The following is a 144,179-nucleotide window of genomic DNA, read 5'->3' as shown; positions in this document are numbered from 1 at the left end:
GGAAGCCAGGCCTTGTAATCTGCTTCTGAAAGGTCACAGTCAAAAAAACCCTATGGAGGTTCTACTCTGCACACCTGGGGTCGCCATGAGTCAGAATTGACTCCACAGCACTATTATTCCTTCCATTTTATAGACAAGGAAGCTGAGGCTGGAGGGGCCACCCAGTGACATTGCTCAGGTTTCCGGGATGCTCTATGCAGCTCGCTGTCAGGCCAGCTGCAGACATTCGTAGCACAGTCTCAACAGTCTATAATTTTCTTCCCTACCATTCATTGAAGGAGCCTTGGTAGTGCAATGGTTAAGCACTCAGCTACTAACCAAAAGGTTGGTGGTTCAAAGCCACCCAGTGACGCCACAAGATAAAGACCTGGTGATCTGCTCCCGAAAAGATTACGGCCTAGAATACCCTATGGGGCAGTTCTATTCGGTCACATCGGGTCACCGACTTGACAGCGCCTGAAAACAACAACTACCATTCACTTACTTTGATACAAAGGAAGTTGCATCCCCAGAGCATCAGTAATTGAGATTTTCCTTTGTACTCAGACAGACAAGGGTTCACGGCTTTAAGTACTAAGTGTGGCAAGTGAGTTGGGCTGCTGATAATGAAGAACATAGGAATGAAGAAGCCAGAGAGGTCACCTCAGGCCAAAGTTCTTAGGAGGTGTTTTGAACTGAATTGTGTCTCCCTAAGTGAAAGGTTGAAATTCAAAGCCCTGGTAGCTGTGCTTATGACCTGGTTTGGCAACATGATCTTTGAAGTTGTTATCAGTTAGGTTAGCGTGAGATCACACTGGAGTAGTGTGGGTTCTGATTCGATCTGAGTGGTGGTCTCATAAATAAGGGACACAGAGACAGACACGGGGAGAGGGTCAAGTGAAGACAGGATGAGAGATGAAGTTGCATGGCAGCCGCAAGCCAAGAACGCCTGGGGCCACCAGCAGCTGGGAGACAGGACCGGATCTTCCTCTAAAGCCTTTGGGGAGTGCATGGCCTGCAGACTCCCTGACTACCCTGATGCTCCCAGTGTTGGTAAGCCTGAGACAGCGCATTCTGTCCTTTTAAACTACACAGTTTGTGGTACTTTGGTATGGCAGCTCCAGGAAGCCAACACAGGAGTCCTCGTGGAATGGCAGACGTGTGAGCTGGGTCTCCAGGACAGGAGATGGGGGGAAGACAAGGACTTTCACATAGGGGGAATGAGAAGGAGAAATGAGTTAGGAGGACTTCAGAATGAACAGGCTGAAGAAATTGGTGGCTACTTTGATGGGAGTGGGGAAAGGAGGGACCTATAGCGATGAAGGTGCTGGTATTAGTTGCCTAGGGAAGGACAATACTGTCTCTTTTTCCTTAGTGGAGACGGATTTAAGCTATAAATCTGTCCTTTAAGAAGTACGGCCCACCTCTTCTGCACTCTCTGGTTCTCCCTCTTCCCGTCATCTGCTTTATTTTCTTATTAGTGTCTATCACATGGAAGCCCCAGCGGCTTAGTGGTTAGGTACTATGGCTGCTAACCAAAAGATCAGCAGTTCGAATCCACCAGCCACTCCTTGGAAGCCCTATGGGGCAGTTCTACTCTGTCCTATAGGGGCACTATGAGTTGGAATCAACTCGATGGCAAATGGGTTTGGTTTTTGGTTTTGGTCTATCACATGACATCATACTATGTGATATACTAATTTAGTTTATTTATTGCCTTTTCCTCCCACTAGATTGTAAGGCCAAGGGTAGGAGTATTTGTCATTGTTAGTTAATTGCTTTAGCCTCAGAACCTAGAACAAAACTGGGCTAAATGTTCTCTCCTTCTCTTCCTGTTTTGTTCTAGGTTCTTAAACCAGCTAAAACAACAACAATAAAAAACAAAACAAAAAACCCCAACCAGACTCATTGCTGTCACGTCGATTTCAAGTCATAGCAGCCCTGTAGGACAGCAGAGCTGCTCCGTAAAGATTCCAAGGCTGTAATCTGTGTGGAAGCAGACTGCCATATCTTTCTACTGGGGAGGAGCTGGTGAGTTCAAATTCTGGACTTTCAGTTAGCAGCCTAGTGCTTAACCACTGGGCCACCAGGGCTCCTTACTAGGTTCTCAGGATACAGCAATGAACCAAAATTCACATAAAATACAAAATGGATATATAATACATATAGCCAGAGCATTTCATCCTTTTTCAAATTTTATATGTATTTTATGAAGAAAGGAGGAAATTTCACAAAGATATTTTATTGTGCTAATTGTCAAGTACCTTTGGAGAAGAGGAGAGAAAATAAAAAGATTTAGGACCAGGAAAATAGAAAGATCTGACAAAGTTTATGTAGGTCTTGCTTGTCTGGGGCTGCCTGGGAATAAGGGGGTCAGGTGATTTCATCAGTGTTTCTGACACAGATGCCTAAGGGGGGAATCCTAAGGAACTGGCAAGTCTGAAACTCAGGCTGGCACTGAGCACCCAGCTAAATGGGGTGGGCAGGGGTGCAGGCAAAATTAAGTGCATCACTGAACCTTGATAGAATGATAGAAGGTAAATACTCCTAGGTACATGATTCTGTCAGTCCTTAGAAGAGAATAAACTTTGACCTCTGATAAGGAGAAATTAAAAAGGTTGTATATCTCCTTAAATCCCCCTGTGTTGGGGTAGAGTAGTGCGCAGTGGTTAAGAGGTTGGCTGCTAACCAAAAGCTTGGCAGTTCGAATCCACCAGCCACTTCCTGAAAACTCTGTAGGGTAGTTCTACTCTGTCCTATAGGGTGGCTATGTGTTGTAATCAACTGGACTGCAACAGGTTTGGTTTTGGGTTTTGGATATCAGGAGCCAGGTCCTGCACTAGGCACTGGTATACAACAGGAAACACGAAGGAGGGCATTTTAGAGAGGAGAAAACAAACAACAAGTTGGTGAAGGAAATAATTTCTAATCATGAGAAGTGCTTTGAGGAAAATAAAGAGGGGCCAAGGCTCTCACTGCCTCCCTGACCTCATCGACCACAGTTGGCCTAGCTCCTTGTTTTCTTCAAACAAGCTTGGCACTCTCCTTCTTCAGGGCCTCTGCAGAATGCTCTTCCCCCAAGATGCTTAATAGCTCATACCCTCACCTCCTTTGGGTCTCTGCTCAAATTGTCCTTGTTGGGGAGGCTGTCCCTGACCGTCTTTTTTGTAATTGTAACCTATCTCTTCCCTAACCTCAACACTACCTGTCCCATCATTTGCTTTATTTTTCTCCTTGGCCTGTATCATCTTCCATCACACTATACAGGCACACCTCATTTAATTGCACTTCACAGATATTGCATTTTTTACAAACTGAAGGCCTGTGGCAACCCTGCATCAAGCCATTCTATCGGTGCCAATTTCCCACCAGCATGTGCTCACTTTGAGTCTCTGTGTCACATTTTGGTAATTCTTGCAATATTTCAAACTTTTTCATTATTATTATATTTGTTGTGGTGATCAGTGATCTTTGATGTTACTATTGTAATTGTTTTGGGGTGCCACCAACCATGCCCATATAAGACAGCGAACTTAATTGATAACTATTGTTTGTGTTCTGACTACTCCACTGACTGGCTGTCCCCTGTCTCTCTCCCTCTCCTCAGACCTCCCTATTCCCTGAGACATGACAATATTGAAATTAGGCCAATTAATAGCCCTACAATGGCCTCTAAGTGTTCAAGTGAAAGGAAGAGTCGCACATCTGCCACTTTAAATCAAAAGCCAGAAATGATTAAGCTTAGTGAGGAAGGCATGTTGAAAGTAGAGATAGGCTGAAAACTAGGCCTCTTGCATCAAACAGCCAAGTTGTGAATGCAGAGGAAAAGTTCTTGAGGGAAATTAAAAGTGGTGCTCTATTTTGTCCTATAGGGTCGCTATGAGTCGGAATCGACTCGACGGCACTGGGTTTTTGGGTGTTGAACACATGAATAATAAGTGAAACAGCCTTATTGCTGGTATGGAGAAAGTTTTAGTGATCTGGATAGAAGACCGAAGCAGCCACTACGTTCCCTTAAGCCAAAGCCGAATCCAGAGCCAGGCCCTAACTCTCTTCAATTCTGTGAAGGCTGAGAGAGGCGTGGAAGCTGCAGAAGAAAAGCTTGAAGCTAGCAGAGGTTGGTCCGTGAGGTATAAGGAAAGCAGCCGTCTCCATAACATCGAAGTGCAAGATAAAGCAGCTGATGTAGAAGCTGCAGAAAGTTATTGAGAAGATCTACTTAGATAATTGATGAAGGCGGCTACACTAAACCACAGATTTTCAATGTAGACAAAACAGCCCTACATTGGAGGAAGATGCCATCTAGGACTTTCACAGCTTGAGAGAAGTCAATGCCTGGCTTCAAATCTTCACAGAACAGACTGACTCTTTCGTTAGGATTAATGCAGCTGGTGACTTTAAGTTGAGGCTGAAGCTCATTTAACCATAACGTGCTGGTGTCAAGTCGATTCCAAGTCACAGCAACCCTATAGGACAGAGTAGAACTGTCCCATAGAGTTTCCAAGGAGCGCCTGGTGGATTTGAATGGCTGACCTTTTGGTTAGCAGCCATAGCACTTAATCACTATGCCACCAGGGTTTCCAAAAGCTCATTTAGCATTCTAAAAATTCTAGGGCTCTTAAGAATTGTGGTAAATCTACTCTGCCTGTGCTCTGTTAATTGAACAACAAACCTGATGACAGTGCATCTGTTTACAACATGGTTTACTGAATATTTTAAGCCCACTGTTGAGACCTACTGCTCAGGAAAAGATTCCTTTCAAAACATTATTGCTCATTGACAATATACCTGGTCACCCAAGAGCTCTGATGGAAATGTACAAAGAGATTTATGTTGTTTTCATGCCTGCTAACACAACATCCATTCTGCAGCCCATAGATCAAGGACTAATTTCAATGTTCAAGTGTTATTATTTAAGAAATACGTTTTCTAAGACTATAGCTGCTACGGATCCCTCTGATGGATCTGGGCAAAGTAAGATGAAAACCTTCTGGAAGGGATTCACCATTCTAGATGCCATTATAAATACGTGTGATTCATGGGAGAAGGTCAAAATATCAATATTAACAGCAGTTTGGGAGAAGTTGATTCCAACCCTCGTGGAAGACTTTGAGGGGTTTAAGATTTCAGCTAAGGAAGTAACTGTAGATGTGGTGGGAAGAGCAAGAGACCTAGAATTAGAAGTGGAGCCTGAAGATGTGACTGAAGTACGGCAATCTGATGATAAAACTTTTAACGGATGAGCAGTTGCTTCTTGTGGAAGAGCAAAGAAAGTGGTGTCTTGAGGTGGAATCTACTCCTGGTGAAGATGCTGTGAACATTGTTGAAAAGACAACAAAGGATTTAGAATATGACATAAACTTTGTTGATAAAGCAGCAGCAGAGTTTGAGAGAATTGAATACAATTTGACAGAAGTTCTACAGTGGGTAAGATGCTATCAAACAGCATCACATTCTACAGAGAAATCGTTTATGAAAGGAAGTCGATTGATGTGGCAAACTTCATTGCTCTTACTTTAAGAAATTGCCACAGCCACCCCAACCTTCAGCAACCACGACCTCGATCAGTCAGCAGCCATCAACATCGAGACAAGACCTTCCACCAGCAAAAAGATTACAACTCTCTGAAGGCTCAGATGATTGTTAGCATTTTTTAGCAATAAAGTATTTTTTAATTAAGGTATGTACATTTTTTTTAGACATAATGTTATTGTACACTTAATAGACCAAACCCACCGAGGTCCAGTCAATTCCAACCTCATAGGGTTTCCAAGGCTGTAAATCTCTAGGTAAGTAGACTGCCACATCTTTCTCCTGCAGAGCAGCTGGTAGTTTCCAACCACCCACCTTTTGGGCAGTAGTTGACTGCTTTAATCACTGCGCCACCAGGGCTTCTTAATAGACTACCAAACAAACAGCAACAACAAAAAAAACCATTGCCATTGAGTCTATTCTGACTCATAGCAACCCTATGGGGCAGAGTAGAACTGCTTCGTAGGGTTTCCAAGGAGAGGGTGGTGGAATTCAACTGCCCTTTTGGTTTGCAGCCGAGCTCTTAACCATTGTCCCACCAGGGCTCCTAATAGACTACGGTATAGTGTAAACATAACTTTTATGTTTACCGGGAAACCAGTAACTTGCTTTATGGTGATATATGCTTTGTTGTGGTGGTCTGAAACTGAATCCACAGTATCTCCGAGGTATGCCTGTGTAATACACTTACTTATTTTATTGACTTTCTTCTCCAACTAGATTGTAAACTCACTGAAGTCAGGGGCATTTGTCATTTGGTTTCATTGCTGTATCCTCAGAGCCTAGAATAAAAACCAAAAACCAAACGAAACCCAAAAAACCCCAAAACAAAAAGCCGTTGTCGTCAAGTCAATTCTGACTAGAATAAACCCCAAAAAACCAATTGCTGTTGAGTGGATTCCAGCTAAAAGTGACCATATAGGACAGAGTAGAGCTGCCCCGCAGCGTTTCCAAGGAGTGGCTGGTAGATTCCAACTGCCGCCATTTTGGTTAGCTCCTGAGCTCTTAATGACTGTGCCACCAGGGCTCCGCTGACTAAATTAGTGGTTGACAAATAAATCTTTGTTTTATAATTGTTTATTACTAAGTTAAGGAGCCCTGGTGGAGCAGTGGTTAAGCCTCAGCTACTAACTGAAAGTTTGGTGAACCCACCAGCCACATCCGGGGAGAAAGATGTGGTAGTTGACTTTGGTAATGATTAAAAAACAAAAAACCCGTTGCCATGGAGTTGATTCCAACTTGTGGCAAACCTACAGGACAGAATAGAATTGCCCCCATAGGATTTCCAAGGCTGTGCACTGGTGGCACTGTGGTTAATGGCTCAGGCTGCTAACCAAAATGTTGGCAGTTTGAATCCACCAATTAGTCATTGGAAACCCTGTGGGGCAGCTCTACTCTGTTCTGTAGGGTTGCTATGTGTCAGAAACGACTTGGAGATGACAGGGATTTTTTTTTTTTTTTTTTTGTATTATAAAGTTATATTCCATTCTTAGTTTTTCAATACAAAGAGGTCTTGAATTTTATAAAAATAATTTTCTGTATCTATTGAATCACCTTCATAGATTTTTCTGATGTTAAATCAGCCCTCATTCCTAGTAAACTTTACTTGATTGCGTTGTTTTTATTTTCACACGTTGTAGGAGTCAGTTAGCTCGTATTTTATTGTGTATGTTGACTTCTATGTTCTTCAGTAATGTGGATCTATAATTTTATCATTTTTTGTATTTTCCTTATCTGACTTTTGAAACAAGTTCATATGATACTAGTAAAATGAGTTGGTAGCTTTCTCTTTTATTCTGTTTTCTGGAGCAGTTCATAAAAAAACAGAGGCTTATCTATTCTTTAAAAATTTGGTAGCGCTCACCTGTGTTGTTAACTGAGCTTATGGCTTTTTGAAGAGTGGTGTAACGAAGAAGGCTTTGATTGCCATTTGAATTCCTTAATAGTTGTTGGTCTATTCAAGTTTCCTATTTCCTGAGATCAGTTTTGTCAGAGGTTTGTTTGTCTTATTAAACTTTTAAAGGACTCAGTTATTTATTTTTTCTATTTTATCGTTGCCGTTGTTGTGTGCCATTGAATTGATTTTGACTTATAGTGACCCTACAGGACAGAGTAGAACTGTCCCATAGGATTTCTTAGGCAGCAGATTGCCAGTTCTTTTCTCTTGTGGAGCAATTGGTGGGTTTAAACTGCTGACCTGTTAGCTTTCCTTTTCTATTTTTTTTCTGTTAGCTCCTTTCTACTTTATCAATCTTTTTGTGTTAGTAATTTCCTATTTTTCTTGATATTTCTTTTGTTTCTCTTTTTCCAGCTTCTTGAGTTAACACTTAGGTAATTTATTTTCAATCTTATTTTCTGAGAAATGTATTTGAAATTATAAATTTCACTTTGAGTACTACTTTTGTTCTATCACATACATTTTGACATGAAATATTTTTATTTATTTAGTTTTAAGTATTTCTAAATTTCTTATAATTTCTTCAAATAAAATGGATTTAGTAGTATGTATTTTTGTTTCAAGATGTACAGACTTTTTTTTGCTAACATTTTTTGTTAATGATTTCCACTTCTACTTCATTGTAAGAAGTGAATATAGACCATATAATGCTAATTTTTGGTTAATTTATTGAGAAATGCTGTGTGGTTTATACCTGGTCATATTGTACCTGGGGGTCTACACTTGGTCATAATATCATACATACCATTACATATGTACTTAAAAAATTGTATCTTCTTTTTTAGTGGATATAAGATTCTCATATATTTAAGGAACAATGCTAGGAGCCTTAATACATGGCATAAACAGTATAAAAAACATTATTAACAATGCACAAACACCAGCAGAGATAACTGGGAGCTCCTAAAAATCAAACACCTATGCTCATCCAAAGACTTCACCAAAAGGGTAAAAGGATTACCTACAGACTGGGAAAAAGTTTTTAGCTATGACATTTCTGATCAGCATCTGATCTCTAAAATCTACATGATATTGCAAAAACTCAACAACAAAAAGACAAAAAACCCAATTAAAAAATGGCCAAAGGATATGAACAGACACTTCACCAAAGTACACATTCAGGCAGTTAACAGATACATGAGGAAATGCTCGCGATCATTAGCCATTAGAAAATGCAAATCAAAACTACAAGGAGATACCATCTCACTCCAACAAGGCTGGCATTAATCCAAATAATACAAAATAATAAATGTTGGAGAGGTTGTGGAGAGACTTGAACACTTATACACTGCTGGTGGGAATGTCAAATGGTACAACCACTTTGGAAACCGATTTGGCGCTTCCTTAAAAAGCTAGAAATAGAACTACCATACAATCCAGCAATCTCACTCCTTGGAATACATCCTAGAGAAATAAGAGCCTTTACATGAACAGGTATATGCACACCCATGTTTATTGCAGCACTGTTTATAATAGCAAAAAGATGGAAGTAACTAATTTGCCTATCAATGGATGAATGGATAAATAAATTACGGTGTACTCACACAATGGAATACTATGCATCAATAAAGAACAATGATGAATCCACGAAACATTTCATAACATGGAAGAATCTAGAAGGCATTGTGCTGAGTGAAATTAGTTACTTGCAAAAGGACAAATATTGTATGAGATTACTATTATAAGAACTCAAGGAATAGTTTAAACACAGAAGAAAATATTCTTTGATTGTTATAAGGGTGTAGAGGGAGGGAGGAAGAGGGGTATTCACTAATTAGATAGTGGATAAGAACTATTTTAGGTGAAGGGGAGAGGTCAGCACAACTGGACTGAACCAAAAGCAAAGAAGTTTCCTGAATAAACTGAATGCTTTGAAGACCATAGTTTCAAGGGACATCTAGGTCAATTGGCATAATAAAATCTATTAAGAAAACATTCTGCATCCCACTTTGGCAAGTGACATCTGGGGTCTTAAACTCTAGCAAGCAGCCATCTAAGATGCATCAATTGGTCTCAACCCACCTGGAGCAAAGGAGAATGAAGAACACCAAAGACACAAGGTACATATGAGCCAAAGAGACAGAAGGAGCCACATAAGTCAGAGACTACATCAGCCTGAGACCAGAAGAAGTAGATGATGCTCAGCTATCACTGATGACTGCCCTGAGAGGGAACACAACAGAGAATCCTTTAGGGAGCAGTAGAGCAGTGGGATGCAGACCTCAAATTCTCATAAAAAGACCAGACTTAATGGTCTGTCTGAGACTAAGAAGACTCCCGAGGTCATGATCCCCAGACCTTCTGTTAGCTTAAGACTGGAACCATTCCCAAAGCCAACACTTTAGGCAGGGATTGGACTTGACTATAAGATAGAAAATGATACTGGTGAGGAGTGAGCTTCTTGGCTCAAGTAAACACATGAGATTATGTGGGCAGCTCCTGTCTAGAGGGAAGATGAGAAGACAGAGGGGTACAGAAGCTGGCTGAATGGACACGGGGAATACAGGGTGGAGAGAAGGAGTGTGCTGTCTCATTAAGGGGAGAGCAACTAGGAGTGCACAGCAAAGTGTATATGAATTTTTGTATGAGAGATTGACTTGGTTTGTAAACTTTCGCTTAAAGCACAATTAAAAAAAAGATTCTCACGTATTTAATATTTTAAGCCAGTAGTTGTGCTGCTTAAATCTTCCATTTCTGCTAATTTTTGACAGTTTGATCTACCACTTTCTGAGAGGGGTGTGTTAAATCTCTTTGAATATATGGGCTATATTGTTAGGTGAGGGAGCCCTGCTGGCGCAGTGGTTAAGAGCTTGGCTGTTAACCATAAAGGTGGGCAGTTCGAATCCACCAGCTGCTATAGGGTCGCTACAAGTCGGAAATGACTTGACAGCAATAGGTTTGTTTTTTTATTGTTGATGCAAAGATGTTCATAATTGTTAAAACATTTTGATCTGTTTTTTTTCCTTTTAAAACAGTGTATATCATTTTGAATATGTCTTTCTTTTTTCCTTCATGATGTTTTTCATCTTCAATTCTCTTTTGTCCAATATTAAAATTGGTACCACTGTTTATTACATATTTATCTGACTTTTTCATTTCTACATTGTCAATCTTTGTATGTTCTTAAGTTTTAATGACTGTCTTATGGAGAATGCAATTGCCTTTGTAATTTGTTCTGAACAACATGTTCTTTTCATTGGTGAGTTGAACCTATTTATGTATTAATTACAATAATAAACAATTGCATAGTGTTTGTTGCATGACAGGCATGGCTCCAAGAGCTTGCCATATAATAACACATTAAAACTTGACCTTAACCTTGTTGTTGTTAGGTGCCATGGCTTCAGTTCTGACTCATAGTGGCCCTATGCACAACAGAATGAAACACTGCCTGGTCCTTAGACATCTTCACAATCTTTGTTATGCTTGAGTCCATTGTTGCAGCCACTGTGTCAATCCACCTCGTTGAGGGTCTTCCTCTTTTCTACTGATCCTCTACTTTACCAAGTAGGATGTCCTTCTCCAGGGACTGATCCCTCCTGACAACATGTCCAAAGTATATAAGATGGAGTCTCGCCATCCTTGCTTCTAAGGAGAATTCTCGTTGTACTTCTACCAAGACAGATTTGTTCATTCTTTTGGTAGTCTAAGGTATCTTCAATATTCTTCACCAACACCACAATCCAAAGGCGTCAATTCTTCTTCGGTCTTCCTTACTTATTGTCCAGTTTTCACATGCATATGATGGGATTGAAAATACCATGGCTTGGGTCAGGTGCACCTTAGTCTTCAAGGTGACGTCTTTGTTTTTCAGTACTTTGAAGAGGTCCTTTGCAACAGATTTGCCCAATGGAATGCATCTTTTGATTTCTTGACTGCTGCTTCCATGGCTGTTGATTGTGGATCCAAGTAAAATGAAATTCTTGACAACTTCAATCTTTTCTCCGTTTATCATGATGTTGCTCATTGGCCCAATTGTGAGGATTTTTTCTTTATGTTGAGGTGTAATCTATACTGAAGGCTGTGGTCTTTGATCTTCATCAGTAAGTGCTTCAAGTCCTCTTCACTTTCAGCAAGCAAGGTTGTGTCATCTGTATAATGCAGGTTCTTAATGAGTCTTCCTCCAACCCTAATGCCCTGTTGTTCTTCATATAGCCCAGCTTCTAGTATTATTTGCTGAGCCTACAGATTGAATAGGTATGGTAAAAGGACGAAACCCTGACACACACCTTTCCTGACTTTTAACCACACAGTATCCCCTTGTTCTGTCTGAACAACTGCATCTTGGTCTACATACAGGTTCCTTATGAGCCCAGTTAAGTGTTCTGGAATTCTCATTCTTTGTAACGTTATCCATAATTTATGATCCACACAGTCGAAAGCCTTTGCATAGTCAATAAAACACAGATGAATATCCCTCTGGTATTCTCTGCTTTCAGCCAGGATCCATATGACATCAGCAATGATATCCCTGGTTCCATGTCCTCTTCTGAATCCGGCCTGAATTTCTGGCAGTTCCTCGTCAATATACTGCTGTAGCTGCTTTTGAATATCTTCAGCAAAATTTTGTTTGTGGGTGATATTAATGATATTGTTCAACAATTTCCACATTGGGTTAGATCACTGTTCTTGGGAATAGGCATAAATATGGATCTCTTCCAGTCAATTGGCTAGGTAGCTGTCTTCCAAATTTCTTGGCATAGACAAGTGAGCACTTCCAGTGCTGCATCAGCCTGTTGAAACATCTCAATTGATATTCCGTCAATTCCTGAAGACTTGTTTTTTGGCCAATGCTTTCAGTGCAGCTTGGACATCTTCCTTCAGTATTGTTGGTTCCTGATCATATGCTACCGCTTGAAATGTTTGAATGTTGACCAATTCTTTTTGGTATAATGACTCTATGTATTTAATCCATCTTCTTTTAATGCTTCCTGTGTCATTTAATATTTCCCCCATAGAATTCTTCACTTTTGCAACTTGAGGCTTGAATTTTTTTCTTCAGTTCTTTCAGCTTGAGAAATGTGGAGCCTGTTCTTCCCTTTTGGTTTTCTATCTCTGGCTCTTTGCACATGTCATTATAATACTTTACTTTGACTTCTCGAGCTGCCCTTTGAAATCTTCTGTTCAGCTCTTTTACGTCATCATTTCTTCCTTTTGCTTTAGCTGCCTAACATTCAAGAGCAAGTTTCAGAGACTCTTTTGACGTCCATTTTGGTCTTTTCTGTCTTTTTAATGACCTCTTGCTTTCTTCGTGTATGATTTCCTTGATGTCATTCCACAACTCATCTGGTCTTCAGTCATTTAGCGTTCAACGTGTCAAAACTATTCTTGAGATGGTCTGTGAATTCAGGTGGGATATACTCAAGGTCGTACTTTGGTTCTTGTGGATTCTTTCTAATTTCTTCAGTTTCAACTTGAACTTGCATATGAGCAATTGATGGTCTCTTTCACAGTCTGCCTCTGGCCTTGTACTGGCTGATGATATTGAACTCTTTCATTGTTTCTTTCCACAGATATAGTCGATTTGTTTCCTGGGCATTCCATCTGGCGTGGTCTATATGTATAGTTGCCGTGTATGTTGTTGAAAAAAGGTATTTGCAGTGAAGAAGCTGTTGGTCTTGCAAAATTCTATCATGCAATCCTCAACATCATTTCTATCACCAAGGCCGTATTTCCCAGCTACAGATCCTTGTTTTTTTCCTCCAACTTTTACATTCTAATCACCAGTGCATCCTGATTGCATGTTCAATTGATTTCAGACTGCAGAAGCTGTTAAAAATCTTCAATTTTTTGATCTTTGACCTTAGTGATTGGTGGATAAATTTGAATAATAGTCATATCAGCTGGTCTTTCTTGTAGTCATACAGATATTTTCCCATCACTGACAGAATTGTACTTCAGGATATATCTCGAAATATTCTATATGATGACGAATACAATGCCATTCCTCTTCAAGTTTTCATTCCCAGTATAGTAGACCATGTGATTGTCTCATTCAAAATGGCCAATACCAGTCCATTTCAGCTCATTAATTCCTATCATATCGATGTTTATGTGTTCCATTTCATTTTTGACGATTTCCAGTTTTCCTAGATTCATACTTCATACATTCTACATTCTGATTATTAATGGATGTTTGCAGCTGTTTCTTCCTATTTTCAGTTTTGCCACATCAGCAAATGAAGGTCCCAAAAGCTTGACTCCATCCACATTATTAAGGTCGACTCTACTTTGAGGAGGCAGCTCTTCCCCAGTCATCCTCTGAGTGCCTTCCAACCTGGGGGGCTCATCTCCCGGCACAATGTCAGACAATGTTCTGCAGCTATTCATAAGGTTTTCACTGGCTAATTCTTTTCAGAAATAGACCGCTGGATCCTTCTTCCTAGTCTGTCTTAGTCTGGAAACTCAGCTGAAACTGATCCAATATGCGTGACCCTGCTGGTATCTGAATACCAGTGACATAGCTTCCAGCATCATAGCAACACGTAAGCCCCACAAAACGAGAAACTGATGGACATGTGGGGGACCTTAACCTTATGAGGTAGATAATAGTATTATCCTTATTTTACAAATGAGCAACTGAGGGTCAGAGAGGCTATGGAAGTTGCTCAAGGTCACACAAAAAGTTAGATGGTAGATCCAAGAGGCAGGATGTAAGCTCGGACAGTCTGGTTCTGGAGTTCACATTCTTTCATTTTTGTGGAGTCTCTCAGGTATTACTAGTGATTAGGACTTGATTTTCTCTTATTCATGTTTTTTACTTACCATCTCTTTTTTCTCCTTTCATATTTTAGAGTTGCAGACAAAATTTTTAAAATAGTTTGATGGTTGTACATTATATCTGCCTCTTCTTTCATATCTTTCATGTTGGATACACTACTCTTCAATATGAACCCTCCACTCCGGCCTCATTGATTACTATATTTTCCACATATCTTTGTTTTTCCCTGCTTCTTGTGTCTTGTCACCTGGAATTTCCTCTTCTCTCTTTCTCAATTATTCAAATCCTACCTGTTTTCAAACAATCAGTCCAAATTCTATGTCTTCCATAAAGTATTCTTGACTTCACATGTCAGTGTTCTTAGAATCCCTCTAGGTAGTTTAAGGAGAAAATGATAGTTAAAGAGTATTAAATAGCTAACAGAATTCCCTGGAGGGTCAGAAATCCAGGTTTGGATACTATATAGCTAGGAACAATAGCAGTCAGGAGATGTAGCAAAGTAGTGGAAACCCTATTGCTACAGCCTCATGCCACTTAGCACCTTGGCAATGGACACTAGAACTTCAACCAGTGCTAGCTACCTCAGAAAGCTGACACTTATACCACCATGCTGGCAAGAATAACCCAACTGCGTACTGGCTGCTTCTTCATGGGGTGGACTTCTCATGTGGCTGCAGCTATTTGGCAGCACCTAAACCACATCTAGAATTAATAGCTATAAATGAGCCTGGGAATCCAGATTTTAGCTTTGCACTGGCATTCTAGAAGGTGCTTGGAAAGAGAGTTGGGCTAGTCAATCCACAGTATCTGCCATATGTGATTATTTCAATCCCCCGTGATCTCTGCCTACTATGAACTCTTAGAGACTTTGTGGTCTGCAACTGTTTTAGCGATTTTTTTTCATTTATCATGTTTCTTTAGTTTCTAGAAAATGTTACATGTTGGAATCTCTCAACTAGCATGTAAAATATTTGAAGATTTTTCAACCTCAGAGTGTTTGCAAAATTATCTTAAAATATCAAATAATAAGATATTTGTTGTCTAAAGTAATTTTAAGAGATTGGATTTATGCATATTTGCCCTGTATTAAGAAATTTTTGTAGGCAAAAAAACATGAATTTGTAAATCTGAACCCACCTATCAAATAGGTGATTATTTGCTTTACAAAAGAATTCTTCACTTTAATAAAAAAAAAAAAAAGTTTTACCACATTTATTTAAACAAATGTACCCTTGGAGGACTTTAAATGTGAAACATGTGGGCTTTGTTTATAGGAAATGATATTACAGGTGACATATAAGTAATACCTCTGTGGCATAAACTACCATGTGCCATTAGAATACTTTGTAATAATCAGACCTCAGAGAAGAGCACCTGCCACCAAATTCTACCTATATTTGATGAAACTGAAGAAGCCTTTTAAAATGACACAAAATCATAAAACCAATTTAAAGATGATTGCTTATATTATTCATCTCTGGCTCACATCAGATCTTTACAACAAATTTCAGCATGGCTTATCTAGGCTATTGCCATCCTTGAGCCTGAGGACGCACAGGAAGGGACCAGTCTTACTGAAACATGGTGAGAGTCATAGGGATGGGAGAGACCAGCAGATAGGAGCTGTGACCTTGGATGAACACAAAATCATAGCCAACCTCTCTTTTCTCCCAGATGCCACTGCTTCTCATTGGCTTAACCCAACACAAGTCAGAGGGCAAGGAAGTCCAGGTGATGCAGCACTGGGGTCAGCCATAGCACATAGAACGAGGCAGAGAGGCTGGAGACTAGATATGGAGGGGCGAATGAAGAATAACCAGCACAACAGGGAACAAAACTTATTAGGAACGAAGAAGGGGGGAATCGGTGGTGGGTGGCCACCTGTGTTCAATATACCCTGGAATCCATTTTCCATCCTTGGGGCAGAGGAGTCATCCTAAAATGCCGATGTAATCGTGTCATTTCTCTGCTTGAAATCTTCCAAAGAATTTTCTGTGATTTTAGGGTAAAATGCTTAGCTTAGCATTAAGGACCCTCATGATGTGGCTCCCATTTTCCAGCCTCATTTCTCATGCCTCTCCCACAGGCACATGAGCTCCAGACTTAATAAACTCCTTCAATGATCTACTTCAAGTCTAACATGCCTGTTAACCTCTGATCTCTGCACAAATTGTTCCTTCTGCCTTCCTCCACTTGGTAGCCTGGCTAGCCACTGTTCCCTTACAGAAAAAAACAAAAAACAAAAAAAAACCTGTTGCCTTCAAGTCTATTCCAACTCATAGCAACCCAATAGGACAGAGTAGAACTGCCTCACAGGGTTTCCAAGGAGTGGCTGGTGGATTTGAACTACCGGTCTTTTAGTTAGCAGCCAAACTCTGAGCTCTTAACCACTGCACCACCAAGGCACCTTAAAGTCAAACAAAAATAACCAAACCCGTAGCTGTTCAGTCATGTCCAACTCATAGTGACCCTATAGGACAGATAGGGTTTCCAAGGAGCACCTGGTGGATTCAAACTGCCGACCTTTTGGTTAGCAGCCATAGCACTTAACCACTGTGCCACCAGGGCTCCTTAGGACTGGTTAAATATCCCGTCCTCTGGAAGCCTTCCCCGCCCCCCCTTCCCCAGACTGGGAGGCCCTCCTTTCATTCCTCCAAAGCCCTGGGCTTACATCAGTCACAGCTGACCACACCACAGGGTAACTGTTGACTCCTCTGTTTTACAAGACTGAAATCCATTAAGGGGAGGGATTCTCTTTGTCTTCCCTATATGGGTGAGAATTTGTTAAATAAAGACTGACCTTATTGATTTCATTCTACTCTTGTCTGAGATCAAGTCTTGCTTGGTTCTACCCTTTAGTTGCTCTGTGGCCTTGAGCAAATCCCTGACCTTTCTGAGATTATTCCGTCATTTATAAAATGGAGATTAAAAACATACTTTTCAAAGTTGTTTTGAGACATAATGTAATAATTGTAAACCTTCTCATACCACAGCCTGGCTCTTAATTCTCTCCATCATTCAGCTTCTACATGATCCAGTACGTACATGCCAAGCCTTTTACTATAGACCGACTTCATTACGCAGACAGATGTCTTATCTATCCTTCCCTGTCTCCCAGCCAGCCTTGTATCTCCCATCCTCTGCTGCCTCTGGAGAGCCCTCCTTTGAACCTCAGCTTCCAGGCCAAATTATGTCTCCCTTGTGTGGTGCAAATGGTTAGCTTGCCTGGCTGTTAACCAAAAGGTTGGAGGTTTGAGTCTACCAAGAGATGCCTTAAAAGAAAGGCCTGGAAATATACTTTGGAAAAATCAACCACAGAAAACGCAATGGAGCACTGTTCCTCTCTGACACACAGGGGTCACCATGAGTTGGAATTGGCTTGATGGCAACTGGTTTGTTTTTTTTTTCTCTGAACTCCAACAGCACTTAGTCAGATTCACACTTTAGGGAATTAAGTCAGAAGGTCTGTTAATCATATACAAAACAGAAGAGGGATCTCTTTTTACCAGAGGTGAGGTGGTTATTTTACTTGTTGAACACATAACCAAGTTCTGATACTTCTGTAAAACAAAGAAAAATGAGTTCTCAGGTCTTAGAATTTAAAGAATCCAGGAATTGTCGTTATAAAGCTATTATTATTCTGCTTCTTAATTTCATGTTGGCGTGTTACCACAAATGCTTGAGAGCTGAAAGAGTAAATACATGTTATTTAACTTCATAAAGGCAAAGAGCTAGCTGGTGTGATTCCCACTTGCTATCCTTCGCCAGCCCTTCCTTATTCTCCCTCCAGCACATGTCTAGCATTCTCTGCCCCCTTCCTCCATTATTGTCAAATTATCCTCCTGCTTTCCTCCATCTAGGCTGTTGTGTAGAAGTAACTCTGTTTAGGCATTGTCAGTCGGTATAAAATTCATTGTCAAACTGAATGTTAGTACAGATTTAAAGTCCCATTCCGCCTCAGTATAAACTGTAGAGAATGAAGCCGAAAGAAAAGATCCAAACCAGAACCTATTTGAATTGAATAAAGCCCTCCCCAACCCCACCCTTTCCAGCCCAATGCGGGGAATTTTCCTATAGGAAATAGTCTGCGATCATTGTTAGGCGATTTTAATATCCATTGTCCGGTGGCAATGCTGAATCTAGGGAGAGCTGCAGAACTTATTTACATAATTGCACAAATTAGAGATACCTTGGAATGAAAGGTTTCCTGGTGATTTTTCTTTGCCCTTTCATTTGCTGGTTACAAAATTATCAGCGCTCCCGCAGTGCCCCAGTGTCTCCACGCCCTAGGCCCCATCCAGAGAACAATTGCCCCCATGCCCATCTGGAAATGGCTAACAGGAGGCAGCTGATCAGGCAGCCTTTCCTGGGGGGATTGGAGCCTCCAGAGCCCGTGTTTGCAGGGCTGGGGGGAGACAGCCTCCCAGACAGCCTGGTCCCAGTGGACTAACCCCGGCTCAGTCCACTTGGGCCTCTGCCCCCAAGCTGGCCCTCAAGGAGCCAAGAGAGATGTGGACTCCTTCCTTCCTCCCCTCCCCTCTCCCTTCTCAGACTGCCTCCCCTACACCTCTACCCTTTAGCCCGAAACTCTGCAAAGTGAGAAGCAGAGACTAGGCAGAATCTTGGGTGACGTGTTTTTTTTTAGGTGGCTTATCTTTCTCTACCTTTGATTATAAATTGTCCTTTAAAAACCTCTGAAAGATTAACTGCTCTTGAAATGATTTGCCAAAAGCACCTTCTGTAGATTGAAAACAGTTAATTTTTAAAGGTTTTTAGAGCAGGGATAAGTAATCGAAGTAGGAAATTCCATTTTAAGTCCAGGAAGAATTTACTTCTTTTTTCAAAGGTATCAATTTGTATAGAGAACGAGGAAAAGTCTGGAAGCCTGGCTCTTGCTGCTACGCTGCCGCTCATTGGCTGAGTTCCCCTTAGTGAGCTCTTTACCCTCAGACATGTTTTTCTCTTCGTTAAATTGCAAAATATAATGTCTGCCCCCCCCCCCCGTTTTATGTGACTGCTGTTAAAACGACATGCTATACAAGAATTTTGTATTAATATAAAAGTGTAAACAGGGCAGTAAAAACAGCATGCATTTTGGAGTCAGGAAGCATGGATTTAAGTGCTGGCTCTGCCAAATTGTATGTGATCAAATGCAAGTCAGTTCATCAGTCTGATCCACAATTAAAATAAACAAACAAAAAGGTTAAATGGAGGTGACATTGTCATACCTAGCTCATAACCCCATTTAACCACCACCACTGCAAATGTGTTAGGAGCTCTGGTAAAAGATTTTGGTCATAGAGGGCTTGGTTTCTAAGTTTGACACATGTATTTACTATTTATTTATTCATCGAGGCTTTAGAGTATTCACTTTCTTATTGTTTGATAACTGTCAACAGGGAAAATTGTCATTTCTCCTTCTGCTTCTCGTGGCACTTTTATATCTGATTGCTTTTGTGGGTAAACAATGGATGGTTTCTATGTCAAATAGACCTGATGACTCTGGATCAAGAATAATGAAGACCAGAGATAGCAAGGTTGGAGGTAAGAATGAAAATTATTTGGAGGAGAAGAGTGTCCTCATTCAGTAGCAGTGGCTTGTGGGCTGGGGAACAAAACAACCCACCAACCATTCTTTGAGCACTATCAGCTCTCTAAGGCATTAGAGATATCAAAAGATTTTGGTTGGAGCTCCTTTTCTAGTGGGAAAATGGTCTTGGATTGTGGGATATGTTGTAGGGAAAAAAACATCATCAAGTTTGTTGTTGTTGTAGATTTGGTTTCAACTCATAGGAACTCTATGCACAACAGAACAAAACACTGCCCAGTCCTGCGCCATCCTCACAATTATTGCTATGCTCGAGCCCATTGCTGCAGCTACTGTGGTAATCCGTATCGATGAGGGTCTTCCTCTTTTTTGCTGATGCTCTATTTTACCAAGCATGATGTCCTTCTCCAGGGACTGGTCCTTCCTGATAATATGTCCAAAGTATGTGAGATGTAGTCTCGCCATCCTTGCTTTTAAGGAGTATTCTGGTTGTACTTCTTCCAAGACAGATTTTTCATTCTTTTGGCAGTCCATAGTATATTCAATATTCTTTGCCAACATCACAATTCAAAGGCATCAATTCTTCTTCAGTCATCCTTATTCATTATCCAGCTTTCGCCTGCATGTGAGGCGATTGAAAACACCATGGCTTGGGTCAGGCACACCTTAGTCCTCAAGGTGACATCTTTGCTTTTCAACACTTTAAAGAAGTTCAGTAAAGCAAAAAGTTTTATTCGGCATATATTATAAAAAGGCAAAAGTGGGAAGCAGGCAAGCATACTGTCAGAGCTAATGTCTGCCCAAATCCAAGGAAATACTACAGAATAGACGAAACTGGGAAAATAGACAAGCATGCTGCTACAGCCAGGTCTGCCTGAGTCCAAGGAATATTACAGAATAAGCAAAAGTGGGAAGGGGAAAAGCATGCTGCTAGAGCCGTTTTTGCCTGAGTCTAAGGCAATATTACAGAATAGACAAGAATGGGAAAACGGACAAGCATGCTGCCAGAGGCAAGTCGGTCTGAGTCCAAAGAATAGGCAAGAATGGGAAAATGGACAAGACGCTGCTAGAGCCATGTCTGCCCGAGTCCAAAGAGATATTACAGAACAGACAAAAGTAGGAAAAGAGACAAGCATGCTGCCAGGGCCATGTCTGCCTGAGTCCGAGGAACATTACAGAATCATCAGTATGTATTAACATTACAAATAGGCAAAACCATTGAAAGTGTCACCGTTTCACAGATTGGCTAGAAACTATGATCCTACATTTTGAATTGCCTTTCTTAACAATCATTGGTACAGGTTTCAGTAACGACAGTCAGGAGGGTCTTCATTGGTCCAACAAATTTTCTATTCACTAAATGTTAATAGAAAAAAGATGAATGGGAAGTCTTCTGTGTTCTGTTTGATTAGCTTATATGAAAGGTTCCCTAGAAGATATTTTCCAAGATTATCTTAGCTTTTGTCTTTATACCTCAGGGCCCAGTTGATGTGTCCTTTTGAGTCCTTGGGTGTCCAGCTTCAGCTGGGTCGCATTCTCTATGCTCAAGTACAGGGAATAATGACTCCAATATTGCTTCCTAAATCAGGTGGTAGAAGATGAAGGGATACAAATTGCCCACTGGGGCAAAGTGGGAGAAAGGACTTTGGGAGGGGTACAGCAGAGGTCCCTCTCACTGAGAAGAGTTGTTCAGCCAAACAATTTCAGAGGCTGGAAAATGATGGTGACCAGTTTGGAAAAATGCTGTAGGACATCCTCCTACTCAAGATCAATAGCATACTGTGTTTATCATGTGAACATACAATTAACCTAATTTTGTTGTTGGTGTTAAGTGCCGTTGAGTTGGTTCCAACTCATAGTGGCCCTATGTACAACAGAACTAAACACTGCTGGGTTCTGCACCATGCTGACAGTCGTTGTTATGCTTGAGCCCATTGTTGCAGCCACTGTGTCAATCTATGTTTTTGAGGGTCTTCCTCTTTTTTGCTGACCTTCTACTTTACCAAGCATGATGTCGTTCTGTGGGGATCGGCCCCTCCTGATAACATGTCCAAAATATGTGAGACAGAGTCTCACCAACCTTGTTTCTAAGACAGATTTGTTTGTTCTTTTGGCAGTCCATGGTATGGTATGTTCTTCGCCAACATCACAGTTCAAAGGCATAGATTCTTCTTCAGTCTTCCTTAGTCATCATCCAGCTTTCGCACGCATATGAATGAGGTGACTGGAAACCTAACTAGGAGGTAGTTTATACCCTGACTCATGGACACATCCTTTCAGTAGGAAGTCTGGTCAGAATAGACATGGATGTTAAGATGGTTTACTTGCATAAACTGGGCTCTGGGTGGGGTTGGGGAAAGTGGGAAGGTGGTTAGAAGTCAGAGCCACAAGACATTGCTGTAAATATACTGTTGACAGCAGGGAACTCTGTTGCCTCAAGCCTTGGGTCAAGCCTGTTCGCCTTCTTCAGAGTGCCATTTTTCTGATTTAAATGTCTTTAGTTAATGATTAATATGAGCCCTTTTTGTTGTTTCTTATTCTCTAAGATAAGACTGATTTAGGTAGAAAAATGAGAAGATAACGAGTTCAACTCATTTAGGATCTACCTTTTCACACTCTGTAGCTGTCTCTTTGCTTTCTTATACTATTCAAGAACTTGGTAGTAGTTTCCTGCAGAGGAAATACACCATTGGCTTAAGGCCAGCAGGTAGCCTCCTTTAGTCTCATTTTATATTCGGTAGTTGATTCTTAACTTCGTGTCCAGGGAAAAATTGTTTCTTACCTCGTGAAGCCACTGCAGCTTTTGTTTACAGGTAAGTGAATGGAGCAGAGATGTCAGATTTGGCTAGATTATACAGAGATCTCCAAATAGTAGCTTGTCTCTCCTCAAGCTTCAATCCTGGCTGGGAAGTGTGGTGACCCTGTTTTCAGAAGCCATGATCAGATACCTCCTGTTATCCCATGATCAGATGTTCTCTGTCTTAGATTCCTAACGCTGCTGTAATACAAATACCACAAGTGGGTGGCTTCAAAGAACAGAAATGTATGTTATCACAGTTCCTGGAGTCTAAACGTCCAATTCGGGGTCTTGGTCACGTCGATTCCTTCCTTGTTGGCAGCCTCAGACTTTCCTTAATTCCTTGGCATTCCTTGGCTTGCAGACAATCCTCACGTGGCACTTGTCTTCCCCTGTGTGTGTGTGTATGTTTCTGGTCTTCCCCTAACTCAGAAATGATTGGGTAAGCCTTCATGAACAAGAAAAGCAAACCCTGTTTCTAAACAGCATCACATCTACACGTACAAGGGCCAGGAATTCAACACATATTTTGGGGGGACACAATTCAATCCATAGCACCCTCGGAGTTCTATTCGTCATGAGTCAGAGTCAACACCACGGCAACTGGCAGTTATCTATTGCCAACAGCATTTTCCTTCTCAGCACTGACTGTCTCTAGTCATGTCACTCATTCACAGGTTCATTAGTTTATTTCATTTTTGAGCATACACTGTGTTTTAGCCCTAGTGTTTTCAAAGCAATAAAACAAATGATAACTAACGTTTATTGAGTATTTTCAATTAGCAAATTCTATATAGAGTTGCTATGTGTTGGAATCGACTCGATGGCAGTGGGTTTGGTTTTTTGGTTTATAATGAAGGTGTGTTGAGGAGCCCTGGTAGCACAGTGGTTAAAGCACTCGGGTGTTAACCAAAAGGTAGATTGTTCAAACCCACCGCCACTCTGTGGGAGAAAGATGTGGCAGTCTGCTTCTGTCAAGATTGACAGCCTTGGAAACCCTATGCGGCAGTCCTACTCTGTGCTATAGGGTCACTTGGGGTCATAATGGACTGAATGGCATTGGGATTTTTGGTTTTACACTAAATATTTAGGCACCAGGGTGGTGCAAATGATTTGCCCTTGGCTACTAAAGGTTGGCAGCTCAAATGTACCCTGAGCACTGTGGAAAAAAAGGCCTGGTGATCTGCTTCTGTAAAGATTACGGCTAAGAAAACCCAATGAAGCAGTTCTACTCTGTGACATATGGTTCACCATGACTTGGAATGGACTTGAAAGCAACAGATTTTTTTTTTTTTTTTGTATAATAAGCTTTGAATGAAGCCTTGGTGGCACGGTAGATAAGAGCTCGGCTGCTAACCACAAGGTTGGCAGTTCAAATCCACCAGCCATTCCTTGGAAACCCTATGGGGCAGCTCTACTCTGTCCTCCTATACAGTCACTATTAGTCAGCACTGACTCGACGACAATGGGTTTGGTTTTTTGGGTTTTTAAGCGTTTAATGATACAAAGCATTTAATAGGCAAAGTATATCCATTAACTTCTCCCAACAGCTTGACTGAAATTGAGATGGAATTTGAGGCTTGAAAAATGTAACTAACTTGTCCAAGGCCAACAGTGTTAGGGTTTGCACCATGGACGTTTTATGGTAGGGTCTAGCTATACTATTCATAGTGACCCCATTTTAGCTACACTATAAGGAGCCCTGGTGGTGCGATGGTTAAAGTGATCGACTCCTCACTGAAAGATCAGTGGTTTCAAACCACAAGCTGCTCCATGGGAGAAAGATGTGGCAGTTTGTTTCCGTAGAGATTTACAGCCTTGGAAACCCTATAGAGTCGCTATGAGTTGGAATGGACTAGACGGCAGTGGGTTTGGTTTTGGGCTTGGAGCTTTACTGTATGCTATATATAGATATACATACATACATATGTATATGTATACCCTTTCTTGGCTTCAGTGGTTCTCATACTTTAGCTGCATCAAATTGCCTGGAATTCTTGTGAAAACACACATTGCTGGGCCTACTCCCAAAGTCTCTGACTCTTAAGTCTGAGAATTTGCATGTCTAATAAGTTCCCATGTGATGTTCTTGCTCCTGTCTGGGGCCACACTTTGAGAGCCAGCCTACCTTTCCACAGCATCCCTCTGTGGTTGGGTTGCTTTATGAAAGATAAGATGGATACCATGTGAAATTAATTTGCAGTTCAAATTCAGGTTCCTTGTAAATGGAAGGGCCAGAGTTCTAAGCCAGGACACCACCGTGCTGCTTCTCTCTGGCGTCTTAGCTCTATCTGTAAAGTCGCCCTGGGTTCTATTAGTCCTCAGTGCTTCCTAAGCAAATACTCCAGGGAGACAACTGTTTTGAGCTGGGCTGCTGGCTACACTCAGTCACAGGCTGTCTTTGTTTCCTAGTGCTGCCGTAACAGAAATTCTCACAGTTCTAGAGGCTAGAAGTCCAAACCAGGGTCTCGGCTGCATCGATCCTGTCCTTGTGGCAGCCCTGGGCATTTCTTGGTGCTCCTTGGCCTGCAGGCAATCATCCCAGTTTTCCCCACTGTGTGTGTCTGTGTGTCTATTCTGGTCTTTTCATAACTCAGAAGTGATTAAGATCCACCCTATACTGGTATGACCTCATTATGTAACAAAAGAAAAACCCTATTTCCAAATAGGATCACATCCACAGGTAGGAAAAAAAACCAAACCAAACCCATTGCTGTTGAGTCAATGCTGACCCATAGCAACCCTATAGGACAGAGTAGAACTGCCCCATAGGGTCTCCAAGGAGCACCTGGTGGATTTGAACTGCCGACCTTTTGGTTAGCAGACGTAACTCTTAACCACTATGCTACCAGGGTTTCCTCCACAGGCAGAGGGGCCAGGAATTCAACATATGTGCTAGGGGACACTATTCAATCCACACCACCGGCTGAGGAAGGTGTTTAGCGTGTCCCAATGGGTGGTGGTAATAGAAGTATTACAGACAATATGAGCATCTCCATAACCCCAAATTCACTTCTGCTCAGCATACTTGTGTCAGAGTCTAGTTATTCTAGAACACCATTCTGAATCTTCAAAACAGATAACAAAAACAGCAGCTGCCCAGAGACTGTTTATTTATTTAATCCCTCATGTAAACACTGCAGATGATGATGGATCACCGCCTGGCCCTGTGAACACGACTGTGCTCTGTCAGCAGCCCTTGTTCTCATCTGAGCCCGCTGGCCTTTTCCTGTGTCTGCAAACAGTGGCAAAGAGGAAACAGAAGGGAAATGTGAGTGAGGAAATGGTGTTGTGTTGCAAAGCATGGATAAAACAACTGGCACTGCAATTCTCAGGACAAGCAGGACCTCAGCAGGTTGTGAAGGCACAGACTCCATAAAGCCCATTTCCACAGGGCTGGTTCTGTTCTCTGGCACTGAGGACGTGCACATTTTTGCAGCATTGGATTTGTCTTGTCTCGAAGGAAGCTCTTTACGGTTTTGCACAGTGGGATAGTTTTATGAGCCAACCCTCTCATTTTTATGAGGGTCCCCAGGGTAAAGCAATTATACAATCTTACACCAGCACACTGACTTCTGGAAAGTACAAACAATATAAAGTAGGCCATCCAGGCCCATAAAGCAGGGAACACCAAGCGGTCATGATTCAAATGTAGTCCAGTGGTGACCTGGCTTATTACTATAAGATATAGGAATGAATAAACCCTAAGCAGGGAGAGAGAGAGAAAAAGCAAGTGAGTGGGAAATAAATAATTCATTGGGCTCCTTCCAGAAGCTGTATGTAGGTTGAAGGGCCAGAAATCTTGTTATCAGGAAAAGGACCAAATTCAATTGCTAGGATGTTCTTTCAAATTACTTTTTAGGTTTGTTGGTTGAAGAAAATGACACCACCTTCTGCCAGATATTTAGTCAGCGATCCATCATCAATGCTAGCAGCAATATGGCTTTCCACGAGGACCAACTTTTCCCTAGTGCACCTGTGGAGAAGGAGGTCCCTGATGTGCTTGTATTTACAAATGAGGTTGCTAAGCTTTGACTTCCTAAGAAGACAGGGTTAATTATGAACTAGACTATGGGTCTTAAATTTATCAGTGACTGCCCCAATCAGAGTCGGCTGCAAGGAAATGAAACGGGACTTATTTACATTTAGAGTGATGCTCAGCTTCCCAATCACCGCAGAGCACTCACAAATGAGCTGTTCTGCACCACCAGCAGCTCAAGAGGAGTGATGAACCCTGAGAGGACGTTTGCTACCCTTTCTCTTTTTTTTTTTTTTTCCTGAGCTGCCTCTGTGTTATTTCAGCCAGCGCTCTCTGCCTGTGTCTTTTTGCTAAACCCTGGAATGTTCTGGACTCAGTTTTGCTGTTTAACCTGTGGTTTATTTGGTAAGCTTCCTCGTAAAGCAGCTTTCCCAAACCTCTCCGGATTAGGTAGTAGTCACCAGGGTAGCCTAGCATGTATGCGCAGTAAGAGACAGGAATCATTCCAGTGGACTTTCTTAGATATGCAATGTTCCAGTTAAACTGGTTGGTTACCAAAGGGTTATTATGAGTTACACATGCTGGACAAGAGGGGCGAACCAAGCCATTTGGTCATCTTTAAATGAGCACTATTTAGTAATGATTACCTAATGTTCCCGCCACTCATTTCTCTGTCATACTGTGGTGGCTCGTATGTTGCTATGATGCTGGAGGCTATGCCACCAGTATTTCAGCTGTCAGCAGGGCCACCCACAGTGAACAGCTTTCAGCAGACCTTCCAGACTAAGACAGACTAGGAAGAGGGGCCTGGAGATTTACTTCCAAAAACTAGCCAATGAAACCCTGTGGATCATAATAAAACATTATTTGATATAGCACTAGAAGATGAGCCCCCTAGGTTGGAAGACACTCAAAATCCACAGCGGATGCAACAATGGATTGGAACACACCAACGATCACGAAGATGGTGCGGGGTTGAGCAACCTTTCGTTCTGTTGTTTGTGGTGCTGTGAGTCAGAGTTGATAGCAACTAACAACAACCGCAGTTAAACTTTGAATCAGAATTTGCTAGTCAGTCAGGATGGTAGGTGAATATATAAATGACCGTTTCAATGACATCTTAGTTTACCACCATTTACAAGTCAATTCCTAGCTGTTTCATATTTTTTGAAAATTGGCGAAGGATAAAAAGGATAAGATTTGCTAATGGGCTAGGAGTGAAAATAATACCTTCCCTCCTTACTCAAAGAGCTGTTGTGAAGATTTTGAAGACTTTTGAACACTGAAAAGGGCTATGCTAAGCGACGTGATGGCAGTGGGTTTGGGTTTTGTTTGGTTATGCACATGTGTGAAATTTCAATGTTCTGTTAACTGGTATTTCAATAACATGTAATATGCTTCCTCGATCTTCTTTTACCAATTATTAGTGTTTTAAAAATTAAAATTATATAAAATGCTATCTCTTTGATAGCATCAAAGTTTTCTTTTTATGCAATAAAGTACAATGTAAAAACTTAATTAAAAAAAAATCTACTGTTTTCTAGAGGACCAAAATCCCAAACCAAACCCATTGCCATCGAGTTGAATCCGACTCATAGAGACCCTATCTGCCTCATAAGGTTTCCAAGGAGCAGCTGGTAGATTTGAACTGTTGACCTTTTGGTTAGCAGCTGTAACTCTTAACCACTGGACCACCAGGGCTTAATGAAAAAAATAGAATTAATCGACGAATTATCAAAAGTGCTTTTTTGGTTGCATAGAGAAGAGTAAAATATTTGTATCTGAACGATTTACATGTTTTACATTTAGTGATCCATTATACCATGAATTTGGGTAGAAATGAGGCCCTTCCTTCTTGTTTAATATTAGTAACTAATGGGCTGAAGCATTAAGCTTCAGGGTTGCAACTGTAAACACAGAAGCAGACTTACCCTATTGCAGTGAAAGAGGGATGCCTGGGTTCTAAGAGTCCGTTATGAAAATGGAGCAGAAACCAGGGACTCTGGCTCTGTATCTTTATTAATAGAGGCAGAACGTCCTGTGCTTTATAGCTCTTATTGTACAGAGTCCACTGGAGGAAGATTGGTGGCTCTACCTCTTGGGCTTCCCATAACAACATGTTCATCTCTTGAGGGTATCCTGGTGAGCCAAGTCACACATAAACCCATTCTAATTAAATATGCTACTCTCTAGGGGCAGATGCCTTCATTATGGGGACTTATTTCAGGGGAATACAGATACATACATACCAGCATCTGTTTGCAAGTAAGCGAATATACCATCCCCCAGCTATTCCCCTCTTATCTTACATCTCACTGTCTACAGACTCACACAAAACAGATCCCTTGGGACTGAACACACTTTTAAATATGTGAAGTTAAACCCTTCTCAGACACATGCATCTTTCTGTTGTGAGCACAATGAGAAGCTTTCTATAACTCTCAATTTAATGGTGGGTGTCACCTCTAATGGAAGCGGCTGGCCCAGTAAGGAGTTAATAAATACTTTCTGATGATAAAGGTGATGAGCAGTGTCTTAGTCATCTAGTGCTGCCATAACAGAAATACCACATGTGGATGTCTTTAAAGAAGAGAAATTTATTCTCTCACAGTATAGTAGGTTACAAGTCCAAATTCAGGGCTTGGGCTCTAGGGGAAGGCTTCTTTCTCTGTGCGCTCTGGAGGAAGGTCCTTGTCCTCAACCTTCCCCTGGTCAAGGAGCTTCTCAGGTGCAGGGTCCCCCCGTGTCCAAAGGACAGGCTCTTCTCCTGGTACTGCTTTCTTGGTGATCTAAGGTCCCCAACTCTCTGCTTGCTTCCCTTTCCCTTTATCTCTTGAGAGATAAAAGATGGTGCAGGCCACACCCCAGGGAAACTCCCTTTACCTTGGATCAGGGAGATGGCCTGAGTAAGGGTGGTGTTACGATCGCACCCTAATCCTTTCAACATAAGACTACAATCACAAAATGGAGGACAATCACACAATACTGGGAACCATGGCCTAACCAAGTTGATACACACATTTTTGGGGGGGACATAATTCAATCCATGATGTTCCAGTATTGAGAGTGGGGCTTCTTGGCTCGAGTAGACACATGAGACTGTGTGTCCAGCTCCTGTCCAGAGGTGAGATGAGAAGGCAGAGGGGAACAGGAGCTGGTTGAATGGACACAGGAAATACAGGGCGAAGAGGAGGAATGTGCTGTCACATTGTAGGGAGAGCAACTAGGGTCACATAACAACGTGTGTATGGGTTTTTGTTTGAGAAACTGACTTGAATTGTAAACTTTCACTTAAAGCACAATAAAAAAAGAAAAAAAATACTGTCTTCCTCTTGCCTGTTCCTAAAAATGAAAAACTACTGTCTGAACTTAGATATTTTAGAATCTTACACAAAAAATTATATTCAAATCCCAGAGTGAGTCATTAATCAGGAACCTGCTAGAAGCAGGAGAGGTAGAAGGAGATCCTACAAGTATACTGCATGCTTGGAAACAGTTTGCCTCTTCCTCCACACCTCCCTCCAGCCCAAGTCCCCAATGCCAAGCTTAAGCATTGAAAGATCATGTGCAACAAGTACAAGGACACATTCAGATCATATCTGTTTCCTTTCACTTTCGTTACACCATGAGTAAGGCAGAGTGAAAGACTGTGTCACCAGACGTTTGGAAACTCTGCCTCCCTTCTGAAGGATTTGGTTGCTGCAGGACACCACATGCTTGACAAGACGGAGAGATGAACCAAGGGATACCTATTTTGAAAAAAACTCTACGTGTGATCCCACTCAGGTTTTCAACATAATTCACAGGACTTTTGAGTTACGCAAAAATAGACTTTGGCTTTGATAGGAAGAATTTACTTTTAAAATTTATGTCTTTGTTAATTTTTATGTTTTCTAAGTAAATATAAATTGTGTTGGGAATTTACATTCAGGTAAAGAAAAAAAATTGTGACTCTGGTGACACTTGAGAAAGATGTTTAACCACGTGTCCATTTAATGGTGTGTAGACGTGCTGTGCTCCTAGCTTCCCGTTTCTATGAAAGTTAATCACGGCTGGTTTATTTGCTTTTCGCTGCTGGTCTTGCTGCTCTTCTGTATTTTTGGAATTTTTCCCTAGAGACAGCACCCAGAAGCTTGTCTCCATACTGGACTTTACTCACTATTCTCATGTTGCGATTTGCTGGGCCTCATTAAAAGGGCCTTCCTTTTGATTGACAGGACTGATATTTCTGGGTCCTTGACAACGAGGACATATACAGAAGGTCCATTTCAAACTGGAATAATAACCTTTTAGTCCCACATGCATTTATACTTTTCTTTTTTTAATTTGACTTGGACTTTGGGGTTAATATCCCTTCCTCTCCAATTGAAAGAGTGTCTTGCAAGGATTTCCATTTCTGAGTGATTGAGAAGTAAGTCAAGGCCAAAATGATCTTTGTGAAATGACTTTGGTGAATTGAGGGGATGAAGCTTTTGATCAATACTCCATGGAAGTGTGAAATTTCTTTTAATTTATTGATGGTATTTTGAAAACATTATGCCATATCCTAACATTAAAATGGCATGTCTGATCTGAACGTCAGAGTCTGTCTTCAGAATCCATATTTTGAATTTTTAGAGGGTTAGAGGGTACTCTCTGTCTTGGCTGAAATCCTTGAGTTACATGTTTATGTTGGAAATTCCAGAATAAAGTTGGTAAAATCTGACCTGGTTGATGGCCAGGCATGGGTTAGCAGTATGCATGTTGTTTAAAATGATGCTAGCCCTGAACGTCAGTGGAAATGTAGGAACACACATCAGTAATGGAGCCTTGGTAACAGCACAGCACACATACCCATACTGACCCAATGGATGGGGAGCACAAGGCTCTGACAGTGGTACCAGGGCTGCTTCTACTCCTGCAGGCCAGTGTGGTTTGAGGGAAGCCCCAGGGAAGAGCATGGAGACGGGCCTGAGTCAGAATATTTTAGGGCTTTTCCAAGAGGATTGGGTAATTTCAGGGTCACCCTTGATCTCTAAGATGGAGCTAAAAAATAATAAGTCTGTTTCATAGGTTGTTGTAGGCATTAACAAATGGAATCCATGTAAAGCTCTAAGCACATGCCTGGCATTTGGTAAGCACTAGAGAATTTTTTTTTTTTTTTTTAGAGAATGTTAGGAGTTTCTGCCTGGTGCAAAGGGTTAACACAGTCCGTTGCTAACCAAAAGGTTGGAGGTTTTAGTCCACCCAAAAGCACCTCAGAAGAAAGGTCTGACAATCTACTTCTGACAAGCTAGCCATTGAAAACCCTATGGAGCACAGTTCTACTCTGACACACACAGGGTTGCCATGAATCGGAAATGGGCTTGACAGCAACTGGTTAGAGAAAGTTAGCTGTTGTTACTCAGGTAGACTGGATGGCCCAATGCACATACTTTCCCTTTCTCCAATGCTATTTGAGGAGTGCCAGTTCCGGGCATGAGGTCATCAGAGCTTCCAAGGAGAATCAAGCTCAAATGCCCAGCTGCTGGCACCAGCTCCAGGTGCAAAAGGAAGAGCCACATGGTTGGCTGTGCTAATGCATCGCTCTCAGGAAGCAACTACTTCTCTTTGCAGGGGCTCTTTTTAGACCATTCCCAGACTTAAAGGAGTGGCCAGTGAGTGAGAAGGGAAAGAGTGTTCTATCAGGGTGTGGAGCCCCTACAGTAAGGGAAGTGGGCAGGAATTGGTCTGTTGAGCTAACCAAGGGTGAGACACCAAAGACAAAGTGCGCGTTTCCTGGCAGACACCCTGGACCCACTTCGTCTCTTACCTCATGAATTATTCTTTATGTTCTACTGACACATTTGGCCATGAGAGTAGGAAACATCACGGAGCCCTGATATGAAGCAATTTGAGAACCCTGTATTAATGGGCAGGGAGGAGTAAACTCTGGGGCTTAGGCCAGAATTCCAACTAAGCTCCAGAAGGTTTCTCCTGAGACTCCTAATGTGACATTGATGACCGCCTCTGCCCTCACAGGGAAGTGCTTTTGACAGTGCTCCTGCTTGTGGCTTTGAGGGGCTAGGATGCCTGCCAGCTCATCCGCATCCTTGGCATGCTTCAAATCCCCATCTCCCTATGCTGATCTTAAAACTGTGCTCATTTAAGACCTTGTTCTTGTGAGATATTGCCTAATATAAGCTCTTCTTACTCCCCTCTCCCGTGTTGATTCTTAGACTTATTTCATAATTGTGATCAATAAAAAAAGCAAACAAACCAGTTGCCACCGAACCAACTCCAACTCATAGTGACTCCATGTGTGTCAGAGTAGAACTGTGCTCCACAGGGTTCTCAATGGCTGTGATCTTTCGGAAGCAGATTGCCAGGCCTTTCTAACAAGACACCTCTGGGTGGATTTGAACTGCCAATCTTTCAATTAGCAGCCAAGCACTTAAGCATTTGTGCCACTAGAGACTCCTTACTAACTTTAAAATAAGAGTGCCATTGAGAGTACTAACATCATGCAATTGCCAGTTTAAGAGAGAAATTCCAGAAGCCATTAGCCAACTTTTGGATGTAGGGACCCACACCTACAAAAAGCCTGCTATCACAGAAGAGGTGACAAATATTACCCTTGGGGTGTATGAAGGGCTCTCAGACTTGGTTAAAGGATAGGCTGATAAGTGGCAAACTGAAAGGGGACCAGAGATTGGGGCTTAGGATCATGGTAGCTAAGTGGAGCTCTCAGGAGCAGGACCATAATGCTGTTTTGGTGGATTGTCCAAAATAAAATGGTAACCTTATTTCAGAAAAAAAAAAAAAAAAAAATTCCTTAAAGCTCACACCACAATGGTCTCCCTGGGAGCAGCAGCTGTCTGTGGGAGGCGACTGAAGGCTGAAGACAAAGACATCTGGCCCACTTTCGCCGTGGTCTACCCTCAGTGGGAGCCGTGTATCTTCGCCCACTGTTTGTTTCTTCTCCCGCTTGCTCTGTTTAAATGATAAATCAGCTTGGCAGGAACATTATGTTTCTATTCAATTGCTAGAGCTCCAGGCACGCGGTGTGTACTTGATACACGTTAAATGATGATACCGTGACAATAAGGCAAGGACTGTGATCCGGGCTGGCGTTCAGAAACCGCTGGGAAGCGGGAGCCTGAAAATACATACAGGCTTGGGCAAATCTCTCACCTTTGCCATGTAAGTGGCTTCCAAAATATACTGTATCCTGGGATGGATTTGAGCGGGGGTATTATTCACGAGCGGTAAAATATCTGCAAACTGTAGCAGAATCAAGCTGAGAGGACGGGAAACTGCATTCAAAGGAGCCAGCCAGCGCCCGCAGCCAATGAGCAGCCGAACAGTGTGACAGGTCCCAGAGGCTTCTTGGAGGCTGCCAGCCTAATTATCCATGGACCTTGTCACCTTAGCCAGCTTGGCACCTGGGCCAGGACTGCCAGCGGAGGAGGACGGAGTGGGGGCTGGAGGCTGAAGACTGGCTTTTGGGGCAGCTCTTTTTCCTTTGTCCTCAGCCGGGCATGAGGGGGCGGGGTGCTCTCCTTAACCCAAGCCTAAGATAAGAAAGTAATGATTTTTAACAGAGATCATTTCCATTAGCTGAGAAAGGAGACTCGCTGCTATTAAACAAAACTCTATAATTAGAAAATGGGTGTTCCTATCTTCTAGCATCCGGGCTTGGTGTTGCCGGCCACTTGCCCTTGGGGAATTAAAAGGCAGCTTTAGAAAGCAGCAGGTCTCTCGCAAGTTGGGGTGGATTTCTTCAAAGGCCCTGGATGTGCTTTCTCCCAGAACTCCTCAGCAGGGCACTGCCCAGAAATGGCCCTCAGAGCCTTGGGAGAGTGGCTTTGCCCTAAAATGGAAAGAGCAGGTGGTGGGGAAAGCAGCAGCCTTGGGGGGAGCCGAGGGCACCAGGGACTCCTACAGACCATCCTGCCTTGCACAGAAACCTCCAGGCCTCAGGGTCCTGAGGAGTCTCTCTTTCTGTGGGTGCCCAGTCCTTGGAGGTGCACTTGGGAAGCAATGGACGGCAGCGTTAGCTCAGGGCCTGGAGCATTTCAGGCTTCCTGGTTTATGGAGAGGAGCACTGTGGCGCAGTGGTTAAGCGTTCAGCTGCCAACCAAAACCTCAATGGTTGGAACCCACCAGCTGCTCCAAGAGAGGAGGATGTGGCAGTCTGATTCCTTAATGATTTACAGTCTATGGGGCAGTTGTACTATGTCCTACAGGGTCACTATGACTCAGAGTTCTCCTCGACAGCAACGGGTTTGGTTTGGTTTATGGAGTGGGTGCATGGTCCCCATTGGAGGACATGCTGTAGGAGAACTGTGAGGCCCTGCTTGCACTGGGGGGTGCTGTGCATGTCCTGCCTCCTGCACCTGCACTGCCTGGTGCCTGGGCGCACAGTCCCTGTCTCTGACTGTTGAGGCCAGATGTCCCTGTCTGCCCAAAGCCTCTATGAACTGAGGGTCCACTGAAGCACAGATGGTTTCCTGAGGCCTTTTACAGCCTTGCTTGTCGTCACATTAACTCATCCTGAAGTTGTTGTTGCTGTTAGTTGCCGTTAAGCTGCCCCAACTCATAGCGACCCCACGAAAGGAAGGGATCGCTGGAACGATTGAACAATGAAACAATGTAAGGGAACGCTGCCTGGTTCCGAGCCTGATCAGTTGGGGATCAAACCATCATGATCCAAAGGATTTTCACCGGCTGATTTTCAGAAGGAGATCACCAGGCCTTTCTTCCTAGTTCGTCTTAGTTTGGGAGCCCCACCGAAACCTGTTCAGTGTCATGGCAACACAGAAGCTTCCAGTAACAGGTGGGCGTGGCTGTGCACAAGGTGCATTGGTCAGAAATCAAACTTGGGTCTCCTACGTAGAAGGGTCTCCTACATAGAATTCTACCTTCATTGTTCTATAGTACCAAATAAACTAAACCCATTGCCAGAACTCAAATTCTCATAAAAAGGCCAGACCTAATGGTCTGACTGAGATTAGAGGACCTTGGAGGTCATGATCCCCAGACCTTCTGTCAGCCCAAGACAGGAACAGTTCCCTAAGTCAACTCTTCAGACAGGGATTGGGCTGGGGGCATAGTGGTCAAGTGCTATGGCTGCTAACCAAAGGTCGGGAGTTCAAATCCTCCTTGGAAACTCTACGGGGCAGTTCTACTCTGTCCTATAGGGTCGCTATGAGTCGGAAGCGACTCGACGGCAGTGGGTTTTTGGGTTATAAGACAGTAAATGATATTGGTGAGGAGTGAGCTTCTCGGCTCAACTAGACACATGAGACTCTGTGGGCAGCTCCTGTCCGGAGGCAAAATGAGAAGGCAGAGGGGGACAGGAACTGGTTAAATGGTCACAGGGAATACAGGGTAGAGAGGAGGAATGTGCTGTCTACATAGCAAGGTGTGTGTAAGTTTTTGTGTGAGAGACTGACTTGATTTGTAAACTTTCACTTAAAGCCCAATAAAAAAAAAAGGGAGCTAGTATATATTTTTTTTTTTTTTAGTATATAGTATTACCTTCTAGGGTTTTATTAATATACACTTATTAATACAAGTAAAGTGCCTAAAATAATAGCAAATGCATTTTGGCGTTTGTTATGTTAGGAACTGTGTTGTGCATTTCCTATGCATTAATTATCGCAGCAACTCCAGGGGGTAGGAAGAATTATTACCCCCATCTTGGAGATGAAGAAACTGAGGCACAGAGAGATGAAGTGATTTCTTGGTGGTAGAAAGACTATTTTAATGCCAGAGACCATGCTCTTAACCATGATACTAGACTTCCTCTTAAAAGAGAGCTTGGCTTCTGGTAAGTACTCAAAATTTTTTTTTTTATGTGTAGTGTGATGTGATATCAGGGTCCTGCCACCCCACCTTTACAAGTTAGTTCACTGTGGCCTGAATACCACCATCAGAACTTCAGTTTGGATGAATGGGAGTTTTGTTCCCTGTTAAAATGCAAAGTCCCTCCTGGGGTGGTTTACTTTAAAACTCAGGATGCTTCTATACCTTGGTGTCAGTGAGTCTGGAAGCTTTTTCTGAGGCAGATTTGATGGGGGTGGGAGAGAGGTCCTGAAGATGCCATGTGGAGGGGTAGAGAGGGACACTGCTGTTGGTGGGCTGTGGCAGCAATGAGGTCGAAATTATGTAAGCAGGGCGCGTAAGAGCTCGTCTAATGATCTGTGTCACAGACACTGACTAGAGTTCATTTTCTGAGCACTGTTTTCGTGAATTGTTTTAGTGCCGTTATGTGTCGGGAATCACATATTACAGGGCTTAGATGTGGCTTGAGATCCTTTGACAGACCAAGCGTTCTAAGTGGAGGTAGGCTGAAGGACTTGTCTGAAGTCACACAACTAGACAGTAAAAGTCCATCGCTGTTGTTGTTGTTAGCTGCCGGGGAGTTGATTTTTATTCATGAAGAACCCAGAATCCTTCCTCCCTGTATGAATACAACCTGTTTTCCGATTCCCTAGTCAACTTTACAAGAATATGATGCATATGGTCCTTGTAACCAATGAAAAATTTCAACGTTGGTTTTTCTCCTTGGCCTCTCAGTGTAGGAGTAAGGGTCAGAAGTCCTTATTTGTTAGCTTTGCCATCTGCACTGAGCCTTTTCTGGTAGAGGGCTTGTCATTTAACTTCTAGGTTACAATATCCACTCCTGAAACCCGGGTTTAATGATACTTCCTTGCCTTCCAGGTACGTCGTGAGGGTTAATTAGATAATGTTTGCATAGGGCTTTGAAGATGAAAGCACCGTATAATTGTTATTACATATCACCTCTTCCAGAAACCAGGAATGCTTTTACTTCAGGGAGCACTTGAACATGTCTTCACCTGTATCCATTCCCTTTAGGATAAAACTTGTCAGGCATCAGCGAATTAATGATACCATGTAGAGCAAAGAAGATCAAACGGTCAAAACAAACAACAAACACTAAGAACTCCTTAGATCACGAGGAAGCAGCCGTCAGTGGGTTTGGAGATGAAATGAGCCCACCTATTCAGTTGATAGCTTCAGGGCAGCACTTCCTATATCTGCATCTTGAGCACACGCTCATTAAGAAAATGTTATAGCTCCATACACCAGAAGGTGCTGAGACATGGGGAGCAGCAGGAAATGACATTCTAGAAAAACCGGAGTGGGCATGTCATGGGAGGTGGGATACAGAGTGAAAAGACCCTTCTACCATATTTGAAAATTATTTCAAGGGTCTCCTACCTGCCTTTCCTGCCTCTGCTGTTAATTCCAATACATCAATCCATATCCCTTTCACTGTCGGGCCAATTGCATTTTTCATCATTCTCATCTGTGGCTTGTAAACCTTCAGTGCCTTCTTCTTGCCTTGAAAATGAAGCCTGTTGTTAGTTGCCATCAAGTCAGCTCTGGCTCATAGCAAATGGTGACCTTATGTATAATAGAACAAAATGTTGCCTGGGCCTGCACCATCTTCATGATCGTTGGTATGTTCGAGTCCACTGTTGAGGCTGTTGTGTCGATCCATCTCATTGAGGGGTTCCTTGGTTTTCACTGACCCTCTACTTTACCAAACATGCTCTCTTTTTCTAGCTATTGTTCTTTCCTGATGACATGTCCAAAGTAAGTGAGCTGAAGTCTCACTAATCTTACTTCTAAGGAGCATCCTGGTGGTATTTCTTCTAAGATGGATACCTTTGTTCTTCTGACAGTCTATGGTGTATTTAATATTCTTCGTCAACACGACGATTCAAACGCATCAATTCTTCTTCTGTCTTTCTTTTTCATTGTTCAACTTACACGTGCATATGAGTTGATTGAAAATGAAGTCTAGTTCTTTTAAACCCTTCTTATGCCCTCAAGACCCTCTGTCACCGGCTTCTTATTGATTTTCTTAGTCTTCTCCTCCACACACTTACTTGTGTGGAACCTTCTTCCAAACTAGCTCATAGCACTCCTTCCCACTCAATGGGAATGCTGCAATGCCTTCCTCCTCAGGCCCCACTAGTACCTTTACCCACATGGAAGCCTTTGCATTTAGCCCAGTTCCTATTTCCCTGACTGATCTTTCCTTGAGTGTGGGGGTCCCAAGAGCTCCATCGTTCTAGTGAATTCTATTTGTTGTTCATTTATTTAGCACTTATCATATATTTTCTTACATTGATATGTATCTATGTGGATATTTCTCATATCATTATTTAGACTGTAAAGTAAGGGAGATGAAGGGTTGTTTCTTACATCCACGTAGAACACTGGGTCATCAAGTTTTCTTTTTTTAAATTTTAATCATATATCTTATTTAGCTTTATATCCAAAATATTATCACTTCAACCTATAATCAATATAAAAATGATTGAGATATTTTACATATTTTTATTTCATACCAAGTCTTTGAAATCTCCTGTGTGTTTTCCACTTGCAGCGCATCTCAATTTGAAGTAGACACATTTCGAGTGCTAAACAGCCACATGTGGCTAGTGGCTAGCAGCTTATAAAACCAAAACCAAACCCACTGCAGTCGAGTCGATTCCGACTCATAGCGACTTTATAGGACAGAGTAGAACTGCCCCATAGAATTTCCAATGAGCACCTGGTGGATTCGAACTGCTGATCTCTTGGCTAGCAGCTGTAGCACTTAACCACTATGCCACCAGGGTTTCTGAGCAGCTTATAGGGACTCTATAAGGGGAGAAATATCTGCATTACCTAGCACAGTGCCTGACATACATTAGGTGCTTATTCCAGTTATCTGTTTCTGTATAACAAATCATCCCAAACTTAGCGGTGCAAAGTAATAACAAGTATTCATTATTACTATCTCTTATAGTTCGGGGGATTGACATGGCTCAGCTATGTGGTTCTTGCTTGGGGTCTCTCTGTGATTGCAGTTAAGATAAGGTCTAGGCTGTATTCATCTCAAAGACTTCTTCATTTACATGTCCATTGCCTGGGCTGGAAAGACTCAAACAGCTGGGGACTGGAATAACTAGGGCTCCTTCGGTCTTTCTATCTCTATTTGATCTCTCCACATGGTCTCTCCAGAATGTCAGCTTTAGGGTAGCTGAATTTCTTAGATGGTGACTCAAGGCTTCAAAGGCACGTGTCCCAAGAGAACCTTGCAGAAACTGCATGATCTTTTCTCATGTATTCTTGGAAGTCAAAAAACACCATTTCTGCTGCATTGTGTTCATTAACAACGTTATAATGCCTGTTCGTACTCAAGGGGAGGAGAATTAAACTCCTTAATGGGAGAAGTGTCAAAAAAATCTGTGGACATGTTTTAAACCACTATAGATAGAGATGGAAACTTAGTGGTGCAGTGGTTAAGAGCTTGGCTGCTAACCGAAAGATTGGCAGTTTGAATCAACCAGCTGCTCCTTGGAAACCCTATAGGGCAGTTCTACTCTGTCCTGTAAGGTGGCTATGAGTCAGAATTGAATCACAGCATCGGGTTTGGTTTTGGGTTGTAGATGGAGATGGATAACTTCCATCAAGTCAACTGCTCTTCATGGTGACTGTCTTAGACTGGGTTCTCTAGAGAAGTAAAACCAGTAAAGCAAATAAATATATATATAGAGAGATTTATACCAAGGAAATGGCTCACGTGGTCATAGAGGCTGGAACGTTCCAAGTCCGTGAGTCAGGATAGAGGCTTCTCCTGATTCATGTAGCCACAGGGACTGGCGAACCCAAGATCAGAGAACAGGGCTCTTGCTCAGTCTACGAAGATCAACAAATCCCAAGATCGGCAGACAAGACTACAGGTAAGCTGCTAGTTCAAGTCCCAAGAACTGGAGGTCAGATGAACAGAAGCCAGCTGCAGGAGCCAGGGCAAGCAAAAGTCCTTGAGCCTTGCCAGAATGCCACTTATATTCAATGCAGGACACACACCCACGGAAACTCCCTTTCAAATGGTTAGCTACTCACAGCAGATCCCATCATGGAGGTGATCACATTATATCAAATCTCATCACGGAAGTGATCACAACATCATACAATTGCCAAACCACTGAGACTCATGCCCAGCCAAGTTGACATAAAACCTGAACCATCACAGTGACCTTCTCTACAACAGAATGAAAGGTGGCCCGGTCCTGTATCACCCTCATAATCACTGGTATATTTGTGTCCATCATTGTGACTGCTGTGCTGATTCATTTCACTGAGGAGCTCTGTCACCCTCACTGGCTTTCTACTTCACCAAGCATGATGTCTTTCTTCAGCAATTGAACCCTCTGATGATGTGTCCAAAGCAAGTCAGTTGGGCAGTGTTCTGTTATGATCCATAAGGTTTTCATTGGCTAATTTTCAGAAGATTGCCAGGCCTTTCTTCCTAGTCTGTAAGTATAATGGTTAAGATTGTGTGTCAACTTGGCTGGGCCACGATTCTCAGTGTTTTGGCAGTTGTATAATATTGTGATCACTTTCCTGTTGAAATTTAATATGTGATCACCCCCATGATGGAATCTGCTGAGTGGTACCGGCAGGGGTGGGGCCTGTGGCATCTCACCACCCCCTCAGCCTTCATCTCTCAGCCCTCTGCCACCTATTTCCTTCCTGCTTGCCTTGCCAAGGTTTTTGGTTTGTTCTGGATCCAGCAGCTGCCTCTTGTCTGATCTCTGGTTCTTGGGACTTGAGCTAGCAGCTTAGCTGTCCATCTTGGGATTCGCCGATCTTCACAGCCTGCAAAGAAGAGTCCTGCTCCCTGACCTGCTGATCTTAGGTTCGCAAGCCCCTGCAGCTACATGAATCAGGAGAAACCTTGTGGTCTTGCCTGCTGACCTTGGGATTCCTTAACCTTCACAGCCTATGAGTGGAAGCCCTGTACTTTGACCAGCTGACCTTGGGTTCACTAGCTTCTGTAGCTCAGTGAATTGGGAGAGGCCCCTATCCTGATGTGTGGACTCCAACCTCTATAATCACATGAGCTGTTTCCTTGATATAAATCTCTCTCTATATTTATATTCTTTACTGGTTTTGTTTCTCTAGGGAACCCAGCCTAAGACAGAAAGCTCCACTGAAACCTGTCAACCATTAGTGACACTACTGGAATTTGAAATATTGGTACCGTAGCTTCTACCATCATAGCAACACGCAACCCACCATAGTACAACAAACTGACAGACAGATAGTGGAAAACCACCACAGTACTCAGGAAATACTTGTTGACTGATTGATTGAATAAATGAACAAATGGCAATGTTTACTATTTCCAGTATGAAAGGTAGTATGAGAATGGACTCCAAATTTCTTACTATTTCCTTCAATATACCAAAAACATTTGGTTATTTTTTAACCTGTTTACAACTAATGGACAAATGTGGATTTCTTTTGTCCTTCTCATAAAATAAGATTATGTTATTGACTTGAATTAATGGGCTGTGGACTTCATTTTTTTAGATGTTAATCTCCTTCTGTGGCTGTCCCAGAAATACCTAATAGCATTAGCCTTGATTAACCCTTGTTGTTGTTGGAAACCCTGGTGATGTAGTGGTTAAGTGCTACAGCTGCTAACCAAGAGGTTGGTAGTTCAAATCCACCAGGTGCTCCTTGGAAACTCTATGGGGCAGTTTTACTCTGTCCTATGGGGTGGCTTATAGGGTTGCTATGAGTCGGAATCGACTCGACAGCAGTGGGTTTGGTTTTTCAGTGGGTAACCCTTGTTGATGCCTGAAAAGTAAATGTGATAGTTCACCATCATTGATATCTATTATTTCTTGTTCACCCCATGCTAACGTACTGCCTTGCTAGGGCAGGTTAAACCAAGTTTTGGAAACATCATCCAAGGTTATAAATTGCTCTGAGTCACCTATGAGTTAAAAAAAAAAAAAGCAGTAGATAAAAGAAAGGGCAATTTAGATACTGAGAAGATGTAAAAATTACTCTCCCACCTCCTATTGCCTTAGATCCTCTATGTCCAGGTCCTTATATGGGTGTGCCTAAAGAAGCTAAGACACTGGTTTTAATGACCAAGAGAAAGCCTTCCTGAGCCCTGATTTATAAGACCTCAAAATTATGACTTTTCTATTTCGATGGCTAGCATAGGAGTTGGTAGAACATGAGAATTTCTACCTGATTCTTTCTTCCCCTGTCCTCACACCTGAGCTAACATCCTAACCGCGTGGTTGGAGCAACTTAAAGAAAGCCATTTTGATCAGACAATAACTTTGTAGCGCTATTCATTGACTCAATAATATTTCCTGCTTCTCTACTATGTGCACTTGGAAGACTCCACAGAGGCGAAAACACTTAGAGCTGTGTTTTATGGGACGAGGTAGTGTTGAGGTAAAAACATGGCGGATGGCTGTAGTGAGATTGCTCCAGGTGGAGAGAACAGTCTGGGTGAATTCATAGAAATGTGAATAGGGCATAATTTCATGTGAGGGCAGGTGTCTGAGATGGAGCAAAGGGTATGAAGGGGCAATGACAGTAAGTTAGGCCAGAAGTTGGGATCGGAACGTGAAAGTTCTTGGATGTTCTTCTAAGGTGTGTGTTCTTTATCCTTTAAAAAGTGGAAACCCTATCAACTGGGAGGTATTTTAACAAGGAAATGATACATATGCCACCTGAGATTTAGAATTACAATGTCAGCAGCAAAGGAGTGGAAGGATAGTTGAAAAAACAACAAAAAACACCCCAGTTGCAGCAAAATCAGTCCCAACTCCTGGCAACCCCATGCGTGTCAGAGTAGGCCTGTGTTCCACGGGATTTTCAGTGGATGCTTTTTCAGAAGGAGATCACCAGGCCTTTTTTCTGAGGTACCTCTGGGTAGACTGGAACCTTCAAACTTTCCTTTAGCAGCTGAGAATGTTAGTTGTACTGTCCAAGGACTCCAGGATATTTGAAAGGGAAAGAAAATAGAGTGAGGGAGACCACTCAGAGGGTTGTATTCAGAAAAGAGACAACAAAGGCCCAGACCCCAGCTGTTGAATCGAGAATAGAGACAGGAAAGAGAAGGAGAGATTTTGAAGGTTGGTTGCAATAGGACTTGGTGTCTGGCTGTGGAGGTTGAGGGAGAAGGAGGAGTTGAGTAAATCTGAGTTTTCTGTCTTGAGGTCTTTGGTAGCTGATGGTGCAGTAGCAGAAGGAGGCATACAGGGGAGGGAGCAGGATTGTGGGCGGAAATAGTGGGTTCAGGGTTGTTCCTGATGGTTAAGCACCTTTAGGAAGCCCCAGCGGAGATACTTCCTGAGGCGGGCGGGTATACAGCTACGTACTTCATAGGGTCTTGCCTTACGATCTAGTTGCGTTAGAGGAATTCTGTCATTCACCCTTGTTTCAGTTACTTAGTGTTGCTGTGAGAAAAAACACCACAAGCGGGTGACTTGAAAGAACAGGAACTTATTGCCTCACAGTTTTTGGAGACCAGGAGTCCATGTTGAGGGCATCTGTGGGGCTAGGATCTTTCTTCTCTGTGGGTTCTAGGCAGGGACAGATTAGCCAGTAAGCAAGGTACCCATGGGCTTAATTGTATTTACTTGCTAGTCTGTAGCGCACAATTTCACATGGGTTTTACCACAAGTGAAATTGTGCACTACGGAGTAGTAAATAAGAACAAGTAGGCCCATGTGTATCTTGCTTATTGGATAATCCATTGCTGGTTCTAGGGGAATATCCTTGTCTCTTTCTGCTTCCGTAGCCCCAGGCATTCCTTGGAGTTCCTTGACTGCTAGTAGCGATATCTTTGCATGGCATCTGTCTTTCTTTGTGTCTCTGTGTGTTCTGCTCTTATTTACAAGACACCACACAGAGGAATTCCAGTATGACCTCATTAACATAACAAAAGAAAACCCTTATTTTCAAATGGGATCACATTCACGGATACATGAGTTAGGACTTAAACTTAACTTTCTGGGGGACATGCTTCAGTCCATAACAATCCCCTTCACTTTTTTTTGTTACTCCTTCAAACTTGGTTACTCAAAGTGTGGTCAGACCATCAGCATGGCCCACACCTGGGAGCCTGATAGACGTGCAGACTTCCTGGTCCCACCTCAGACCTGCTGAATCAGAATCTGTATTTTAACAAAGTCTCCAGGCGATTCATAGGCACCAATGTTAAAGTTTGAGAAGCACTGTCTTAGAACACGTTGCTGATCTATCTTCTTCCACCTTTTTCACTCCAACATTTTTGTAACTCCATGGTAAGCACAGATGTAAAATTTTCTTCTCATCTTCAGTTGATGATTCTCAGTCCTGGTAAAGTATTTTGAGTTGCTGTTGTGGACGCACGATGAAAAGGGGAATGAGAGACCTCCTGCTGGTTCACTTTCCATGGCCCTGGGTGGCTCACGAAGTAAGGAAGTCTCTGTGAGTAGGACTCACCCGGCAGTGTGGTCAGTGGCCATTTCTTGTAATAAGGGCCACCCGCAGAGCCAGCCCCATGGAGCAGGACGCGCTGCTGGTTTATAAAGGCAATCTTTTGACCATGGAACATATTTGCTCATAAATCATTTTTTTTTTTTTTCATATTAATCCTGTATAGTAGGGGCAAAAGCCACTGCTAAGCATATCTATCATTTACCTTCTATTTTGTGATTTACCCAATGCCTGCCTTTATTTCTTTGCATTTTCTATAACTACTATCAACAGTGTGGACTGAAACCTGCCAGCGTCAGTTCGCAGACACTCTCATTCTTTATGCAATTCGTTCTTCCTTTTATACACTTTTGGGTTCTCCTTGACTTACATAAATGGATATGCTGCTTGGGAATGAATTCTTTTCACAGTACTGACCTGCAGGCCAATGGACTAAGTAAAATTATTATTTTTTGACTGTTAGATGGGGACTCACTTCCTATAGTAGTTAGGTGGAGTTAAGAATATTGAATTTCATCCCCAAGGGCTAGCTGAGAGTGCATTTGATAGTCTTGAGTGGAGAGATGAACTGTTCTCTTTCCAAATACCTGAGGACACTATCTGGAACTGAGATGCTTTGTAACCCAGTCACAGATACTGGTGATTATTTCTTCTGTAATGCGTGTAGGAGGAGACAGGGCACTTCTAACTGGGACCCTGGCTACATCTTTCACAAATAATGGTGATGAAGATGGCACTGAACTCCCTGCCTAAAAGATCTGGATATAATAAATGGTGCTACTGGTTTTGTTGCATGATCAACCATTTTTTACCCTCTACCCAGAATCCCTTGCAATGAGCAGCAAATGGCTTCTTTGTCATTTTAGAGGATAAGAATTTAAAAAACGATGTACAATGACAAATTCGTGGCTCAAGTTACATGCCATTTTTTAATAACGCATGTCTATCGCCCACCTTTTTTTTAAAGAAATTGAGCTGTCTAAAAAAATAAAAAAGCAAAAATCTGATTTTCTCAGAATAATTCAATTCAAATTATGTTTCAAAACATTTCTCTTTTTATGCCTTCGATCTAGCTTTTTTTTTTTTAATCTAGCTATTAGAATTTTGTGATTACTTCTTAAAACATTGGCTTAGGATCATTAAATCAATCAAAATACGATATAAATTTAAGGGATGACCCTCCCCCCCCCCCCCCCATACACAGGCACTCACGCACGCGCGCTCACACATGGAGAGCAATTCTATGGCAGGGAAATTAGCTGACAGTGTACTGAGTTAGGATGATATAGTCCTACTTCTTACGCCTGTTTGGGCCCAGCTCATCTCCCCGGTGCTTAAGCTGTTAGTTTGCATGCAAATACCCGCTTCGTGGTGACTGAGGCCCGTGCTGCTTTGGGCCTAAATTGACTGCTGAAGTTACAGGGCTGAAATGCCTCAGGTAAAAATTTCAGTCAAAAGAAAAACATTAAGTTGACAGCTATGTAAAGTATGCAGCCCGACAGCCCCTGATGCTCGCTGGGGGGATGGAGGAGCTACTGCGAGTAAGGTCAGCGGAATTAACACGCAATTACCCCCTGACTTTGAAAGGGCTATCAAGAGTGGTGCCTATCATCCTAATTCATTTCCGACTTCATTGAATTTTGGGTTAACCCCTGTCTTTATATGAACTGTCCATAAATTAAAGACAGCAATTTACTTTCTTTTTCCCCTCCACTTAAAAATATTCTCTTTATTGTTTGTAACTGTTTGGGCTTTCATGTGCAGACATTTTATATAGGATCCGTGTGTTGCATTAATGAGATTACTCTAGTTGCAGATCGTTTTATTTTTTTCTTCCTTGTCTCCCAACCTCATTACCAATTTTCTGGCTCCTCACGAGGTTCTTATTCTTACATGCTTGATAGGCACCCATGTTCTAGATAGGTATATCTATGAAAAACATGTATGCCTTGAACTTGATTTAGGACCCCCCAAAAAACGATATAAAGATATAAAATTTGATATTATTGTACTGTATACCAGGTTGTACTTATGACTATCTTTTGACCAGTGAATAATAAACCATCCTAGGCATAAGCCATACTTTAAAAACATATTCCCCTATTTTGCTATTACAACAATCTTTATACCTGTCTCGGTTTGTTGAGTTCTCTGTGGGTACATATTCAGAACTTGCTGTGTTATGGGGTGTGTACATACACAGATTGACTAAGTATTGCTAAATTGTTTACCAAAATGGTTGTAAGAAATATTTGGCAAGCCACCAGCAATATGACAGCTCCTGCTTGCCCACATGCTTGCTGACATTGGCTATTATATGTTTATTTTTTGTCAGTCCAGCTCTGTGGTACAAACAGTTTGTGCTCCTCTACTAATCTAAGAGTTGGTGGTTTGAATCCACCCAGTGGCATCATGGAAGAAAGGCCTGGCGACCTGCATCCATGAAGATTACAGCCAAGAACACCCTATGGAGCAGTTCTATTCTGATACACATTGAGTTGCCATGAGTCGGAATCAACTCGATGGCAACAGGTTTTATTTTGGTTTTTAGCTCTAAATTGGAATCTCTGTTTTGGAGTTTCTGTGATTGCATGCTAGTGAGCCTGAGTGCCTCTTCACATCAGCCTTCCAGGTTCCTATCCCAGCCATCTGCACATTTCATACCCTAAGTCCATTTTTCTATTGGGCTGCCTATCTTGTTTTTCCTGATTGTAGGAGTTCCTTAAGTATCCTGGGTCTTCATCCTTTCTTGGTTACATGCATTGGAACTATCTCCTGTCCATCTACCACCTGTCTTTTAACTTTGCCTGGAGTTATTTTGTTTAGTAGAAGCATTTGATTTGATGTCATCAGATCCTCCAGTTTCTCCGTTTATAGGTAGTGCTTTCTCTGATGTGTTTAAGAAATCCCTTCCAATCCCAAGGTTGTTAAGCTATTCTGCTTTTTTCCCCCAGAAGAACTTGTTTTTCACTACGGTTTTAAATCCTTCTGAATTTATTGTTGCTTATGGAGTGAGGTAGGGATATAATTAAATCTTTTCATTATGAGGTGCTAATTTTCCCAATACCATTGATTAAGCCATCAGTCTTTCCTCTGCTTATGTGTGATACCACTTCTATCATAGCCCAGTTCTCATAATAGTCTGGGTCTGTTTTTAGACTCCCTGTGTTGTTCCTTTCGTCAGTTTGTCTGTACCTGGGTCAGAACTACAATATTTTAACCGTTAATGTGTATACAGTGTCTTAATATCTGGTAGGGTTATTCTGCCTACATAACTCTTGTTTTTCAGATCCCTGCTGGGATTTTTATTGGAACTACCTTGATTCACACATATAGAATATTGTCTCCAAACAGCACAAGAACTCTGTAAAGTTAATTTTGGAGGATTCGAATTTCTAGAGAAGGAATGAATTTCTGAACTAAGTCAAGTTTTCAAATCCTTTGGTGGCGTACCCATGATGATAGTTTTGAGAAACTCTTCCCTCGCCAGTTCTCATTCACTCATGCATGCCCTCACCCACTCACCAAACAGTAACTGGGCACCTATTTTTTTGAGACTGTGTATAAAGCACTATACGAAGTGTTGCCAGTAAACATTTCTTAGCTTCTATTTCACTGAAGTATTCTTAGATGAAGCAAATTACTCTTTTGTTGTTCTTGGACTTGACTATTGCTTGAACAAGTGAGACTTTCAGGGAATCTCTACTTTCTATTAAAGAACTCTGCTCATGTTTTTCAGTGAATGATATTAACACTATCAAAAGTTCATGTTGTTGGATTTGTATCCAGATATTGGCAAAATCTTCACTGGAAGTTCAGATGTTAGCCTTCATTTTGTCACCAACCAGCAAGTCAGTTAAGTGTTCCAAGCCTCTGTTTCCTCATTTGTAAAATTAAGACGTTGGACTGGATGGCTTCTATGGTCTCATCCGGCTCTCAAATGAATTCTGTGATTGTTTGACAAGTGGGATTTGGTAGTTCTTTGATTAGACATCCAAGAGCACCTGAGGATCGGGGTCGTGACATGACCAGCATCCACCAGAATAACTTCGTGAGGAAGGTAGACGTGGAGCAGAGCACTGAAGGAATGGAGGAGTGTCTATTATTGAAAAATGTATGAGCAGGGATAATGTCAAAGAAATGCAGCCATTTTTGTGGGGATGGAAGGTAAATTTTACAGGTTGAAATATATGTGCACTAAGGCTGAAGATCAGTGAGAAGTGAAGGTGTCAGTTGTTGTTAGACCTTAAAATAATTAATAACAATAACAATGCATAAGGATAGGATTTTAAGGATCAAATTGATAACCTGTGAGTTGAATTTATATTGTAGATGTATAAATAAATGGTTGAAAGAAAAGCACTGTCAATCAAGAATCCTTTATCTAGAACTGCTTTAGGTGAAGGGAAGGACAGTACTCAATACATGGAAGGTCAGCTCAGCTGGACTGGACCAAAAGCAAAGAAGTTTCCTGGATAAACTGAATGCTTCAAAGGTCAGTGGAGCAAGTGTGGGGGTTTGGGGACCATGGTTTAAGGGGACTTCTAAGTCAATTGGCAAAATAATTCTATTATGAAAACATTCTGCATCCCACTTTGAAATGTGGCGTCTGGGGTCTTAAATGCTAACAAGCGGCCATCTAAGATGTACCAATTGGTCTCAACCCACCTGGATCAAAGGAGAATGAAGAACACCAAGGTCACACAATAACTAAGAGCCCAAGAGACAGAAAGGGCCACAGGAACCAGAGACCTACATCATCCTGAGACCAGAAGAACTAGTTGGTGCCCAGCCACAATTGATGACTGCCCTGACAGGGAGCACAACAGAGAACCCCTGAGGGAGCAGGAGATCAGTGGGATGCAGACCCCAAATTCTCACAAAAAGACCATACTTAATGGTCTGACTGAGACTGGAGGAATCCTGGCGGTCATGGTCCCCAAACCTTCTGTTGGCCCAGGACAGGAACCATTCCCGAAGACAACTCATCAGACATGGAAGGGACTGGACAGTGGGTAGAAGAGAGATATTGATGAAAAGTGAGCTAATTATATCAGGTGGACCCTTGAGACTGTGTTGGCATCTCCTGTCTGGAGGATAGAGAGAGTTGGAAGCTGGCAAAATTGTCACGAAAGGAGAGACTGGAAGGGCTGACTCATTAAGGGGAGAGCAAGTGGGAGTACAGAGTAAGGTGTACATAAACTTATATGTGACAATCTGACTTGATTTGTAAACGTTCACTTGAAGCTCAATAAAAGTTAATAATAATAAAAAAAGAATCCTTTATCTGGCAAAGCTGTCCTTCAGAAATGAGGGTGATATCAAGACATTCCCAGATGTCTTAGTTATCTAGGGCTGCTATAGCAGAAATACCACAAATGGGTGGCTATCACAAAATGAAATTTATTTTCTCACAGTTTAGAAGGCTAGAAGTCTGAATTCAGGGCGCCAGCTCTAGGGGAAGCCTTTCTCTCTCTGTCGGCTCTGGAGGAAGGTCCTTGTCTCCTCTGAACTTCTGCTCCTGGGTGATCTTCATGTGGTTTGGCACGTTTCTTCCCCATCTCTGCTATGCTCACTTGCTTTTTAAATCTCTTTTAATATCTCAAAAGAGATTGACTCAAAATATACCCTACACTAATCCTGTCTCATTATAAACAAAGGCAATCCATTCCCAAATGGGATTATAACCACAGGCATAGAAGTGACGATTTACAACACATATTTTGGGGGGACATAATTCAATCCATAATATCCCACCCTTTAGCCCCCAAAATTCAGGTCCTTGTCATATGCAAAATACATTCAGCCCATCACATCATCCCAAAAGTCTTAAATCAACTCCAAGTCCAAAATCTTTTCTGAATCACCTGAATCAAATATGGGTGAGACTTTAGGCATATTACATCCTGTGGCAAAATTCGTCTTCATCTGGTAACCTATGAAATCTAGAATACAAGCTTCCTGCTTCTGAAGTATAATGATGGAACAGGCACAAGGTAGACATTTCCATTACGAATTGGAGAAATGCAGGGAAAGAAGGGATAGCAAGCACCAAGCAAGTCCAAAACCCAGCAGAACAATTTGCATCAGCTCTCAAAGCTTGAAAAATTTCCCTGTTCTCTGAGACTATCTAGGCTATGGCTCTGCTCTCCAGACTCTGGGTGTTGGCCATGTTTTCTGGATTCTGGGTGGAGGCCCCTCTGCCCTGAGCACCAGCTCTTCCTTCCAGGCCCACTGGGATGGCAGCTCTGCTCCCTCGGCTTTGGGTGTCCCCATTCTCCTAGCCCATCTGAGTGGTGACCTTCCGCTTCACCCCAGCAGGCCCCATTTTTCTGCCTTTTGGACGTTGCAGCCCCACCTCCTCAGCACTGGGTGGTGGTCCCATCCACCTGGTATGCCTTAACAGCAGCCTCACACTCTGGAACTGAGTTGGCGAAGATCAACTCTTTGAAACTTAAGAGGCTGTGGCCCTACCTTTTGAGATCCACGAGACCTTGGCCCCACCCCTTGAAACTGAGAAGGCCCTGCTTCCCTGCTCCTTACAACAGTCCTGCTGATCTCTGAGATACTCCAGGGAGGGCAGCAGAGGTAGCTCCTTTGGCCTGTTTCCTGCCTGTAGAATTCCAAGAGGCAGAAAGCATTCTTTTCTTTTGTTCTTTCTCTGTCCCCTTCAGTGTAAGCTGATGGGTTTTCTGCTGTGGTAGTTAGTTAGATCCATCAATCACAGCCTTAATCTCTCTAACAAAAGATTGTGTAGCCACATCCTTGGTGAACATTCTAGGATACGTGTCCTTAGTTTGTGCAACAAACTTTTCCAAATCTTTTTTTCATTTTGCACAGTTCATTTTTAAGTCCATCTCTTTCTTTTCACATTTTACTATAAGCAACAAAGAGAAGCCACATGGCCCCTTAAGATTTTGCTTAGAAACCTCATCAGCCAGATATCCAAGTTCATCACTTACAAACTTACAACTTCTAACTTCCACTAAACATTTGAACATAATTCAGACAAGTTCTTTGGCACTGCACAAAAAGCGTCACTTTTTATCCACTGTCCAATCACGTGTTCATCATTTTCTTTTAAAGCCTCACCAGAAGCACATTTAACACCCATATTTCTAGCAACATTATGTTCCTGGTGCCATATGTATTCTCTAAAATTATAGAGAGACTTTTTCTATAGCTTTTCTCACTTCTTTCTGAGTTCTCACCAGAATTACTTTGACATCCATAATTCTACCAACAGCCTCTTCAAGGCAATCTAGGCTTTTGGTATTAGGTATCTTACAATTCTTCCAGCCTGTACATATTACCCAGTTCTAAAACCACTTCTGCATTGTAGATATCTGTTAGAGCCGCACCCCACTTCTTAGTACCAAATTCTGACTTAGTTATCTAGTGCTGCTATAACAGAAATACCACAAGTAGGTGGCTTTAACAAAATTAAATTTATTTTCTCACAGTCTAGGAGTCTAGAAGTCCAAATTTAAAGTGCTCGCTCTAGGGAAAGGTTTTCTCTGTCAGCAATGGAGAAAAGTCCTTGTCTCTTCTGAGCTTCTGCTCCTGGGCAGTCTTCATGTGACTTGACATGCCTCTTCCCTGTCTCTGCTAGCTTGTTTAATCTCTTTTGTATCTCAAGGAGATTGACTCAAGATACACTCTACACTAATCCTGCCTCATTAACCTAGCAGAGGCAACTCCTTACCAAATGGGATCATAAGCACAGGCATAGAGGCTAAGATTTACAACACATATTTTGGAAGGACACAACTTAATCCCTAATACCAGATAAACAAGGGTTGTGGGAATTCATCACCACCAGGCCTGCCTTGCAATAATTACTAAGGGGAGTTCTTCAGATGGAAAGGAAAGGACAATAGGTACTCAAAGTCATGCATAGGGAAAAAAATTAAAAAAAAAAAAAGAAGAGAGGCCTCCAGAAAAGGTAATGGCATTGTCAAAGTAAAAGCAGTTTTACAGTATTTTTGACTGGTAAATTTAGTTGTTAGGTTCTTCAAACTCTTTAACAGCAAATGCGTAAGAAATAAGTATAAATTTCTTCTTAAAAAAACTAAAAAATAAACCCATTGCTATGGAATTGATTCCAACTCAGAGCAATCACGTGTGTCACAGAGTAGAATTTCCCCTTAATGTTTTCTTGGGTGTAAGATTTCTGGAAGCAGATCACCAGGCCTTTCTTTTGTAGCACTGCTGGGTAGGTTCGAACTGCCAACCTTTAGGTTAGTAGCTGAGAGCAAACGATTTGTGCCACCCAGGGACCTAATGTGCTACTTATTATTAATGATATTATGATGCAATAGTACTTTAATAAATTATTAACTGTTTTAATATATTATATATCAATAGTAATTAATTATTAATATATGATATATTATAAGTACATTAATATAATAAAGTAATAATAAGTAGCATTTTTTACTTATATAATATAAAAAGGGTCATATGTTATCCATGTGATCCTTATAATCCCATTTTTATGCATATTAAATATTATCAGCTTTATTTTGCAAACAGGAAATGGAGGCACAGAAGTTCCGGCGATATGAAAATAAAGGCTCCGAACGATATGTCTTCTGACTCCGAAAGGCTGTGTAATTTCCACCTTATAGTGTGCATGAGCCAGAGTTTTAATGTGATAAGAGAAGCAGCCAGAAAGGGCCTCTGGCCATTTCTGTATACAGGGACTGAGAGTGAACTACCTTTGACCTTCTGGGTGTCTTTGGCTATCTTAAGCAACTAGTACTCTGATGGAGACCCGTTGATTAAGGATGAATAAGCCCTACCCCCCTTTTAAAAATCTCAGCTTAGTGTAGTTTTTGAGGTAGGTCCTGTCATCCCCAGGGCTTTTCAGACTCTTATATGGCCTTTCCAGATCAGATATTCCGTGTGAAAGTGTAGCAGGGGGAAATAAAAGCCCTAGATTTCTTTCTTCATGTTTTTGTTGCCATGCTGTTCAGCTTTCTGATTTCATAGCGTATGAGAGTTCAATTAGTCAGCATCTTATTGATACACTTTTGAGTTAAATGACCAAGATGCACCCCTATTCTGAAAATATCATTAAAAAAAAAAAGGTGGTGGCAGACTTTGAGCCTGGCCAGTCTATCTAAGTGTTTGGAGAACCCCTGTTTTGTTAGGTAGGCCTTACAGGGAGTGGGTGCACACGTTGTAGCCTTTGTACTGGGGCTTAGTGCTTGCCTCTTGATTTAATGTCCAGGAGACATTTGGAAAGTTGTGTGTGTTTCTGTTTTTTCCAGAAGGTTGGTTTTGGTGGTTATTAGCATATATCACTGCCCTAGACCAAGCAGGGCTCTTTTTCTCTACTCTTCAGAATTTTAGATGCCTTGAATTTGTATTTTATTATTTTAAGATCAAAAGATTTCATTTTTTTCTTAATTCAAGCCAATCTCTCTTTTTAAAACACTTTAATTTTCAGTACGCTAAGAAATGATTTTCCAAGAAAATAAAAGAGAAAGCCAAAGACATTTTGTAATTGGCTGCTTTAACTTTCCCAAAGTTTTAAAGCTGGTTATAGACACTGCTTATTTTTATATTGCCAGAATCATAGTTGAATCCCCTAGGAATCTCACAGGAGGGAGAGCGAGAGAAAGAAAATTTGCCTTCTATTATAAAAAAGTGACATTGGATGCTGGTGGCAAAAAGTACAATTTTGTGATTTGGTTATATGAGATTTTTTTCTGGTGGCAAAACCAGACTTTTGATAATAGGATAAAGTTTAAAAAATGCTGATCTGATCCACAGAGATTCTGATTTGTTATTAGAATATCTTAGGTGATTTCAATATACTACCAGGTTTGAGAGCCGCTAACCTTTACACGATCACTAATCTGAAGCTGCCTGTTTTTATAAACCAGGTGTGAGAAGTAGACAATGCGGGGCATTTTTGTTAACTAAAAAATTTATTATGAATCTTACAACTTTTTTTTTATTAATATAATCCACTTTTAGAATAGTTTTAGATTTAAAGAAAATATAGAGAATTTTTATATTCTACCACAACACACATACACACACACAGAAGAATTGATGCATTCAAACTGTGGTGTTGGCAAAGAATGTTGAACATACATACCCACTATGGACTGCCAAAAGCATGAACAAATCAGTCTTAGAAGAAATACAATGAGAATGTTCCTTAGAAAAGATGGCAAGACTTTGACTCATTTACTTTGGACATATCATTAGGGAAGACCAATCTAGAAAAGAATACAATGTTTCATAAAGTAGAGGACCAGCAAAAATTAGGGAAACATTTAATGAGATCAACTGACACAACAGCTACAACAATGGGCTCAAACATACCAACAATTGTGATGATGGTCCAGGACTACAACATCTGTTTCTGTTGTACATAAGGTTGCCATTAGTTACAGCTGATTTGATGGCAACCGTTATGGACTGAATTATGTCCGCCAAAAGTAAGTGTTGTAAATCCTAACCTCTATGCCTGTGGTTATAGTCCTGTCTGGGAATGGGTTTGTTAGGTTAATGTGGCAGGATAGTGTAGGGTATATCTTGAGTTAAGTGTGAGTAGGTATGTTTAGCGATTAAGCAAGCAAGCAAGCAGAGAAAAGAGATGGGGTAAGACAGACACATGGAGATCTACAAGGAACCAGGAAGCAGCAACTGAAGAGATAAGGACTTTTCTGCAGAGCCTTCAGAGAGAGATAACCTTCCTCTGGAGCCAGTGCTCTGAATTCAGACTCGTAGCCTCCTAAACCGTTAGAAAATAAACCCATCCTTCGGAGGTATTTTTGTTACAACAGCACTACATAGCTAAGACCGCAACTAGCAACGATATACACACAGGCACGCACATTTTGCTTATTATTAACATCTTTACATTAGTGAGTTACATTTGTTAAACTAATGAACCAGTATTGATATATTATTAACTAAAGTCCATATTTTGTTAACATACCCAGAGGTGTTTTGGAACAAAGGCCTGGAGATCTGTTTCTGAAAAGTCACAGCCTTGAAAACCCCATGGAATGTCTGCAACATGTGAAGTGATTGTGAGTTGGAATATACTCAAGAAAACTGGTTACTTGTTATACTTTATTCAGATTTTCTTAGTTTTTACCTACTATTCTTTTTCTATTCCAGGATCTCATCCAGGATATTACATTATATTTAGTTGTCATGTCTCCTTTGCTCCTCTTGGCTATGACTGTTTCTCAGATTTTCCTTTTTTATATTTTGATGACCTTGACAGTTTTGAGAAGTACTGGTCAGGTATAATGTAGAATGTCCCTCTATTGGAATATTTCTGAAGTTTCTGTCATGATTATCACAGAGGTGAAGTGTCATTTTTTGTCACGCCATATCAAAGATGCCTACTATCAACCTGAATTATGACTGTTGATGTTGACCTTGATTACCTGACTAATGTAGCATTCTTCAGGTTTTCCCTAGAAAAGTTACCCTTTTCCCCCATTTCCATACCATACTCATGGAAGGAAGGCACTATGCACAACCCACTTAAGGAGTGGGGCTAACAGCTTGCCCTTTAGCATGGAGTATCTACATAGTTTTTTTTGGAATTCTTCTGTATGGGAGATTTGTCTCTTCTCTCCCATTTATTAACTCACTAATTTGTGTAAATATGGACTCTTGGGCATTTATTTTATACTTTGGGTTACAAGCTAATACTTCTTTATTTTGCTTCTCAAATTGCTCCATCTTTGGCCACTGGGAACTCTTTTCAGTTGACTCCTGTTGTGTCCCTTTGACATACCCCCACCAATATGGTTTTTGTTTTTCTGTTTGGTTGGTTGGTTGCTTTTTTTTTTTTTTTAGCATTTTCTTACTTTCTGGCACTATAAGATACTCAAAGCTCATCTTGTATATTACTTGCCCCAGCCCTAGATTCAGTAATTTCTCCAAGGATCTATGTTTTGTTTTATTGGAGAATGGTATTAGAAACAAAGATCTGGGTGCTTATAGTTTATTTTTAAAGAAATTGAAATTACATTGTGTAAAAACACTAACATAATCAGCCAGGTCAGGTAATGTGCTGTTCTTGTTAATTGAATATTTTTACTACCTGAGATTAATCTGTTTACACTATGACATTTTGAAGGACAAAATTTGCTCTTAATTACCCTTCAGTTTTTTCAAGTGTGAATTGTAATATTTGTTTGGGAATGACATACCCTCAAAAATGTTCAGAAAGTGGAGATAGCTGGGGAGAGTCACATTCAAGGTTCATTCCATTATTTATTTCCAAGTTTTACTTCCATGTAAATAAAACGTATTCTTTTTCTACACTTTCCTGCACCTCAACTATGAATCTCCAACAATGATGTAAAATTCAAGGAAGCTTCATGAAGTTCTAAGACCTTTGGGTTAAAAAGCAAGAAAATTTGTGCTATCCATTGATAACCAGCCCTATTTTTAGTAAAAAATTACGTTATTATTTTAGTTTGGCTAACCGTTGCTTGGCCCTCAAAAATTTCAGATTTCATCAACACATCCAAACTCCCTGAGGGACCGAATTGCTAGGCTGAGAGCTGTGGGGACCATGGTCTCTGGGGAACATCTAGCTCAAGTGGCATAACAGAGTTTAAAATAAAGAAAATGTTCTACGTTCTACTTTGGTGAGTAGTGTCTTCGGTCTTAAAAACCTGTGAGCGGCCATCTAAGATACTCTACTGGTCTCATCCCTTTGGGAGCAAGGAAGAATGAAGAAATCTAAAGATACAAGGGAAAGATTAGTCCAAAGGACTAATGGACCACGTCTACCACGGCCTCCACCAGACTTAGTCCAGTACAACTAGATGGTGCCTGGCTACCACCACTGAGTGCTTTGACAGAGATCACAATAGAGGGTCCTGGACAGAGCTGGAGAAAAATGTGGAACAAAATTCTAACTCAAAAAGAAAGACCAGTCTTGCTGGCCTGACAAAGACTGGAGAAACCCTGAGAGTATGGCCCCTGGACACCCTTTCAGATCAGTAATGAAGTCATTCCTAAGGTTCACCTGTCAGCCAAAGATTGGACAGGCCCATAAAACAAAATGAAGAGACTAAAGGGGCACAGCAGCCAAGGGGCAGGAACTAGAAGGCAGGAGGGGACAGGAAAGCTGGTAATAGGGAACCCAAGATTGAGAAGGGAGAGTGTTGACCTGTCGTGGGGTTGTAAACCAATGTCATGCAACAATGTGTGTACTGTTTAATGAGAAACAATAAAAAAATGTGGAAAAAAAGGGCTATAAACTGAGCTTTTGGGCTCCACTGAAATGTAAGCACTACTAAAGAAGAATTATTTTATGTTTTGTCTGTGCTTAGCAGTTAGGAGGTGCTCAATAAACATTTGTTGAACGAATGAGTGAAAAAAAAATTTGGATTTGATCTTAAGATGTTTTGAAGCATTTGACAGAGTTACACGCAAATTCTTTATATTTACATTAGGGCTGTTGAGTACAATTACACTGTGATAGATCTGGGAAGAAGCAACACAGCATCCTGTTCATTCTAGACCTGAGGAAACTGAGGTCCAGAAATTAATATGGCTGCAATAAGGGCCCTCAGCGGGAGTCCCCGGATGGAGCAAACAGTTAAGTGCTTACTACTAGCAGCAATGTTGGAGGTTCAAAGCCACTGAGAGGCTCCTCGGAACACAGGCTTGGTGATCTACTTCTGAAAGTTCCCAGTGTTGAAAACCCTCTGGAGCAGTTCTACTCTGCAAACAAGGGATTGCCATGAGTTGAAACTGACTTGATGGCAACTAACAACAACAACAAGGTTAAGACCAGAACTTTGAACTTCTTAGTCATGTCACCATTCATATTTTTTCTTATTTCAGCAACTCCATACTACCTCATTTTACGTCAGTTATAGTGATCATATGTTTTTTAGTGTCATAATTGGGCACATTGCTTGACACTCACTTGGTCTCATAAGAGAACAAGAGTATTTGAAAAACCTCATAATAGAATGAATTCAGATGTAAGCGACAGAAAACTCAACTCAAATAACAATAAGGAAAAGCTATCATCTCTTATGGTGCCCTGGTGGTACAGTGGTTAAGAGCTTGGCTGCTAACCAGAGGGTCAGCAGTTCAAAAACACCAGCTGCCCCTAGAAGTGGTTATGTTATGGGGTAGCTCTACTCTGTCCTATAGGGTTGCTATGAGTAGGAATCGATTCTATGGCAATTGGTATCTTTTTTTTTTTTGGTTTATCATTTCTTATAAGAAACTTACATTACCAAGGGCCTTGGTTTTTCCCCATCTTTTCCCTCTGCCACCCTCAGCATGTTGCCTTTTGTTCTCAGACTTGCTTCTTCATGGTTACAAGATGGCTGGTGGTAGATCAAAGTGTCCTGTCTTCATACAACATTGTCCAAAGGCTGGAAAGACGAAAGACAGCTCATCTCTCTTTTTTTTTTTTTAATTAATTTTTATTGTGCTTTAAGTGAAAGTTTACAAACCGGGTCAGTCTCTCATCCAAAAATTTACATACACCTTGCTATATAAAAAAAAATATACACTCCTAATTGCTCTCCCTCTGATGAGATAGCACAGTACTTCCCTCCACTCTCTCTCCTCGTGTACATTCGGGTAGCTTCTGGCCACCTCTGCCCTCTCATCTCTCCTCCAGACAAGAAATGCCAACATAGTCTCATGTGTCAACTTGATCCAAGAAGCTTGTTCTTCACCAGTCTCATTTTCTACCCCCTATTGCAGTCCAATCCCTGTCTGAAGAGTTGGCTTTGGGAATGGTTCTTGCCCTGGGGTAACAGAAGGTCTGGGGTCCATGGCCTCTGGGGTCCCTCCAGTCCCAGTCTGACCCTTAAGTCTGGTCTTTTTATGAGAATTTGGGGTCTGCACCCCACTGCTCTCCTGCTCCCTCAGGGCTTCTCTGTTGAGTTCCCTGTCAGGACAGTCATCAGTTGTGGCCAGGTACCATCTAGCTCTTCTGGTCTCAGGCTAATGTAGCTTCTGGTTTATGTGGTCCTTTTTGTCTCTTAGGCTCATAATTATTTTGTGCCTTTGATGTTCTTCTTTCTTCCTTGTTCCAGGTAGGTTGAGACCAATTGATGTATCTTAGAAGGCCACTTGCTAGCGTTTAATACCACAGATGCCGCTCTCCAAAGTGGAATGCAGAACGTTTTCTTAATAGATTTTATTATACCAATTGACTTAGCTGTCCCCTGAAACCATGGTCCTCAAACCCCCGCCCCTGCTATGCTGACCTTTGAAGTATTCACTTTATTAGGAAAACTTCTTTGTTTTTGGTTTAGTCCATTTTTATTCACCTCTCCTGTATTGTGTATCATCTTTCCCTTCACCTAAAATGAAACTTATCTACTATCTAATTAGTGAGTACTCCTCTCCCTCCCTCTTGCCCCCCCCCATCTGGTAACCATCAAAGAGTATTTTCTTCTCTGCTTAAACAGTTTCTCCAGTTCTTATAATAGTGGTCTTATACAATATTTGTCCTTTTGCAATTGACTGATTTCACTCAGTGTAATGTCTTCCAGATTTCTCCATGTTATGAAATGTTTCATGGATTCAACATTGTTCTTTATCGATGGGTAGTATTCCATCGTGTGAATATACCATAGTTTATCCATTCGTCCATTGATGGGCACCTTGGTTGCTTCTAACTTTTTGTATTCTGTTTTGTATTCTGTTTATGCCATGTATAAGGGCTCCTAATGTTGTCCCTATTTTTTCTTCCATGATCTTTATCGTTTTAGACTTTATGTTTAGGTCTTCGATCCATTCTGAGTTCATTTTTGTGCATGGCATGAGGTATGGGTCTTGTTTCATTTTTTTGCAGCTGAATATCTGGTTATGCCAACACAATTTATTAAAAAGACTATCTTTTCCCCAATTAACTGACACTAGGCCTTTGTCAAATATCAGTTGCTCATATGTGGATGGATTTATGTCTGGATTCTCAGTTTGGTTCCATTAGTCTATGTGTCTGTTGTTGTACCAATACCAGGCTGTTTTGACTACTTGGAGGTATAATAGGTTCTAAAATCAGGTAAAGTGAGGCCTCCCGTTTTGTTCTTCTTTTTTCAGAAATGTTTTACTTCTCCGGGGATTCTTTCCCTTCCATATGAAGTTGGTGATTTGTTTCTCCATTTCACTAAAAAATGTCGTTGGAATTTGGATCAGAGTTGCATTGTATGTATAGATGGCTTTTGGTAGAATAGACATTTATACAATGTTAAGTCTTCCTATCCATGAGCAAGGTGTGTTTTTCCACTTACGTAGGTCTCTTTTGGTTTCTTGCAGTAGTACCTTGTAGTTTTCTTTGTATATGTCTTTTACGTCTCTGGTTAGATTTATTCCTAAGTATTTTATCTTCTTGGGGGCTACTGTGAATGGTATTGATTTGGTGATTTCCTATTTGATGTTCTTTTTGTTGCTGTAGAGGAATCCAACTGATTTTTGTATGTTTATCTTTTAATCTGATGCTCTTCTGAACTCTTCTGTTAGTTTCAGTAGTTTTTTTTTTGAGGATTCTTTAGAGTTTTCTGTATATAAGATCATGTCGTCTGCAAATAGAGATACTTTTACTTCTTCCTTACCAATCTGGATGCCCTTTATTTCTTTATCTAACCTAATTGCTCTGGCTAGGACCTCCAGCACAATGTTGAATAAGAGTGGTGATAAGGGGCATCCTTGTCTGGTTCCCGTTCTCAAGGGGAATGCTTCAGAACCTCTCCATTAAGGATGATGTTGGCTGTTGGCTTTGTATAAGTGCCCTTTATTATATTGAGGAAATTTCCTTCTATTCCTATTTTGCTGAGAGTTTTTACCATGAATGAGTGTTGAACTTTTTCAAATGCCTTTTCTGCATCAATTGATAAAAATATGTGGTTCTTGTCTTTTGTTTTATTTATATGGTGGATTACATTAATTGTTTTTCTAATATTGAACCATGCTTGCATACCTAGTATAAATCCCACTTGGTCACGGTGAATTATTTTTTTCACATGTTGTTGAATTCTATTGGCTAGAATTTTGTTGAGCATTTTTGTATCTATGTTCATGAGGGATATGAGTCTGTAATTTTCTTTTTTTGTGGTGTCTTTATCTGGTTTTGGTATCAGGGATATGGTGGCTTCATAGAATGATTTCGGGAGTATTCCATCCTTTTCTATGCTTTGAAATACCTTTAGTAGTACTGGTGTTAACTCTTCTCTGAAAGTTTTCTAGAACTCTGCAGTGAAGCCGTCAGGGCCAGGGCTTTTTTTTTTTGTTGTTGTTGGGAGTTTTTTGATTACCTTTTCAATCTCTCTTTTTTATTATGGATCTATTTAGTTGTTCTAATTCTCTGTGTTAGTTTGGGGAGGTAGTGTGATTCTAAGAATTCATCCATTTCTTCTAGATTTTCAAACTTGTTAGAGTATAATTTTTCATAGCAATCCGATATGATTCTTTTAATTTCAGTTGGGTCTGTTGTGATACAGCCCATCTCATTTCTTATTTGGGTTATTTGTTTCTTTCCTGTATTTCTTTAGTCAGTCTGGCCAATGGTTTATCCATTTTGTTAATTTTTCAAAGAACCATCTTTTGGTCTTGTTAACTCTTTCAATTGTTTTTCTGTTCTCTAATTCATTTAATTCTGCTCTAATTTTTATTATTTGTTTTCTGGTGCTTGATGGTTTCTTTTGTTGCTCTCTTTCTATTTGTTCAAGTTGTAGGGATAATTCTTTGATTTGGGCCCTTTCTTCTTTTTGTATGTGTGCATTTATTGATATAAATTGACTTCTGAGCAGTGCTTTCACTGTGTCCCAAAGGTTCTGATAGGAAGTGTTTTCATTCTCATTGGATTCTAGGAATTTCTTTATTCCCTCCTTAATGTCTTCTATAACTCAGTCTTTTTTGAGCAGGGTGTTGTTCAGTTTCCAAGTATTTGATTTCTTTTCCCTGGTTTTTCTGTTATTGATTTCTACTTTTATGGCCTTATGGTCAGAGAAGATGCTTTGTAATATTTCAATGATTTGGATTCTGCAAAGGCTTGCTTTATGACCTAATATGTGGTCTATTCTAGAGAATGTTCAGTGTGCACTAGAAAAGAAAATATACTTGGTTGCTGTTGGGTGGAGTGTTCTGTGTAAGTCTATGGTGTCAAGTTGGTTGATTGTGACAATTAGATCTTCTGTGTCTTTATTGAGCTTCTTCCTGGATGTACTGTCCTTCACCGAAAGTAGTGTGTTGAAGTCTCCTACTATAATTGTGGCGGTGTGTATCTCACTTTTCAGTGGTTTTAGAGTTTGTTTTATTTATCTTGCAGCCTTATCATTGGGTGCATAAATATTTAATATAGTTATATCTTCCTGGTAAATTGTTCCCTTAATCACTATGTAGCGTCCTTCTTTATCCTTCATGGTGGATTTAACTTTAAAGACTATTTTGTCAGAAATTAATATTGCCACTCCTGCTCTTTTTGATTGTTGCTTTCTTGATATATTTTTTCCATCTTTTGAGTTTTAGTTTGTTTGTGTCTCTAATTCTAAGGTGTGTCTCTTGTAGGCAGCAAATAGCTGGATTATTTTTTTTATCCAATCTGCAACTCTCTATCTCTTTATTGGTGCATTTAATCCATTTACATTCAGTGTAATTAAGATAAGTATGAGTTTAGTGCTGTTATTTTGATGACTTTTTCTGTGTTGTTGACAATTTCATTTTTCCACTTCCTTTTTAGTGCTAAGTTTTTCTTTGTAAATTGTGTGTTCCTAATTTTCATTGTAGTTGAATTTATTTTTGCTGAGTTGTTATGTTTATCTTGGTTTTTATTTTGAAGTATGGAATTATTAAACCTCTTTGTGGTTACCTTAATATTTACCCCTATTTTTCTAAGTGAAAACCTAACTTGTATCGCTATATTGCCTTGGTTTCCTCTCCATATGGAAGATCTATGCCTCCTGTTTTTAGTCCCTCTTTATTGATTATTGTAATCTTTTACATAATGACATCAATGATTCCCTGTTTTGAGCATTTTTTTTTTAAATTAATCTTATTTTGTTTTTATGATTTCCCTCTCTGAGTTGATATCAGGATGTTCTGTTCTGTGACCTTGTATTGTGTTGATATTGATTTTCTGACCAAAGTATTTCCTTTAGTAATTCTTATAGCTTTCGTTTGGTTTTTGCAAATTCTCTAAGCATGTGTTTATCTGTAAATGACTTAGTTTCACCTTCATATTTGAGAGAGTTTTGCTGGATATATGATTCTTGGCTGGCAGTTTTTCTCCTTCAGTGCTCTATAAATGTCTTCCCATTGCCTTCTTGCCTGCATGGTTTCTTCCAAGTAGTCCAAACTTATTCTTATTGATTCTCCTTCATAGGTGACTTTTTGTTTATCCCTGGTTGCTTTTAAAATTTTCTCTTTATCTTTGGTTTCGGCAAGTTTGATGATAATATGTCTTGGTGATTTTCTTTTGGGATCTATTTTTTATGGTGTTTGATGAGCATCTTGGATAGATATCCTTTCATCTTTCATGATGCCAGGAAAGTTTTCTGCCAACAGATCTTCAACTATTCTCTCTGAATTTTCTGTTATCCCTCCCTGTCCTGGAACTGCAATCACATGCAAGTTATTCTTCTTAATAGAGTCCCACAGGATTCTTAGTGTTTCTTCACTTTTTAAAGAATTCTTTTGTCTGATTTTTCTTCAAACATATTGGTGCCAACTGCTTTATCCTCCATCTCCCCAATTCTGCGTTCCAACTTCTCAATTCTGCTCCTCTGACTCCCTACTGAGTTGTGTAATTCTGTAATTTTATTGTTAATATTTTGAATTTCTGAATGCTGTCTCTCTATGGATTCTTGCAGCTTATTAAATTTTTCACTATGTTCTTGAATAATCTGTTTGATTTCTTCAACTGCTTTATCTGTGTTCCTTGGCCTTTTCTGTAGATTGCCTTATTTCATTTCTGAGGTCATCCCTGATGTTTTGAAGCATTCTGTATATTAGTTTTTTATATTCTACATCTGGCAATTCCAGGAATGTATCTTCATCTGGGAAAGGTTTTGATTATCTGATTTGGGGGTTTGTAGAAGCAATCATGATCTGCTTCTTCATGTGATTTTATATCGACTGCTGTCTCTGAGCCATCTATAAGATACTGTAATGATTTATTTTATATTTGCTCACTGAGTCTTATCTTCTAGTTTTGTTTTGTTTCAATACACCCTGATGGGCTACTAAAGTGCACTAACTTGATTGTTAGAGCCTTTGATTCACTTATGTCCTGTTACCAGCTGGTTTGAGCTGTTACCAGGTATATGAGCCTATGAGCCCATTCACTATTCTTGAACAGAATCAGCTCAGGTGTCCTGACAGTGGGTCATCTAGTGTGTGGCGTAGACTCTCACCTACTATAATAAAGGAGTAGTGGTGATGGTTGTATGCACCTGTTTCTAGTAGTGGCAGGGTGTCATACTCTGAGGAGGGCAGGGTGCTGACAGCCTTCCCCCAAGTGCCAGTGAGGAAGGAGCATCTATGCTCTCTAGAATGCTCTGTTGGGTGGGCTCTACAGCTGTACCTTAGACACCCAATGCTTGTACCTCTAAAGATTGGTAGGCATCACTATCCTCAGACCCCTTTAGCAGGTGGCTAGGTGGTGTGAATGGAGCCTCAGCCCTCAATTCCCTGCTGTGGATCAGTAAGAGCTCTGTTTAATAGGTAGAGCAGTATCAGATCTCCAAAACTTTTCTTTCCACTGCTCAGCTATAATAATTACAGTCAGATTTCTAACAGAATTGCCTTTGCATTATAATGGCCACCTGGTTCCATGTATGGGTGGATCTCTTATGCCTGGATAGAGCTGGTTTTGTACTGTTATTCTAGTTTAGAGAAGTCAGGGAAGGATTTTTCCTCTGATTTTTAATTGCTGTTTCTCTCGGGCCAGGAGAATGGGTTAGAAAAGAAAAAACAGAAATAAAAAAACCACGGAGTGCTTCACTCTCTGGCCCAGGGAATTCCAAAGTTAATGAAGTCAGCTGGGGCAGGGAGGGGAGGGATCAGATAGATAGGAGATAGTAGTGCGGTAAAATAGGCAAAATCACTTGTCTTGTTTGGTGAGGACTGTTTTATCTGAGATTCTAGAGGGGTGTGTAGCCTGTGTGCACTGGCTGGGTCCACGCTGAGATTGCCCCAGTGGATTAGGGCTGAGTCCTGTGCTTGCCTTGTCTCAGAAAGTCACCATCAGCTCTGCAGCACTCTCTCCAAAGCCCAGCACCAGGAGATCAGGGCTGGGTGACTCCTTGTGTGTCGTCTCTTAGTCCCCTGTCACTCAGGTTGGTTTGTAGCCTCTGTGTGCTGGCTGGGTCCCTGTGGTGATTGCCTCTGGAGTTTACGGCCGTGTCCTGTGATTGCCTTGTCTTGGGAAGCCACTGTCAGCTCCACCACACTTAGTCCAAAGCCCAGCACCAAGGTCTCTGGGCTGGGATGCTGCACGCCTGGCTCCTGAACCAGCTGCTGCTTCCAAGTGGTCTCTTGTTCCCCTGTCAGCTGTGTCGGTGTGTAGCCTGCCTGCGCTGGCTGGGTCCCTGCAGAGATTGCCCAGGGGGTTAGGACTGCATCCTGTGTTTACCTTGTCTCAGGAAGCCGTGTTCCGTGAGGGCTCAGGTCTGGGTTGCGGCGTGCCGGGCTCTGAACCGGTTGCTGCTTCAGTGCGTGGTTTCTCTCCCCTCTGAGGGCTCAGGGTTAGGGCGCGGCATGCCAGGCTCCAGAACTGGTTGCAGCTTCAGCGCGCGGTTTTTCACTCCCCTGTCACTTAGGTCAATTCCTTAGTTTTGTGTTTGATGATCAGGGTTCGTAGATGTCATGTATGTAATCAATTCACTTGTTTTTTCGAGTCTTTGTTGCAAGAGGGATCAGTGGAAGCTTCTGCCTAGTCAGCTGTCTTGGTCCCCCTCAGCTCATCTCTTTTTCATGTTCTACTTTGGGAAGGAGGAATATGTTCCCAGAAAAACTGGAAAAAATCTCATATCTCCTGGGATTGAATTGCAACTTAAGGCCATTCCTGACCTGGACACTAGCAAGGAGAACGGATTAATAGCTCATTGAAGGCCCAGTCTTCCCTGAAGCACATAACCACACAATGTTGTTGTTAGGTGCTGTTGAGTTGGTTCTGACTCATAGCGACCCTGTATACAACAGAACGAAGCCCTGCCCAGCCCTGTACCATCCTTAAAATTGTTGCTATGCTTGAGCATATTGTTGTAGCCACTGTGTCAGTGTATAACATTGAGGGTCTTCCTTTTTTTTACTGACCCGCTACCAAACATGGTGCCCTTCTCCAGGAACTGTCCCTTCCTGCTAACATATCCAAAGTATGTGAGACAAAGTCTCACCACCCTGCTTCTAAGTACTCTGGCTGTACATTTTCCAAGACAGATTTGTTCATTCTTCTGGTAGTCCATGGCATATTCAATATTCTGTGCCAACACCGTAATTCAAAAGCGTCAGTTCTTCTTTGGTCTTCCTTATTCATTGTCCACTTTCACATGTATAGGAAGCAATTGAAAATACCATGCCTTGGGTCAGGTCCTTAGTCCTCAAAGTGACATCCATAACTAAACTGAGGACTGGTGGAAGAAAGACTATTAGGCAATTGGTAGCTGTCTAACCCCATACTTATAGTCCTGAAAATCTGGAGAAGTCCATACTATGGTCAAGCTTTTTAGGTGATAACATCACTCACTGCCAAGAGTTTCTATTTTGTTTTAACAAAGCATTTGGTGGAACAGAACAACGAGTCAGGAGACGGGACTTCTAGTATCAGCTCTCTTCTCCTGGTCAAGTCTCTTTGTGTCTGTAGATCTTACTTTCTCTTTGTTCAAAATTAGGGGCTAGAATACATGACCTCTGATATTTTTTCCAGCACTATTTTGGTCTTTTATTCTCATTTAAATTTATCTAATTAATAATGAACTCCAGGAAAGTCTATGCAGTTCTTGTTTGAACAACCTGGAGCAGTTGAAATGTTTTTCATTAAGACTGAGCCATATGTAATGTATTAGTTTTACAGACCCAAGTTCTTTGGCTCATCCTTCCAAGTTGCTTCAACTTCACAACTTGACCCCTCTCAGTGAGTCTGATGTGGTTAATAGTGAAGACCTGCTGATAATTCCTGAGGTGTATGACCTATGGATGGGGGGAGATCTTATTGAACTTAGTTTCATAGAGGTAAGAAAGTTGTACTCATTCAGATTAATAGGCTAAATACCAAAACCAAAGAGAAAAACAAAACAAAACAAACCCATTGTCATCGAGTCAATTCTGACTCGTAGTGACCATATAGGACAGAATAAAACTGCCAAGGTTTCCAAGGAGCGACTATTGGATTCGAACTGCTGATCTTTTGGTTAGCAATGGAGCTCTTAACCACTGTGCCATCAGGGCTCCATAGGCTAAATAGACCCAGTAGTTCTAGAAAAATGTGTCTTTGCTTGAATTGAGAGTATGTCAATGAAAACTGAAATAATTTTTAGGATGTACAATGTATTCAATTCTAAATATTTTACAGGAATTAAAATACAAATGCAGCATATGAAATATTTATATCCATATATCCTCTTTTCCTGGAAAGGAAAAATATCTAAATAACAGAAATAGAAAGCAAGCAAATAACAAAAGAAGAACCTACAATTTCCAGTAAAGGAAACATGCAATATATAATTACAGAAATCGCTAGAATGGCTTTAATTTATGCATGTTATGGTGCACATTCCCAGGTACATTAGTTAATTATGATTATCTTGGATAGAGTCAGGTTTTTCTTGTCACTGCTTTGCTTTTTTCTGTAACATTTGGGGGAAACAAAATAAATTCTTTACTTCCTAAAAATAATAAAACACAGATTTTTAAGTCCCTTTCATTTTCTGATACTAAGTAAATATATATCTTTATATTGCATCCATAGTTTACTAGGACTACATGCCTACATGGAGCCCTGGTGGCACGGTAGTTCAAAGCTCAGCTGCTAACCAAAAGGTCAGCAGTTCGAATCCACTAGCCACTCCTTGAAAACCCTATGGGGCAGTTCTACTCTGTCCTATGGAGTCACTATGTGTCAGAATTGCCTCAACAGCCACGGGTTTTGGCTTTACTTGTCTACATGAAAGTTCCTCTTAAAATGATAATTTGAAAAATAATCTATTTCCTAAGTATTTGAACATAAATAGTATGTAGAACTAACGTTTGTTGTTTGCCCAACGTTTGCAACTTTATCTGGGTGTTTGACATTGTGTGGATGTCAACGTCCATATAAAATATAGATTACAATAGTACAATAGATTTTTAGCTTAAATGAAGTTTCATGTACAACAGCCACTTATATGAATACAGTTTTAAAGAAAGAGGATCTTTATCAAAAATTTCACAAGTGTGTGGCACTGCAATTATTTAAGTTTACCCATGAGATTATTAGCTCAAGTTCTGTGGAAAAAGCCAACCACTTGAAACCACTCAATCCCAAGTAAATAAGATGGCTGCCACTGGTAGGTGGTGGTAGAAGCCCCGTGGCTGACAAGTTGAAGATAGCCACAGCTGCCAGCTCTATTGCCTCCGCCAGATTTTGGAAGGACTGTCATGGAAACTCAGGTGAACTATAGATATCTTTTACATAGAAGCAGGTATTATATGCAATGAAAAATGAAAACCATGTCAAAACAATAATGAACACAGTTCACAAACATTGCCTTTGTGGATTGCTAAAATTATCTGTGTTTTTGTTATATATTTAGGGGGTAGGGTTAAAATTTTGTGAAGTTCATGCTAAACTAAGAACCAGAAAATGTTCAAAAATTGATAAAGCTTGTGTCCTCTTTTTGTTTTCTTGTTCAGTAAATAACTGATGACTTTTCTACTGAGCAAAAATGGAGAATTGATCAAGATGCTATAGTTTATCAACAACAAGCTTGTTATCAATAAAAACATGATTTTAATCTAAAATATTTTCTTCATATTTTATAAGACCCTTTATAATTTGCTAAAGCAGAATAATTGAAAAATAAAAGACAATCAAATGAAATTTATCATTTTCCTCAAATTAAATGGTTGCTTTGATGCCATGAATAATTGAAGGAAAAAACCTAGTATTTTTAGAGTCTATTACGAGCCAGAGACTTTGAAATGTACCCTGTGGGTGTATAATATCCTTCTTTTTAAAAATAAGAACCTTTAGGCTCAGTGAGGTTAAAGCGTTTGCCTGAATTCACACCACTAATAAGCGACAGTCCTGGAGTTTGAGTCTACACTTGCTTGACTCCAGAGTCTAAAGCCTTTAGACATACCATCCAGACAGGCATGAAAAGTATCTCCTCTACCACCGACACTCTGGAAGAAGCTCAATTATTTAAGTCACACATAAGCTCCCGGGTATTCATTCTCTTCCAGGATTCTCAGTTTACAGATGAACAATCTGGTGTGATTGTTACTATCTCACGCCTATTAAACGCACTTACACAGTTTCCAGTCTATCCAAGAGAAGAACAATGTGAGCCCAGGTCATTAGCAAAGAGCACCTCAGAAGCATGTCGAAAGGAAGATGACGCAGCAGTCTTTTACTTCACGTCAGGAAAGGCGCACTTACCAGGTTTACAGTCATCCCTTCCAGACTTTTCTGAAGTTGTGCTCTGTTCTCAGATATGAAAAATTATATAATGTAGTGAGAAATATTTTACTTTCTTTAGTGTCTGAGAGGGGAATGCCCAGCTGTCTAATTTCAGCACACGTGAAGTTTCAGGAAAGTAAGAAAAACAGAATTTTTATAACGTGTAGATTAGACTACAAAGAATAGAAAGATATAATAAGGCTAATATGAGATATGGGAAGCAAAGTCTCCTCTGAATTCGCGGGATCAGATGAGCTGTAATAAATTCAGTAATCCCAGCTTTCTGTTCTTCATCCTTGACCATCTACCTGTTCTAGCTAGCCAGTATTGTGTATATGTGTGTGTGTGTGCTTAGCCCAATAGTTTTACTCAGTCCCTCTCTTTGAATTCAAATGATCTATTGTTTTGAATTGAATCATATTCTTCCAAAATATATGTTGAATTCTTGGTCCTTGTACCTGTGAGTGCGATCCTGTTTGGAAATCGGGGGTTTTCTTATGTTAACCAGGTCATACTAGTTTAGGGTGGATCCGAAGCCTAAGCACTTCAGATCTATAAACAACAGAGAGACACCTGGTGAAAGGCAGGTGCTATGTGAGGATCATCTATCAGGTAAAGGACACCAAGGAACCAGGCGCTCCTGGGGCTGCAACAAGGAAGGAATCCACTTGGCGGAGACCCCAATTTGGACTTTCAGTTTCAAGAACTGTGAGAAGACTAAATTCTCTTCTTTAAAGCCACCCACATGTGGTATTTGTGTTACAGCAGCGCTAGGTAACTAAGACATCTACCAAACGTTTTCCTGGATCAGTTCTCTGAGGGCAATCTTGCTTCTTCTTCCACTGGGGAGACCATTTGCATAGGAAACTAAAGACCTGCTGTTTTCCCATAAATATTAAAAATTCCACATGCAGGCTTTGTGTGAGGTGGTTGGAACACTGGATGGGGAGTCAGAAGATTTGAGTACAACCTTATTGTGTCACCTGGACAAAGTTCTCCTGTTCTCCAGCCACCATACAAAAGGGTTGAATAGAGACCAAAGGTCACTCCTTCTGTAGATATTTCAAGGACTATGGCTGTATGGTGGGTGGGAGGGAAAAGAAGCCATAAGATAATCACAGGGGTGGTCATATTAGCTTTTCGGGTGGTCACTGGATTTATACCTGGTGATCCTCAGGGACTTTTAACAGCTCAGAGTTAAACTCTCATTTTACTAACCTGACAAATTTACAAAAATAACCGACGACATTATTTGCAAAATAAGTATGTTACGTTCTGTGAATTTAAATTAAAGGATATTTAAAAGCATTGAAAAATAAATTATAAATTATTTATTAAATAAGAACTACCAGTAAAATATAACATTATTCCAACTCATAAAATATCAGCTAGAAATATTTTGGTTCACTGAATACTCCATAGTGAAAGCATTTTTGACATACAATGGCCGTTGGAACCAGATTTTCTTAGATGTTTGCAAATAGTGAAGGTATATATATTTTATTTCAAAAATCTTCACAGGAAAGTAAGAATTCTTTTGAGATTTGCTTTCTAGCTACGACTGAGATGATTGGAGCCAATGAATCCTTCTTAGCAGATCATAGCTCAAATATTACATGACACGTTAACACAACATCTTAATATTACATAGAATATTTAATTTTCCAAGTGTCCTTGCTATGTTGTTGTTGTTGTTAGGTGCTATTGAGTTGGTTTGGACTCGTAGTGACCTTATGCACAACAGAACAAAACACTGCCCAGCCCTGCATCCTCCTCACAATTCTTGTTATGCTTGAGCCCATTTTTGCAGCCACTGTATCAAACCCTCTTGTTGAGGGTCTTCCTCTTTTTCGCTGACCCTGTACTTTGCTAAGCATGACATCCTTCTGTAGGGACCGATCCCTCCTGATAACATGTCCAAATTATGTGAGACAGTTTCAACATCCTCACTTCTAAGGAGCATTCTCTCTCTTTTTTTTTTTTTTTGGCCTTTTTAATTTTGCTTTTTTTTTTTTTTTTTATTGTACTTTAGATGAAAGTTTACAAAACAAACTAGCTTCTCATTAAACAGTTAGTACACATATTGTTTTATGACATTGGTTAACAACCCCAGAACATGTCAACACTCTCCCTTCTTGACCTTGGGTTCCCTGTTACCAGCTTTCCTGTCCCCTCCTGCCTTCTAGCCCTTGCCTCTGGGCTGGTGTGCCCCTTTAGTCTTGTTTTGTTTTATGGGCCTGTCTAATCTTTGGCTGAAGGGTAAACCTCAGGGGTGATTTCATTACTGAACTGAAAGGGTGTCCTGGAGCCATATTCTTGGGGCTTCTCCAGTCTCTGTGAGGCCAGTAAGTCTATTTTTTTTTGTGTGTGTGTGTGTGAGTTAGAATTTTGTTCTACATTTTCCTCCAGCTCTGTCCAGGGCTCTCTATTGTGATTCCTGTGAAAGTGGTCAGTGGTGGCAGCTTGGCACCATCTAGTTGAACTGGACTCCGTCTGGTGGTCTGGTGGAGACCGTGGTAGATGTGGTCCATTAGTCCTTTAGACTGATCTTTCCCTTGTATGTTCAGTTTTCTTCATTCTTCTTTGCTCCTGAAGGCGTGAGACCAGTGGAGTATCTTAGATGGCTGCTCATAGGCTTTTAAGACCCCAGGCACTACTTACCACAGTAGAATGTAGAACATTTTCTTTGTAAACTATGTTATACCAGTTGAACTAGATGTTCCTGAGACCATGGCCCTAAGGAGCATTCTGGTTGTACTTTTTCCAAGACGGATTTGTTCCTTCTTTTGCAAGTCTGTGGTTATTCAACATTCTTTGCCAACACCACAATTCAAAGGCATCAATTCTTCTTCAGTCTTTCTTATTCATTGTCCAGCTTTCTCATGCATATGAGGTGATTAAAAACACCATGGCTTGGCTCAGGTACACCTGAGGTGACATCTTTGCTTTTTGACACTTTAAAGAGGTCTTTTGCAGCCAATTTGCCCAATGCAATTCGTCGCTTGATTTCTTGACTGTTGTTTCCATGGGTGTTGATTGTGGATCCAAGTAAAATGAAATACTTGACAAGGTCAGTCTTTTCTCCATTTATCATGACATTGTTTACTAGTCCAGTTGTGTGGATTTTTGTTTTCTTTATGTTGAGGTGTAACCCATGCCGAAGGCTGTGGTCTTTGATTTTCATCAGTAAGTGCTTCAAGTCCTCTTCACCGTCAGTAAGCAAGGTTGTGTCATCTGCACAACGCAAATTGATGTCCCGCTCTTCTTCATATAGCCCAGGGTCTCCAATTATTTGCTTAGTGTACAATTGAATAGGTATGGTGAAAAGGTACAACCCTGATACAAACCTTTCCTGACTTTAAACTATGCAGTATCCCCTTTTTCTGTATGAATGACTGCTTCTTGATCCATGTACAGATTCTTCATGTGCACAATTAAGTGTTCTGGAATTCCCATTCTCCACAATGTTATCCATAATTTGTTACGATCCACATAGTTGAATGCCTTAGCATAGTCAATAAAACACAGGTAAACATCCTTCTGGTATTCTCTGCTTTCAGCCAGGATCCATCTGACATCAGCAATGATATCTCTGGTTCCATATCCTGTTCTAAATCAGGCTTAAATTTCTGGCAGGTCCCTGTTGACATACTGCTGCAGCCACTTTTGAATGGTCTTGAGCAACATTTTACTTGCATGTGACATTAATGATGTTGTTCTATAATTTCCACATTAGGTTGGATGACCTTTCTTGGGAATAGGCATAATACAGATCTCTTTCAGTTGGCTAGCCAGGTAGCTATCATCCAGATTTCTTGACATAGACCAGTGAGCACTTCCAGTGCTGCAGCCGTTTGTTGAAGCATCTCAAGTGGTATTCTGTCAATTCCCAGAGGCTTGTTTTTTGCCAGTTCCTTCAGTGCAGCTTGGACTTCTTCCTTCAGTACCATCGGTTCCTGATCATATATTACCTCCTAAAATGGTTGAACGTCAATCAATTCTTTTTAGTATAGTTACTCTTTTTTGTATTCCTTCCACCTTTTGATGCTTCCTGTGTCATTTAATGTTTTCCCTATAGAATCCTTCAGTATTCTAACTTGAAGCTTGAGATGTTACTTCAGCTCTTTCAGCTTGAGAAATGCTGAGCGTGTTCTTCCCTTTTGGTTTTCTATCTCCAGCTTTTTGCACATGTCATCATAATACTTTACTCAGTCTTCTCAAGCCACCCTTTGAAATCTTCTGTTCAACTCTTTTACTTCATCATTTTTTTTCCTTTTGCTTTAGCTACTCGATGTTGAGGAGCAAGTTTCAGAGTCTCTTCTGACATTCATTTCAGTCTCTTCTTTCTCTTGTCTTTTTAATGACCTCTTGCTTTCTTCATGTATGATGTTCTTGATGTCATTGCATACCTTGTCTGGTCTTTGGTCATTAGTATTCAACACATCAAATCTGTTCTTGAGATGATATCTAAATTCAGGTGGGATATACTCAAGGTCGTACTTTGACTCTTGTCAACTTGTTCTAATTTTCTTCAGTTTCAACTTGAACTTAGGTGTGAGTAATTGATGGTCTGATCTGCAGTCGGCCCTTGGCCTTGTTCTGTCTGATGATATTGAGCTCTTCCATCATCTCTTTCCACAGATGTAGTTGATTTGATTCCTGTGTATTCTATCCAGCGAGGTCCATGTGCATAGACACTGTTTATGTTGGTGAAAAAGGTATTTGCAATGAAGTTGTTGGTTTTGCAAAGTTCTATCATGTGATCTTCAGCATCATTTCTATCACCAAGGTCATATTTTCCAACTACTGATCCTTGTTCTTTGTTTCCAACTTTCGTATTCCAGTCACCAGTAATTATTACTTCCTGATTGCATGTTTGATCAGTTTCAGGTTGCAGAAGTTGGTAGATATCTTCAATTTCTTCATTTTTGGCCTTAGTGGTTGGTGGGTAAATTTGAATAATAGTCATATTAACTGGTCTTCCTTGTAGGCATATGGATATTATCCTATCTTTGACAGCATTGTGCCTCAGGATAGATCTTGAAATGTTCTTTTTGACAATGAATGCAACGCCATTCCTTTTCAAGCTGTCATTCCTGGTATAGTAGACCATATGATTGTCCGATTCAAAATGACCAGCACCAGCCCATTTCAGCTCACTAATGCCTAGGATATGGATGTTTATGTGTTCTATTTCATTTCTGACAATTCCTAATTTTCCTAGATTCATACTTAGTATATTCCAGTTTGCCATTATTAATCGATATTTGCAGCTGTTTCTTCTCATCTTGAGCCATGCCATATCAGCAAATGAAGGTCCCGAAAGCTTGACTCCATCCATTCATTAAGATCGACTCTACTTTGAGGAGGCGGCTCTTCCCCAGTCATATTTTGATTGCTTTCTAACCTAAGGGGCTCATCTTTCAGTGCTATATCAGACAATGTTTCACTGCTACTCATAAGGTTTTCACTGACTAATTCTTTTCACAAGTGGACCGCCGAGTCCTTCTTCCTAGTCTTAGTCTGTAAGCTCAGATGAAACCTGTCCGCCATGGGTGACCCTGCTGGTATTTCATTACTGGTGGTATAGCTTCCAGCATCACAGCAACACACATGCCCCCACAGTACAACAAACTGACAGACTTGCTACAGCAGGTGGTAAAGAAATATGTAAGTTCAGAGTCAATTAATTTTTGAGCTCTTAGGGCTAGGCACTTGGTAAGAAACTTTTACCCCCATGATCATCGCATAATTTCGATGTTATTTTCTGTCCCAATTTTACAAATAAGAGAGATAAAGAAATGAAATCTAAGTGATGTTGCTTACTTTGGCCATTAGATAGCTTAGACCTAATTAATTTAAAACTCTACATGGTACCCACTTGTGTGTTATTCATTTTGTTCATCTTGTGTTTATTTCCCCCTCATCCTTATTTCTTCTCCATGTTATTTTTTAACCTGTTGTATGTTTCTCTCTAAATCACCTTAGTTGCTTGTTTTTCTTTCTTGGTTTTTTAATTTTGGTTTTAAAAGAGAGAGAATTAAATTGATAGGATGCATGATATAGAATGACAGCATGTGTCTTACCTATAGCTTTGTTGCTCATCTATGGTGTTGAGAGGCAGGGCTCAGGCTACCTGCTCCCCTCCCCTGACAGTTAGACTCAAAATGATCATACAAGTATCAAGTGAGATTACTTTTTTAAAAACTGCAACTCCTCTTGCAAATAATCCATGAACTGCCTGGTGAGAGAGAGATAAGAGGAATAATAAAACAGAAGAGAAACATACTAATGGACCAAAAAACCATTCAAGTAGCGTTTAAGAGCCAAGAGGGGATGATCATAGGCTTTTTTCTCTTTCTTCCTTTCTGCTATCAACTCCCTTGAAGTCTGTGGCCATTTAGAGACCAGAGCATCTAAATGGAGCTAAAGGAGGGAGGCAAGTCTGGCCACGTATTGCTGTAAATCAGAGGGAGTTTCTTTCAAATAGGGTAGCTTAGTTAAAGAGTGGCACTTTCCTAGACATCAAAAGGCAGACACCAATGGAAAAATAGAAAGCCAAACACACCAAACCAACCTAACTGAACATATTTTGTCAACACACCATTGTGAGACCTTCTGCTATAGACACCAGCCATGTCAGGCAGCAACACAGACTTAGCCAGTACAGCTATAACTCAAAATATGTGAAGTTTAAAGTGCCGAGATGATTCCACAAACCGCACTGCAAATCCATTGTCACTCATTTGCATCACTCCTCTGTAATTTGCACCTATGTGTCTCCGCAGCTCTACTTATGTCAGACAAGACGGTTTTCAGTTTATTCACATTCTCCAGAGGAAAAAAAGAGAGCAGGGACTTAAAGTGCTTTTCACATAGGTGTTTATTAAGTGTTTGCTGAATGTACAAATAAGTAAATGAATGAAAACTAAATGATAAAGCAAATATTATAGATATTCTTGACCAAGTGCTTGGATACAAGAATGTACAATTTTTTTAGAGAGGGGGGATCCTCAGAGATATAATTGATCCTTTCAAAGCAGAAGTGCTGCATACCAGAGCGTTACGAGGTGTAGAAACTTGGAAAGCTATGACCTTTGAATCTGTTTTTGCTAGAGAGATCCAACATGATATGGGACAAACGATAACACTGAAAATCTTCCTTTTACAGAACAGGCAGATCAAAACAGACCAGCAAATATTGCTATAGTTGTATATGCCAGATTGGCTATACAAAAGAAGCTGAACTTGCTAATCAGAGTGCAACATTGCTTGAAAAGCTGTACATGTTCCAAGAAGGGAGTGTTTGAGTCAACACATGGGTGAAATCTAAGTGAGGCATTCCAGCAACAAAGGAGATTGGGGAAGTGAGAAAAACATTTTAGGAGAATGGCAGGGAGCAAGACCCACTGAAGCTGAGGCTCTGTATGAATTAATATAAGCTCAGTAATAGAGTAAGTAGGGTAAGATCAAACGGTAGCAACACATGACTTCGTGTGTTTTACCACAATGTAACAGACAATTTGAGGACTGCAGGCAGAGCGGAAGGACCAAAGATTGTTAACAGCGTCACCACCATTTCTTTGTTATCTTTGTAACATGAAACTGGGAAAGAATTAAAGCAATAGAGAAGACCTAATTTTCCAGTTTAACTTCAGATTAAAAAAAGTTTTCATCCACTTTTGCCAGCATAATAAAATCAGTGGGTTTAAACATTATTTTTTTTGCCACCTCTCCTTGACAAGGAGACAAAAAAAACAGGAATTTTGGTAGGGGGAGGGATGAGAGAGGAGTGGAGAGATGAGGAAGATTGGATTGGTAAAGAGGAATGAGAACCTGGAGAAAAGAGGAGAAGCCAGAGCATGGATTTAACCGTTCCTGAAATAACATCAATAAAATTTCTCTTGGCTCATATATTCATTTGTTCTTTGGCTCATTTTGTGTTCACTTATGATATAGTTGTTGTTATTAGTTGCCATGAGCCAGTTCCAATGAAATGTTGCTCCACTCTGCACCGTCTTCATGATCGTTGGCATGTTTGTGTCCATTGTAGTGGCCACTGTGTATTTTGGGTGACTTCTAATGTTTTTTTTTTTTTTTTCTAATGTAGGGGACAGAGCCCTGGTGGAGCAGTGGTTAAGAAGTGGACTGCTAACCAAAAGGTTGACAGTTCAAATCCACCAGTCACTCCCTGGAAACCCTATGGGGCAGTTCTACTTTATTCTATAGGGTCACTATGAGTCTGAATCAGCTCAGTGGCAATGGGTTTCTAACCTAGGGGGCTCATCTTACAGCACTATATCTGACAATCTTTTGTTGTAATCCATAGGGTTTTTATTAGCTAATTTTCAGAATTAGATCACAAGGCTTTTCTTCCTAGTCTGTCTTAGTTGGAAAGTTCCACTGACACCTGTCCGCCATGGGTGACCCTGCTGGTATTTGAAATACTGGTGGCATATTTCCAGTATCAGAGCAACATGCAAGTCGCCACACTACAACAAACTGATAAATGGGAGATGGATCTGATACTTAGTCTACCCCAACTTTGGAGATGCATTCTCTGGAATATATTAAGGATATTGCCATCATTGAAGAAAGAACTTCGAAGAGTGCTAGGAACTGTGGGACAATTGAGGTAAATTTACCTATTTTTCTGGATCACAATTGTTTCTTGAGTGAAATGTAGAGGCATTATTTTGTAGATCAGTTGGCTAGCTGTGCCAGGAATGGAAATCCCTTACTCAGGAAAGTTGACTAAATTAATCATGGGTATAAAACGTCGAGTGATTTGGATTCTTCTATGGCTAGAAAATTCAGAAGTTACTGTCTTCTAAACTCCCACTAGACTTCCCTTCCTTCACTAAGGGGGAGAAAACACACCACAACAAAAGAGAAGGCTCTTTTGTTGCCCTAGTTGTTGATTTTAGAAGAAAGAGGAATGAAGACTTTGAAGGGTTTATCATAGTGGGCAACAGGAACTACTCAATTTAATCTGTTGTCCTTCCCCTTAATTTAAAAATTACAATTCTTTCACTTCAAATGGACTTTGATCTTTTTTTTTTTTTTAACCAGTCTTTGCAGAAATGCAGCCTGGATAATTTGTGTCTAGCATATATCCTATTGATACAAATGTCAGGTGTACATACACCCACTTATTGGGTTAGCCTAATTTATCATTACCGGATTTTCACATCTAGCCTAGGGCTGGGTTGTAAGAGAGACAAAGTACTTCCACGTTTTCTTCTGCTTGCCAAAAATTTCCCTACATTATATGACTTTGAGTCTTTGATTTTGTTTTCTCAAATCTTGCTTAACTATATTTGTGAACTGAATTCTTTCTGCATGTTTATTTCCATTTTGTTTAGGAAGATATTTCAAAGAGTGTTCTTCATTTATTTAGGATTTGTAAATTATTTAAGGCAGTGTTCTTCAATCAACTAGAGTGGATCATTTTCTGTGTGCTTTATGAAAATACTTTATTTTCAAAGGAAAAGCCTAATTCAACACCCCTTTGTATTTAACAGCAAGTTGTAGTCAAATCATTATGTTTGTTATGTAAGTGAAGATAAGAAGCTCCTAGTCCACCTTATGGCTGAAGAGACTGATGCATAACGGTATCTTGTGACTTGCATCTAAGCATGGAACTGGGTGAGCTGATCTGGACTAATTTTCCTCTCTCCTAGTATGTCTCTGTACCCCTTTCTGAAGCTGCTGTCTTGTCTTTTACATAACTTCAGCAGTTTCCTTTCTACTTTTCTGTTCCAGCAATATTCTGTTGACCCTGCCTGGTTATGGCAGAGGTAGGAGCAGCACTTGAAGAATGTGTGATATGTTCTGGGTGCTAAAAAGCTTCCTCTGGCTTCTCTTATCCCATATTGTTGTTGTTATTAATTGCCAGCAGGCTGCCCCTGACTCATGGATACCCCATGTGTTACAGAATAGAGGTGCTCCATAGGATTTTTTTGGCTATGATCTTTACAGAAGCAGTTTGCCAGGCCTTTCTTCCAGTGAAGCTGCTGTTTGGGTTCAAATTGGCAACATTTAGGTTAACAGCCAATTACAAACTGCTCCCACTACCCATAGTGATGCTTCAACACTACTCTCTTTGGTGCAGTCTGAGTGACACGCACAATAAAACACAAACATTCCTTCTTGGAACCTGGCCATACTTCCTCCCTGTTCTATAATTCTTTGCTCAGACATTAGGTTGATAAATGTGTGGACTTGCTTTTTCTCAAAACTTATTGGCTACAGGTACATGATCAAATGGTTAACTGCGAATCTGATTAACATCCTGACTGAGATTGGAAATGCTGGGGGTTTTCCAAAACTGAGTTAGCTTTGTGTGTTTGTTTCTCCAGCAGCAGTGACCTTCCTGACTTTGTTTTTCATCTTGACTCTCTCCACTCATCAAGTGGTGACCTCTCAGTCACCCAGACTCACCCTTGATGATGTAAAACTTTTCTCTTTTTCCTACCATGGGGGAAAGCATGGGAAATTACATCCATAGTGTCGCACATCTCATGGCTTGGTTTAAAAGTCCTTATTGATTACTCCAAAAATTCCACAAGAAAACTGCTGGAACTAACAGATTCAGCAGAGTAGCAAGATACAAGGTCAACATAAAAAAAATCAGTTGGACTCCTATACACCAACAAAGAGAACTTTGAAAATGAAATCAAGAAAAAAAATACCATTTATAATAACCCCTAAAATGATAAAATTCTTAGGAATAAATCTAACTAAGGACATAAAAGGCCTATACAGTACCACCCCCCCTTATCCGCAGTTTCACTTTCCAAGGTTTCAGTTACCCGCAGTCAACTGAGGTGTGAAAATATTAAATGAATAGCGTGATGCAATCACAAGCTTTTCTGCTCCAATCCATGCCTTCTTGCTCTGTCCCACCTGAGGACCACATTCACGTAACTTTTATTACAGTATAGTGTTATAATTGTTCCATTTTATTATTAGTTATTATTGTTAATCTCTTGCTGTGCCTAATTCATGAGTTAAACTTTATCGTAGGTATACACATATTCCGACTCATAGCGACCCTATAGGACAGAATAGAATTGCCCCATAGAGTTTCCAAGGAGTGCCTGGCAGATTCGAACTGCCGACCTTTTGGTTAGCAGCCATAGCACTTAACACTACATCACCAGGGTTTCCACCAGGTTTTGCTATGAGTCGGAATCAACTCGACGGCAGTCGGTTTTTTCGGTTATACACATATAGATCAAAACATAGCATATCTACGGTTCGGTACTCTCTTCTGGTTTCAGGCATCCACAGTGGTCTTAGAACGTATCCCCCAAGTGTAAGGGGGAACTATTCTACAAAGAAAACTACAAAACACTACTGCAAGAAACCAAAAGAGACCTACATGAATGGGCAAACATACCATGCTCATGGATAGGAAGACTGGACGTTATGAAAATGTCAATTCTACCCAACATGATCTACAGATATAATGCAATCCCAATCCAAATGCCAACAGCATTCTTTAAGAGATGGAAAAAACTAATAATTAACTTTTTATGGAAAGAAAGAGGCCCTGGGTAAGCAGAGCATTATAGAAGAAAAGAACAAAGTAGGAGGCCTCATACTACTGATCTTAAAAAAAAAAAAAAGTAGCTACTATATGCCAGGTGCTCCTTGGAAACTCTATGGGGCAGTTCTACTCTGTCCTGTAGGGTCACTATAAGTCAGAATCGACTCGAAGGCACTGGGCTTGGTTTTTTTTTGGCTTATACAGCCACGATAGTCAAAGCAGCCTGGTACTGGTACAGGGACAGACACATAGACTAATGGAACAGAATTGAGGACCAGACATAAATCCATATACCTATGGTCAGCTGATATTTGACAAAGTCCCAAAGTCCATTAAATGAGGGAAAAGACAGCCTTTTTACAAACGGTGCTGGCAAAGCTGGATGTCCATCTGTAAAAATATGAAACAGGACCCATACCTCCCACCGTACACAAAAACAAACTCAAAACGGATCACAGACCTAAATATAAAACCTAAAACGATAAAGATCATGGAAGAAAAAAATAGGGACTACACTAGGGGCCCTAATACATGACATAACTTGAATACAAACCATAACTAACAATGCACAAGCACCAGAAGATAAACTAGATAACTCAGAGCTCCTAAAAATTTAACAAAAAGACAAATAATGCAATTAAAAAATGGGCAAAGGATTTGTACAGACATTTCACCAAAGAAGACATTCAGGCAGCTAACAGACTCATGAGGAAATGCTCATGATCATTGGCCATTAGAGAAATGCAAATTAAAACTACAATGAGGTACCATCTCATCCCAATATTACTGGTTCTAACTAAAAAAACAAAAAATAACAAATGTTGGAGAGGTTGCGGGGAGGTTTGATCTCTTATTCACTGCTGGTAGAAATGTAAAATGGTGCAACCACTGTGGAAAACAATATGGTTCCTCCTTAAAAAGCTAGAAATAGAAGTACCATACAATCCAGTAATCCTACTCCTAGGAATAATCTTAGAGAAATAAGAGCTGTCACACAAACAGACATATGCACACCCATGTTCACTGCAGCATTATTCAAATAGCAAAAAGATGGAAACAGCCTAGATGCCCACCAACAGATGAATGGATAAACAAATTATGGTACATACCCAAAATGGAATACTACGTGATGATAAAGAACAACGATGAATCCGAAAAACATCTCACAACATGGATGAATCTGGAGGGCATTATGCTGAGTGAAGTAAGTCAATCACAAAAGGACAAATATTGCTTGAGACCACTATTATAAAAACTCAGGAGGTTTATATACAGGAAAAAAAAAATCCATGATGGTTACGAGGGAGGGGTGATGGTGAGGGGAAATCACTAGCTAGTTCGTAGACAAGAGTTAACTTTGGTGAAGGGAAAGGCAAAATACAATATAGGGACAATTAGCACATCTTGAAGAAGGCAAAGCTATAGAAGCTCCCTAGACATATCCAAACACCTTGAGGGACCGAGTTACTGGGGCTGAGGGCTGGGCACCATGGCCTGGGGTGGTGGTGGGGACACCTAGGTCAATTGTCATAGTTTATAAAGAAAATATTCTACACCCTACTTTGGTGAGTAGTGTCTGGGGTTCTAAAAGGTTGTGAGTGGCCACCTAAAATATACCTATTGGTCCCATCACATTCCAAATGAAGGAGAATGAAGAAAACCAAAGACATTGAAAATATTAGCCCAAAGGACTAATAGACCACGTGAACCACAGCTTCCACCAGCCTGAGCCCAGAAGAACTAAAAGGTGCCCAGCTACCACCACCAACAGCTCTGACAGTGATCACAATAGAGGGTTCCAGACAGAGTGGGATAAAAATGTAGAACAAAATTCAAATTCACATAGAAAGACCAGACTTACTTGTCTGACAGAGACTGGAGGAACCCCCAAGACTATGGTCCTGGACACCCTGCTAAGTTAGAACTGAAGCCACTCCCAAAGTCTTCCTTTCAGCCAAAGATTAGACAGGCCTATAAAACAATAACATACGCGAGGAACGTGCTTCTTAGTTCAGTCAAGAATACTAGACCAAATGGGCACACCTGACCAAAGCAAAGATGAGAAGGCAGAAAGGGGCGGGAAAACTGGATGAATGGACATGGAGAACCCAAGGTGGAAAGGCGAGGGGGGAAGAGTGCAGACACATTGTGAGGATTGCAACCAATGTCAGAAAACAATTTGTGTATTAATTTTTTAATGAGAAACTAATTTGTTCTGTGAACTTTCACCTAAAACATAATAAATTAAAAAAAAAACTCATTTGATTAATTCTATAATGAAATGATTTAGGTGGCTTCAAGGATTTAAAAAACCCAAAACCAAACTCATTGTCGTCGTGTTGATTCCGACTTATAGCGACCCTACAGGGCAGAGTAGAACTGCTCCATGGGATTTCCAAGGACCACCTGGTGTATTCGAACTGCTGACCTTTTGGTTAGCAGCCGTAACTCTTAACCACTACGCCACCAGGGTTTCCTTCAAGGATTTAGGGGATATAATTTTAACAGAAAGAAATCTTACTAAGCTCTGTGTTTAAAAACAAAACAAAATATCAGTAACAATTGTTTTTCTCTCCTTGGCTTGTTTATGAAGTGTCATCCAACCAAGTTATGAAACTGGTATAAGAGAATATTTACCTATTCAGTGAAATTTTACATGTATTTATGCAGTGAGAGTTAATGTAGCATGCGAACCCCTATGTAGCCTCTTGCAGTTAACATGTCTATGTAACTTCTACTGGGATTGTATGTGTGCCAGGTTCCCACGACATGATGCGGGGATGAATTTTCCATACTGGTGTCCTTCCCCTCCCTTGCTAGGTAGAAGTTCCTGCTGTGAAAATGGAGATGCTCTAAGTATTAGCTAATAACTCTTTTAACATTGACTTTCCGTAACAATTCTAGACCCAACAATTCTCTAATAAGAAGTGCCTAGCACCTTTACTGATGCCTCTTAGCCCCTCCAGGGGATCACAGAAGATAAAAGGGAATCCTGAATTTGAAATGCTCTGATCTTCTTCAGAGATTAGGATGTTCCTTAGAGAACCTTTCTCTGTACACTCACCAAATATCTATCTATCTGTTAGTTGCCAGGCACTGTGATAAGCACCACCAGTCACCGTCCAGTCAATTCTGACTCATAGTGAGCCCATGTGTGTCAAGCAGAACTGTGCTCCAAAGGGTTTTCAATGACTGACTTTTCAGAAGTAGATTGCCAGGCTTTTCTTGTGAGATGCATCTGGGTAGACTCAAAACTCCAGGATTTTGGTTAGCAGCTGGGTGTCTTAACCATTTAAATGACTTGGGGATTCCACTGTGATAAGTACTAGAGATAAAAGAGGTGAACAATATGCAAGGCCTACCCAGAAGAGTTTACAACCAAAGGGCTCAGACAGATGCAGAAGCAGGAGCGGTAACATCCCTGGCCCCAGGTACTTTGGGCACATAGAGAAGGCAGTGGCTAAGGCCTCAGAGGAGTTCAGGAAGGCCACATTCTCCAAGTACACAATTAGCTTTTTGCCCAAGAGAACCCACCTTCTATCTTCTTCACCAAGGATAAAAATAAAACCTAGGGAAGGGCAATTTGTGCAAAGGCAACAGCATGTATAAGTGTACTGATGGGTATGGATTTTTAGGGTAATTTAAACCCATTTATTGAATGTCCATTATGTATTAGGATCTCCATACAAAGCACTTTATAGACACCAGTGACCTTCACACAGTCCTGTAGGGTAGATATTATTACTCCCATTTCACATAGATGAGGAAGCTGAGAGCTAGAGAAATGAAGGGAATTCTTTAGGGGATTAGCTTGTATGTAGCTAAACCAAGATTGGAACTCCAGAGCCCAAACTCTTAAGCACTCTGTGAATTTAAGTTGTATTACTCATTCATATATACTTACGTATTTATATTTAGGGCTGACTTTATGGGTGAGTGGGGCCCTGGTAGTGCAGTGGTTAAGAGCTTAGCTGCTAACCAAAAGTTCTAGCAGTTCGAATCCACCAGCCATTCTTTGGAAACCCTATGGGGCAGTTCTACTCTGTCCTCTAGGGTTGCTATGACTCAATGGCAACAGGTTTGGTTTTGGTTTTATGGGTGTGTGGCCTGCGCAGTCACACAGGGTTCTCTGCTTGATGGGCCTTGCACTTGGTTTAATGTTCTGCTGTTGCGATTTTGAAATTCTTAATGATTCTTGAACAAGGAGCTTTGCATTTCCATTTTTCACCAGGCCATGCACATTATGGAGCTGGTCCTGCTCATACTCTTAGAGTCAACAATAATTTTTGAGTGACTTCGGGCTGCTAAGCACTGTCCCAGGTGCAGGGACGTATCAGTGAAGAAGACAGCAAACAACTGTGACCTCATAGAGCTTATATTCTACTTTTACGGAGCAGATAATAAAATAAACTTAAAAAACAACTTCCGAAATAAAAGAGTAGAAGGGTTAGGTGGTATGGAAAAAATAGAGCAAGTTAAGATAGATCAGGGCTATTCGAAGAGGGATTTGTTTTAAAATCAGGTGTTCAGGAGCTGGGGCATAAGACAGCCTCTCCAGATGTCTGAAGTCAATAGCATGATTTTAGTGTTTCAACAATAGAGCCTCACAAAGTCACGAGAGATACACACAGAACTCAGCTGGGTATTATTTTAATGTCATTAAGAGTTGTGGCCTTTGCAGAACAGGAAAGAAAAAAGATTATTGAACCAGATCTACCCAAATCAGGTGAAAAAGCTTCTGAAAGAAATGCACTAGAGTGTGAAGGATCAAATAAAATGCTGTTAATAGGGCCTTTAGACTCAGACAGAAAGACATTAAGGTGTGAGAAGGCAAAAACAAAACTCCCAAATTTAAATGATTAGGGAAGGAAGTTAGCTGTGCCTGAAAAGGGGTGGGGGTGGGGGGGGATAGGCTCAAATCATAAGGAAGAATTATGTAATACATAATTTCAGTCCCCAACACTTGTCAGTTTGTCATACTGTGGTGCTTATGATGTTGGAAGCTATGCCACAGGTACTTCAAACACCAGCAGGGTCACTCATGGCAGACAGGTTTCAGTGGAACTTCCAGACTAAGAGACTAAGAAGAGAGGCCTGACAGATCACAGCAGAACACTGCCTGACACAGTGCTGGCAGTGGAGCCTCCGAGGTTGGAAGGCACTCAAAATACACAGTGGTCACAGCAGTGGACTCGAGCAGACCAACAATCGTGAAGATGGCTCAGGGCCTGGCAACGTTTCTTTCTGTTGTACATAGTGTCACAGTGAGTGGGAACAGACTCGACTGCAACTAAAAACAACCGTTTCGATCTAGAGTTGTAGGCTGGGAGGTCAATCTCTAAGTAATGGATTCATTGTTACAATGACTGAAAAAGATTTAACATCCGTTTCTGGGAATCCAGTTGTATACTTTGTTTGAAAATTTCTCTTGTTAATATTTAGCCTTGGCCCGTTAAGTTAGAAACCTCTCCTTGCTTGAGAGAACTTAAATGTTCCTTTAATGGGTAAATGTCTTTTAATCCTGGTGATGATTAGAAAAGCTATGGAAATGAAGAAGTAATCCTAATTTACAATACTAAGTTTAGGAGTGACTGGAATATCTAGTAAATAGGTCTCATAATTCAAATTTAAAATATAGTTGATATTATTCTACTTTTTACTCAAAAGCTCTAAGATGTTTATAAAATTTGTAAATAGTATTAAAATGTTAAGAAAGTTTAAGATTGGTTAAATTTACATATTTCTTTCATTGAATAAATAAGAAGTTATGTTTTATAAAGGTTTTACCTAGAGGAAATTGAAGTATATAAAAGAAAATGAAGTGTATTAAATTTATGCATGCAGTTTAAAGTGATTATGGAAATTAACTAAGTTGAAGAAGATTTCTTGTGATTGTTAAATTTATCGGGTTATAAGTAATATAATGTTATAAATAATGAAGATTTATAAGACCCTGATTCTTTTAAAACCTTTATGAGATTATAAATTACACTTAAAACTTAGGTTAAAGTATAGTTTTTTAAATTAGTACCTTTAACACATGTTTATTTTAAAGTCCAAAATAACCTCAAATAGCCTTCTCAATGGCTACAGCCCACCCTCAAGGATTCCTAAATTAATTTTGACATTTAAGATAGAAGAACTGTTAGGCAAAGGTAGCAGGTATGAGTCTGAAAAGCCAACCAGCAGTTTTATTTAAAAAAAAAAAATCTAACTTGTTCTTTGTTAATTACAAAACCCACGAACTGGAGTGATAAAGTTACCGGTCCTCTTTTAAGATGCATGGTTAGAAAGGATTTTTCAGAAAACCAAGAAGATTAATTTTATCCACAGAAATGCTACTTGCTAATGCTGGAGATTCCTATAATTCAAAAGGCGATCGTTGGGCGCTGGACGTTCTAGGCTCCTGAGGGATAAAAAGACAGATTCTTTGCCCTATAAGGTGACTATGAGTTGGAATGCAGTAGACGGCCCTGGGTTTGGTTTGGTAATGGAGTTTGTAGTCTCGCTGGGGAGGCACGTATGTCTTAACGATGACTAAGAAAAAATGCAAAATATAATAAGTGTTAGGAGAAAGAGCTACGAGAGATCGGGAGCGGAGAATAGACCTCCATTTGGAATGAGGGTGGGCAGTAGGTCTGGAAAGGCTTTCTGAAGGAGTGGCATTTGACGTGGATGTCAGAGGATCTTCCGATACCTACAGGAAGAGATAGCTTGGGAGGGTGACCAGCAGCAAGACCAGTGCCAGCAAAGGTATGGAGACAGGAAAACGAGCAGGAGAAGCAAGGCTGGGCAATCTGTGCCCATTACTACCTTTGCTCTTGCTATGACATTCTTCCCCAGGCACCATCCCAACATCCTCCCTCTTGCTCCACATGTTTATTTCTCTGCTTAAATTCTGCCACTGCCACTCATGTTCAGATCCCGCCCCCCCCCCCCCCCAGTGTGTCAGATAAAAGCACGGACACGACAATGTCTAGCCGGTTGCTATCGAGTTGATTTCGACTCAGGGTGACTCCACGTGTGTCAGAGTAGAAGTGTGCTGCGTAGAGTTTTCCGTGGTTGATTTTTCAGAAGTAGATCACCAGGCCTGTCTTCTGAGGCACCTCTGAGTGGATTTGAACCACAAATCTTTCAGTTAGCAAGCCCAGCACATTAACCGTTTGCATCGCCCAGGGCCTCCTGATGATGTCTACCTCCTCTAAAATTCTTTTCTACACAAGTTCTTTGTCATTAAACACATATAATATAGGATAACTTTTATGGTGAGTTGTGAAGGGGTGGATCACTTTTTCCCAACTTTTCTTATTTCCATGAGGAGGAATTTTCCCCTAAACACTTTGGCTTCTTATCCTGATTGGTGAGTCTGGCATAAGGAACTGTGTGGTCATAGCTTGGATCCTTCCCCTTCCTGTCTCTCTGGGGGCTAGGCTGCTCTACACATTTTTTATTGCTTCTCTGCTTGAAAGTTTTATGGGGATAGATTGAAAATGAAATTCTGTGGGTGGCCACTGTACTTGTGCCCGGGTGGGTGTTCTGGATTGTATTGTGCCCCGTCCCCCCAAATTTAGGTTGAAGTCCAAATCTTTGTACCTGTGAATATGACCCAGTTTTGAAACAGCTATTTTCTTTTGTGTTGATGAGGCCATACCAGAATATGGTGGGCCCTAAACCTATCTCCTTCGGAGTGATGTCTTATAAAGACAGGAGAATAGGCATATGTACACACAGGGGAAGACAGACACCATGTAAAGGTGTATCCACGAACAGCCAAGGAATGCTAAGAAATACCCAGGACTGGAGAAGCAGAGACAGATCAAGATCTTCCCCCAGAGTCCAGTGAGAGAAAGTGAGCGTAGCCCTGCTGACACTCTCAGTTCGGACCTCCAGAACTGTGAGACAAGAAATATAAAGCCACCTACTTGTGTTATTTTATTTTTTTGTTACGGCAACCCTAGGTAACCAAGACAGTAGGCTTGTCTAATTCCGGGGCTGCACATCAAGGAGTCTATTATTATCACACACCTGGTCACATTTTCTAACTCCACCTTTATCAGTAATGAAGGTATTATTTTGATCTCCCTATTCCTAACCCTGTCGGTTTCTTAGCTGGTCTAGAAAATGGTTATGGTCACCTCAAAGTAAATATTTTACCTCCCCATTGAGATCACAAACACAAACAGGGATGATAATACGTAGTTTTTCCGTTCATTGGCTCATTCACTCATTTATTCTTTCAGCAAATACTTATGAATACTCTACCATGTCCTCTGCTCACAGATGCTTACTGTTTCTTCTGTAGTATTAAGGATATACTATAAAATATTAAAAAATAGGCAGTCAAATATTTGTTGAGTGAATGGTAAGAAATTTGGACTTTATTCCACAGACAGGAGAGAGTAACTAATGAAAGACGAATGAGGCAAGGTCAAGGGCTTCCCGGCTCCACCCCGGCAATTAGAGACAAGGCTTAAAATGTAACAGAAATAGGGTTCACATTGACTTGACTTCACTTTCATGTGCTAGGAGTAGGATAAAGACCAATTCTACCAGTTGCCAGGGAGTCCATTTTGACTTACGGTGACCCCATGAGTGTCAGAGTAGGGTTATACTCTGTAGGGTTTTTAATGGCTGTGATCTTTCAGAAGTAGATCACTAGAGCTACCTCTAGGTGGTTTCCAATGGCCAACCCTTCAGTTAGTAACCAAATGCTTAAGCATTTGCGCTACCCAGGGATTCCAGGAAAAAGACACCACACAGTAAATCCAAGGAGTAGGGGGAGAATTGGTGGGTGCAGAAAGGGTATGCTGGGGACACTGAAAACATACTTATCTTCTTCACCAGTGCATGGTGGTACACTTACACATAGTAAGTAACAAATAACTTCCGTATGTCTGCCCTTTGCCACTTTCTTATTTCTTTACAACAGTACCCTAAAAATTATGGAAAATAAGCAAAATATCTGTTTTTGAGTTTTGTATTTTTTTTTTCTTTAAAGCTACAACACTAGTCCTGCCAGGCTGTTCATCTAGAACAGCCCAGCTCTTTTGACAGATGGTCCCAACTAGATGGAGAGTCTTAAATTTATTGTATCAAAATGCAGATTGTGACACTGGATATTTGACAGTAAAGCTATAATGTGGAAGACTCACATCACTGGATTTATTTACAACAGAGGACTGCCACATGTCAGATAGTTGGCTTACAGATAAATGGAGTCAGCAATGAGGGAAAAACCATCTTTTTTTCCCCCTTCTGCCTGGGAAAATCTTAGCCCTGCTGGGCTATGCCTGGGAAAAGATTCCCATTTAGGGTTTCCTGCTGCTAGTAGGGTTATCCCGACACAGGCATGAAATTCAGTACAGAGTATGTGGAAGTGTACTACACAGAACGTATAGGCAGGTCTCTGAGGCTCCCCTTAAAATCTGGTGTCAGATACTGCATGTAGCCAAAAAATGGCTCCTTCTTCCTAGAGGCATTTTGGGTAATCAAAACCAAAGGCTTTTTGGATTTCCCTTAGAATGGTGCACAACTTGTCACAATGTGTTTGCAAATTTAGGAGAAGCTTGAATGAACATGTTTGTGTTTAATTTTCCCCAGCCAAGCCCACCTCCACAGCAGGAGCTGGCACTCAGTGTGATATTGGTTTTCACCAGCTGTTTGGGGAGCGAGACACACGACAGGTGGATAAGGCTGGCAGACTCAACAGCTTGCTTTCTGATTGCCAAGAAAAAGATTGGCTGGCTAAAAAGGGGTCAGCCTGGGAGCTGGGCACTTTTTGCCTGGTGAGGAAAGTATAGCCACCCAGATGGAGAAGGACACCAAAATGTCTGGAGGTGCTTGGGTGGTCCTAATTTCAGTCTTTGCAAGAACCGAAGAGAAAATTCAACCCTCAAGGCAAAAAATTGAGCGATGCAAGAAGCATCAAAAGAAGATGGAATATACACTGTACCAAAAAGAATTGGTCAGTGTTCAACCATTTCAGGACGTAGCATATGATCAGGAACTGATGGTACTGAAGGAAGAAGTCCAAGCTGCACTGAAGGCATTGGTGAAAAACAAAGCTCCAGGAATTGGTGGGATATCAACTGAGATGTTTCAACAAACCAGTGCAGCACTGGAAGTGCTCATTGTCTATGCAAATAAATTTGGAAGACAGCTACCTGGCCAACAGACTGGAAGAGATCCATATATGTGGCTATTTCAGAGAAAAGTGATCCAGTGGAATGCAGAAATTATTGAACAAATTCATTAATATCACACGCAAGTAAAATTTTGGTGAAGATTATTAAAAAGTGGTTGTATTGACAAGGAACTGCCAGAAATTGAAGCCAGATTCAGAAGAGGATGTGGAAAGAGGGATATCATTGCTGATGTCAGATGGACCTTGGCTGAAAGCGGAGAATACCAGAAGGATGTTTACCTGTGTTTTATTGACTATGCGAAGGCATTCAACTGTGTGGATCATAACAAATTATGGATAACATTGTGAAGAATGGGAATTCCAGAACACTTAATTGTGCTCAGGTAGAACTTGTACATAAACAAAGAGGCAGTTATTTAAACAGAACGAGGGGATACTGCATGGTTTAAAATCAGGAAAGGTGTGCATCAGAGTTGTATCCTTTCACTGTGCTTATTTAGTCAGTATGCTGAGCAAACAATCCGAGAAGCTGGACTATATGAAGAAGAACATGGCATCAGGATTGGAGGATATACAGATGACACAACCTTGCTTGTATTTTCATTTGCCTTATGTGCATGAGAAACTGGAAAATTAAAAGGAAGACTGAAGAAGAATTGACACCTTTGAATTATGGTGTTGGTGAAGAAAATTGAGCATACCATGGACTGCAGGAAGAACACACAAATCTGTCTTGGAAGAAGTACAGCCAGAAAGCTCCTTAGAAGCGAGGATGGCAAGACTTTGTCTCATGTACTTTGGAGATGTTATCAGGGGGACCAGTCCCTGGAGAAGGACATGATGCTTGGTAAATTAGAGGGTTAGTGAAAAAGACGAAGACTCTCAATGAGATGGATTGACACTGTGGCTGCAGAAATGAGCTCAAACGCAGCAGTGATTGTGAGGATGGTGCAGTGTTTTGTTTCATCGAACATAGGGTTGCTGTGAGTCAGAACCAACTCCATGGCACCTAACAAAAATGATGCTGTCAGACTACGTGAAAGACCAGTCAAAAATGTTACGATACATCAGTGTGATAGATGTAGAGCTTTGTCAACAGGCATTGAGCAATACTTCATTCCTCCAAATTGCATTCTCTTGTCAGAGGATCCGAAATTCCATTATTAGGATTTGAACACTTGGGTCTTGAAACTCATAAACTTTGGAAGTCCCTATTAAAATAGCTAATTCCTAGGTAGGAACTTAGAGTAAACCTGTTATCACAGGGTGAGCGGAAGAAAATCACTGAACGCTTTGTCTAAAGGGCAATGGAAGAGAAGCTTGATCTCTTTGAAAGGATAAGTCCATGGCTATACCTAGTAATGGGCCATTTCAATTTATTTGCTAACATCACTAAAATGAATGGATTGTAAAAGTTTTGTTAGTGTGATAATGCAAGATATTTTCTTTGCTTTAAAAACACTGTAAACTGTAGGTGATACCTTTAACATTAGATAATAGAAGAGGTTAATCTCTAGGGCTCCTTGTCATCAAGATAGTGATTGTAAGAAAATTTCTAGGTCCCTGATGCTGAGGAGAACTGGAAGAGACTTAGGAACTAGAGGGTAGAGAAATGACTGATTGGAAGAATATAATCAAATGCTTTACAAAACCTGATTTCTGCTATTAACTCATTTCTGCTTTTTCTGGTTTGCCACAAGGCAAAAGGAAACTGAGCTCCAGTCAGAGTGAGTGCTCAGAAAACTAATGAGCTTTCTCTCACTCAGCTGGAAGCATGTTAGGTCTCTCTCGGTAGAGATAACATGATCAAAGGCTAAATGGAAGCTCTCTGAAAGAAAAGATGGGTCTTAACTTTGGATGTTCTCCTAAAGGACCCAGCAAAGTTCATCAGGCCTTAGTTGAATTGAGACCAGGGAAAACCAGGGTAAATATAGACCAAATGGGAATTTTTTTTTAAGACTTTTTAAAAAAAAGTTATAAAATATGTATAACACAACATGTGCCCATTCAACGTTTCTCATACGTGTACAATTTAGTGATATTAATTGTATAAATCATGTCGTGCACCCAAAACCAACAATCATGTCCACATTTTCTATTACTATAAACAGAAATTCACTGCTTTAAAAACAATGGCTCCCCTTCTCCCCTTCCTTCCTTCTGTGGCCTGGGAACCACTGATCAGCTTTGATCTCTACACATTTGGTTAAGCCTGGATATTTCATATGAGTGAAATCACACAATATTTATATGGAATGTCAACTTTTTTTTTAGATTCATCAGGAAGCTATGTCATTGTATCTACGTGTTTTAACAAATCTTATTCTAAATTGGTTCTTAATTGTATATTCCATTTTCTTCATAGAATCATATTTCTCATAGGATTGTGTCCTATATTCTCTGATTCACAGAACTGTTTCCATGGGATGTGAACTGCTTAGACCGTGAGAAAATAATTGTTCACTTGGTGGTACTTTATTCTGACTGTAGTTTGAGGACCTTGAAGAAAATGAAAAAGGGCTCATAGGTACTAACTACTCAGTTTTCACCATGCCACCGATATTGCTCTTGTTAAGGTTTTCTGTTGCTTTCTATTTGCCAAAGCAAATACAGAAACTTCAATCCTTCTCTTCCTTGATCTCTCTGTGACACTTGACACTGTTGACAATGCCCACTTAAATTCATTCCCCCTTTTCCTTCTTATGGAAACCCTGGTAGCATAGTGGTTAAGAATTACAGCTGCTAACCAAAAGGTTGGCAGTTTGAATCGACCAAGCGCTCCTTGGAAACCCTATGGGGCAATTCTACTCTGGGTCACTATAAATTGGAATTGACTCAATGGCAACAGGTTTGGCCTCTTGGTTTGGTTTTTCCTTCTTGGATGCCACCTATTATGGGTTGAATAATGTCCCCCCAAAAATGCGTGTCAACTTGGCTAGGCCCTGATTCCCAGTATTGTGTGATTGTCCACTGTTTGGTGATCTGATGTAATTTATTTTCCTGTGTGTTGTAAATCCTAATCTCTGCTGTGGTTAATTAGGCAAGATTAGATTATGTTAAAGAGGATTACAGTGGGATGCAACTGCCCTTACTCAGGTTACAGCCCTGAGGCCATGTAAAGGGAGTTTCCCTGGGGTGTGGCCTGTATCACCTTTTATCTTACAAGAGATGAAAGGAGAGAGAGGTGAGCAGAGAGATGGGGACCTCATACCATCAGGAAAGAAGTGCTAGGAGCAGAGCGCATACTTTGGACCTGAGGTACCTGCCCTGAGAATCTCCTAGACCAAGGGAAGATTGATGACAAAGACTTTTCCCCAGAGCCGGCAGAGAGAAAAAGCCTTCCCTAGAGCTGGCGCCCTGAATTTGGACTTCTAGCCTCCTAAACTGTGAGAGAATAAATTTGTTTGTTAAAACCATCTTCTTGTGGTATTTCTTTTATAGCAGTACTAGATAACTAAGACATGCCTCCTAATTCTCCTTCAACCACTCCAGCGGCTGCTTTTCAATTTTTTTGCAAGCTTGCTTTCTTTTACTCTTTGAATATTGGCATATCCCAGGATTTTATCACTTTTGGCCCCCTTCTTTTTTCTCTTGACTCCAAGGTTCTAAGAAATACCATATGTGCCTGTGGCTTCCCCTACCTTCTATATAAGGCTGGAGATCATTTATAAAGCAAATAAAGCCCTACACATCATGGCTCTCTGCCACTTTCCATCTTATTCTTACAATCTGACTCTTCACGTCTCACACTATAGTGGTTCCACTGTAATTCAACTGCTGTTCTTTGCGCAAGCCAGGCTGCTTACTGCCTCTGTGCCTTTGTCAGTGTGTTTCTACTGCTTGGAAAAACCTCCTCCCAAACTTATCTCCCGAAGGAACTCCTACCAGGCCATCAGGTTTGTTAAGGATCCCCTTCCTTGGAACTTATTTGGCAGAGTAAGTCACTAATATCTTTCATTTCCACTTTCTCGCTACCTTATGTTCACCTCTAGTTCAGCACTTATTATGTTGAATGAAATTTTTATTTTTTTGTTTTAGATTATGACCTGTATACAAGCATAAGATATGAATATATCTTTTTCATTCTGTCACTACCTGTGATCACCTGGCATATATAAAGGGCTCAATGAATATTTGTAAATGGAATACATGAATGCCAATCCTCAACTCTAAAATGGCAGCATGGGTCACAGTTGGTCTGACTTTCCCTTCCACCTCTTATAACACCCAATTTTTAGGATAATACTGTGTTGACTGAGCAGTTACTCATGAAACCTAAATTGAATAATTTCAGATCCATTCAGTCAAGTGAAGAGAGAATCACTGAAAGAGTTGATTCTAGGCCCCCTGTTTATTCTGTGAATTGAATAGAATTAGATTACACATAGGTTCCAATTCTACATATTCCACCTGTTCAGTTAACGTAAAAAATCCATTCAACCCCCAACATCAATTCTCTCATCTGATAACCATACCTTTTGCTTTACTAGGGCGGCACTCTCTCCCTGACAAACTTTCGTCTCAAACTTGTTTTCATTATCCATTCTTTTCTCTTTCTCTCCTCTGCAGTCTCAGAAAAAGTGTATCCTCCTCCTCCCACTCCTCATCTTCTTCTTCCTCCTTTCCTTTTTTTTTTTCTTCTTCCTTTCCTCCTTCTCTACCTACTCCTTCTCCTTCTTCTTCTCCATCAAACTCTTGCCCTCACTCCTTCTACTTTTCTGGTGATCCCTTGCCTCTTTATACCTTTAATCTAGCTCTCTCTGTGGGTTATTTTTCTTAGCCTCAAGCATGCTCAACTTTTCTCCCTTGTAAAATAAACCAAACCAAACCCACTGTCGTCGAGTCGATTCTGACTCAAAGCGACACTATGTATTGTAAAATACCTCCTCTCAAATGTGCCTCCCCTTTAAGACATTACCCTAAATCCAGTTAACTGCCGTGTTTCCTGAAAGAGTAGTCTACACTTATGTTTCCTCAGCTTTAAGTCAACCTTTAGCCTGTGGCAATCTGTTTTATACATTGTTACTCTACTGATGCTGCTCTTGGTAAGATCACTTTAGCGATAGCCCTGTTTTTGGAGCCATCCTCTTTGTTCTGTCTCTAGAATCAGACATTGTTGATCATTTCTTCCACTCATTTTTTTCATGTACTCTCTCTTGCTTTTATTTCTGAACTTTCTGTTATCCCATCTTAGCTTTTATCACTGGCTTTCCTTCTTTGCCTCATTTAATTGCTGGTGCTCTTGGGAATTGTGATCTCAGTCTTACGCTCTATTCATATGAGTATTTCTCAAAATATGGTCCCAACCATTGAAAACCCTATTGAGCACAGTTCTACTCCAACACTTATGGGGTTTCTATGGCTCAGAGTCAACTGGAGGGCAACTTTTTTTTTTTTAATCACCTAGAATTCTTGTTAAAAATGAGACCTCGTGGCGCAGTGGTTAAAAAGCTTGGCTGCTAACCAAAAGGTTGGCTGTCCAAACCAACCAGTCATTCCTTGGAAACCCTATGGGGCAGTTGACTCAATGACAATGGGTTTCTGTTTTGTTTTTGGTTAGCTACATTATAGACCTCTTCAATCGGAATCTTTGGGCGAAAGTGCAAGGAATCTATCTTTTAGCAAGTGATTCTATTCACTTTAAAATTTGAGAACTATTATCCTGCACGGTCCCTGGTTAGCTAATTTACTGCCATGGCTTTAGCTATCATCTTTTTGTTGATGTCTTTCAGTCAGTGGCTCCTATTTTCTGAGCTTCTATTCCACATTTCCAACTATCCTGTGAACAGGTCCACCTTGATGTCCTATTGATATTCCAAATTTTACATGTCTACTGATATCCCCAAAACCAGTTCTCCTCCTAAACACTGCACCTCATTTAATAGCATTCCTATCTACTTACACTTCAGAGCTGGAAACTTTAACATTATCCTTTGTTGCTCCTCTTCATTTACCTCACCCATAAAATTCTTCTGCAGAAATGTCTCTTCAGTCTGACCTTTCTTTTCCCCGTAGAGCCACTTTCCTGGTTCAGACCATTATCATTACTCTCTTCCTCAGGTCATTGCAACAGTCTTCCAGCTGGCTTCTGTTGTCCTTCTTTCCACACTGTCTCCTAACTGCATATTGCTGCTGCAGTCAGCAGCCACGTTTCCCAAGTCCGAATGTAATCACGTAGCTTGCCTTATTTTAAAGCCCCTATCCTGCATGAGCCCTGCTTAGTTATTGCAGTCTGTTCCAGTATGGCTGGTCATCAAGAGTAACCTGGGTATCTTTTATAAACTCAGACTCCCAGACTCAAACACTCTTTTGATTCATAGGTCTGAGGGGAGGTTCCAGTTATGCTGAGGATTAGCCTTGTCTGAGTACATCTAGCAGCTGGATCCTAGCCTAGAGGATAACAAACAAACTCCTCAGCTTGGATGTTTCCCAGTTTGACTTAACCTACCTCTCTAGCCCCATCTCTCTCTGCTTGCTTCCCTTCATGTCCGTATAAACCAGGGTTCGGTCTTTTCTAAACATGATAGCTTCTCACCTTAGCTTTGCTGCTTCTTTCACCTGAAATTTCTCTCTCTACCATCATCAACTGGCAAATTTCTACTCATCCTTTAGAATCCAATTTCAATGCCCCACTTTGATCAAACTTCCTCTAGCCCTTGGTGCTCTTCAGCTCATCGTTCATGTTTCTGTAACACCATTATTTTACTACAATGTAACTTACCTGTACATGTATCTCTCTCTAATAAACCAGAAACTCAAGTGACATGTAGCAGGAGCCCAGAAAACATTAATCGAGTTAATTTCCTGGGCTGGAATTTAAGATTCAAGCGTTCTTATCTTACAAACAAGGATATAGAAGCCATAGAGCTTCTTGCCACGTCTGGAGCACCCTTCTGTTTGGAACAGGATCCCAGTTAGGGTCTAGGAATACAGATAGCTTCTGAGGGATAGAGGACGGCCAGGGACCCACAGGCTGTGGCTCAGAACAGGACTCCTGACCCAGCAGAAAAAGAGTAACCAATAAACGCAGAAAAATCACACAACCATGTATTGTGTGATAATCTTGTGCCTGAAAATATATTATGTAGAAATGGATATTGTTACTGTCAAATATGTAAAAACATAGATGGAATATACTGGATCCTTTTTTTTTTAAATATGGTGAAAATACACACAACAGAACATTTACCAGTTCAATAATTTCTGTTTATATTTTAGCGACATTGATTACATTTTCCATATCTTACAGCTAATACTGCTATCCTTTTAGAACAGAATATTTTAAAATATGATCTTTCCTGAGAACATTTAAAAAAATATATATATATTTGTTGTCGTTATTAGGTGCCATAGAATTGGTTCCAACTCATAGCTATCCTATGTACAACAGAATGAAATACTGCCTGGTCCTGCGCCATCCTCACAATCATTATGTTTGAGCCCATTGTTGCAGCCACTGTGTCAATCCATCTCATTGAGGGTCTTCATCTTTTGCACTGACCATCTACTTTCCTGAGCATTATATCAGCTAAGTTAATGTAATATTTTAAATCCTTTGTTGTCATTTCAACAATGTTCACAGCATCTTTACCAGGAGTAGATTCCATTTCAAGAATCCACTTTCTTTACTCATCCATAAGAAGCAACTCCTCGTCTGTTCAAGTTTTATTATGAGATTGCAGCAATTCAGTCACGTCTTCAGGCTCCACTTTTAATTCTAGGGCTCTTGCTATTTCTACCACATCCGCAGTTACTTCCTCCACTGAAATCATGTACGAGTCATTTACGAGGGTTGGAATCAGCTTCTTCCAAACTCCTATTATAGTTGATATTTTGACCTTCTACCATGAATCATGCATGTTCGTAATGGCATCTAGAATTGAGAATCCTTTTCAGAAGGTTTTCAATTTACTTTGCCTAGACCATCAGAAGAATCACTATTTGTGGCAGCTATTGCCTTATGAGGAAACCCTGGTCGCGTAGTGGTTAAGTACTATGGTTGCTAACCAAAAGGTCAGCAGTTCGAATCCACCAGACGCTCCTTGGAAACTCCATGGGGCAGTTCTTCTCTGCCCTATAGGGTCGCTATGAGTCGGAATCGACTAGATGGCACTGGGTTTGGTTTGGTTGGTATTGCCTTATGAAATGTATTTCTTAACTAATAAGACTGGAAAATCGAAATGACTCCTTGACCCATTGCAGAATGGATGTTGTGTTAGCAGGCATGAAAACAACATTAATCTTCTTGTACATCTCCATCAGAGCTCTTGGGTGACCAGGTACATTGTCAATGAGCAGGAATATTTTGAAAGTACTCCTTTTTTCTGAGCAGTAGATTTCAAGAGTGGACTTAAAATATTCAGTAAACCTTGCAATATACAGATGGGCTGTCATCCAGTTTTTGCTGTTCCATTAATAGAGCACAGGCAGAGTAGACTTAGCATAATTCTTACGGGCCCCAGGATTTTTAGAATGGTAAATGAGCATTGGCTTCAACTTAAAGTCACCAGCTGCATTAATCCCTAACAAGAGAGTCATTCTGTCCTCTGAAGTTTTGAAACCAGGCATTGACTTCTCTCTAGCTATCAAAGTCCTAGATGGCATCTTCCAGTACAAGGCTGTTTCATCTCCATTGAAAATCTGTGGTTTAGTGCAGCCCCCTTCAGCAGCCACCTCAGCTTGATCTTCTAGATAACTTGCTGCTGTTTCTACATCAGCACTTGGTGCTTCACCTTGCGATTTTATGCTGTGGAGACGGCTATTTTCCTTAAACCTCGTGAACCAACCTCTGCTAGCTTCACACTTTTCTTCTGCAGCTTCCTCACTTCTCTCAGCCTTCACAGAATTGAAGAGAGTTAGGGTCTTGCTCAGGATTTGGTTTTGGCTTAAGAGAGTGGAGTGTAGTGGTTGGTTTGGTTTTCTATCCAGATCACTAAAACTTTCTCCATATTAGCAATAAGGTTGTTTCACTTTCTTATTCTTCAGTAGCACTTTTAATTTCCTCAAGAACTTCTTTTCCTTTGCATTCACAACTTGGCTATTTGGTCCAAGAGGCCTAGCTTTTGGCCTGTCTTGGCTTTTGACATGCCTTTGTCATTAAGCTTAATTATTTCTACCTTATATTTAAAGTGACAGACGTACGACTCTTCCTTTCACTTGAACACTTAGAGGCCATTGTAGAGTTATTAATTAGCCTAATCTCAATATTGTCGTGTCTCAGGGAACAGGGAGGCCCATGGAGAGGGAGAGAGACAGGGGAATGGCTGGTTGGTGGAGCAGTCACAACACACAGAGAACATTTATAGATTAAATTCATCATCTTGTACAGGCATGGTTTGTGGCACCCCCAAACAATTACAACAGTAATATCAAAGAACACTGATCACCATAACAGATATAACAATATGAAAAAGTTTGGAATATGAAAATTACTGAAATGTGACGAGACATGAAGTGAGCATATGCTGTTGGAAAAATAGCACTGATAGACTGGCTCAATGCAGGGTTGCCACAAATCTTCAATTTGCCAAAAACGCAGTATCTGTGAAGTACAATCAAGGAAACATAAAAAAAATGAGATATGCCTGTATATTTATAATCCCAAGGTGTCTTTTATGCTTAGTGTTTAGATATTATTGTTTGAAACAGCTTCCCAATGCCATCCAGACCCTGAGTTATGTGTGGAAATGATTTATCTCCTAGCCTCATCTCTGTAAGTCCTTCTGAAATACCAGACATGGATGAAGTGGCGACTGACAATTTAACACATTTGCAAGATCTGTAAAAGTTTGGGGGCATTTGGCATGAAGCAACTTAGGATTTTTCAGTACCCCGCTCTTCAACAGATGCAACTTAACACCCCACTGTGTCTTACCCCTATGATGGCTTTTGTCTGTCAGCGTATCTCAACACATTTCAGAACTTAGCTTCTGTTGTAATTTTTTTTCAGTCCTCTCTTTAAAAGATTTCATTACATTTTCCATGTTTTAATCCAAATAGCCAATGCCAAAAAAAAAAAAAGTACAGCTGTGGTGAGTCACCAGTATGACCCCTCCAGCTGCTTAACTATTATGTCTGGCCCCACTGCAGCCTCTGAAAGGCTAAGAAAACGTTCTGCTTAGGCTTCTTAAGGCTGAAAGTTTACAGAGCCCCGATTTTTCTTACCTTAATAAGCCTGTATCACCACTTCTTGGAGCAATGGAGCAGGGGAACGTAGGGAGGAGATAAAGGATACACACGCTTCAGTGCAGTAATAAAATCCTGAGCACTGGAGTCGACAGAAGCGGACTGACATCGCCAGTTGGCGCTGATTAGCTGAGGACACTGAGCAAGTAATTTAACCTTTCTGAATTTGTATCTTAACCTGTAATTTCTGGATGTCATTAACTTATAGAGTCATTCAGAAGATTAAATGAATTAATATGAACTAAAACACACATACACGCTTAGGTAGTCACTGGGGCACAGCCAATCGTCCAAAAATAGCTGCCATAATTATTTTGCTGGTCGCAGGCCACGCCTGCTCTCTCTCGGTTTTTTCTTCCCTGTCACAGCGTGGGCTTTGCATTGTGCTTTTCCCGGCAGTTGGGGCGTCTGCGGGGGAGGCAAGCACAGCAGGCTGCAGTGTTGTGCCAGATGGCCCAGGTGTATTCCTTTCATGAAATTTACAACACGGGGGCGGATTTACACCTGTCACAGCTGTCACTCATTACAGACGGATCAGACGGCTTTCTCTGAAAGGTGAGCATGGATCTGTCAGGATCCAGCTCTGCAGAGAAGCCTGCTTCTCCTGCCTGCTGCTTTGCAGAGTTGGAAAGATGCTTTTCCACCTTCCCCAATCAGCAGCTACACCAGCCGAGAGAAAGAGCCTCGCTTTGCACTCTTACTTCTTGATTCTCTGCCATTTCTTTGGTATTGAGGTGTTTTGAGGGTTTTCTTTCTTTAAGAGAGTGGTGGTTCAGTGGTAGAATTCTCGCCTTCCATGCGGGGAGACTTGGGTACGATTCCCGGCTAATGGACCTTGTAAACAGCCACCACCCGTCTGTCAGTGGAGGCTTGTGTGTTGCTATGATGCTAAATGGGTTTCAGCAGAGTTTCCAGACTAGGACAGACTAGGAAGAAAGACCTGGCAATCTACGTTAAAAAAATTAGCCAATGAAAGCCATATGGATCACAACAATCTGACCCCCGGATGATCATGAGGATGACCCAGGACTCTTGGTTCGGTTGTGCATGGAGTTGACGTGAGTTGGGGGTTTACCGTATGGCAACTAATAATAACAACAAAGAAAACAACCACGGAGTGGGGGCCAGTGGACAGCGTTGGAACAGTCCTAGACTGCAGCCAAGGCTTCCAGTTGGGATAGTGCAGCTGGTTGGCAAGACCTCCTTCTGCAAAGTCACTAAACCTCCCCAAACTTCAGCTCTTTTTTTTTTTTTTATAAAGAAAAAAATTTAAAAATGGAATAAGAATAATCTCTAAGAAACCTACTAGGCTCTATACACCTCTGTCTTTTATAAAAAGGAGAGCTCATCCGAAGTTGCTACATTAAAATAACAGAAATAACAGGAAGTAGGATAATACAAGAAAAGAGATGTCAGTGACGGAGTAAATATGAGGCTCTACCTCAGATTTACTTCCAAAGCGATCATCAACATGGCTGCAGTCTATCGAGCGCTTTTGGTGTGGAATGAGAATGAATTCAGGGAAATCCAAATTAACAGCTCTTAACAGGAGCGCGCATCCTTTTGCATGTGAACGCCGGGCAAATGTCCGTACGCAAACAAGTGATAAATACCAACGGGAGTTGCATGCATGTTCAGAAAAAAACTATGACTCTTTTACTAAGAATTAGTTGAATATTAACAAATGGAGAAGCATTCCTTGATTAGTTTGAAAAAGGATAAAGTGAAATTGTATTTCTATTTCTAAGCATTATTTCTAATGATTGTCTTATCTCTGAAGAGGACGTATTACAGAAGTATAAAAACCCAACATTTTCAGGGATTCTCGACCAACCAAAAAGACAGGGAAGAGTCCAAGTAAGTTACACAAATCAATTAGACAGCATGTTATTGGGGATTTCGACTAGGGGTAGGGAGCTACTTCTTATGATCAATTTAGATTTTATTTAGTGTTGTATTTTATACCACATCTGAGGAAAGAGGATGAAGGTAGTTCTCAGTATTAATCATCAAAGGAATACAGTTTTAGCCTCAGTTTTCACAGAGGTCGAAGTTCTAGTAGTTGGTGGTTTAAAAGCTTCCTGACCTGATAAATAGCAGGGTGCCGTGTTCAGAAAGAAACCCTGGTGGTGTAGCAGTTAAGAGCTACACCTGCTAACCAAAAGGTTGACAGTTCAGATCCACTGGGTGCTCCTTGGAAACCCTATAGGACAGTTCTACTCTGTCGTTTAGGGTTGCTATGAGTCGGAATTGACTCAATAATAACAGGTTTGGGTTTTTGTTTTTTTTTTTTATGTCCATAAAAATGAACAAATCTCTAAAACTCATGGTCATCTAAAGCACCCTTTTGTCCCTTATTTTACTAGTGTTCAAGAGTGACTGGGACCCAAATGACAACTAGCTACTGCCACCCAAGAGGATGAATACAATGCCATGTGGGAAATCAGTTGGCCTGGTCACAAGGCTGCAGTAACTTCGCCTGGGCCCTGACAGAACGCGGAGGTAGCACAGGTTTCTTTCTGGGTCCTTAGCTCCTGCTTTAGAGACACATTATGACTTAAAGGATCTTCTAAAACACCTCTTACTTTGTTTATTGTCACTTTTTATCTGATACAGTGCTAGGCACATCCCAGAAGAAGAACCCAGACTGTTCTATGTCTGATTCTTCTTTCAGTCACATTAAATATGGTGGTTGGTGCGTTAATGTATTTGGTATATTTGTATTATTGTACCTTTAGATTTCCCACAAATCATACACTGACAAGCAGAGAGATTAATTAAACAGGACATTTGGCCAGTAATGATTATTCTGGACTGATGCATGGTTCCCATGAAAAAAATATTTTAAAGGCATGTTTCCCTACTTTCAAAGACTTTTTAAATTGTATAAAAAAATCTTAAAAGTCAAGAAGAAATCTTGAAATACTTTGGGGCAATTCTCATAACAGACCTTTTGATTCTTGAGGAGACTTTGAAATCCCAGATTTTTTTTTTTTTCTTAAGCTGGTATCTAACGCCTGTAGAGATGAGTTTATACAAATCTGATATAAATTTGTGGAAGTAGGTAACCTCTGTTTTCCATTAAGTACTACAATATCTCGAGAACTTCCTCCCTGAGGACAGTCTGTGGTGCGGGCAACTCTGTTTCCACACATTTTCATAGCCAATTGGCACATAAGTTGTTCGATTAATTAGTGAAATGATTTACTCACTTGAGAGACAGCTATTGGTTACAGTGAGATTTTCATTGATTAGGGACCAGCACCTTTCATGTAGGGAACAAAGAGGTTGTGTGCTGTAGCTAAGGGCATATGGCTGCTTTGTCTGAGTGGCTGCCTTCTCCGATGGTGCCTATTTTGTGATTGGCAACTATGCTGTGACTTATTTTGATGTCCTTATTGAGCTGGGTTTGGTTATGTGCTGCTTTGCAAACCTTTTTCTAAATGATGTTTAGTTTTTTTGTTTGTTTTGAGAAAAAACAACTTATTATCTTAGCTAGTAATTACAATGTACACACAACTGTAGATAGGTAGAGAGCTACCACTGAGCTGACTCTGACTCGTGGCGACCTTAAGTACAACAGGACGAAATGCCACCTGGTCCTGTGCCATCCTCATGACTACCAGTATATTTGAGTCCATCACTGTGGCTGTTCTGCCAGGCCATCTTCACCAAGGGTCTCTGACACCTTTGCTGACCCTCTGCTTCCCCAAATATGATGTCGTCTTCTAGCAATTGAAACCTCTTCATGACGTGTCCAAAGCAGCGTGTCCAAAGTTGGACAGTGTTCTGTTGTGATCTGTAAGGTTTTTATTGGCTAATTTTTAGAAGTAGATCGCCAAGCCTTTCTTCCTAGCCTATCTTAGTGTGGACATTCCAGTGAAACATGTCCATCATGGGTGGATGATCCTGCTGGTATTTGAAATACCAGTGGCATAGCTTCCAGCATCACACCAGCGTACAGGCCACCACAGTACAACGAACTGATAGACGGGTGATAGACACACAATTCATGTAACTATTAATTCTCTCAATTGCTGAAATTCTTCCAGGAAAAAAATAAATTTGATACTGTGAATATGAAAGTGTTACGACCCTAGCACATTTCCCTCCATTTAAACCAGAGTTTTTCAACCTTGGAGCTCTTGAAATTTTTGGCTGGAAAAATTCGTTGCTGTGAGATACTACCCTGTGTACTGAGGGATATTTAACAACATCCCTGACCTCTACTCACTCAAGAGCAGTAGTACTCTCCTCTTCCTCTAGTCGTGACAGCCAAAAATGAATCCAGGTATTGCCAGATGTCCCCTGTGAGACAACATCACTCCTGGTTGAGGGCCACTGATATAAACAGTTGTTTTTATAGTACCATTTGACAACTTGCAGCGCCTTAGAATTACAATTTTCAAATTATGGCAGCAGAGATTTGGTTGTGCTTTGATAAGTATTTTAATGGCATGTATAATTTCTTTTTCACGAGCACCACTGTGAAAGTAAGAAAATATTTTAAAATGATTTATCCAGATTTTCTAACCAAAACTTATCACCTTTCTGCTCCAAAACTGTAAACATAGGTAATCATCAGTCATGAAAATTAAGGTTTACCGCGCTCAGATCAGGGAACCCTGGTGGTACAGTGCTATAGCTGCTAACCAAAAGGTCAGCAGTTCAAATCCACCTGGTGCTCCTTGGAAACTCTATAGGGCAGTTCTACTCTGTCCTATAGGGTCACTATGAGTCGGAATCAGCCCGATGGCAATGGGCTTGGTTTGGTTTGGTGCTCAGATCGGAGCCTTGGTGACACAGTGGTTAAGAGCTTGGCTGCTAACCAAAGGGCTGGCAGTTCAAACACACCAGCTGCTCTGTGAGAGAAAGATGTGGCAGTCTGCTTCCGTAAAGATTTACAGCCTTGGAAACCCTGTGGGGCCGTTCTACTCTGTCTTACAGGGTTGCTATGAGTCAGAATCGACTTGATAGCAATGGGTTTGATTTTTTTTTTTTTTTTTTGGTGCTCAGATTACTGAGCTTTTTTAGTTCTTGAATCTTTTTTGTTTCTTCAATTTTACACATTATTTATTAACATTGTCAATTTAAATTTAACAGCTTTTTCCATTCTTTCAATTTATTACTTCAAATCAGTCCTGATAGTCTAGCTTATTAGAATTTTTTTTTCAAGGTAGCACAAATAGACTCTAAGGAAGAGTTTGGGGCATTCTCTTATGAAAGACATGCAAGAGCTTCAGGCATGAAGCTCTGGAAAAACTCATATAATTACTCAGAAGTCTTTCTAGTTCTTGACTATATTTTAAAGAGTTAAGGTTAGCAGGTGTACCAGGCTGAGCAAAAATCAGTTGCCGACAAGCTGATTCTGACTCATGGGAACTTCATATATGTAAGAGTAGAAGTGTGCTCTGTAGGGTTTTCAATGGCTAATTTTTCAGGAGGAGATTGTCAGGACTTTCTTCTGTGGTGACTCGAACCACCAACCTTTCAGTTAGCAGTCAAGTGTGTTAACCATTTGCACCATGAAGAGTGTCCCCCCAAAATTCACGTTTACCTGGAACCTCATATTCAACTTTATTTAGAAATAGGGCTTGTGCGGATATAATTATTTAAGATGAGGTCATACTTAAACTCAATGACGGGTGACTTTATGAAGGCCATATGGAGACAGAGACACACAGGGAACATGCCATCTGACAACAGGGTAGAGGTTGGAGTGAACGCATCGACAAGTCAAGAAACGCCAAGGATTGCCAGCAACTGCCAGAGAGGCATGGAACAGATTCTACCTCAGAGCCTACAGAAGGAATCAACCTTGCCAACATTGGGACTTCTAGTCTCCAGAGCTGCGAGAGAATAAATATCTGTTGTTTTAAGCCATCTGGTTTGTGGCACACCAGTCCTAGGAAACTAATATACCAGGTAGTCGACCTTTGGGTAAGTGAAGTTTCCCTGGCCGGAGCTCTGAGTTCTAGAAAGTTCTCTTTAAGACACATCTCCAATACTCCTCTATTGTTGGAACATCTGTTAATTTTCATGAAGCAGTTTCTGTAATGGCTGCCTTGCCATGGGAGGACCCATTTCTTGCTACTCCCTATCCAGCTCTAGCACAATCACTCTGTTTCTCTTAAAATTTATCTTCTTTAATGTTTCTTAACCATTTCACCACCCAGTCTCTCTGCTTGGCTGCCTTCTCCCTCTCTTCTGTAGCAACCTCCTACTCAAAGGCTAGTTCAAAGTCTGACTCATTTCTCAGCTTTATGAAGCCATCCTGGATCTCTCCAATGAATGTCAATTTCTTCTTCCTCTGACTTCTTACAGCATTTGGGCTCCTCTCCATGTACCATTTAAACCAGGTGCCAGCATGACTCCATCTCATGGTGACACTATGTGTGCTTGGGTTTTTAGTGGCTGATTTTTTGGAAGTAGATTGCTAGGCCTTTCTTCCGAGGTACCTCTGGGTAGATTTGAACTTCCAGCCTTTTGGCTAGCAGCTGAGTGTATTAAGCATTTGCACCACCCATGTATTATCCAACGTTATTTTTCTTCCTTGCAAAACTCTCTTCCCCAGTAGGCTGGGCACTCCAGGGGGCCAGGGCTTTGTCTGTTTCGATGTCAGTAGCTCTGGAATTCTGTAGATGCTCCCTGTCTGGGACTGTTCTGGTGAAACACACATACAACTGTTTATCTTAAAACCCTTTGCTGGTTCTCCTTGTCTTTGCCTTACTGGGCAGAGCAGGGTCGGCCTACCAATTCATTTCTTTGCTCTTGAAGGAAACTCTCCAGGCTGGGCAATTTGCACAATGATTAAAATAAGTAAAAAAAATAGGTAGTGGTCCATAATTCCTCTGTTTGATTAAAATAGAGATAATCTTTTCCTTCCTTTGCTTTCTACAAACCATCTTTCTTGAGAAGAGCTGCTATGGAGAAATTCCAGAGTGACTGGAAGCACCATGGATACTAATTAATCTGAACCAGACCATCATGTTTTGTTAGACATAGTAATAGAAAGAGAAGGGCTTTGATATTCTTATTGGTGCAACACATTGGAGACAGGGACCAGACAGAAGCTGGCACTGATCTGATTATTGAATTATTTTTGTAATTTAGCAGGAACAATCTATCTTCTTTTTGAAGATAGCTGGAGAGAACAGATCTGGAGGAAAATCTAAGCAAAAAAAAAAAAAAGCCAATTTAAAAATAAGAAAGCATGCAATGGCATGTCTATTGACCTTAGTCCTGAAGATATTTATTTGAAGGGACAATGTAGGTTTCTATGTTCATGGACCGGGTAGCATCTCATACCGTTGTGCATGGGGCCACTATGAGTCACGGGCTGATGCAAAGGCAGCTCACAGCAGGAACAACATGTTCATGGAATATGGAGTTACAGTCACCAAACGGCAGCCTAAAGGAGACAGGTGATAAATACTGAAGCATACACTTGGGTTGTTTTCTCAAAGGCTTTGCTGATATTTTATGTACTCTGTAGTTTTGGCTGCTGGGTCACAGGGAGGAGGAAACTTTGGAGACATGGAAGAGTTGGATAAAACTGGCAACTAAGCAGCTTGTGGGCTGGAGACTTCTCCTGTTTTCTTCCTTCCCTAAAGGGAGTCCTGGAAAAGGAATGTACATCAACTCGGGAAACGTAGGCCAGGTTTGACCGGCTTCTCCTTGCAATCTTAAAGAGCCCTACTCCCACCCTGGCTTCACACTAAGGCCAGCCTCAGACCTAGTTGTTAGAAGTTTCTGCGTTAGGAGTGGGGCTGTCACAGCACTAGGGAATGGCAATTTTCTTCATATTCCAACTTAAAGCACAGACTGCTAACTCTTTCTTCCAGGTCCAGGTACATAGGCTAGTGTAATGATTAGGATTAATGATTCAAGCAACTCTTAAATTTCAGAGGTTGATTACCAAAACCAAAACCAAACCTGTTGCCGTCGAGTAGATTCAGACTCATAGCTGCCCTGTAGGATGGAATAGAACTGTCCCGTAGAGTTTCCAAGGAGCAGCTGGTAGACTTGAACTGTCCACCTTTTGATTAGCAGCTGAGCTCTCAGAGGTTGATTAAGCATCAGGAATTTGAGAGTACTTTGGGACATAGTACAAAAATTGTGGTTCAAGTTATTTTGAATGAAAATACTATTTTCTTTCTGATACTTTAGCTCTTTCTCCACCACATCATCCAGCTGAATTGAGCTCCTTTGAGAATAGACTACAGCAAGAATTAGTGGTAGGGACAAAACAAAAGTGGAATTACTCTTTACCATGTATCCTCTCACCCTGCACCCCACCTTCATTCTCTTCATCTGGATAATTCCACTTCATACAACCTAGTAATTTTTTGAAACACAATTTCTCAAAATGGTAGCTTCTGAAATACAAATAAGTTTGAAACGCTTAAGTAAAATGTATGGACGGTTGGTTCATGAAGTGCAATTGAGGGAGCAGGGAAACCCTTTGAGGGTATATAATTTACCATGAAAGGTAAACATGCTTTGACACCACCTTTTTGCACTGCTAAGTAGAGATGGACTGTTAGGGTGAACCCACAATGGATTTAGAGCACCATCGTTCCTCCCATGGTCTTACATCATTCTCTATAGGCTGAACGTGGAGATCAAGTTATTTTCGACACACAGTGGGTCTTCTGGATTTCTACCTTGAAGTGGGAGAGCCCTCCCCCCACCTCCCCATTTTGGCTCACACCACAGTTTATTCCAACTATCTGCTTCATTGTCGCTTTCCTTCACTAGACAGTGAGTTTAGTGAAGCAAAAGCCCTATCAATCTAGCTCATAATTGTGTCTTCAGCTTTTGGACAATTTCTGACACCTAAGAGGTATTGAATAAGGTTTGTAAAACGAACGAGTCTCCTCAATTTGAGTCTGCCTTTCCTTGTTGCCTTGGAGGCCGCTTCTGAAACTGTGTCTGGACTGAGGGTGTTCCACCGTCAGGCTACTCCCATAGGCATCCCTCTCGTGCCGGTGCTGCCCTGAGCTGACCTGGTTGTCATATTATCTTTTGGTGGGCATGTTAAGCTGATACGCTCCAATGTCCAAGTAACACACCATCTCTGTGTTTTCAAGAGGCTAAGGAGTTTGGCTGAATTAGAGACTGAGTGGTCTCTCTGAGGCCGGAGTGTGGGGACCTTGTACCACCAGTCTGTATTTCCTTCATTTCTTTCTTCTCAGCAGCCAATGAGCCAGGGTTAGGGATGTACCTACTCTATGGAACCCAGCTGAGCTGTGTCTCCTTTGCCTAATTTTGTCACATATCTGTTACTTTTTCCATAACACTTAACCTCCGAGACTTAAAGCACCAAAGAACCACCTCAACATGAGGCGATGCTAAAACAGGGGTGTGTTTAGTAATTGCAAGTAATAGTGGCTTTGTCGGAAGTGTTCCCAGTGCAAGCTGGGACGTTGAATGCACAGGGTTCACTAACTTGAGCAACCTACTTCCCCCCTTCCCTGCCCCAAATGAAGGATGATTATTGAAGGCAAATTATTAACAGCAATACTTTGCCTTACAGAGTGGTTGCTGTTCAGTGTATTTCTATCAAGACCCTAAGACGCACACACGCACACACACACACACACACACGCAAACATACAATCTCTCTTTCTCTCCTGAAGAGGCTCAGCAAGTCCTGAATACCATATCTCAACTGTTTGATTCAATGATTGTTATTAAGCACTAAACCTGCACCAACTGTGCAGTCATTTGTGCTTCTAAAAAATGTCACTTTTTTGGTCTTTAAAAATTATTAAGCAGAGAGAAAGATAGCAATTTCCAGTGTTTGCTTGGATGGTAAGATGCAGGAGAATTAGCATTACTCTTGAGAGCTGCCATTGGTTAGCTGGAGGGAAAAAGGATATCAATTATACATAATCTAAGAAGCCTCTGCATAATAATCAGGCCCAGTAGGGGCTTTGGGGCAGCTTCGTTATTCTCTTGTAAACACAAGAGCCCAGATAGACATGTCAGTCAGGAGTAGCGGCAGCAATTCTTCCTTTTTAACACCTTCACATTCTATTGCTTCAATATGCAAACAAGGCTGTTTAGCTGAGGGTAGAGCCCGTGCTAATGAGCTCCCTGCACTAACCCCGAAGTAAAAAGGTTCCGTTTCACAGCTGCTCAGAGACAGCTCCTCTGGGCAAGCTCAGGTATTGGAAAATAATGCCTTTTAAACAGAGAAATGCCAATCAGGCTTTCGTGCATGCTTTCCCTTTTCTCTCTGTGCTAATGCAATTACCTCATAACTTGTGAACTTCCAGGCGTTTGTCTGCTGTTCTCTCTCTAAACGATATATTTGGAATGTGGATGTGGGAAGGGAATGGTGGAAAAAGGCCGTCGCTGTAAAAAGAGGGGCCCTCCTTAATTCCTAGCGGCTGCTGCCTGGAAGCCAACGCTCACGTTTCCATCTTCAAGGTGGACTGTTCTTTCATCTCTGGGTTTTGAAAAATATTAGTGTTATTCCTCTTTTTCCTGGGTCATTTTAATGACCTGAATGGACAATGCAGATCAGGGCAGGCGCTCCAGCCACAGGGTGTGTGCCCCAACCTTTGTGCTTTGGGGACGGTCGTGGGTCCCAGGCTTCGCGCATCACCGCAGCGAGGCAAGCCCATAATTGGCTGAGCAAAGACGCACAGGGCCTAGTAAAGGGGAGGGAGGGAGCTCTCCATATCAGTTGACAGTTTCAAATCAAGATACAATACATGATGGTTTTTCAATATCCAATTATTCTCTTGAATAAAGAAATCTTTTGCACAGAACTATTCCCCCAATCCCCACTGGGTTAATTTATCATCTACAGAACCCACTGGGCTTTGCTGGCTAAATAGCATAGTGTGTGATTTCTTGCGTAATTAGAGGCAGTCCTCCTCCTCACCATAAATTCAATGCCAAGGCCGTGCCTTCTCGGTGCCTGACATGGGAGACAGGACCTGTCCATTGTGTCTTCCCTGCTTAAGCAGTGTTTTAACGCTTTTCCCATCTCTTTGGTGCTGTATTTTCCCCCGTTAAGCAATCAGTGGGCAGGTTCCTAACTACTGTCTCCATTTATGACAGTACAGTCAGGTACTACACAGTCAGCAAGAAAGGGTTTCTGCTGGAAGATTTCAACATTTCAATTATTTATTACATTAGCTTTATGGGATATCACAACCTATTTGAGACAGGTAGAGCGAACTGCCTTCTGCCACAAGGAGGCTCATTAAATGGTCATCATGACTGGTCAGACTTAATTGCTTTACACTGGATAGATCTTTGCTGTGATTCAAATCCCCAGCAAGGCAGCTGACCCCAATTCTCAGGTGATTTGATTCACCTCTAACTTGGAAAATGAGAGCCAGGGAAGGGTTTCCCTGCATGTTTTAGCATCTGGTTAAAAAATGTGTAAGACCGTGAGTTGCTTGTAGGAACCAGCCATTGGTAATTGCTTGAGAAAGCAGTTCACTACAACTTCCTTGGGATGGCTTATTTTTGTTGATAGTGTTTTTTTTTTTAAATAATTTTTATTGTGCTTTAAGTGAAAGTTTACAAATCAAGTCAGTCTCTCACATAAAAGCTTATATACACCTTGCTAAAAAAAACGAACAAAAAACCTACATACCCCCAATTGCTCTCCCCCTAATGAGACAGCCCGTTTTCTCCCTCCACTTTCTCTTTTCCTGTCCATTTTGCCAGCTTCTAACCGCCTCCTCCCTCTCATCTCCACTCCAGGCAGGAGATGCCAACATAGTCTTAAGTGTCCACCTGACCCAAGAAGCTCACTCCTCACCAGCATCCCTCTCCAACCCATTGTCCAGTCCAATCCATGTCTGAAGAGTTGGCTTCGGGAATGGTTCCTCTCCTGGGCCAACAGAAGCTCTGGGGACCATGACCACCAGGGTCCTTCTAGTCTCAGACCATTAAGTCTGGTCTTTTTATGAGAATTTGGGGTCTGCATCCCACTGCTCTCCAGCACCCTCAGGGGTTTTCTGTTGTGTTCCCTGTCAGGGCAGTCATCCATTGTAGCCCGGCACCATCTAGCTCTTCTGGTCTCAGGATGATGTAGTCTGTGGTTCATGTGGCCCTTTCTGTCTCTTGGGCTCCTAATTACCTTGTGTCCTTGGTGTTGCTCATTCTCCTTTGATGCAGGTGGGTCAAGACCAATTGATGCATCTTAGATGGCTGCTTGCAAGCGATTAAGACCTCAGATGACACTCTTCAAAGTAGGATGCAGAATGTTTTCTGAATAGATTTTATTATGCCAGTTGACTTAGATGTTCCCTGAAACCCTGCCCCTGCTACACTGGCCTTCCAAGCATTCAGTTTATTCAGGAAACTTCTTTGCTTCTTGTTTAGTCCAGTTGTGCTGACCTTCTCTGTATTGTGTGTTGCCTTTCCCTTCACCTAAAGTAGTTCTTATCTACTATCTAATTAGTGAATACCCCTCTCCCACCCTCCCACCCTCCCTCCTCTCGTAACCACAAAAGAAATGTTTTCTTCTCAGTTTAAATTATTTCTCAAGTTCTTATAATAGTGGTCTTATACAATATTTGTCCTTTTGCAACTGACTAATTTCACTCAGCGTAATGCCTTCCAGGTTCCTCCATGTTATGAAATGTTGCACAGATTCCTCACTGTTCTTTATCGATGCATAGTATTCCATTGTGTGAATTTACCATAATTTATTTAACCATTCATCCATTGATGGGCACCTTGGTTGCTTCCGTCTTTTTGCTATTGTAAACAGTGCTGCAATAAACATGGGTGTGCATATATCTGTTTGTGTAAAGGCTCTTATTTCTCTAGGATATATTCCAAGGAGTGGGATTGCTGGATCGTATGGTAGTTTTATTTCTAGCTTTTTAAGGAAGCACCAAATCAATTTCCAAAGTGGTTGTACCATCTGACATTCCCATCAGCAGTGAATAAGTGTTCCAATCTCTCCACAGCCTCTCCAACTGGATTAATGCGAGCCTTGTTGGAGTGAGATGAAATCTCATTGTAGTTTTGATCTGCATTTCTCTAATGGCTAATGATCATGAACATTTCCTCATGTACCTTTAGCTACCTGAATGTCTTCTTTAGTGAAGTGTCTGTATTTTTTGCCCATTTTTTAAATTGGGTTATTTGTCTTTTTGCAGTTGAGTTTTTGCAGTATCATGTAGATTTTAGAGAACAGGCGCTGATCAGAAATATCATAGCTAAAAACTTTTCCCCAGTCTGTAGGTAGTCTTTTTACTCTTTTGGTGAAGTCTTTGGATGAGCGTAAGTGTTTGATTTTTAGGAGCTCCCAGTTATCTAGTTTTTCTTCTTCGTTCTTAATAATGTTTTGCATACTGTTTATGCCATGCGTTAGGGCTCCTAACATTGTCCCTATTTTTTCTTCCATGACCTTTATCATTTTAGATTTTATATTTAGGTCTTTGATCCATTTTGAGCTCTTTTTTGTGCATGGTGTGAGGTGTGGGTCTTGCTTCATTTTTTGGCAGATGGATATCCAGTTATGCCAGCACCATTGGTTAAGAAGACTGTCTTTTCCCCATTTAACTGTTTTGGGGCCTTTGTCAAATATCAACTGCTCATATGTGGATGGATTTATGTCTGGATTCTCAATTCTGTTCCATTGGTCTATGTATCTGTTGTTGTACCTGTACCAGGCTGTTTGGACTACTGTGGAGGTATAATAGGTTCTAAAATCAGGTAAAGTAACGCCTCCCACTTTGTTCTTCTTTTTCAGTAATGCCTTATTTATCCACGGCCTCTTTCCCTTCCATATGAAGTTGGTGATTTGTTTCTCCAACTCATTAAAGAATGTCGTTGGGATTTGGGTCAGAATTGCATTAAATGTATAGATTGCTTTTGGTAGAACAGACATTTTTATAACATTAAGTCTTCCTATCCATGAGCAAGATATATTTTTCCACTTATGTAAGTCTCTTTTGGTTTCTTGCAGAAGAGTACTGTAGTTTTCCTTGTGTAAGTCTTTTACATCTCTGGTAAGATTTATTCCTCAGTATTTTATCTTCTTGGGGGCTACTGTAAACGGCATTGATTTGCTGATTTCCTCTTTGATGTTCTTTTTGTTGGTGTAGAGGAATCCAACTGATTTTTGTATGTTTATCTTGTATCTCGATCCTCTGCTGAACTCTTCTATTAGTTTCAGTAGTTTTCTAGAGGATTCCTTAGGGTTTCCTGTGCATAAGATCATGTCATCTGCAAATAGAGATACTTTTACATCTTCCTTGCCAATCTGGATGCCCTTTATTTCTTTATCTAGCCTGAGTGCTCTGGCTAGGACTTCCAACACAACGTTGAGCAAGAGCAGTGATAAAGGGCATCCTTGTCTGGTTCCTGATCTCAGTGGGAATGCTTTCAGGCTCTCTCCACATAGGGTGATGTTGGCTGTTGGCTTTGTATAAATGCGCTTTATTATGTTGAGGAATTTTCCTCCTATTCCTATTTTGCTGAGAGATTTGGATCATGAATGGGTGTTGAACTTTGTCAAATGCCTTTTCTGCATCATTCGATAAAATCATGCAATTCTTGTCTTTTGTTTTATTTATGTGGTGGATTACATTAATTGTTTTTCTAATGTTGAACCATCCCTGGATACCTGGTATGAATCCCACTTGGTCATGGTGAATTATTTTTTGATATGTTGTTGAATTCTTTTGGCTAGAATTTTGTTGAGGATTTTTGCATCTGCATTCATGAGGGATATAGGTCTATAATTTTCTTTTCTTGTGGTGTCTTTACCTGGTTTTGGTATCAGGGATATGGTGGCTTCATAGAATGAGTTGGGTAGTATTCTGTCCTTTTCTATGCTCTGAAATATCTTTGGTAGTAGTGGTGTTAACTCTTCTCTGAAAGTGTGGTAGAACTCTGCAGTGAAGCCTTCTGGACCAGGGCTTTTTTTGGTTGGGAGTTTTTTGATTACGTTTTCAATCTCTTCTTTTGTTATGGGTCTATTTAGTTGTTCTACCTTTTACCTCTGTTTATGTTAGTTTAGGTAGGTAGTGTGTTTCTGGGAATTCATCCATTTCTTCTAGGTTTTCAAATTTGTTAGAGTACAATTCTTCATAGTAATCTGATATGATTCTTTTAATTTCAGTTGGATCTGTTATAATATTGCCCATCTCATTTCTTATTCAGGTTATTTGCTTCCTCACCTGTTTCTCTTTTGTCAGTTTGGCCAGTGGTTTATCAGTTTTGTTGATTTTTTCAAAAACCCAGCTTTTGATCTTGTTAATTCTTTCAATTGTTTTTCTGTTTTCTATTTTGTTTAGTTAAGGTCTAATTTTTATTATTTGTTTTCTTCTGGTGCCTGTGGGTTTCTTTTGTTGCTCTCTTTCTATTTGTTCAAGTCGTAGAGATAATTCTTTTTTATTGGCCCTTTCTTCTTTTTGTATATGTGCATTTACTGATATAAATTGGCCTCTGAGCACCACTTTTGCTGTGTCCCAAAGGTTCTGATAGGAAGTGTTTTCATTCTCATTGGATTCTCTGAGTTTCTTTATTCCATCCTTAATGTCTTCTATAATCCAGTCTTTTTTGAGCAGGGTATTGTTCAGTTTCCAAGTGTTTGATTTCTTTTCTCTGCTTTTCCTGTTATTGATTTCCACCTTTATGGCCTTATAGTCAGAGAAGATTCTTTGTAATATTTCAATGTTTTGGATTCCGCTAAGGCTTGCTAATATGTGGTCTATTTTAGAGAATGTTCCATGTGCAGTAGAAAAGAAAGTGTAGTTAGTTGCTGTTCGGTGGAGTGTTCTGTATATGTCTATGAGGTCAAGTTGGTTGATTGTGGCCTTTAGATCTTCCGTGTCTTTATTGAGCTTCTTTCTGGATGTCCTGTCCTTCACTGAAAGTGTTGTGTTGAAGTCTCCTACTATTGTTGTGGAGCTGTCTATCTCACCTTTCAATGCTGGTAGAGTTTGTTTTATGTATCTTGCAGCCCTGTCATTGGGTACATAAATATTTAATATGGTTATATCTTCTTGGTGTATTGTCCCTTTAATCATTATATAGTATCCTTCCTTATCCTTTCTGATGGATTTAACTTTAAAGTCTATTTTGTCAGAAATTAATATTGCCACTCCTGCTCTTTTTTGATTATTGTATGCCTGGTATATTTTTTCCATCCTTTGAGTTTTAGTTTGGTTTTGTTTCTAAGTCTACTGTGTGTCTCTTGTAGGCAACATATAGATGGATCTTTTTTTTTAAATCCATTCTGCCACTCTCTGTCTCTTTATTGGTGCATGTAGTCCATTTTCATTCAGGGTAATTATGGATAAGTATGAATTTAGTGCTATCATTTTGTTGTCTTTTTTTGTGTGTTGTTGACAGTCTCTTTTTCCCACTTAATTTTATGAGCTGAGTAGATTATCTTTATATATTGTCCTTTCCTCATATTTGTTGTTATTGATTTTTTTTCTGTTGAGTCTCTATTTTTTTCTTGTATTTTACTTTGATGAGTAGGATAGTTTGTCTCCTTTGTCGTTACCTTATTATTTACCCCTATTTTTCTAAATTTAAACCTAACTCTTATTTCTTTGTATTGCTATATCTTCCTCTCCATACGGAAGGTGTATGATTATATTTCTTAGTCCCTCTTTATCATTTTAATGTTCTCTTTATATAATAACATCACTGTTATCCTATTTTGAGCTTCTTTTTTTTTTTTTTTTTAATAATCTTGCTTTGTTTCTTTGAATTTTCCTGTCTGGGTTGACTTCTGTTTGCTCTGCTCAGTGTTCTAGTCTTGGGTTGATACCTGATATTATATGATTTTCTAACCAAAGAACTCCCTTCAGTATTTTTTGTAGTTTTTACAAATTCCCTCAACTTGTGTTTATCTGGAAATGTCTTACTTTCACCTTCATATTTAAGAGACAGTTTTGATGGATATATGATTCTTGGCAGGCGATTTTTTTCTTCATTTTTTTAAATATGTCATCCCATTGCCTTCTTGCCTGCATGGTTTCTGCTGAGTAGTCCGAGCTTATTCTTATTGGGCCTCTTTGGAGGTGACTTTTTGTTTATCCCTCGCTACTCTTATAATTCTCTTTATCTTTGGTTTTGGCAAGTTTGCTTATAATATGTCTTGGTGACTTTCTTTTAAGTTCTACCTTTTGTGGTGTTCAATGAGCATCTTGGATAGATATCTTCTCATCTTTCATGATATCAGGGAAGTTTTCTGCCAACAAATCTTCAACAATTTTCTCTGTATTTTCTGTTATCTCTCCCTGTTCTGGTACTCCAATCACTTGTAGGTTATTTCTCTTGATAAAGTCCCACATGATTCTTAAGGTTTCTCCATTTTTTTTAATTGTTTTATCTGATTTTTCTTCAAATATATTAGTGCCAAGTGATTTATCTTTGAGTTCAGAAATTCTAGTTTCTACTTGCTCAATTCTGCTCCTCTGGCTTTCTACTGAGCTGTCTACTTCTGCAATTTTATTGTTAATCTTCTGAATTTCTGATTGCTGTCTGTCTATGGATTTTTCCAGCTTATTAAACTTTTCATTATGTTCCTGAATAATCTTTATAATTTCTTCAATTGCTTTATCTGTGTGTTCATTGGCTTGTTCTGCATATTGCCTCATTTCCTCCCTGATGTCTTGAAGGTTTCTGTATATTAAACTTTTGTATTCTGCCTCTGGAAATTCCAGGAATGCACTTTCATCTAGAAGATCCCTGGATTCTTTGTTTTGAGAGCTTGTTGAGGTGATCATGGTCTGTTTCTTTATGTGACTTAATATTGACTGTTGTCTCTGAGCCATCTATAAGTTATTGTATTAGTTTATGCTTGCTTACTGTGTTATAGCTTCTTGCTTTGTTTTGTTTTGATATACCCCTGTGGGTTGCTTGAGTGAGCTAGCTTGATTATTTTCACCTTTGGAGCTCTGACATCCTGTCCCCAGATGGCTAGAGCTGTTATCCAGTGTATCAGTCTAGGAGTCCATTCGGTTTTCTTGTATGAATTCAGCTCAGGTTTCCAGGTAGCTGATCATCAAGTGTGTGGTATAGGATCTGTCCTACAGTCTTAGAGGGGCAGGAGTGATTGGCGTGTATACTGGTATCTGATTGCAGCAGGGGGTCACACTCTGAACAAGGTAGGGGGCTGAGAACTGACCCCCAGTGTCTCTGAGGAAAGTGCTTCCCTGTTTCCTAGATCATGGAGGTGGGTGGGTTCTGCAGATGGACCATGGGCACCCAAAGTTTTTGGTTGTAAGGACTGGGAGGTACCAGTTATCTTTGGTCCCTTGTCACGGGTGGCTGGGTGACCTGATCGGAGCTACCAATCCTTAGGTCCCTGATGTGGGTAGGTGAGGACCTTGTTTTATAGGCAAAGCAACGTCAAACATCAAACACCCACCTCTCCAGCTCACAGCTGAAATGATTGGAGTCTGCCAACAAGGGCCTATTCTTCAGACATAGGCCCACACAGATCCATGCAGAAGGGAAAAGTGCTCAAAGTCCATGGAGTGTTTATGCCTGGACAGGAGCCACTTCTGTCCTGAGCTCCCCTGGTTAGTGGAGCTAGCAAATTATCTTTTCCCTCAGTTGCAAATTTTTTCCCTCCCACAAGGCCAGGAGGATGGTCAACAGTGCCTATCTCAGGCCCAGGTAATTCAGCCACTGAAGCAGGCTTGGGGGCGGGGGAGCATGGTAAAATATACACAAGTACTTAGCTTTTGCCGAGAGTGCTGTTCTCCTCAGGTTTTGGAGATGTGAGTAGGCTGTGTGGCTGGCTACTTCTTCCTGAGTAAACTGCGGCCCAAAGCTAGTACCAGCCCGCTGCTGCTGCTGCTCCGGGAATGGTGCCTGAGAGCTCTCCGCAATTCAGGTCCGGTAACTGCTTTCTGCTTCTGAACTGTCTCTTCCTCCCCCTGCCCTTCAGTTCGTTGTCTAAGCTTGCCTTTGATGCTCAGGGCTCCCAGCTTGTCACAAATATACTCGTTTCACTTGTTTTTTTTTGCGTCTTTGTTGTAAAGAGGGCTTACTGGAAGCATCTGTCTATTCCACCATCTTGGCTCCACCTCTGATCATTTTTAAATTATCATAAAATTGTTATAATTCTTTTGAAAGTGACATATCTATAACAGGCTGTGGTACCTAATGATTATTTACAAATTTATTGTTTTTTTGTGTGTGTGTGATGAGAGCATAAAGTGAAGGACCAGATTAACAATGTAGGGGCATTCAAATCCAGATTCCTAATCCTTTTGTATGTGACTGCTTTTATATCTGACTGCTTGTATATCTGACTGATGACTTAAGGCCATGCCCACTGGCTCTGAGTAAAATAATAAACGCTGTTAGGCCAGGTGAATTTCAGATTTCTGAATTTTATGCTATGTTGGTCTTGTGTTTAGATTTGTCTCCTGGTTTATTATTTATTTATTTATTTTTATTATGGGAAGTCCCTATAGCATGTGGATAAGAGTGCTTATCCATATAAGCTTTTGAGCTGGACTCTTTCTGAATCCTGGCTTGGCCACTTACTAGTTTTGTGTGTAAGCTTGGTCAGGTGGCTTTACCTGTCTGCACCTCAGGTTCCTCATCTGTACGATAGGGGTAATAATAGTACCTATCTTGCAGGGTTGTTGAAAAGATTAAATGGTTGAGTACACAGGAGTCCCTGGGTGGTGCAAATGGTTAAGCACTGAGGTACTAGCCAAATGTCAGCAGTTCAAACCCACTGAAAGATGCCTCGAAAGACAGGCATGGCAATCTGCTTCCAAAAGTTCAGTGCCTTGAAAACCCTGTGGGACAGTTCTATTGTGCACAAATGGCGTTCCCATGAGTTGCAATCTAATTGACTGCAGCTTTTTTTTTTTTTTTTACAACAACACATGAAACACTTTGTTGTTACTGTGAGTGGCCATCTAGTCAACCTCTGACTCATGGCGACTGCATACACGGGAGAATGAAATCGTGCCCTGTCCTGCGCCATCCCCATGATAAGTTGCAGATTGGACTATTGTGATCCACAGGGTTTTCATTGGCTGATTTTCAAAAGTAGATTACCAGGCCTTTCTTCCTAGTCTGTCTTAGTCTTGACGCTCTGTTGAAACTTATTCAGTATCACAGCAACACTCAAGCCTCCCCTGAGAGGGTGGTGGCTGCTCATAAGGTGCATTGGCTGGGAATAAAACCCAGGCCCCTTCCATAGAAGGCCAGAATTCTATCACTGAACCGCCACTGCTCCCTATATAAAGCAATTAGAATTCAATAAACATTAGCTATGGTTGTGATTATCGTTCATTGCTTTTGGTGTATAAAGTCTTAGGGACATTTTTACAGTAGAGACATCTAGACATGTCTTCACCACTGTATGGTAGACTGGACTTACAATTTGTTGATCAAATGCTAAGTCAGCAGTTTGTCCTCTGGCAGTAATTTATTCAATCTCATCTTTGATACTGATATTTAGAAATCTGGACTGTATTAAAGTTTTTACCAAAATTAATCACTCACTTATGGATTCATCCATTGCTTGATGTTGAACTCTTTATGATGGCTAAAAGAACTCTAAACTGTTTCTGTATAGTTCATATTTATACCATTCGCACACCATCTTTACGTACATACTCCCTATAATGCTACTACTGATATCATTTAACAAAGAATTGTGCTGTTTCTTCAAAGTGGTGTCTGTGGATTCGTCTTCAATCTTACTGATTCTGTATTCCATTATTTCAAATTTGCTTCTAAAACATTGAGTTGTTCATTTCTGATATATATATATATATATATATACATATATATATATTATCTTTTGGGTTTCTAGTTGCTGTTTTCATATGATTTCTAAGTGTTTATTTATTTTGAAGTTTTGTTCTTGTGTTATTTCCTTGATTTATTCTATTGATTTTTCTTTGTTTTCCTTGATTTTGGCTATGTTTAGTTTGGTTTTATCTGTGTTTTCCATGATTTTCTCTCTTTTTTCCTTGGTTTTATCTGTGTTTTCCTTGATCTCTTTCCTAATCTCTTGTAGAGCCCTAAATATTGGCCTTGAATTCCATATCAGGTAGTTCCACTGCCTTTTATTCTACTGGAAGGTCATCTGATTCTTTATTTTGGTCAATTGTTGGAGCCATTTTGTCCTGCTTCTTTATGTTTTGATATTGTCTGCCATCTCTGAGACATTAAGGTATTATTTTCTTTCTTTATTGATTGTGTTTGTTTTGTTTTGCTTTTTTGATATTTCAGGTCAGATGGGCCAGGTGCACTTTGCTGCTCCCTTGTCTGTGGGCATGATAGCTCTCACCTTCTTGCCTTGGTTGGCAGGGCAGCAGCATATAGGGCAAGCTCACTTCTCTGTACACTGATTTAGTGAGGTGGCTGAGGATGGACTGAGTGGGTGGTGTCTGCCTTCTGATGTTGGTCCAGCAATCTGGAAGCATCCACAGTCCCTCACCAGATAGGTGGGGTTGTCAGACAGGGAGTGGCACTTGCTTCCCACTGTTCAGCAGCTGGTCAAGTGGTGTGAGGGGCAGGGCAATTCAGGCCTGGTACTGTGGCAGGGTTGAGCACCAGGGAGGCTGTGTCCATGGTGGCACGATGGGGGCTGACGGGGGGGGGGGGTGGCATACTAGGCTAGGTGGGGGGAGAAAGAAAAGAGAGAGAAAAAAAAGATCTGGGTGGGAAGCAGAAACAAAAGAAAGGGGGGAAAAAAGGCATAGCAGGAGCCAGTGGGTGGGGACATGGCACACCCAGGGTGGTGACTGGCTGGTGGCTCTCTAGCTGACCAGCGAGGTGTGGCTTGTCCATAATGTTTGGAGGTGGTATATGGGGCGGAATGGTGAATGGTGAAAAAAATGTGTTTCTCTGGTTACCATGTGCTCTGTCTCCTGTTGGGAGCTCTCTGAAGTTGCCTCCCCATTTTCCCTGTCCAGGGTCATTGCTGGCTGTGTTCCAAGATGGCAACACTGTGCCACGTTACTTGGCAGGGTACCTCCACTCTGTATCTCTCATCATTCTCTTTTTTCGTCAGTTTCTTCTTCTATTTGGTGTTTGGCTTGGCTCTTTCTCTCTTCATTTGATGCTTAGGGTTCCAGGATTGATGTTTGTATCTGTTTTACTTAGCTTTTCAGATATTTTCTGCAGAGGGACAACATGGTGTATCTGTCTATGGCACCATGTTGGCTCTGCCCCCTCAGGGTAATGATTTAGAGGTTGTTTTCTAGCATGTTTGCAATCTGGGCTGGTTTCATGGACACGTGTGATCTGTGCATTTGCACAGGCTCCACATTCACAAGTGCCTCGTGCTTGGCTTAATGTTCCACACTCACTGTCTTAAAACTATTAATAATAATAATTTATTTTGCACTGGTATGCATCAATTATGTAGCTGGACTAAGTTGCAATCAACATTTGGACAATATCAACTACAGTAGTTCCCCCCCTTATCTGCAGTTTCCCTTTTCACGGCATCAGTTACCTGTGGTCAACCGTGGTCCACAGTGCTTGTGTTCAAGTAACCCTTACTTTACTTAATAATAGACCCAAAATGCAAGAGTAGTGATGCTGGCAATTCATATATACCAAAGAGAAGGCATCAAGTGCTTCTACTTCTTTATTAGTTATTGTTGTTAATCTCTTACCATGCTTTATTTATAAATAAAACTTTATCATAGGTATGTATGCATAGGAAAAAACAAAGCATATGTAGGGTTCAGTACTGTTTGTGGTTTCAGGCATCCACTGGGGGTCTTGGAATGTATCTCCTCTGGATAAAGGGGGCTACTGTATATTTATTGCACTTTTTTTCTAAGATAACTGGGATAAATGCTTATATAACATAAATGCTACTTCTGAAATGTGTCATGATACAGGTTCTCTTATATTTATATCAATTTCTCTCCCTGCCCTTTATCTGCCATTAAGGATGAGCCATAAGACAAGGATTGTGATAGAGGAAGACATGAAACAAGTGAAGGAGAAATAAAAGAAAAGATAGTCACTTCAGTTAGTGTAAGCTGTGGGGAGAATAAAGGGGAAACACGTTTATAAACATCCCTGTAGGTATGAAGGAACTCTAGAATACCATGCTAGTAGCCTGCTTCTCTGGAATTGGCTTGGGAAAGATTAAAGATACCTAAGGAAAACCTCAGCATTTTGAGTCAGAACCCTGTCTCATCTAGTGTGGAATGGATGGGGTGGAAATGGCAACAGGAGGAGGGCAGGATGATGAGCCTGGGGCAGGGCCCTTGGCCTTTCACGGCATGTACTGTATGCAGAAAATTAAAAAGTTTGTCTTTAACCCACTGAGGGGATGTGGAGATGCTGAGGAGTCACTGGACTGGTAGAGGCTGGGAGTCAGAATGAAGAGGCCTTACTGTGTGTGTGATTCCAAGATTGGAGGCTGAGGGTTGAGACAATGGACTCCAGCCATGAATGTCAGAATGCCAATCTGAAAGGGCAGATGCGTCTGGGTCACATACCTCAGTGGTTATAGATCAGGGAACAGACCAATGTAGGCACTCTTCAGCAAAGAACATCAAGGGTCCAGTGGTCACACATGGATTCCACACCATCTTCTCCCCAGTCCTGAGGACCAAGTAAGCCAAAGACAAGATTTTGGAAAAATGGCCTAAAGAGACTTCAGGCGTGTCTGGGTGGTGTAAATGGTTAACATACTGCTAGCCTAAAGGTTGGAGGTTTGAGTATACCCAGAGGTGCTTGGAAGCAAGGCCTAGAGATTTTTTTCTGAAAGATCACAGCCACTGAAAATCCTATGGGAAACAGTTCTACTCTGAAACACATGTGGCTGCCATGAGTCAGAATCAACTTGATGGAAACTCAGTTGATTTGATTTTAAGAGACTTAGTTACAGCAAGGGATTCTTTAGATATTGAATCAGACTGAGTTTGTCAGATTTGTCTTAGTAGATACCATCTGATCTCTTTGCCCACTCTCTCCCCATCAAGCAGGTTTATGTGGAAGATTAGGTCTGTTACAGAAAAAAACAAAGAGCTTATGGTCTCTTTGTACATTTTGTGAAAACGTGTGCAACTCTCATTTATTTTAGGTAATAATAAAATAATGAATTCTGGTAGACCTCTTGTAATGTATCACATTATCCTTTTATCTCCCTTTCCTTCTCCTTCCTCTCCCCTCACACCCAATTCTGAGAATTACTCTGAGTTCAACTAGGAAACCCATAATCTTCATTTACCCTCATTTTTGAAGGGAGATTTGCTTCACTGGGCTTGTTGAAGGTAGACTTCAGTAGGGGAGAGATTCTCATGTGAGTTTTCTGGTTTTCCTATTATGCCCTCTCTTGTGCCTGCAATGTTTTCCCCTGTACCTCTGGGGCAATTTTCATATGGTACTACGTAAGACCAGTGATTCTCAAATTATGCTGTTCATTAGAAACATGTAGGGAGCTCTTAAAAACTACTGGAGCCCAGGCCTCATTCCATTCCAATTAAACCAGAGTCTTAGTGGTGGGACCCAGGCATTGGGTGTTTTTCAAACTTCCCAAGAGATCCCAGCATGAATTGGAACCCACACGAAGGCACCTAGCAATAACACCAACAGCAGTAAGTTATATGCTTGCATTCCCTTTTTAAATTCTTAGAAAAATACAGGTGAAGGATGTGAGCTGTTTTAAATTTTCTCATGGAGGAAGATACCTCTAAAAATTGGACCACGTGGGTTTCTCTGTTTAATAGGAGTTGTTAGGAAAAAGAAAGTAGGGTTATCTTTTTACAAAGAATGGAATAGAGAGGAATTGGGAGCTTGAGGAATACAAGGAAAGTCTGAAGTAGCTCCTGAGGAGAAGGAGAGATGGGCTTAACAGAGACATAGAATGGGGTTGTTCAGTTGTGTTTAGACAATTGCTGATATAGGACATCATCAATTTCTAGTAGCACCAATCTGAGTGGTTGTGTGATTTCCTTAGGATTACTCAGCTACCCAGGCATAGGAGTGGAAGAGCAGAAAGCTGAATTTATCAATGGATTGAATTTTTTCAGGAAGGTAATATTGTAGGGCATAAAAGCAAGAGAACTAAGTATGCTGGAAAGAGGATGATTATTTTTGGATGGTGTCTTAGTTACCTAATGTTGCCACAAGTGACTGGCTTTGAAGAACAGACATTTACTTTCTCACAGTTCAGGAGGCTAGAAGCCTGAATTCAGAGCATGGATCTAGGGGAAGTCCTTCATTGTTGGTAGGCCAATGAGTTCCTTGGTGTTTCTTGGCAGTCCTTGGTGTCTGTCTTGCCTCTCCATGTCTCTATTTCGCTTTTCTGTGACTCAGAAGTGATTAGGTTTTGGACCCACCCTCCACTGGTTTGAAAGACCAGAAAATAAAAGAAAAACCTGTATTTCCAAGTAGGATCATATTTGTAGGTACAGGAGTTACGACTTCAACACGTATTTTTGGGGGACACAATTCAAGCCATAACAGATGGTAGTTGCTTTAGTTACCTATTGTCACAATAATGATGCATAACAACCTCAGACCTCAGTGACATGCAGTAATAAGCTTTTGTTGCTCATGTGTCTGTGGTATGGGCCAGGTGACTCTGTTGATCTGGCCTGGTCTTGTTCACATGTGTAGGGTTTGGCTGGCTACGCATTGATCCTAGCTGTCCTTAACTGGAATGATAGAATCAGAATGGGAGGACCCAGCAAAATTATATGGCAAGATGAACTGAGGTCGTCTTTGCAGTAGCTGTAAATGCCTTTTCAAATAAAATTCGTAAGATAATACATACTTTGTACATATAAGGCAAATATGTGGAAAAAATTCAGATCATTTTTCTTTAAAATGATTTATATTACTTGTGCCAGTATCTAATAAAAACATACCGTAAATCACCCTGAGCAACTCGACCAAGAAATACTAATTTCTCATTGTTCCTTTTATGTGGCCTATGTCTGTGCATATATACCCCCTGATCTCAATCAGAATTCATTAAGAATTTTCATGATATAAAATATAAAAATTAAAACTAAATTCTGCGTCTATAAAATCATTCTAGGTACTAAGTTTCCTTCAGGACATACTTTAAAAAAAAAAAAAAACCTTAACGAAAGAAGTTGATACTTTGTCTTCACTGTGACAGTGCCTGAAGTGAATATATCTCCACTCAAGCTAAATTTTTAATTAGTTCCAGTTACACCAGAGGTATGATCTTGGAATCTTCTGTTACCAAACATTTACTGAAACAGTAGTCATTGGTCTTGATTAGATTTATTAGGGTGGGGAAATGTTAGAGTAATTTTAATGTGTTATAAAGGTTAGTGTTGAAGCATTTGGCAATAGTTGGCTACCTAATAAGAAATACCAAAACTCCTTGTATCAGGGTTTCTAAAAATATCCCTCCTCACTTCAAGAGACTTTTCTTTTTTCACCTTCCTAGGCATATTTAATTTCTGTACCAAACCCATTGCCATTGAGTGGAACTACCCCGTAGGGTTTCCAAGGAGTGGCTAGTGGATTCAAACTGCCATCTTTTTAGTTAACAGCCTTAGTTGGAACCCTGGTGGCACAGTGGTTAAGAGCTTGGCTGCTCTGTCCTATAGGGTCACTGTGAGTCAGAATCCACTCAATAACAACAGGTTTTTGGATTATTATATGCTTTCATAAAATCTCACCCTTCATCTGTTTCAGAGCTTAACTAGTCCTTTTTTTGCGTGGTTATTTGATCAATGTTTTTCTTCCTGGCTAGGTTTTTTTTTTAATAATTTTTATTGTGCTTTAAGTGAAAGTTTACATATCAAGTCAATCTCTCACATAAAAACTTATATGCACCTTACTACATGCTTCCAATTACTCTCCCCGCAATGAGACAGCCCTCTCCCTCCTTCCAGTCTCTCTTTTTGTTACCATTTTGTCAGCTTGTAACCCCCTCCACCCTCTCATCTCCCCTCCAGACAGGAGATGCCAAAATAGTCTCAAGTGTCCGCCTGACCCAAGAAGCTCACTCCTCATCAGCATCTCTCTCCAACCCGTTGTCCAGTCCAATCCATGTCTGATGAGTTGGCTTTGGGAATGTTCCTGTCCTGGGCTTACAGAAGGTCTGAGGGCCATGACCACCAGGGTCCTTCTAGTCTCAGCCAGACCGTTAAGTCTGGTCTTTTTATGAGAATTTGGGGTCTGCGTCCCACTGTTCTCTTGCTCCCTCAGGGGTTCTCTGTTGTCAGGGCAGTCATCGGTTGTAGCCCGGCACCATCTAGTTCTTCTGGTCTCAGGATGATGTGGTCTGTGGTTCATGTGGCCCTTCTGTCTCTTGGGCTCGTAATTACCTTGTGTCCTTGGTGTTCCTCATTCTCCTTTGATCCAGGTGGGTCAAGACCAATTGATGCATCTTAGATGGCCGCTTGCAAGCGTTTAAGACCTCAGAGGACACTCTTCAAAGTAGGATGAAGAATGTTTTCTTAATAGATTTTATTTTGCCAATTGACTTAGATGTCCCCTGAAACCATGGTCTCCAAACCTCTACCTGGCTAGGTTTTAAGATTCATGTAGGCAAGAATTCTGTCAGCTTCACTCTTTGTTGGATGCCTAGCATCTTGCACAGAGTAGGTGCCCAATACATATGTGTTGGATGAACAAGTGAATGAGATAATCCTTTGCAATGATGAAATAGGTAAACACCTTACCTTCCTTGTGGAGACCTGGGTTCAATTCCTGACCAATGCACCTCATGTGCAGCCATCACCCATCTGCCAGTAGAGGCTTGTGTCTCTATGATGCTGAATAGATTTCAGCGGAGCTTACAGACTAAGACAGAGTAGGAAGAAAGGCCTGATGATCTACTTGTGAAAATCAGCCAAGGAAAATCCTTTGGATCACAATGGTCAGCTCTCCAACTGATCACGGGAATGGCATAGGACCAGACAGCAGTTCCTTCTGTTGTGCATGGGGTCACCACGAGTTGGGGGCCTACTTGACGGCAGCTAACAACTTGAATAGTCTTTGATGCTTCTAAATATTTCTCTGGTCAGATTACCACAAAGACCTCAAGGAGCCCTGGGAGACTAAACCCAGTAACCCAGTGCCATCGAGTCGGTTCCGACTCATAGTGACCCTATAGGACAGAGTAGATCTGCCCCATAGAGTTTCCAAGGAGCGTCTGGCGGCTTCAAACTGCCGACCCTTTGGTTAGCAGCCTTAGCACTTAACCACTACGCCTCCTGGGAGACTAGCTGCTCATATATTCCTGAGATAAGTGAGAACTTTCCTAGGCTCCAGGTGCTCATCTCTTATTGCCTTGCTGAAACGGAAACTGGAAACCCCATTGAATTCTTGCTCCCAGTTTATATGCCTGAGGTAGATCTCAACAAACCACCTGCCTCCTCAGTTTATAGTTGTGAAATGCCAATCAGCATAGAACAGTGGGCGTTGACTGCAGCCCATTCAGTAGTAATTTGCATTTCTAAGGTTCTGTAACCTGGGTGCATGCCATTTTTTGAGACCCTGGCCTCAAGGGTGCCATGTCCCCTTACAGGCTGCCTTTCTGAATTTCTGCCTGGCCTTAGCCAGACAGCACCAACTCACTCAACGGTGTTCATGTGATCAATGCAGCCAGGGTTTAGAAATAAAACACCAAGTGCCAGGACTTTGCTTTGTTTTATTTTTACCATTTCTTGCCACAAGGAAAGGAAAAACATTTCCCTCATGCGCTTTATCAAATGCTATACATACATATATAAATATATATATATTTTTTCTTTTTAGTCGACATATTTAAAGGAAGAGAAGAGAATCACCCCTTCCCACAGCCTCTTAGCTTTCTGAGAGTGCCTTTTTAATATCCATGCTTTTAAAGATACAGGGAAACACATAGCTACACTGACAGTTTTTTTAAGTTCTCAGATACTCCTTTGCTAATCTGCCTCCAGCGCTGGCCTAAGCCTTCATGCAACCCTGGGTGAACATCACTGGAAGCCTCTGGAGAGTCCCCAGCGATATCTGCATTCACACAACTGTCGGAGTTTTGCCTCCTTTTAAGTCTTCAATCAGCCATTGACAGGTTTGCAACTTAAAGTCATGATGTAACTCTCCCAGGTATTCAAGCCTGGAAATAAGGAGAAATAAACAAAAGATAGGAGCTTTTGAGGCAAATGCACTATTTTTAAGCTAAACTAGAGTCCATTTGGGTGAGTGTTTTTCCGAGGCCTATAATGATGTAGGAGAAGGGCAGATACTGTCAGACCTGCATGTTTTGTTTTCTGACATTTATAAGCAGGGGAAATCCAAACAGGTAAGATCTGTTAGGAGACTTCCTGTCAGCTGGAAATGAGCAAAAAGAATGGAAGGCTTGCATTTCTATTCCCTAGCCTACTTCTGGTCATATATCTCTGCTCTTCATGACTGAAAACCTGGAAAGGTGTCTCAGGGTTGTATCCTTTCACCATACTTATTCAGTCTGTATGCTGAGCAAACAATCTGAGAATCTGGACTATATAAAGAAGAACACAGCATTTGGACTGGAGGAAGACTCATTAATAACCTGCCATATGCAGATGAAACAACCTTGCTTGCTGAAAGCAAAGAGGATTGAAGCACTTACTGATGAAGATCAAAGACCACAGCTTTCAGTATGGATTACACATCAACATAAAAGAAAATAAAAATCCTCACAACTGGACCAATAAGCAACACCATGATAAACAGAGGGAATGTTGAAGTTGTCAAGGATTTCTTTTTACTTGGATCCACAATCAATGCTCATGGAAGCAGTAGTCAGGAAATCAAATGACATATTGGATTGGGGAAATCTGCTGCATAAGACCTCTTTAAAGTGTTAAAAAGCAAAGATGTCACTTTGAGGACTAAGGTGCACCTGACCCAAGCCATGGTATTTTCAGTCACCTCATATGCATGTGAAAGCTGGACAATGAATCTGGAAGACAGAAGAAGAATTACTGCCTTTGAATTATGGTGTTGGTGAAGAATGTTGAACATACCACTGGACTGCCAAAAGAAGAAACATATCTTGTCTTGGAAGAAGTACAGCCAGAATGCTCCTGAGAAGCAAAGACGGCAAGACTTTATCTCACGTACTTTGGACATGTTATCAGGAGGGACCGGTGCCTGGAGAAGGACATCATGCTTGGTAAAGTAGAGCATCAATGAAAGAGAGGTCACCCTCAGTGAGATGAATTGACATTGTGGCTGCAACAATGGGCTCAAGCATAGTAACAATTGTGAGGATGGCGCAGGACTGGGCAGTGCTGTGTTCTGTCGTTCATAGGGTTGCTGAGAGTTAGAACTGACTTGACAGCCCCTAACAACAACAACTCTACAACTGAAGGCCCAGAGAGAAATTTCATTTTCTTGGTGCACAGTTGAAGCAAGTGGTCTGGAGGTAGATGGTAGGATTAAAGAAACAGACTGTAATTTTTTTTTTTTTTTTGTCACCTCCTCTGTTTTTCCCAAATCATCTTATTCTTTTGCTTTTTCAATTTTTTGGAGGGAGAGGGAGAAAGGGGGCTGATTCTTATCTAATGAAATCTGCCTGTAATGATGAGATCAAAAGTAGCATTTTCAAGGGCAATGCCCTATTAGATATCTTAGTTGGGATGACTTCAGTGTCCTGAAAACCCAAACCAGCTGTTGTTGAGTAGATTCAAACTCATGGCGATCCTATGTGTGTCAGAGTAGAACTGTGCTCCACAATGTTTTTTAATGGCTAGGACCTTTCAAAAGCAGATTGCCAGGTCTTTCTTCTGAGATGCCTCCGAATGGGTTTGACTCATCACCATTTTAGGTTAGTAGCCCAGCACACAACCATTTGTGCCACCCAGAGACTCAGTATCCTGAACTCCCTGGCTATTATGAGTATAATGCACTAGTCAGTATCAGTTGGAGTTCCTGGGCTGTCCAGTTGGTTAATGTGCTCACCTGTTAACTGGAAGGCTGGAGATTCAGGTCCACCCCGAGATGCCTTGGAAGAAAGGCCTGGAAATCTACTTCTGAAAAATCAGCCACTGAACTCCCAGGGAGCACAGTTTTACTCCGTCACATATGGAGTCGCCATGAGTCAGAATCGCCTCAACTGCAAGTGGTAAGAATTGGTTAAAAAGATATTTATTATGGGCTTACTGTAATATCTGCTGGGTACTGTAAAGAATATATAAATGAACAAAATGCAGACCTGCCTTCATGACACTTGTAATTTAATAGGAAAAAGAAGTAATCCACATATAAACAGATAACTGTACAGAGACTATTGGTACTGTATGAGTGGTCCAGGCGGTAAGAACGGTTTAAGGGCGACATATGGAAACTTGCATTCTGCCGACTGTTTTTTCTATGCTTGTGATCAGGAACGGTCTGTGGCCTGCAGCTTCTGTAACAGTGCTAATCATAAATATCAGATTCCTGTTTGTAGCAAAGCTGTGAAATTCCGCACTGGCAAAGTATTTCAAAGTTCCAAATGAAATCCCTTGAGGTACCGTGTGAAAAGGACCATGTTTGCTGGAGCTACTTGGAGAGAATTTCAATGTCTGGCAAAGATCCCCTCTGGGGAAGCAGGGGAGAGCTCTCGTGTCTCCTCTCTTTTATTCTCTTTCCCTTTCTTTCTCATTTCCCCTAGTCCTTTTGCCCATTTGAGTAGCTTTCCCAGTCTAATTGGGATCCCCTGCAACAGAGGGTCAGAGAAGGGTGGAAGAGAAGGGAAAGATCTTTTGAATGAGGAAGACAGGACCCTATTACAGAGGCAATTTTCCCATAAGTGAAATTTTATGTCTAGCAACCATACAGCCTTATTCCAAATTCACTGCAATGAAAACTCAACTACATCATCTAACCATACTAAACTAAGTAGAGTAAATCTTGGGATATAGTTTTGAGTGTTCACATTATAATTGCTAAATCATAAAATCAGTCAATTCACAGTCGGTCTGTAGAGCATTAATGTCTAATACTGAAGTTCTACCACAGTGGGAATTCCACACAGCTCTTCTCCTTCCAGGAAAGAAAAACATTGTCATTAACCCTTGAAGAATGAAATGCATGGGATCTCAAAAAGTCAGATTCTCCTCTTCTTCTGGGTGCTGAAATAATTCTCACAGGTGTCTTAGTTTCTTGTTGCTGCTGTGACAGAAACACCCCAAGTGGGTGGCTTTAAAGAGGAGAAATTTCTTTTCGAACAGTCTAGGGGACTGGAAGTCTGAATTCAGGGCACTGGCTCTAGGGGAATGCTTTCTCCCTCTCTCTCTTTCTGTCAGCTCTAGGGGAAGATCTTTTTTTTTTTTTTAATTGTACTTTAGATGAAAGTTTACAGAACAAACTAGCTTCTCATTAAACAGTTAGTCCACATATTGTTTTATGACATTGGTTAACAACCCAACGACATGTCAACACTCTCCTTTCTCGACCTTGGGTTCCCTAGTATCAGCTTTCCGGTCCCTTCTTGCCCTCTAGTCCTTGCCCCTGGGCTGGTGTGCCCCTTTACTCTCATTTTGTTTTATGGACATGTCTAATCTTTGACTGAAGGGTGAACCTCAGGAGTGACTTCATTACTCATCTGAAAGGGTGTCTGGGGGTCATACTCTTGGGGTTTCTCCAGCCACTGTTAGGCCAGTAAGTCTGGTCTTTTTTTGTGAGTTAGAATTTTGTTCTACATTTTCCTCTAGCTCTGTCTGGGAACCTCTATCGTGATCCCTGTCAGAGTAGTCAGTGGTGGTAGCTGGGCACCATCTAGTTGTACTGGACTCTGTCTGGTGGAGGCTGTGGTATTTGTGGTTCATTAGTCCTTTGGGCTAATCTTTCTCTTGTGACCTTGGTTTTCCTTGTTCCCAAAGGGGTGAGACCAGTGGAGTGTCTTACTTAGATGGCTGCTCACAGGCCTTTAAGATCCCAGACACTACTCACCACAGTAGAATGTAGAACATTTTCTTTATAAACTATGTTACGCCACTTGAGCTAGATGTTCCCCAAAATCATGGTCCCCACAATCCTCAGCCCAGTAATTCGGTCCCTCACGAAGTTTGAATGTGTCTATGGAGTTTCCATGACCTTGTCTTGTACAAGTTGTGCTGGCTTCCTCTAGAGGAAGATTTTGTCTCAGCTTTTGTAGCTCAGTGTTCCACAATTCTGTGGTGATCGCCTCATCGTATCCTTCTTCCCCTGTTTCTGCTTTCTTGTGTCTGTGTTGCTCCTCTTATCTCTGAAGTGATTAGGTTTGGGGCACACCCTACACTGATATGGCCTTGTTAACATAACAAAGAAAACCCTATTCCCAAATGGGATGAACATCCACAGGTATAGGGGTTAAGATTCCAACACTAAATTTTTGGAAGGCACAATTGAATCCATAACAGAAGACAATACTTGATTAAAGATGATGGGGGGGATACCTCAGGATGAGAGGAAGGGGATGAAACAAATCCATAGGAAAAGAAAGAAGCTGGATGATCATGGGGTACCTGAGAGTGATAATTTTGGTTTTAGAACTTTGGAAATAGCATGGTGGGATGGGAGTAAAGTACACAGTGGGTAAGTATATACCTGTAGGAAGGGTAGGACATCTTTTAGGTAAGTTTGACAGGAAATAGTTAAAAAAGATAGAGTTAAATTTTAGAATCTAGTCATGAGACAACGTATGTTATTGCTGTTGTTAGGTGCTGTCAAGTCAGTTTCCCCTCATAGCAACCCTATGTACAACAGAATGAAACATCGCCTGGTCCTACACCGTCCTCACAATCTTTGCTATGCTTGAGCCCATTGTTGCAGCCACTGTGTCAGTCCACCTTGTTGAGCGTTGTCTTCTTTTTTGCTGACCCTCAGGTTCCACATTACCAAGAATGATATCCTTCTTTGGCTTGCTTTTTTAGTCTCTTTTATATCTCAAAAGAGATTTATTCGGGACACACCCTACGCTAATCTTGTTTCATTAACCTAAGAAAGACAACCCATTCCCAAATGGGGTTATAACCACAGGCATAGAGGTTAGGATTTATAAGCCATATTTTTGGAGGACAGAGTTCAATCCATAACACCAAGCATGAAGTCCTTCTCCAAGGACTGTTTCCTCCTGATAACATGTCCAAAGTACGTGAGATAAAGTCTGTCTTCTCAGGAGCATTCTGGCTGTACTTCTTCCAAAATGGATTTGTTCCTTATTCTGGCACTCCATGGGATATTCAATATTCTTTGCCATCACCATAATTCAATGGCATCAATTCTTCTTCGGTCTTCCTTATTCATTGACCAGCTTTCACATGCACATGAGGCTATTAAAAATACCATGGCTTGGGTCGGGGCACCTAAATCCTCAAAGTGACATCTTTGCTTTCTTAACACTTTAAAGGGGTCCTTTGCAGCACATTTAAAGAGGTCCAAATGCAGTGTTGTTTAATTTTCTGACTACTACTTCCATGGGTGTTGATTGTAGATCTAAGCGAAAAGAAACCCTTGACAACTTCAATACTTTCTCCGTCTATCATGATGACACTTATTGGTCCAGTCATGAGGATTTTTGTTTTCTTTATGTTGAGGTGTAATCCATACTGAAGGCTTTGATCTTCTTCAGTAAATGCTTCAAGTCATCTTCACTTTCAGCAAGCAAAGTTGTGTCATCTGCATATCACAAGTTGTTAATGAGTCTTCCTCCACCCCTGGTGCCACATTCTCTTTCATATAGTCCAGCTTCTGGAATTATTTGCTGAGCATACAGGTTGAACAAATATGGTGGAAGGATACAACCCTGATGTACACCTTTCCTGATTTTAAACCATGCAGTGTCCCCTTGTTCTGTTAGAATGACTGCCTCTTGTTCTATGTACAGGTTCCACATGAGCACAATTAAGTTTTCTGGAATTTCCATTCTTAGCTCTGTTCTCCATAATTTGTTACGATCCATTCAGTCAAGTGCCTTTGATCATATGCTACTTCTTGGGGTGGCTGAATGTTCACCAACTCTTTTTGGTACCGCAATATATGGGACAGTGAAATATAAAATGTGAGTCTTTCACACTACCAATTGATGTTGCAGATAATATCAAACACTCTCATTGGTTGGAGATACTGCTAATGCAGATGTTGGTTTTCCTTACACAAACTTTTCTTCTTATACTTTTCATAGTTATGGGCTGAATATGGTATTTTTATTTTACAGTATAAACTTGGTGGTGGTATACTTCTTTATAGCTGTTCTCAGATCCCTTGAAGGATCTAGGAGTCTTCACCATTTTTTGTGTCCCTAGTCATAGCCATTTTCGGGGATCTGAAGGGCCATGTCCAGAGCCCTGGTATGGGAGGAGACACAGTGATTGCAGGACAAAGGATGGTCACACTAGACTGGAACCATAGTCCTTTGAAGGTGCAAAAATCTGTACTTGGATAATAGAGACCACAAGGTTCCCTTGGCCATAAGATTTTCAGGCATACAATCATCGAGTATGAACTATGGTGGAATGGATGCGGGTGAATTGATGTGATGTGGGGAAGGCAGACATAAGTTGGTTTGTATGCCCAAGCTCATCTTTAGCCAGTGATTTGGGTTAACAAAAAGACCTACCCTGAATTTTATTTTCAGACAATCAGATTTTGATAATGTTGAAAGAGAATAGTATTAAAGATGATAAGCTTATGCTCTGTGATTTCACCATAGGAACACTATATGAACTTTGATTAATGATTTCTTTTAAAAACATGTTTATTCCAATTGGGGAATATGTTTTCCCTCCTTAGGTTTATATTTGGGGATTTAGAATCTGGGGTTAGACCCAGGACTAGTGGTCTAGCCTTAGGTCAGCTTCTCCATGAGCGTAGGATGGAGCCACAGTCTCCAAGTATCCATGTGTACAAACTTCTCAGAAGGAGTAAAGGTATACCTGAGTTTCACCTCCTCCCTACAAGGCAGGGTAACCTGATGGTTAAATACTCTGGATGTCCTACATCATTCTTAAAAACTAAAGAATCTGGTTACAGACTTTCTCACAAGAATATTCCATAGTAACCAATATGAGGCCACCTTAGCACCTAAGGCACGCATTCTCAACACGGGCTACGTATTACCCTCAAGGAGGCAAAACTTCATTCTTGGGGGTAGGACAAAAAATCTTAGATATTCAATGGTACATGGTCTCTCAAAGGGCCACAATACATTAACTGATGTAGAGTAAGCCTCTGGTATTACAATTTTATGAGGAAGGTGTGATTATGAAGAAAATATCTTAAAAAAAATCTAAAAACAATAATCTAAAAAGGGAGGTGATAATGAAGAAAAAGGTTAAGAAACACTGGTCTAGGACGAGGTATGATTTTAACAGTCACAGTATTAACACCTATTCGATGATGCTTTGTGGGGCATTAACATATTCACTACTTTTTCAAAAGAAAATAGGATCCAGGATTTTTTTTTTTTTTTAATATTAGCAAGTGTTCAGTATCTAAAACTGAGAATAACAGAAAAACCCTTTAAAATATAATACTGTCCTCGGCACAGAGATCTTACCATCTCAGAAATTTTCCCTTGAGCACATTTAAAAGAGGACAAAGTTCAGATCTAAGAGGATGGGCAAAAACAAGCAGTTGTAATTCTCACTGATGTGTTAAACCTGAGCATTAAGGTGAGCCTGACTGTCTTCATATCGATGGAGAAGAGTCGGGTTCTTCACTCGTCTGGCATGGCTTTCTTACTCCCCCCCCCGCCCCCGCTTTCCTTTATGCTTTAATCCACTTTTGTTTCTGAAGGTCTATAAATCTTGCCGTAGATCTCATGTTCTCAGCCATATATTGGTGCATGTTGGCAATTGTGATACTGCCTCTGTTTAGGAAGTAAACTTCAAGTTTTATGATGTGGTATCATCCAGATTTGGCTGTGATGTTTATAAAAATGAATTTCCGTAGTAACTGGATCAAATCCTTAAAAAATACTGCTGTCTGCATGCTCTGGAATTCTTTTGGAGTATTACCTATCTGTTTTTTTTATTTGGGCAATATCTAAGCTCTCTAGATTTTACTCATTGTCTACCATTTGCTTGACTGAATAATGAAATTACATTATGTTGAAGTATATTCAAAGCATTATTTAGAAATGTTTATATTTTTATATGAGGATGTCAAGTATTTTGGTTTTATCAAAGCTGAGTAGCATTTTCTTGGAAAATTTTGGTGATGTAAGAGAATAGTGGTAAAGACTGTAAGCTTATGCAGTGCAAATTCACCATAGGAACACCATAAGAACTTTAGTACATGAAGAATTGGGTTTCTACTCTTAAAGAAATTGTCATACAGGTAGTTCTGCCTACAGTGAAAGAAAGCTTATTTCTATTTAGACTAAAAAAAAAATTGAAGCAAAACTTTTACTTTAGTCTAAATAGAATTTAAATTTTTTGTCTAAAAGATCTCATAAAAAATAATTGCGTAGGCACTGGAAAGGATCTTCTTGAATGCTAAAATTATATCTTGATCTTTAATGAAGCTGTAGTAAAAAAGACTAAGAATGGCCTAAAGAAAAATTCTAGGAAACAAATGGACCTTTCAGATAACTGAATCAAGAAGAAAGTGATTGTCTTAATTACCTAGTGAGCTATAACACAAATACCAGAAGTGGGTAGCTTTGAAGAACAGAACTTTATTTTCTCATAGTTATGGAATCTAAAAGTCCAAATCAGGGTCTCAGCCATGTCGATTCCTTCCTTGTTGGTAGCCTGACATAGACACATGGTGTCTCTCTCCATGTCTGTGCTGTTCTTTATATAACTCAGAAGTAATTAGCTTTAGGATCCACCCCCCACGATATGACCTCAACTGACTGATTGCTTTACGTTAGATTGCATATGGAAGGTGATTACATGACATTAAATTACATTGTGGCAAGTGATTATATTACATTAGATTATATCCATAGGTAGAGATGTTAGGATTCTAACACATATTTTGAGGAGACACAATTCAGTCCATAACAGTGGTAAAACAACTAGCCATAGATTCTGAGTAGACAGTGTCCTTGGGGGATACCCAGCCTGAACCAGAATCCTATCTGAGGATGTTCGTGGATCCATGTGAGGTGAAAGGACTGGATCAGGCTCGTGAATTGTGGTCCAGCTGGTGGCTCAGACGAGCCTTCAGGATGAAAGGCTGCAGCCTGGTACTAGCCATGGTCGTTTGCTTTATTTGCTGTATGCTAGAAGCTGAGCTGAGCAGCAGCTCTTTATGCCTGGGGGCCAAGTTTGTGCTCTCCAGTCATCATGTTTTTGGTGGTGGAAGGTCTATATGAGACCAGTCTATGAAACACAGAGTGCAATTGTTTTCACTGTATTTTGGTTCTTAGTTGGGCCTGCACCTGGTTGTTAGACATCCTACCTTGCCCCTTACTGGGAGTGAAATAAACTTTTTAATGTCTTTCAAACTTGGATTTCTCTTTTTGACTTCTCCCTTGTTTCTTGTAGCTCACAGTTCATCTTTTATCAAATCCTTGACAATTTCTATCTCCTTCTATCCTTCGCCCTCGGTTACTACCATCCGAGGCAAAGACAAATGTACCATCATTGCTTTAAGCTGGTTCCTGCCTTTTTTTTTTTTCTGCAAAAAGAAGCAACAAAACTAAGAATCATATTCTTCATCCTGATATTGATCATGCCCCTCTGATCCAAGAACTCTGGAGTACATCTCAATTGCCTTCAGAATCAATGTAAACTTTGAACATGTGGCCTGTGTCAACTCTCTGTCTTCTCCTCTCTCCTCATCTTCTTTCCTCAATCCACGTGATTGATTTGACTGTCTATATCATAGTTAATGTTCTAAGATCACATAGATTCAGCTTTTATTATGCCTTAAACATAAAAACCAAAACCAAACTTGTTGCCCGTGAGTCAACTGTGACTCATAGTGACTGTCATAGATTGAATTGTGTCCCCCCAAAATAGGCCATGATTCCCAGTACTGTGTAGTTGTCCTCCATTTTGTGATCTGATGTTACTATCCCATGTGTTGTAAATCCTAACATCTATGAGGCAAGATTAGAGGCAGTTATGTTAATGAGACAGGACTCATTCTACAGGATTGGGTTGTGTCTTGAGTCAGTCTCATTTGAGATATAAAAGAGAATCGAGCAGAAAGGAGAAGGACCTCATACCATCAAGCAAGAAGTAGTGGAGCTCATTCTTTGGAGTACCTTCCCTGAGAAGCTCCTAGGCCAAGGGAAGATTGATGACAAGGACTTTCCCCCAGACCCAACAGAGAGGGAAAGCCTTCACCTGGAGCTGGTGCCCTGAATTCAGACTTCTAACCTCCAAAACTGTGATAGAATAAACTTCTGTTTGTTAAAGCCATTCACTTGTGGTATTTGTTAAAGCAGCACTAGATAACTAAGAGAACAACCCTATAGAACAGAGTAGAACTGCCATGGGGTTCCCAAGATCGTAATCTTTCCTGAAGCAGACTACTACATCTTTCTCCCCAGGGCAGCTGGTGGGTTTGGACCACAGTCCTTTTGGTTAGCAGCAGAATGTTTAACTACTGTACCACCAGGGCTCCTTTTGACTTAAACATTGGAGCCCTGGTGGCACATTCATTACCCGTTGCCATCTAGCCAATCTGGACTCATAGCGACCCTATAGGACAGAGTAGAACTGCCTCATAGGTTTCCAAGGAGCAGCTGGTGGATTTGAACTGCTGACATTTTGGTTAGCAGCCATAGCACAATGCACAGCAAACATCATTTTGCACGTTCTTGTGGTGTCTTCCACAGCTCCCTATTTAGTCTGCCGAGGTGGTCACACTGTGAAAATCATTGTCTTAGTTTCCTAGGGCTACTATAACAAAAAGACATAAAGTGGGTGGCTTTAAAGAACAGATATTTGTTTTCTCACAATTCTCAAGGCTGGAAGTTTGATTCAGGGTGATGGCAAGACCATGAACTCTTTCTTTTTCTGCTGTTGGCGGAAGACGCTTCCTTGTCTCCTCCAGTTTCTACACCGTAGTGCTGCTTGGCATTCCTTGGCTTTCAGATGCATCTCCACATGGCATTTGATTCCCCCTACCCCTATCCCCTATGTCTCTATCTTTGGGTGTGTTCTACCCTTTTATAAGACAACACTCAGAGGGGATCAAGATCAAGACCCATCCTACTCCAGTACGACCTTGTTACTTAACTGATAACAACAAAAAAAGCTCTCTCTTCAAACTAGGTCATATTCATAGGTATTCATTTAAAAAAAAAAAAAATTGCTGATGAGTGGATTCTGACTCATAGCAACCCCAGACTGTAATCTATATAAAAGCAGACTGCGACGTCTTTCTCCCACGTTTGCAGGTACCAAACCAAAAACCAAACCCATTGCCATCAAGTCAATCCCGACTCAGAGCGACAGAGTAGAACTGCCCCATAGAGTTTCCAAGGAGGGGCTGATGGATTCAAACTGCTGACCTTCTGGATAGCAACCAGGATTTCAAAATATCTTTTTGGAGGCACAATTTAATCCATAATAGTCATCAAGGTATAGCGAAATGAACATTGATCCTGGAGTAGATCTACGTTCAAAATTTGACGCTCTTATTTACCATCTATCCTTGTACAAGTAACCTAACCTCTGAACCTCTGTTTTCTGACCTGATTAAACAGGAAAAATAACATATATGTGGAGCTCTGGTGGTGTAGGGGTTAAGAGATTGGCTGCTAACCAAAAGGTGGCAGTTCGAATCCACCATGGCAGATCTGAAGATTAAATAAAGCAACATATAAAATGCCAGTGCTGGAGAATAAACTTTCCGCCTCTTCTCCTCACATTCTTACCTTAGTCCACAAAGGCAGGGACATACATTCCCCTTCTGATTTGAGGAATAATAGAGAAAACATTTCCAGCTTCTCTCTCAACCTCCGCACTCATTGTTTCTTAAGCAGTAGGTGATCTGTTTGGTCAGAGTGTCACCTTCATTGGCTCATGTTTTCTCCATGAATAAGACCAGTGTGTTAAAGGTGAGAGAAATCTGTCTCATCTTCTCTTTTATGTCTTTCTCCTCTGGAATAGTTGGTCCATCTTCCTCTTGGTTCATTCCACACTTGGTTGTGAGGGGCAGGTCTGTGTTCCATACCCTGAAGTTGGTTTGGTAAGATTGCTTAGAGACTGTTACCCTGCCTCTACACACCAGATAAGAAAAAAAAAAAAACACACCAGATAGCACAGGTAGATTCCAACATACAGATTAAGGGAGTTACCAGGTTTACAAGAGACTCCTGCAGGTGTGGTTGGGGATTATCATACAACTGATAACAACTGGGATTTATTTCTTGTTGGTGTCTATGTTCCTCCAATCAGACCTCCCCAGGGGAGGAGACATGAGTGGCACTGTAAATCCGAAACAGCCAACACAAATGTTCAAACAATGCTAATTCTTTCATACCCCATACTGGCTTACTGTCTGGAAGAATGAATAGAATTATAAAATTGTACATGTATAGATGGGAACAATATCACCTGTTCATTTAGCCTAAAATTGTAAAAAAGGGAAAGAGACTTGTTGGGAGACTCATTCATCCTGCTAACTTGGAATTACCAATTTATCTTATTTTCAGTGGACTGGCTTCTCTGCCATGTATGTCACAGTGAGACACTGGATAATGACTAATGGCCTCAGCAGGTGAAAAATAGCTTTATTCACGAACAGAGGTTCATTACACTGCTCCTGCCTACGCTGAAAATTTTGTTGGCTTCAAGTAAAAGATTCTGTCCTGATAAATGCCACTGGTAAGAAAAAAAGTTTGTGTTCTCATAACGTGCTAGGATTTTACAACTGATACATTCCACAGCAGGAATCAGGCTCCAAAATAAATAAATAAATAAATTTATCTACCCGTAAGGGTCATGTGATCTATTTTACAAAAATGTGTCTGTCTTTTTTACTTCCTCATGTTTTGTGCTATTCCTTGTCCTTAATTCTCCATATGTATAGGCT

The sequence above is a fragment of the Loxodonta africana genome, chromosome 4 (genome assembly GCF_030014295.1).
Source record: "Loxodonta africana isolate mLoxAfr1 chromosome 4, mLoxAfr1.hap2, whole genome shotgun sequence".
NCBI classification, from domain to species: domain Eukaryota; kingdom Metazoa; phylum Chordata; class Mammalia; order Proboscidea; family Elephantidae; genus Loxodonta; species Loxodonta africana.
Note: the sequence above shows the minus strand (reverse complement) of the source record.